We start from the raw sequence: 144,179 nt of genomic DNA, 5'->3' as shown, positions 1-144,179 counted from the left end.
ACAGTAGGTTGTGAGGTTTCTTGTAGTTGGATATCTAGGAGGTTGGCTTTCAGATAAACTTCGAAACTGGAACAGGTTATATCCTTTGTCTGCTTGCTGACTTGCACCTAGTTTCAGAATCTGGTTATCAGACCAGCTGATAACCGATAGATCTGATGGATCTACTGGACCCTAGGGTAATAAGGGCACAGTTCTTGAAACCAGCTTCGATCACGTGACCACTACGTTCACACTTCTGAGGTCCCCACTCAGTCTAATTTTAATGGGGGAGACCATCGTGATACAATCAGAAGTTGATGGTTGCCATTGAATTTTGATCTTCCCTTTTGTGCAGTATGAAACATGGAGACAAACAGTCTGGAAACTCCATAGTATTTAGGTTTTGGCCCATCCTTAAACAATGAGGTGTGTGAATTCCACCAATAGTGAGGTACCCTCAACTATGTCCATGTTTAATTAGATATTCGCCAGAGACCTGATACCGTCTGTAGTCCAAATGCTAAAAGTCACATGATTTGAGACAGCCATCGTAACAGCTTGTTCATGTTCAATTTTTAAAACTATTGACTGGAAGTTTATAATATGACATGTCTGTACTGGGCATGACACTATCAAGTTCTCAAACCTTCTTTCCAATAAATAGAATATACATATTTGAATTGCAACTTTAGGGTTCTGTTACAATCCTCAGAAAGACAGATAACTTTTAAAAAAGATGTTTGAATTTAGTGACTGACTGAAAGGATCACATGACAACATTTCAAGTGTTAAGACTTTTACTGTAACAATGAAACTAAAAGCAACATTGACTAAAAACTATTTTTGTAGGTAGCTTATGCTCTAAATGACAATAAAGTTTCCCCATTTAACTTTTAAAACAACTAGAAATCCCCTGCCATGGTTATACTTTACCCTGTCCCTTAGGTGGACACTTTATCCATCCAGACCAAGTCCAAAGCAATTCTTCACTCCCGATGGCCTGCTTCATTTTCCTTTCCCAGCCGGGTGACTTCTAATCCCTGAACTAACTTTCATTGTGAGAGTTGCACTGGAGATTCCTTCTGTTTGGACCAAGCTAGATAAATCTTCCAACCTCCTTTAATCTTCACAAAATCCATCTCTTCAATCTGAGCACAAGCTCCCAACCTTGTTCTGTGTGTTGAACAATAGGGTCAGCATTTTCCCTGTTTGAGGTGCAGAACAAGCTGCCTCTCTCTCTCTCAAAACCCCTTTCTATGGCAATGTGAATGACATGGGTCTCGTATCCAGGTCAAAATGCTATTTATCTTCTAGATACCTACTCCAATAGACAGTTTAAAGTATAACCATTTATAAAACCCAACACTCCTAACACCTCCCTGTGAGACTCTGTCTACCACAGTCAGCACAGATGCTCTTGTCATTGTCCACAGCAAACATTTTACAACTTCTCAGCAACTCACTTGACTTGGGCGCCCCTTGTCCCCATAGCAACCAAGTCACCCAGGCTTGTCAGGCAGAATTCGTAGTAGGTCACATGATTCCCTTCATTCCTCCATTTTACCTCAAAATAAAGAGATAGTCCCAAAAAATAACAATCTTATAAGCTTTGTATTTATATCATCTCACAGGCAAAGTTAGATCAATAATTGTGAATACATTTAAGGATGGCAGAAGGCTACTGGTAAGTTTGAAGCTGTTGGTTTTGTGATTTTATTCTTTTAGTCTGACTTTAAATGCTGCTTTAAAAAGCTATATAAAGTTTTTTTCTAAATAAAAGCAAGTTTTGCTTAACATAATGGACTTGGACAAGGTTGCTTTTATGAGGAACAAACTTTGGAGGTCTACATAACCGATGCTATAAAATAGACATCTGGAATTGCTCAAACTTATTGGAACATCTCTGATAAGATCGACACAACTTAGTCAACAAAACAGTTAACAAAAAGAAAAATGATCACCTCAATTGAGATTTACAGGGGAATGGTGAGACTGAACAACTCGACGGTTCCATCTTTCTTTATAGCTTCAGTACTGGCAAGTCCAAGGTATTATATTACAGTTACATACAGAAAATGCTGCAATTTAATGAAAGCAAAGGAAATGCAGTACATAAAATCCAAAGCATTCTGAAAATATATAATTAATGTCTAAAATCCTCTGATTTGAGTAAATACTGTACATTGTTTGCTTAGCCTTGTAGTGCCTCTTCCCCTGTTTAAATGCAGCCAGCGGTACTGCTTCATTATAATACCAGCTTGTGGGATGTTTTATAACATTCATGTGGTGAAGCTAAATGAGAGTGTCTGGTAGTACTTTGGATCATGGCCAGGGTCCCACTAGGTTACCACTATCAAGAAAGGAAGGGACTATTTGAATTCCATCTTAGCATCATAACAGAAGTCTGGTTTGCTTTTTCCATCCATGATTGTTGGCAGTTAATAGCCAACCACTATAGAACTGATTAATTAAAAATGATTTAGTCTAACCATGGCTACAACTAAAATTTATGTTTTTTGTTAAAATAAACAAACAAAAACACACAGCACTTTCTTCTTTGAATAGGGCATCGCTCCAAATGAAAATATTCCCAAACCCATAGTCCTAATATGCACTCACAAATCCACCAATGGATTGGGAAATTTGCACCAATACCACAAGGGCCTATGACAACTGCTTCAGATTCAACTTCCTATTTTCACATTGTGCACTTTAACTTCAATCTATACTGCCGCACACGTTGTAAAATGTTTACTCGATATTCTTCCTAAAACTCAAGAATGCAAAAAGGATAAATCGGTATTGTCCTTTCAGTTCAGTCAGAGTTTGTTTCACATATAACGAAGCCCATTGGTCTAATATCTGCATATTTACACCCAGCTTCCCTATTTGTCATTATGCCAATGCCTCCTCCAGTGCAAATTAAGGAATGAGGAACATGTTACATTTATTTTTTCCCCCCAGAAAGAAACCATTTGAAATTGGAGTTGGGTAAAAAAAAAAGCCAGCTACCTTAAATATTCAAGCATGCTCCATGTGGCGCTCAGTGATGATCTCACATGTGGTCCCTGGGATTTTGTGGGAAAGAAAGGTACAATCCTTCAGCGTTAATTTAAAAAACACAGTAAATGGTAGAAATACTCAACAGGTCAGACAACCTCTGTGGCGAGAGAAACAGGTCAATGATCTTTTTTCAGGAATCTCTTGTCACTGTTTCAACATTGGATTTTGTCCCACTTTAGTTATCAGTGCAAATCCTATTGTGGTAATGAGTGACTAACTGACCTAGCAATTCTCAGGCTGAAGGTCATCAACTTGAAATGCGAACATCTGTCCACAGATGATGTCTGACCTGCTGAGGATTTATAGCATTTTTGGTTTTTGTTTCAGGTTCCCTGCAGTGCTTTCCAAGTCATAAGCTAGAGACATTCAAGTCATTCAAGTCATGTACCTACCCAGCCAAAATGGGTGGAAAAATAAAGTTGTTGGTGGCAGCTTCATATAAGAATGTGTCAATGTTCTTTGTTAAAATATGAAAGTGTCTTCCGTTCAAGGAGTATAGGAGAAAAGAATTCAAGAGCGTGTACATTTGAACCAATGCACCTACCAGGGATTAAAGGCTTTACTGACAGCCCTCATAGCAACCACGTGGTGTAGCACCAAGCCATTAAGACCAGTTCAATTGTAAACTGCTCCCAGTTAGGGCAGCAACTGAGGATTTGCAATTGGTCTTAGCAACCCTGAATTAGAGAGAGGCAGAAGAAATAAGGCCAGCAATGCCACCACTGATGGTTACCCATTGACAGTTGTTGGAAAATGCAAGTATGGATCATGAAGATACTGTAAAACATTCTGCATTCAAGTAATATTTTGAAGTACGCTCACACAAGAGGAATGGCACATCGATGATTGTGAACTCAACCCATCGCAAGAGATAGCACTCTCAGAGAAGGAGGCGAGCAAAAGACAACAAAAAGAGAGGCACCCATTATTAACGCTGAAGAGATCACTTACTAACAATGTGGTGCAAGTTAGTTGGATTCGCAGGTTTGAAGAACATATACACTCCTGTCCAAGCCTCATAAGGCATCTCATTGAAAAGCGTGTAAGCAGCAGGAAAAATGTGTTCATTCAGGAAAATGTTGCTCCTTGGGTGTTATTTTGCTGCCAGTAATGGTGTCAGCAGAAATGGGGCCAATTGGATCAAAGGATAGCAGCGAAATCTATTTTTTAAAGCCTTTCAGAGAGAAGCAGAAGCACCAGAAACTAAATTATATTTTAAAATTCTTCTGGCAACCATGAGTTCCTGGCCATATTGAGTCAATTTTTACATCCGATGGGCCTGGCATGTTAAAACCAGCCCCAAGGCTATGGGCAGAAATTTTCGCAGAGCGGGCGGGCACGTGCCCCACCTCCTCAAGCGTGAAATAGCGCGTGATGATGTCAGGTGAGCATCCCGATGTCATCACACACTCGCGCGATATTTTGGTCAGCGTGCGCAAACAGGAGTCGAAGCCGTGCCCGCCATTAATTAAGAGGCCAGTTAAGGACATACTGTCAGCTCTCCACTTCCATACACCAGGCACCATGTTTAAAGTGCAGCCGCATGCACGCCTCTCAGTGCTTGCAGCCCAGGGCTGCTGTACAGAAAACATGGCCCCGAAAGGCAAGAAGACTGCAGGCCCCCAGAATCAGTGATGTACCCTTGGGATGACTTCTGGACACTGTTGGAGCCCACTGCAATGTCCTCTACCCCCGCTCTGGCCACAGGAGGCCCATCAGTGTCATCACTCCAGCTTGGGAGGTGGTGGTAGAGGTGGTCAGTGCCAACGCTGCACAGAAGAGGTTTGCCATCCAGTGCAGAAAGAGGATGAATGATCTCATCTGTGCTGCCAGGGTAAGGCAACCATCTCATCACTCTAAACTCACACACTCACAAACCCATCACACATTCAATGGCATCTCACTCACTGCCAGCTTAAGGGACATCACCACTCACTCTCTCACACATACCCTCACATTTCAATCTAGCCTCATCTCCTCTGGAGGCTGCCTCCTCATCTCTCACTACCTTGAGGCCACTTGCACAGATCAACATGTGCCCCCACACACACCCTGGGATACTCCAGTTCCCCAGTACAGCTCTCGCCCTGCAGCCTCTTCCCTTGCACGAGGCCACTCCCCCCCTTCCCCAAGCAAGCCCTAGTCCTGCAGCCGTTGAAAAGCCACCCACACCTTATGGTTGGTTTCGTAAGTAAAGGTTGCCCGTAACCCCCCCTAAAAGTGATGTGCTGTTACCTGTGAAGCCTGATGCTGAAGTCCGTGAGTGCTGTCCGAAGCAAGATAGGCAACCAAGCCTCCAAGTCCCAAGAGAAGTGCAGCTCGCCAGGTGCACATCGCTCATGTTCAGTTGTGAAAGTCGGATGATCCAGCGTGGGGAAATGATTCCAGCGAGCTGGGCTTTAATGATATGCAGGTGTATTAAAATGAAGTTCCCGTCGTGCAGCAGCTGGAAACGTGGCCCACCATTGACGGGCAGAGCGGGCCATTGCAAACTTGTTTTACAACCTTGGGGGTAGGCAGGAATGTGGGGTTGAGGTTACATTCAGATGAGCCAAGATCTTATTGAATGGCAGAGAAGGCTCAAGGGGCCGAGTGGCTTCCTCTTGCTCCTAATTCCCATGTTCGGATGTTCATATGTGAAACCGATTTTTGGCCTTCCGGCCATATTGTTCACTCATGCCCGCCATGATACCTGACGGTAGTGGGCACGGAAAATTCCGCCCTATATTACTGAGAATGTGTAGCTGTTCCAACTTTAGACATCACCAGAATTGTTCTTTGTCTCAGCAACAACCAGCAAGTGCACATTTCTTACAAACTCAGATGTGGCCTCCTGACCAAATATGTGTGCCATCACTAAGGGCACTTATTTTCTGTTCCGTAACATCACCCAACTTCACCCCATCCCCCTCTCAGCTCAACTACTACTGAAACCCTCACGTACATCTTTGTTACACTTGACTATTTCAATCCATTCCTGACTGGCTCCCAACATTCTACCCTCCATAAACTTGGGATCATCCAAAACTCTACTGCCCGTGTACATAAGCGCAAGTCCTGTTCCCCAATCACCCCTTTGCTCACTGATCTGCATTGGCTCCTGGTCAAGCAATATCTTGATTTTAAAATTAATTTTCAACTTCTTTCATGGCCTAGCCTCTCCTTATCTGAGTGATTCCTTCCAGCTCTGGTGACATGGGTTCAAATCCCATAATGGCAACTGTTGGAATTTAAATTCAATTAATAAAGTCTCGGATTGAAAGCTAGTCCTAGTAACAGTGACCATGAAACTATCATTGATTGTTGGAAAAACTCATCTTGTTCATTGATGCCTTTAGGGAAGGAAATCTGCCCTTCTTACCTGGTCTAGCCTACATGTGATTCCAGACCCAAAGCAATGTGGTTGACTTTTAACTTTTAATTGACTCTTAATTTCATCTGAAATGTCCACTCAGTTCTAGGGCAATTAGGGATGGGCAACAAATGCTGGCCTTGCCAGTGGTGCCCACATCCTATGAAAAAATAGATTTAAAAAAAACACACTGAGATATCTGTGCTCATTTATGCCAAGCCTCTTGAGCACCAATTTTAGTTGTTCCACCATTGGTGCTTTTAACTGCCTAGGCCCTAAGCTTTGGAATTCCCTCCCATACCTCTCTGTCTCTCTACCTCACTTTCTTCTTTAAAGGTGCTCCTTAAAACTTACGTCTGTAAGTAAGCGTTTCACCATCTGCCCTAATATACCTTACATGGCTTAAGTGTTTAATGTTTCTTTAGAATGCTCCTGGGAAGTGCCTTGAGATGTTATATTACATTGAAAGTGCTATATAAATATAAAGTCTTCTTATATACACATTATCTGGAAATATGTCATTGCTCAGAGGTTAAACTTAAATTACTCACACATTACTTGACACAAACTTCTTCCACTTTTCCTAAATTTTCAATAAGCATTCTATCAGAGCATGCAACTTGGACTAAGGACTACAAGTAAAAGTAAAAATTAAATAACAAAATATATCAATACAATAGATTTCACTTGATTATGGAACAATTAATTTACATTATCACTGACTCTACCAACCCAGCCCAGGTTTGCACACCTACCACAGAGTGCTCAGATGTTTGTTTCTATAGCAATGGAACCAGAAACATCACGGACTTGGGACTAAGCTGCTGAATGTATTTCTCCATCCAGCAATGGGGCTAATAGGCAACTCCACCGTGCGGGACATCTTAAACATCAGGTTCCTGGAGTTCAATCTTCGCAGGCATTTGTAACTCATTAAACAAAAACTATAAACCTGGCAACTGAATGGCTTTTAGAACAAAAGGCAACTCTGGGTGGTTAACCATGAAGTATGACAAATATGTATGCATAGCCACCAGGCCTACAACTTTCTGCCATTCACCTGAAGTGACTAATTAAACATTCAAAACAGTTGACATGGCTGCCTCCAGTCACCAATCCTAACAAAAGGCAGAATAATGCCCATGTCACTTCCAGCCCCACACATGGAATGTGAATTCTATCTTAGTATACAGAACCCAAGCCTGCGGTAGGCCCAATTAAACTGACTACCACAATCCTATCAGTCGCTATCAAAAAATGTAACTTCACCTACAATTACTAAATGGCTGCCACCCCAACCAGTAGACAGCCATGTGCAAAGGGAGCTTGAGATAGACAATTACGTTGCTGTACTAGACCTCCTCGCTGGGAGTGAGGGATCACTGAATGTACCCTCCAGTCTGGAGTATTTATCTTGATTTGATATATAAACGTTCAGCTTGCACCTTTCATCAGCATGCCTACCATGAAGTGAGCAGTAATACAATGGCCTGAACATTCCAAGGAGTGGCAATCACCATCAAATTGCCACTCCATTCCTACTTTTCCCTGCCACGCTGAAGCTCCGCTGAGACTTCCGGTCCCAGCTTCTCCAGAAATGTGGAGAGTACCTGAAATGGAGCTGCTTCTTGGTAGCACTGGGTGATCAGAGTAAGACAAGTCACGCCCTCTTTTTACAGCACCAGCTGTCATATCCTGGTGCGTAAAGAATTTAAATGTCCAAAGCATCTTTGAAAAGTTACAGAAAGAAGGTAGGTGGGTAAGATAAGTGGGTAAGGGGGTAGGGTGGGTGAGTTAAGTGGTAGGGTGGCAGTTGTATAGGGTGGCAGGTGGATGAGGTGGTGGGGTGGCAGGTGGGTAGGGTGGCAGCTGGGTGGTATGGCAGGTGGGTGAAATGGTAGGTAGGTCAGGTGGCAAGGTAGCAGGTGGGTAGAGTGGCAGATGGGTGAGGTGGGTAGGGTGGCAGGTGGGTGAATGGGCAGGTCGGTCGGGGAATAGTCGGGTTGGGTCAGGGGGTTGTCAGGTCGGGGGCTAGTCAGGCCGGGTCATGGCCTAGTCAGGTCAAGTTGAGGGATGCCAGTGGGTTAGGGGAGAGTTGGGTGGTGGGGTAGGGTCAGGTCAGATTGGAGAAGGAATGGGGTAGTAGGAGCTAGGCAGGTCGGGTCGGGGATGAGCTGGGGGGTTCGGGGAGGAGTCTGGGGGGTCAAGGGGTAGTTGAGGTGATGGGGTGTCGAGGGGGTATTCAGGAGGGTTGGGGGGCTGCAGGCAGTGTGATTGACTGGGGGTCAGTTCTGCAGTTACCCAGGAGTTAGATTAAGTTTTAATTTGTCTAACATTTCCAAGATAACTATCCAGGTAAGTAAGTTTGAACTGTCTGAAATCTCCAACTCTAACTCAAGAGTTCAAGATTTTTTTCAGAGGACAATGGGGAGCAGAAGAATTGCCCTTTGGAAGTTCAAACTTCCCGGGCAATTCCCACAGAGTCATTGCATTGGGATTTCCGTGGGGTTCCATAGAGCATTTACCAGGGTTTGTCCAGTCTCCGACTATCCAGAGACCGGAAGATCTGGGCCAATCACTTTAGAGAAGAACTACCACTTTAAAAGGGCAAATAGCATTGGGCAATAACTATAGCTTCATTCGCATCCAGAACCAAATCTTATCATTTATCACAGCAAATCAACGCACAATGGTTTGCAGAGGCCCAAAAAAAGATATGGACCTCAAACCAAAGAAGGAACTACTAGGAGGGTTGACAGATACATATTAAGGAAAGAGGAAAGGGAGGAGGAGAGGCAGAGAGGTTGAGGGAGGAAATTCTAGAGTTGTGGGCCTACAATTGAAGGCATAGCCATCAATGGTGACTCAAAGGGAGGCTAAGTCTGAAATATAGAAAGTTTGGAGGGGGAGGGGTGCTGCAAGACTGGAGAAGATTACAGAAAGGGTCAAGGCCATGGGGAGATTTAAACCTATGTAGAGTTGGAAATAATCGGTATCCAATTGAAAGCTGACCTTACATCTGCAGATGAAGTCACCAAAGAGCAGCTTGTAACTAAAGAAGAAGCAGTGAGTGAATCCTAGAGGACCTCCAGGGTGACAGTGCTGTGGTGGAAAGAGAAGCTGTTGATAGGGTCACGCTGGCTAGAATTTGATAGGTAAGAGTAAAATCAAGAATCTAGTAGTGGTAAGGGGGTGACTGAGCAAATCAACAGTTGTGGAATTATTATGGCAACTGGAAGGTCAAATCTGCGCATTTGAGAGTTTTCAAGTACAGTAGTAAAGAAATTTGAGGAGAGTTTATCCCCAGAGGTGGATGCAGAAGACAGTGGAATTGTAATGGGGTAAGGGGATGTGGGTGGTGAGGGACAGAGAAAATAGTTGGAATTGGCCTTTTCAGTGATCAAGACTGCAGGAATATCGAGGCCCACAAGAGATGGCAAGGCCAAAGACCTGGGCACCAATATCTGTGGCAGAGTATCTCTAAAGGATTGTCAAGGCAACACTGTCATTTCCAAGCAACAGGGAAATCAAATTTTCTATTTGTTTGCTAAGACTAGTCAGAAGCAAAATCTCTAGAAAATATTCATTTCTGTTACAAATAGTATCCATTGTAATGTGCAATTGCAGAGATTTTGATCTTAAAAAACTGGGAATTAGCTGTTAATATACTTCACCAAATTGTGAGTGCACTTCCCGTTCTCCATTCTGAAAATCTACAGTGATAACTTCCTGTAGTTATGAACATATGAAAATTATACACAGGAAAAGATTAACTGGTCCATTAGGCCTGCCCTCAGACTCATGATGCCAGCCAGGTTCCTGTTTCTACTTGCAAGTTACCAATAAACACAGGAAGGTTACCTCTGCTGAGTATTACTAAAGAGCGCATTTTTGAATTTGTTGGTGACTTTATTAGAAATGTCAATCATAAGAGCTCTTCCCACCTTTGTTAATGAGAGAAATTCCTTCATTCTTGCTTTTTATAACTTCATGTAATATTTTGGCTTTACCGTTCCAAATCTACTCAATGAATGTTTAAGTTTTATTATTGTTCTCTATGATGTGGCTTCAGAAGTATGGAGCTATTTTTATTCAATTTCCTCTTCCCCCCACCCCCAGCTCCCCACCCACCCACCAACATTAAAGAGTCGAATATAACTCATTCATGTTAAAACAGAGCTGCTTAATATGAAAACCGTGATACTGGTGGAAGCTTAATGCTAATGTTTGGATCGCTCATTTGGTGAGAGCTATCTGTTTGGTATGCAAGGATCTAAAGAAGGAGACAAGAATAATTATAAATGAGGGAAGTAAAAAAAAAGTGATTTGAAAATTGTTACGCAAGCAAATAGAGGTGATTTGCACTCTGCAGGAACAGAAATATTCAGTAAATTTGTTGTGCTGGACTACAGAAAAAAGATTAGAACAAGTTCAAAAAATTGTCACCGGTTGCCTGGGTAAATGCAATAATCAAATCATGCAGGACAATTAAATTATTTGGAAATATGAGCCAGATTGTTCTTCATGCTTACATTTAATATCATTTGGGCTTGACTGGTACTGGCTGTTTATTTTTAAATCGGAAGCAGTAGGGTGTTATATGTCAATGACTTCAAGCTGGATTCAGAGCTGAGCAGCCATAATACTTGTGGAATCAGCTATATATTGACAATGTCAAGAATAAGAACATCCAAATTCTTAAGAATAAAAAAAGCCATGAAGGCCAGTAAGACTGTCCACTTTTAATAGATCAACACCGCTTACCCATCTTTTCACCATGTCCTTCGATCACTTTTCTCTCTAAAAATAGATCTACTTGACTCAAATCATTTAAACTTCAGTGGGCTCCTTTTGTAACTCAGTCCTCCAACTCAATATTCTTTGGAGGTAAAAAATATCATTCTGACTTCTTTTATATTCTTAACTTACTTATTTTTAATTCATAACCCCCAAGTACTGGAACTCTTTACCATAGTGAATGTTTTTTTTTACAACAACCCTGCAACACCTTCTGGGTGGAGTGGGGATTTTCTAAGTCAGCCTGCCACTCAGCATATACAAACATCTGTGGACAGGAGCAGACTGTGGGCATGTTCCCCCACTGAGTGATGTGGACCAAGGGCCTCATTAATGAGAAAAAGTAGAATGGAACTATAGGGCCGGGTTTTTGCTACTGAAGCAAATAACTCAGGTCGGGAAATTTCCCAACTTGGTTGATGATCCTCGATTTAAAGTATCCCATTAGACCCAATTTTCATTTCAGAGAGGCGAGGGTGGGATAGCATTGGGCCCGTTAACCCTGAAGGCAGATCCTAGGCAGCCATGGGGTCAGGCAAGTGCCAAGGTAGGCTGGCTAGAAGGCCTGCCTTGGTTCTCTGGGACTTCATCCCAGTTGTTTGAGAAGCTGTTAGGCTCTCTAGCTCTCACTCCTCACACTCTGTCACCCACCAACATCCACCCCATGCCTCCTCATACTCCTCATGGTACCTCATACCCCCCATGCAGACCTCAGGAGCCATGTGAAGATGAAAAAATAATTTTCTAACAATTAATACAGCTTTCAGTCATACACACTTGACAGTAAAAAACTCCTATTCACAAAACACATTCAAGGATTTTAAATCTCCTCAAATGGTTAATCTCTTATAAATTTCTATTCAGTCCCCATATCAAAGAGAGCTAATCATTTAAAAGCCTCTTTAAACCATCAATCAAACTGTAAACGCAAAACCCCCTGCTGAGGTAACTGTAGATTTTGAAACTCAGCCAAGCATTCATAATGACATAATAATAATAATAATAATAATAATAATAATAATAATAATATTAGCCCTTTGGAAATGTCAACAAAGAACTTTGGTGAAATTGCACGAATATGTTTAAAGTGCAGGAGGTTTAAAAAAAACCTTCAAGTTATGACACTTAAACAGATCTTATCCACATTCAAAAACAGTTACCTATTCCATCAACTTGTGACTCTGAAACTGCAGGCTAAGATCCTTGGCACAGCCAAAATGGGATCTGTTTGAATTCAATACTAAGGTCAAATGGCCCTTCTGAGTTCCAGTTTCCTACCTGTGTGAATCACACCCCTCCCCTTCTATCTGTTGGCAAAAATTAGATCTATTATTTTAAAAAATTTATGGCTCAACCATGGTTGAGATGTTAAGGAAACTAAATTGGCATTCTTAAATGGTCAATCCTGCCTTATAACCAAGAAGCTTGTGGCTCTAAAATACCCCAAATAAGTTTAAATCTGAACAATGCACAAAGAAGGAATTATTTTTTTCTGTATGCACTTCGGCATACACATTACTGATAATAAACTACAATGGGCAAAATGTTAAATTGTAATATTTAATTTCACAGCAACATGTGATGTATACCTAAGGGTTCACAGGGCTGCTGCCTTACAGGTATTTATATTCTCAGACTAGTCTAGAAATGATGCCACAGAGGTCAATGGCACATCCTCACACTATAAATCAGGACAGTAGTGAGCACAAATTCAGATTTTAAACTTGGGACGCTTCATTCTACTGCTGGATTTCTCACAGTGCATTGGGTTCTAGGCTGCCTTGCATCAAAGGGATTTATATATAGATAACTCCAGCAGAAATTCACCCTACCAATGGAAACGATGTTTACAAATCCAACATTGCATTAATGTAGGTCATTAACAAGCAATGAACCTGACAACTTTGGGTCAATATCTAAAGAATGCCTGAGATTTTAGGAGGGTTCATTTCTACTGTATGGTCAATCACAGAATCATCTATCACAAAGGGATCTTCATTCTAGAGGAGATAGGACAATAGAATCTTTACGGCACAGAAGGTCATTTGGCCCATCGTGTCTGTACTGGCTCTGCTAAACAGCAATTCACGTACTGCCACTCCCTGTCCTCTTCCCACCCACATCACTGCATATTCCTCCTTTCCAGATATTTAGAAAATTACAGAAGGTAGAAAGATTTACAGCACAGAAGGAGGCCACTCCGCCCACCATGTCAGTGCCTGCCTAAAAACATACCACCCAGCCTAAACCCGTTTTCCAGCACTTCGTCCATAGCTCTGGAGGTTATGGGACTTCAGGTGCAACTTCATTCAATGAACTAACTTGGAGGTTGTTGCTAATATAGAATGGTCCACAGATTGCAGTGAAATACAATTCAAACAGTCTTGTAGGGAACTCAATGTTTAACATGTCCCAGCCACTGCAGAATCAAATACTCAACTGTTCAACCGGTACAGCAATGTACTTGTCAGAGGGAGTCATGCTCAAAGTGTAGAATTCCTTTTGGGCCGATCACATCTTGAGTACTGTGTCCGGTTCTGGCCATTTAGACACAAGAAAGACCTTAAAGCCCCAGGGGCAGTTCAACTATAAGGCTGAAGCCTGTATGTGTTTAGAGGGCTGATGCATGAGGAAAGACTTGGAAAAGTTGGGCTTTTCAGTCTTGAAGTGAAATGACTGAGAGGTGGCCTTATAGATATACAGAAAACATTAGTGAGTTTGAAAAGATAGATTTGAAAAATTATTTCACATTAAACCATGCTAGTAGAACATGGGGACCCCTATTCAAACTAGTAAAAGGCAAATTTATGACTGGTGAAAATTCCTTTGCAAGCAGACTGATCGGCATATTGAATGAACTGTTCTGTATAAAGGCAAAGGCAAAAAATAAAAGGAATCTGTGGATTTTCTGGATAGATGGAACAAAAGGCTTTCCTCATTCAAATTTGTCTTTTGGTTGTCTACATCAAACTAATAATACCTCAGTAGGTTAGAGAGAGATGCTCCTCAGATGATTATCTTGTTTGCACAGGCTCAGATGAATTGGAGGAATCCAGTTTCATCTTCTCCGGCTTACCTACAAATTTACCCATTTTAGGAAAAGGTGGAAGGAGAATCTTGAAAATATTACGATGGGCATTTCCTGTTGCATTTTGGAGGCACCCAGAGGGTTTAGAAATCTAGAAAATTATTAATTTGAAGCAGTTTGTTGCTGCACCCTAATGAAATGAATTGTACTGGGCTTCCCATTCTAAAGATTTCAATAAATCTACAGAATAAGGCCATTTCATGTCTTTTTATGCAAGCTTTGAACTCATCACAAGCCAAGCATTGAAGTATTTGGGGACACTATTTGGAATATTATAAATATGTTGGGAAACTTCAACTAAACATATTGCTTTGCAGGAAGATGTGTGCGCATTGATACTACTGTTTAGTCTAGAGCTCTGAAGAAGAGTCACACAGACTCGAAACATGAACTCTGTTCTTCACTCCACAGATGCTGTTAGACCTGCTGAGTTTTTCCATCATTTTCTGTTTTTGTGTAAGAGAAACATTTTCTTGACTATTGGCCCTTTTTATTGTTGACCGCTCAAACTCTAATGGGATTTATTAAGGCTGTCCAGATAGTGCTGTAAGTCATCATTCATGTACCTTTATCTAAGACTTCACCATACAACTTTGTTTCATAAATTCATAATTGTCATAAATTCCATTTACTACAGTGACTATATTTAATGTGTATTAAGTTTAATAAAAACAAATGTTAACAGTTATTTTTATAAACACAATTGAAATAAAATGTTCTAGCTCCAGAGGCAAAATACTGTAACAATTGCTGTTTATACATTTGTCTGGAAGGAGATCTGCACAAAGGATATCTCATGAGAAGTGAGTTACACTTCCATTGCCATGAGAAAACTTGTATGCTCTACTCCCAAATGTTTTGGAGGAATTTTCCACTTCTAAGCAACATAAAGAAAATCCATTTAAGTTTATAAGGTGCCACTTAAGTACTTTTGAACTGGCTTGAAATGAGACTGAAGTCATACTCCGTCAGGTGTCAAGCCCAAGCAACATCAGACAACCTCCCTGAAGGATCTTACATCACTGCATTCCTAAAGCCAGAGTCAAAGCCAATTCTGTGGCGTTATAATGGAAACTACACTTGCTCTTCTGCAGAAAGAAAGTATGGCATAATTCCATACTTAATTAGAGATGCCCATTTGCTCCTGGTGCTGTCTGCTGCCACAAGTGTCAGCATAAGTGTCCACTGTGGCTCGGTTGGTGACATTCTTGTCTCTGAGTCAGGAAAGTTGTAGGTTCAAATCCTACTTGACTTCAGCACAAAAAGCTAGCTTGATGCTCCAGTACTGAGGGAGTGCTGCAATGGCAAAGGTAAAGGTGATATCTTTCAGATGGGATGTTAAACTAACATCCCCAGCTGCCCTCTCAGGTGGATGTAAAAAATTCCATGACACAATTTTGAAGAATAATAGTAGCGTTAGCCCCTGCATCCTGGCCAATATTTACCCCTCAATCAACATCACAAAAAATAGATTTTCTAGTCATTAGCACATTGCTGTATATGAGAGTTCGATGTGCGCACACTGGCTGCCATATTTCCTACTTAATAACAATGAATACATCTCAAATGCCTCCTTGTTCTTCTTAGGCAGTCCCTCAAGATTACAGATGACTTGCTTCCATTCCAATTCAATGGGCTCTGAGATGCTGTTAATGTGCGGTCTGCAGACTCTACCACATGGGGACAGATGTGTTTGAAGGGTTGGGTAGATGGGTTGTATGGAGGTTTGTGCACTCCCTCTGACACCTCAGTTTCGCCTCTGTGCATTCTGGACAAAGTCTCCCAGTGCGTTTGGTGCCTTTCCAAAAGAGCTATCTCCATTTCAATTGGTCACAAGCCAGGAACTCCCATGAATCATTGGGTATGTTTGGCCTCTTCAGGGATGCTTTGAGGACATCCCTAAAACATTTCTGCTCTCCTCCTGGGAGTCTCCTGCTTTGACAAAGTTCCAAGTAGAGCAGTTGCTTAGGGAGTTTGGTGTTAGGCATATGAACGGCATGTCTTGCTCAGCAGAACTGGTTTTAAGTGATTAGCATCTCAATGCTGGGCAAATTAGCTTGGGAGAGGATGACTCAGTAGGACCATCTTTCTTGCCATCGGATTTGGAGGATCTTGCAAAGGCATCACTGGTGGTGCTTCTCCAGTGCTTTAATGTGTCAGCTGTAGAGTGTCCAAATCTCTGAAGCATATAGGAGCGCAGGGATCACTGCTCCCTGGTAAACCATGACCTTAGTCTCGGGTTTGAGAAACTGGCCCTCAAATATTCTTTTCCTCAGTTAGCTGAGGGCTGAGCTGGCACATTGAAGGTGATGATGAATGTTGTCATCTATGTCAGCCTTTGTTGAGAGGAAGCTCCCAAGATACAGGAACTGGTCCACATTTTACAGGATATTGCCATTGACCTTAATCAATGGGACGAGGTGCTTTGCTATGGGAGCTGATTGGAAGAGGACCTTAATTTTCCAGGTGTTTAGTGAAAGGCCAATTTTCTCATACGTTTTGGAAAAGAAGTTGACAATGACTTGGAGTTCAGTTTCTGAATGAGCGCATCATCTGCTTACTGAAGCTCAGTGACTGAGGTTGGAGTGGTTTTGGTCTGTGTCTGGCAACTTGTTCCAATGGTTTTCAGCTTCAGTCTTTTCCTGGCCACAGGTCACATGTGCATCTGCGTATGATCGTGCACATAACGTGCTAATGTCTCACAGCAGAACATGGCCTCCAATTGCCTTGGAGCACCCTTGCCATTGGACTAAAGCCCAGGTCTGCAAACACCATGTGGTAGTCAGTGTGCAAGGACCACTCCACGCTAAAAAATACCACACTGAGGCATCTTCCACTTGTCAAAATTTCAAATGTACTACATTGACTGAAAAGCACTTTGGGACATACTGAAATTGTGAAAGGTTCAAATAAATCCAAGTTTTTCTTTATACAGTAAGCATGAGAACTCCTGCTACTTGTTGACCAGACAGAGTCAAATCCATTTTCTGGAATATCCATTGGCTGAAGTTATAAAACGCACAACAAACCATCCAAGCATTATAATATACAGTTCATTTCAGGCATTTGACATACTCTTCAATATGTTAGTGATTTTCTGGGTTGCTCTGTACATAGAACAATACAGCTGTTTTGTATCTCTTCTTAGCAGCAACAACTCAATTTAAAAGTGAACCCATCATCCAGGATTTCAAGCATAACCACTATCGCCCACCAGCCATCCTGAAAGATTCAGACCTCTGCCGTACCTCCTGTAAAGAGAAGATCAGGATCTACAGAAGTTAATGAGCACACGATGATGGGATAATGGCAAATTATGGTAAATGGTAAATAGTTCCTTCAGTAAATGAAATCCTTTCTTGTCGGAAAGAGATTTCATTGACAGAGATACATATGGTCACAACATGTGTGAAATCTGTTATATTAGGGAACCTAGGAAAGCCAGCGTTATGTATTGGTTGCTACAAACAAATCACCAGATCACAAAAATCACAGTCTCCAATCACATATTGGAGACTGCAGCTAACAATTGGCTAGTCAGTGTAAATATCTGTGACATGGCAGCATAGTGATTCACAAATTGAGACTTTAACTTGCTGCACTGTGGATTGGTAGGGCCACAGTGTGTGTCAGCCATTCCTTAAGTGATGATTTCCCAGTCTTAATTGTATAACTGTGCAGAGGAAACAGGAAACAAACAAAAGCTAGTTGCATGTTAACAGACCGCTCTAGTCACCTTCGCACCAGGCACTTTTGCCTTAGATGAATACTTTTGACACCAACTGCACAGTTTGTCCACCTTCAAAGGCACTTGCAAATATGAAGCACCTTTGGAGTATGAACATAAACGGATCATCATGGACCTTACTATCCCTCATTAGATTAGGCACCTCCATGCATCATTCCAGGGCCAGTTCCAAACATCATTCCAGGCATGCATCGTGAGGCTGCTCTCCATTACAACATTGTGTCAGTTCTCTGTCTTACAAATAGGCCTCCAACAGGCCAAGAGATATTGATGCCTTGGTGACAGTGGCCTCAAAATAAATTGGGGGAGAATTCTCTCACTTAGACCTTGTGTTAAAGTTGCTTTCTTGTCACGATGAAGTGCACGCTCTAGTTGTTAGTGAGAGCAGCCGTTACTAGTGGAAAAAGAACCGGTTTCCCTCCCGAAGGTGGGGGGAGAGGGTGGGGAGGAGGGATGCAGGGAAGGAAGGAGAGAAAGGAAAGAAAGGGAGTCTGTGCCTATGTTCCTTGGGTTATGTGAATAAAACTAAGTTAAGGAACGACTGGTCCAGATCCCTCCTTTACTCAGTGAATGAGCAGCGAATTATAACGCTTATTCTTCAGGCTCCCCAATCAATATGAGAAATTCTTAGGGAGGTTTCTCTATACTGATGAAGCAATTGCTTGCATCTACAAATGGCAGCATCTTGGACATTTGAGCTGGAACAAGGAAACTCACCTCATTCCAGTCACATAACAAAGGACATCTCCTTGGTCTCCTCTGCAGCTCCAATTCTAAATTATTTCACCTTGCCACTTCTTATTCAGATTTCTCCATTGTAAAATTGGACTCAATCTGTTTTAAAGTGGGAAAAGGAATATTGCAAGGTGAAATCACAAATAAATGCAAGGCACAAAAGTCAGGAACAAAGATGAGAAAGCGGAAAGACACTGCACCGAGTATAACTGCAATCAGCAATAGAACAGTCAAAATAACAAAAAATAATTTAATACTAAAGTCAAATTAAGAGTGTATTTTTGATTGTCATAATAATGTGTATGATTTTGCTGCTTCAATAATCATACTGAGCAAGTAACAGCAGCTGATATTTAATAAAGATTGCATTGAACAATACATTTGTTCATTTCAATGGACACTGAATTCTATTGACATGATTTGCATTCCCTTTTATCATTTGTGAATCGAAGTGTACATTGTCACAATTTGTGATACAATGACTTACAACCATGAACGAATTTGCTCTCAAAATTGTGAGAAAAACGTTATAAATTATTGTAAATTTATAACTGAGCTTACCCATGATATGAACTACACTATAATACAATTTTTGCCACTAGACATTAAAGCAGCCCCAATATTTGTCTATATCACAACCTCTCCAGCTAGTGGGTGAGAAAATTGGAATTTGTGAGCCATCAAGTAGATTAGTCATTATTAAACCATTCGGGGAATACCAATTCCTGTTGAAACACGCAATGACACAAGCTTGGGAATGAAAAGAAAACATTTAACCCATTTATACTCTTTCGTCATGATTCAGATCTCTGGAGCCATGTTAACAGTCATTTGTTTCGTTTCACCTGTCCAAGGTTGGTCCTGCCCCGTCCCATTTTTGAAAGTACCTACTCAAACTGGAGTGCAGTTGCACATCGACTGGCCATTGACCCATGCCCCACAAAACTAGCTTAGAGAGTGGTGAGACCAGGCAATTACACCATGGTAGGGGCATGCATCATCAAACCCAACTTACATGCAGACATTGCAGCAAAACTACCAGATAGGGATTAGGAATGAGAATCTTGCTTGATTTTTTACCCCCTCTCTAGGCCCCAGGTACCAGTTCCAATTGTAGCACAGCTATTGCCCTGTACTGAGATCAGTGAGCACAAATCAGCGCATGTACCAACTGAACCACTTGGAACCCTCAGTCACTTCCATGCCTCAGAGCTATTTTTAGTCCTAATTTTACTCTTTTATCCTGAGATTCATTCCAAACCTTCATTCTAAATCTTGGCCTTTACCCAGTTTCAACACTTTCATGATTTAAAATTCTTTCAACTCTTAAGTTTTGAAAATGCTGAATATTCACTGCACAACTAACAGTTGAGCTTCAGAATGTCATCAAATTTTGACATTAAAGATGACAGAAAGTGTTGATGGCAACCAAATATTGCGCCTTTACTTTTTCTTGTACATGACATCAAAATGAAACATGCATTTCCAAACAGTCAAACAGCACTGTCACTCCTCATCTCAAAGGTCATGCAAGGGAACCATTTTGCAGTACAGATGAGTTAAACACAGGTATGACCACCATCCATGCAGGATCATTATCTGCTAGTGCAGCTATTTTTCTCACAGGTCAAGTATAACAAAAACATAAGGCTACCAAAGAAGTGACTACACGGCTTGGAAGATTAGCATGCCGGCTGTCTGGTCATTTTTGAAGGCTAATTCCGAATGACATTTCCTCATCCTTGGCTTATTTTCCAATGCTGCAAGCTTGACTAACTTTATGCACAGCAGAGGAACTGATAAAAGACAGGTCGTGAGGAAGCATGAAAGAGCATCTACGTCAGATAAATACATGGGCAGAATTTTGCTGTTGGCGAGCAGGGGGCGGGGCCCGTTCGCTGACACGTAAAATGACGCGGGATGACATCGGGCGGAACCCCCGACGTTGGGCGCAACCCCCGACGTCACCGCACCCCATTTAAATTTTCAGGAAGACGGGGGCGCAGCAAAATCAGCTGTGGGCCCGCCAACCTGTCAATGGCCAATTGAGGCCATTGACAGGATCATTTGACCAATTAAAGGACCTGCCCATCCAACCTTAAGGTTGGCGGGCAGGCCAGGAGCTCCAGCGGCAAATAGAGAAAACATGAAACCTCATCCACCGACGGGATGAGGTTCCATGCAGGGTTTTAAAAATTTTAATAAAGTTATTCTGTAAATTATGAACATGTCCCAACTCATCTGACATTGTCACATGAGGGGGGCATGTAAGGGAATTCTGTTTTTTCTACTTTTAATATTTTTCAAAGTTCAGGCAATCTCCCTGAGGCTGCACTTAGCCTCAGGGAGATGTACAATCTTCCATGCGCATGCACGAAAGAACACACTCTCGATTTCAGGGACTCCCCCCACCCGCACAGGGAGCACATAGCACTTCCCGCCGGACGTCACGCTGGACGGGCCTTAATTGGCCCGCCCACCTAAAATGGCGATGCGGCCTGCTTTGCTGGCGGGGATCGTCTCCGCACCCGCCGGCGATTGGGTCGGGCCTGCCCGCTCGACAGGCAGAAAATGTTGCCCCTTGAGTTATGTATCATGACCATATGCAATGCTTAGTTATCCATTTGTACTGAGATTCCAGTCGTTTTCACAGCTTTTAGTACATGACCATAGTCAGGAGCAAACCAATAATTGGGAAATATACAAATTTTACTTTTTTCTCCCAGAGGCAATTTGGCTTAAGTAAAAACACAATGTAAAGTGTTATCCAGCATTGATGGAACCAGAGACTGGATGCTTCTGTTCCAGCGCAGATTAAATCTCTCACTGGGCTCCATAAACCACGAAGCAAACAACATATTGGCTAGAATTTTTAGCTCGTCAGGTGGGCGCGCTCCCGACCCGACCAAGTGTAAACCGACGCGTGATGACATCGGGCGAGTGATCAAGCACTCAAGCACTCGTGCGATATTTCGGTCAGCAGGCACGCACCCGCCAACAATTTAAAGGCCTATTAAGGCCATTAAAAAGGTAATTGAAAAATTTTTTGCTGCCTGTCCAACCTTATGGTTGACGGGCAGGCGAAAAGGCCAAGCGGCCTTTGCATTTTTTAGGAAACCTCATCCACGGGCGGGATGAGGTTTCCAACAGCAAATAAAAATAAAATGACATTTTTAAAACTTCATTTATAACATGTCCCTGCTTTTGTGACTGAGTCGGGGGAGGCAATGGCGTAGTGGTATTGTCGCTGGACTAGTGACCCAGAGACCCAGAGTAATGCTCGGGGGATCTGGGTTCAAATCCATGGCAGATGGTGGAATTTGAATTCAATAAAAATCTGGAATTAAAAGTCAGATGATGACCATGAAACCATTGTTGATTGCTGTAAAAACCCATCTGTCATCCTTACCTAGTCAGGACTACATGTGACTTCAGACAATGTGGTTGACTCTTAAATATTCTCTGAAATTAGCAAGCCACTCAGTTGTAAGAAACCACTACAAAGTCACAAAAAAGGAATGAAACCAGACAGGCCACCCGGCGTTGGCCTAGGCACCAGAAATGACGACAGCAATTGTAGCCCTGTCAAACCTGCAAAGTCCCCCTTACTAACATCTAGGGGCTAGTGCCAAAACTGGGAGAGCTGTCTCACAGACTAGACAAACAACATCCTCATGGAATCATACCTGACAGATAGTGTCCCAGACTCCACCATCACCATCCCTGGGTATGTCCTGTCCCACCGGCAGGACAGACCCAGCAGAGGTGGCGGCACAGTGGTATACAGTCAGGAGGGATTTGCCCTAGGAGTCCTCAACATCAACTCCAGACCCCATGAAGTCTTATGGCATCAGGTCAAACATGGGCAAGGAAAACTCCTGCTGATTACCATGTGCCGCCCTCCCTCAGCTGATGAATCAGTGCTCCTCCATGCTGAATATCAGTTGGAGGAAGCACTGAAGGTGAGGGAACGAACAAGAGGGAAAAACATACTTGACCTCATCCTCACCAACCTGCCTGCCGCAGATGCATCTGTCCATGACAGTATCGGTAGGAGTGACCACCGCACAGTCATTGTGGAGAGAAAGTCCCTCCTTCACATTGAGGATACCCTCCATCGTGTTGTGTGGCACTACCACCGTGCTAAATGGGATAGATTTTGAACAGATCTAGCAATTCAAGACTGGGCATCCATGAGGTGCTGTGGGCCATCAGCAGCAGCAGAATTGTACTCGAACACAATCTGTAACCTCATGGCCCGGCATATCCCCCAATCTACCATTACCATCAAGTCAGGGTATCAACCCTGGTTCAATGGAGGGTGCAGGAGGGCATGCCAGGAGCAGCACCAGGCATACCTAAAAATGAGGTGTCATCCTGGTGAAGCTATAACACAGGACTACTCGCATGCCAAACAGCATAAGCAGCAAGTAATAGACAGAGATAAGTGAATCCCACAACCAAAGGATCAGATCTAAACTCTGCAGTCTTGCCATATCCAGTCGTGAATGGTGGTGAACAATTAAACAACTCACTGGAGGAGGAGGTTCCACAAATATCCCCATCCTCAATGATGGAGGACCCCAGCACAACAGTGCAAAAGATAAGGCTGAAGCATTCGCAACAATCTTCATCCAGAAGTTGCCCTGAGAAGTTCCATCTCAGCCTCTTCCGGAGGTTCCCAGCATCACAGATGCCAGTCTTCAGCCAATTTGATTCACTCCATGTGATATCAAGAAACAGCTGAAGGCACTGGATACTGCAAAGGCTATGGGTCCTGACAATATTCTTGCAATTGTACTGAAGACTTGTGGTCCAGAATTTGCCGCACCCCTAGCCAAGCTGTTCCAGTACAGTTACAACACTGGCATCTACTCGGTTATGTGGAAAATTGCCCATATAAGCCCTGTACACAAAAAGCAGGTCAAATCCAACCCAGCCAATTACTGTCCCATCAGTCTCCTCTCGATCATCAGTAAAGTAATGGAAGGGATCATCAACAGTGCTATCAAGCGGCACTTGTTTAGCAATAACCTACTCACTGATGCCCAGTTTGGATTCTGCCAGGGCCACTCAGCTCCTGATCTCAACGCAGCCTTGGTTCAAATATGGACAAAAGTGCTGAACTCCCGAGGTGAGAGTGGCTGCCCTTGACATCAAGGCAGCATTTGACCGAGTGCAGCATCAAGAGCCCTAGCAAAGCTGGAGTTAATGGGAATCAGGGGGAAAACTGTCCATTGGTTGGAGTCATAACTAGCACAAAGGAAGGTGGTTATGGTTGTTGGAGGTCAGTCAGCTCAGCTCCAGGACATCACTGCAGGAGTTCCTCAGGGTAGTGGCCTGGACCCAACCATCTTCAGCTGCTCCATCAATGACCTTCCTTCCATCATAAATTCAGAAGTGGGGATGTTCACTGATGATTGCACAATGTTCAGCACCATTTGTAACTCCTCAGATACTGAAACAGTCCATGTCCGAATGCAGCAAGACCTGGACAATATCTAGGCTTGGGCTGACAAGTGGCAAGTAACATTCGCGCCACACAATTGTTAGGCAATGACCATCTCCAACAAGACAGAATCCAACCATCGCCCCTTGATGTTCAATGGCATTAGCATCACTGAATCTCCCACTACCAACATCCTGGGAGTTACCATTGACCTGAAACTGAACTAGACTAGCCATATAAATACTATGGCAACAAGAGCAGAGGCTAGGAATCCTGTGAAGCGTAACTGACCTCCTGACTCCCGAAAGCCTGTCCACCATCTACGAGACACAAATCAGGAGTGTGATGGAATACTCTCCACTCACCTGGATGAGTGCAGCTCCCACAACACTGAAGAAGCTGGACATCGTCCAGGACAAAGTAGCCCGCTTGATTGGCACCACATCCACAAACATTCACTCCCTCCACCACCCGACACACAGTAGCAGCAGTGTGTACCACCTACAAGATTCATTGCAGGAATTCACCAAGGCTTCTTAGTCAGCACCTTCCAAACCCATGACCACTACCCCCTAGAAGCACAAGGGCAGCAGATAGATGGGAACACCATCACCTGGAGGTTCTCCTCTGAGTAACTCACCATCCTGACTTGGAAATATATCGCTGTTCCTTCACTGTCACTGGGCCAAATTCCTGGAACCCCCTCCTTAACAGCACAGTGGGTGTACCTACACCACATGGACTGCAGCGGTTCAAGAAGGCAGCTCACCACCACCTTCTCAAGGGCAATTAGGGATGGGCAATAAACACTGGATGCAGGGATGTTTGACCAATGCACTTTCTTTCAACTTTGGCCACCAACCTCACTCCATCAGAATCTTTGTTGTACTTATTGATAAAAGCCCACATCCCGTGAATCTAAAAAAGTCTAAAAAGTCACATGAGAGGACATGTATTATAACATTTTTTAAATCTTTACTTTTGATGTTTTAAATTGTTCATCTCTCTGAGTGCCTCAGGGAGCTTTTACAGGGCTCGTGAAGTTAATGCTTGCCCAGTCCCCACCACCACCCCCCTGCCTCCCACACACACAAGCAGTGCAGAGCACTGCCATGCGCGACTCACGCTGGGCAGGCTTTAACTGGCCCGCCAACAGGGAATAGTGGTCCGGCCCCAATCGCGGGCGACACTGTGCTTCCCCACTGCCCCCACTGAGCCCGCCTGATGAAGGAAAAATCAGTCCCATTGGCCTGAGCTTGCTGGCACAAGGCACCTAATATAAAGCACTGGGCTGATTCCTAATTTTGGAGTTGGCACCAGAGGCCAAGAGAATTTCTGTGTCAAGATCCCACATTGTGTAGGTGTCCGAAGCTTCTATTTTAAAGAGGCGACCAATCAGTGGCAAGAGAGCGCGCTCACCATCCAATTAAGGACGGTGGGCTCCTGATGGTGGAAGGTCAATAGGAGGCTCTCCAGCAATGACGCAGTGGCGACCCCACTGTCAGAGGTGGGCGCTGCCAATGTAAGTAGGGCCGAGAGAGAGAGTGTACCCCAAGATGGAGGCACTCCTCTGAACGCACTTTGTCATTTTTCAAAACAAAAAGTGGCCACAGCTGCATGACCATCATTGCGGAGGGAAACCCCGTCCCGGGGGGCCTGCCACTGCAGCTCGAGCCATATCGGTCTCGTAGCTGCAACGGGGGCTTAAAATGATGCTGGAGCCCTGGTCACACCCCGTCCCCTCCGCCCCCAGCCCAGCCAATCCCCTCTAACTACCCAGGTCTGCCGCCGGGAGGCCACCTCCATGGATCGATCGGGCTTTGACCACAAAACATTTTGGCCATAATAGGCTTTAATTGTTTCACTAGGCAGCCTGCCACCCCTCTGCCATCTCCCTTCCCCTCCCCCACAAACCTGCCTCTACCAAAATGGGCCAGAAATGGAAATATGCTGGCAAACCGATACGCGTACAAAAAAAAGTCCTGTCCTTTTAAAGCTTCTGAGTGTTTACTGTCTTTTAATCTGAGATACAAAGATAGGCTGCCCAAACTAAACTAGATTGGATTTAAGATTGACTGTATGGCAATAGCTGGATAAAGTTTCAGTAAAATTCACTGATCAAGACTTGTAGAAACAGCAAAGAGTTAACTACCATGAGAATCCACAGTGGCTTACAGCTCCAGGAGCACTTATTGGCATCCTCCCTTATCACGCCCATCCCTTTTTATATCCCACTCATGTCCCTGTCATTACTGAGGACCAAACATTCTCCTCTGCCCACACAGACAAAAAAGCACAGGGCGGACTTAAGACCAAACGACATCCCAGACCGAGTCTTCTTCGCCTTCAAAGAGGCTGAGCGACTTCTCCTACCACAAAATAGAGGTGGGAAGACTCTGTGGCGCTACTGCTGCCTGAGGGTGTCTGGCAGAATCAGCTAGAAACTGTGCACATTTAAGAACCCAATAAACCATCGGAATCAAAGTCTTGTGGAGATGAACTGTTATTAAAATACTGTAGGCACACTGACCTGGAAAAGAGGGAGGCTGGGGTTGGGGTGGGGGGCGGGGTGGTGGGATTGGTGGAAGAGGAGAGGCCTAAAGCACCACTGCAGATGGTGAGGTTGCCTGTTGAGACACCTGAGGCATTCAAAGGGTGTGCAGTGGAATAAGCCTGAGTTTCTGCACTGAGAGAAAAAGTGAAAGAGAAACTTTATAGGCAGACACACAATTAACCCTCAAGAGACGACAGTGAGAAGAACTGCAAGCATTTCACAAACCTACTTCATTGTTTGTATAAGAAACAATGAGGTGCGACAACAGTGGATACACACTGCCCTCTAATGGGTGAATATCCTACTGCATCCGATCAGATAATTTCACTCCCTTCAGCCTCTGGGGCTGGGAGTGGGCGGCACTGTCAGCAATACCAGACCAGCCGGATGCTCCAAAACTCAATCAGTTCCTGTTGAGTGAGTGTCTGGTTTACCACAAAGTGTATTCACAGATCAAAAATATATGCTTTGTGAGGATTTATGTAGAAATCTTCATTTGTTTGCCCTACTGCATTCCCCCTGTCTCCACCCACAGCCACCCACCACACACCACCCCCCCCCCCCCCCAGCCAAAGTGCATTGAAGAGAATTAAAGGTATAGAAAAATGAGCAATAGCTCCTAAAAGGATAGTGGCACCAAGTTGAATCTTACATATTTTTTCAGAGAGGTCTTAGCATTGAGATATTCATGAACCTGAAACCCAGTCCAAAAGAACTCACTTAGCCGTAGAATCCTCCACATCTGACAAACAAACCTCTTAGGAATGTCATCTGTACAGTTTCCATCAAGACAATCTGTTTTTTAAGTGGGCTGCTACAAAATTTCTGAAAATGGATTCAGATTTATTAAGCTCAAAAAAGAATTTCCATTGACAGGAAACATCAAGACTGGAAAGATGGGTCAATTGTCTGTACTGTTACGATTAGTCCCCGGGTGAGGATCCCCCAATCTGTTATGATCTCCGGTGAGGAGGGATGAACTGGCTCCCCTTCTTTATTCAACCCCCACAGTTGATCCCTTCGTGGATACTTTTTCCCAGTCCAAATGGGCTTGTTTTGAAAGGAACCAATTTAACCAGGCTTCCTTGAGTCAAAGAACGAATGAGTTTATTAGTTATTAAAACGCGAAAAAAATAATAAAAATGCAACACGCATACACACAGATTAGAAATGAGAAGTGAGTCCAGAAATAAAAGTTTAAAAGGTATACGAATCAGTCTTTGGCTTGTCCATGAGGAGTAGATGATGAAACATTACAGCCATTAAGTTGGATGATTCCAGTTGAGCTGACTTTGGGTAGTTGAGCAGTTGGTTTGGAGATTCTTGATTTTGCAAGTTGGCTGAAAGGAGTTGTCCTGTTTCCTTTTTGACTGTGGCTCTGCTGACTTGTGACTTGCCCCCAGCAACCAGAGAGAGAGATGTTTTCACCTGCAAGTGCAGGGATGCCGAATAGATGTCTTCAGCTGTAACCTTCACAGCACACGCTAGCACAGTAGAACTAGAACACCAGACTAGCACACAAAGACCAGAGTTGTAGTCAACTTCTAAACCCTTTTCTTGTGTATTCCTGGAGGGGAAAAAAAACAAACATGTCTTTCACCCAGAAACTGCTTTCTTTCAACTCACATCATGTCCACAGTCTGGGATAAAAATCATAGGAGATGGTTTTTGCTAAGATGGTAATCAGCCTTCATTATCTCTGCAACCACAGGAGATTACAGTTCAGGTTTGGCATTGCATCTTTTCCTTTCAAGTGTCACTGACTGAAATAGGCCTTGACACCATTTAAGGTGCTGCATTCCATTCTCTGGACTAGTTGGTCAAGTGTAATCCACATAGGAATTTTCCAGCAGGTGGTTACTTTACAGTCTCAGGCAGCTTTTGCTTGTATGTCTTTTTTTTTTAAAATGCGTCTTACTTAAAAGTTCAATGTGCCTGTAAGTAATTTGGGGCTATGATCCGTGGTCATGACAGTATCCTCAAAAAAGGCAGCTTCACCAACTATGACAATTGGAGGGGAGTCACTCTGCTATCATTACCGGCTAAAGTCCATTGCCAAATGATCCTTAACTATATTTGAGACTTAACGGATGGTGAGCCTCGGGAAGAACAAGCAGGCTTCAGGCCAAAATGCTCTTGCACCAAGCAGATTTTTACACTGGGACATATTGTTGAGAGCTGCCAAAAGCATCAAGCACCACTTTGCCTTCAGCTTTATTGATTTCAACAAGGCCTTTGATAACCTACATCAGCCTTCACTCTGGAAAATTCACTCTACATATCTCATCAAGGATGGTTACAGCTATTGAGAAGATCTCTGAGAATTCCAGATGCTATGTTAAGGGCAGAGGATGGTTACAGTGACTGCTTCCATGTGCTGTTGGGGGTCAGGCAAGGTTGCATCCTTTCCCCTCTACTTTTTGTTGTCACCATTGACTAGGCATTAAGGAAGTCGACCAAGGATAATCTTGGATTGAAATGGATCAATGATGGTCAATTTACAGATTCAGACTTTGCTGATGAGATTGCTGCCCTGTAAAACAGCACAACAGGGTTGCAACAGCTCATTAACTCAATTAGCAATCAGGCTGAGAGAGTGGGACTCACCGTAAATGCCAAAAAACAAACAAGAAAATATGATGACAGGAAACCACCAACAAACAACAGATGTTCATGTCATTCAAAACAAAGTTGACACCATAGAGGACTTCGCCTATCCAGGTTGTTCCATTAATATCTAGGGAGCCATAGATAAAGAGCTCAACGTGAAAATCAGCAAAGCATCATCAACTTTCAACCAACTGAAAAAGCCTTGGAACAGTAAAAAGCTTTTCACGAAAACAAAACTTAGGTTCTACAGTTCAAATGTTCTCTCCTCTCTTCTATATGCTTGCAAAACTTGAAACCTGAAAACCTGCCAAGAGAGGAAACTGGATGCCTTTGATACTTGATGTCTTTGAAGGATTCTAGGTGTACACTGGTGGGATTTTATAACCAATACTGAAGGCAAGCTCATAATAGCCTTCAGCTTCATCCATCATCTACAAAGATGGTCCAGCCAGCTTGGACATGTCCCCCGACTTCCATCATCATGGTCTGCCCATCAGATCACACCTAATGGATGTTGAAGAAGAGGGAAACCCAAGATGAACTGGTACTAGACTGTCAGTGGGGATCTCCAGCTGGTCAACAGATGCTAGAGTGATGCAAGAACATTGGCTGAAGACAGGAGAGAATGGAATGCTTTATCTGCCTCATGCATCGCTAGATGTGGCAGCTACTAAGTCTGAGTCAAAACAAACATCAGAACTCAAACTACGATCTCCTCGCTGTTTCATATCAATTGTATGTTGCCAGCTGCTTTTGGAGTTGAGAAGAAGCAGCAACCCTAATCTCTCCCAGGACCAAGAGTTTGATTAAGAGAGGAAAAATAGAGTATGAGAATAAACTTGCAAGGAACATAAAAGAGGAACATAAAAGCTTCTATAAGTATAAAGAAGAAAAAGATTGGTGAAGACAAATGTAGATCCCTTACAGTCCAAAACAGGAGAATTAATAATAGAATACAAGGAAATAGCAGAGCAATTAAACAACTACTTTAGTTCTGTCTTCATGGAGGCAGACACAAATAACTTCCCAGAAATACTAGGGAACCAAAGGTCTAGTGAGAAGGAGGTATTGATGGAAATTAGTGTTACTGAAAAACAGTGCTGGAGAAATTAATGGGGTTGAAAGCCAATTAATCCCCAGTGTCTGATAATCTACATCCCAGGGTACTAAAGGAGGTGGCCATGGAGATAGTGGATGCGTTGGTTGTCATTTTCCAAAATTCTGTAGATTCTGGAACAGTCCCAGCAGATTGGAGGATGGAAAATATAACCCTACTATGTAAAAAAGGAGGGCGGGAAAAAACAGAGAATTACAGACTAGTTAGCCTAACATCAGTGGTGGGGAATATGCTAGAGTCTGACATAAAGGATATGATAACAGTATACTTAGAAAATATCAACAGGGTTAGACAAAGTCAATATGGATTTATGAAAGGAAAATCATGTTTGACAAACTGACTGGAGTTTTTAAAGGATGTAACTAGCAGAATAGATAAGGGAGAACCAGTGGATGGGGTATATTTGGATTTTCAGAAAACTTTTGAGAAAATCCCACATAAGAGGTTAGTGTGCAAAATTAAAGCACATGGTGTTGGGGGTAATATATTGGCATGGATTGACAATTGGTTAGCAGACAGGAAACAGATCAGGGAACAGGTCTTTTTCGGAAAGCCAGGCGGTGACTAGTGGGTACTGCAAAGATCAGTGCTTAGGGCCCAGCTATTCACAATATATATCCAACGATTTGGATGAGGAAACCAAATGTAATATTTCCAAGCTTGCTAACGACACAAAACTAGGTGAGAATGGTGAGTGGTGAGGAGGATGTTAAGAGGCTTCAGGGCAATTTAGGCGAGTTGAGTGAACGGGCAAGTACATGGCAGATGCAGTATTACGTGGATAAGTGTGAAGTTATCCACTTTGGTAGGAAAAACAGAATGGCAGAGTATTATTTAAATTGTGATAGATTGGGAAATGTTGATGTACAAACGGACCTGGGTGTCCTTGTATACCAATTATTGAAACCAAGCAAGCAGGTGCAGCAAGCAGTTAAGAAGGCAAATGTTATGTTGGCCTTCATTGCGATAGGACTTGAGTACAGGAGCAAGGATGTCTTACTGCAGCTGTACAGGGTCTTGGTGAGATGACACCTGGAGTATTGTGCACAGTTTTGGTCTCCTTACCTACGAAAAGATATAGTTGCCATAGAGGGAGTGCAGTGAAGGTTCATCAGGCTGATTCCTGGGATGGCAGGATTGTTGGATGAGGAGAGATTGGGCCGACTAGGCCTGTATTCAATGGGATTTAGAAGAATGAAAAATTTTGACAGGGCTGGACAGACAGGATGCAGGGATGATGTTTTCTCTGGCTGGGGGACCTAGAACAAGGGTCACAACCTCAGGATATGGGGTAGGCCAATTAGGACTGAGATGAGGAGGAGCTCAGAGAGTGGTGAACCTGTAGAATTCTCTACCAGAGAGGGCTGTGGAGGCCAAGTCACTAAATATGTTTAAGAAGGAAATAGATAGATTATTTAGCTAGACTCTAAAGGCATCAAGGGGTATGGGGTGAGAGCGGGAGCATGGCGTTGGGATAGAGATTCAGCCATGATCATATTCAATGATGGAGCAGGCTCAATGGGCCAAATGACCTTTTCCTGCTTTTTTTTTTTCTATGTTTCCCCTCCCTCTCCCCTCCCAAACACTGTAAAGCATCAGAAAATGCTCCAATTAAAATGAAGGGTTACTTTCTAAACTTAAAGGAACGAACCATAGAATGATACAGAGCAGAAGGAGTGCTTTTGGCCCATCATGCCCTGTGGAAAGAGTGATCCAATTAGTCCATTCCTCTGCTCTTATCCCATGGCCTTGATTGAAACCTTTAAGATCCTGAGGGGTCTTGACAAGGTGGATGTGGAGAGGACGTTTCCTCTTGTGGGAGAATCTAGAACTAGGGGTCACTGTTTAAAAATAAGGGGTTGCTCATTTAAGACAGGGATGAGGAGAAATCTTATCTTTCAGAGAGTCGTGAGTCTTTGGAACTCTCTTCCTCAACAGGCGGGGGAAGCAGAGTCTTTGAATATTTTTAAGGCAGAGCTAGACAGATTCTTGATTAACAAAGGGGGTGAAAGGTTATCGGGGGTAGGCAGGAATGTGGGGCTGAGGTTATATTCAGATCAGCCATGATCTTATTGAATGGCGGAGCAGGCTCGAGAGGCCGAGTGGCCTACTTCTGCTCCTAATTTGTATGTTCGCAGCCTTCAAGTTTTTGTTTTGAATGTATATATCCAATTTCTTCCTAGCAAATCTGGTCCCAACATTCTTTCAGGCTGTGCATTCCAGACTATAACTTCCCTGCTGCATTAAAAATTTTCTCCTCACCTTGCTTCTGGTTCTTTTGCCAATTACCTTAAATCTGTGTCCACTGGATATCGACCATTCTGCCGGTGTATTTCATTTTGTTTATTCCATCAAAACCCTTCATGATTTAGAATGCCTCTATTCAATCTCTACTTAACCTTCTCTGATCCAAGTGGAACAGTCAGTTTCCCTAGTCTCTTCATAACTGAAGTCCCTTATCCTTGGTACCATTCCAGTAAATCTCTGCACTCTTTCCATGGCATTGACGTCCTTCCCAAAGATGCTGACTGATCTGGTATGTCTCTCCAACAACTTTTGTTGTCCTGATTGTGAGGGGGGCTATACATAGAGGCTTACAATCATCACAGGAAACTGCATCGGGTGAATGCTATTGGTTTTTAAGTGTGCTGCAGTGTTTATCTGTCACAGTGATGGTGATTACAGTATTTGACTATCTAACCAGCACAAATTAACTTAAGGTCAATTGAGAGATGATGTTAATCTCCAGCTGCCAATAACACTACCAAATTTTTTAAAGCAGTCAAAATGTTGGTGTTTCGCATTCATGGTGCCCACTTATAATAGGGGGCATGACCAATTGGCAAACAGGCCTGCCAAAGTTGTATTCTTAAATTGATACGAAACTTATGGCTTTCCTGAAGAAGCATTGGGTGTTTAATTGCATTTTGATCCCCCTTTTCCTATGAAAGGTGGAGGCATTTCTGGCTTCGAGTGGCATTGTACCTTTGGGTATCAGTAGGCTCATGGGGTGGTCCTACAATAACAAGAAAAACTTGCATTTATATAGCGCCTTTATTGACGTTTCACGGGAGAACTAATTGGACAAAATTTGACATCAAGCCACATAAGGAGATATTAGGGCAGGTGGTCAGGGAGGTAGGTTATAATGAGCATCTTAAAGGAGAAAAAAAGAGATAGAGAGGCAGAAAGGTTTAGGGAGAGAATTCCAGAGATCTTGGCCTTTGCAGCTCAAAGCAAGACTACCAATGTTGGGGCAATTAATTTCGGGGATGCTCAATGCCAGAATTGGAGGAGTGCAGATCTCTTGAAGGACTGGAGGAGATCACCGAGATAGGTAGGGGTGAGGCCATGGAGGCATTTGAAAAGAAAGATGAGAACTTTAAAATTACAAAACTTGATTTTAAAACAGTACAACTACTGTTACTGTTGCTACATCCAAAGAGGCAGTAGCCGGCAGCATCTGCCTGCTAACTGGCATTTCTTTAATTCTCTGAAGAGCTGCTGGGATGGATGAATCTTTGGTTGCCTTGAGAGGAAGCTGCTCTGCCTGCCTTTTCTACCAGATGCTGGGCACCCTTGCAGTTGACATCACCTCTGCATCGGAACAGACTGTAAGGTACCAGAGAGGAGTTTGAAGCCCTCAATCTAAACATCAAAGTGTGGCAAATCTCGGAGCAACAAGTTACTAGAAGTTGAAGCCCAAGTTCTCTGTAGGCCTAGTCGCAGCATTGTAAGTGCTGATCCCACATCTTGAGGAATGCCCCTACAAATGGCAACACATCAAACAGCTGCTGAGATGTGCTGTACACTCTCCAACAACTCTTGCCGGTTGTGTGTTCTCAAAAGATGTTGCTCATTCATAATTCCCTTCTGAAGAGCAGCCCAATAGGGCAGTCAATCCTGTGACCAGTCTCCTTGGGTGAGTTCACTTCAACGTAACGCGCTTGTTGTTTCCAGGTCAGAGCTGCTTCAGAGCATGATGCATTACAGTGCAAACAGTTAGTGAGATCCACAGCAAGGTTGCCCTGCAGCTTTTCAACAATAATAGAACAGGGGAAAAGCTGGCCCCATCCTTTGCACACTGTCTCCCTCTGACTGAAGTTCCCAATTTACTTATTGTTATGTGAACCATGCTCCAATAGTAAAATACCACATGCAGAGCTGGATAAACTTAGCTTATGCTAAGCTGTCAGCCTTGGTTCAGGGTGCATTCTCCCCTCAGAGCTAAAATGTCATGGGTTCATTTCTCATTTCGGAGACTTGAGCATGTAATTTAGGCTTTCTAGCCAACATCAAAATGTTGTCTGTAATTCCATATGTCTCATATTGAGCTAGTGATGCTGTGCAGAACCTTAGTGGATACTTCATCAGAATCCATCTATATCACCCATTGATCCTCCCCTACTATGGAGTCTAGCAATAGCGTAAGTCAGCCTTGATCCCCCTCTCACTAAACTATGCTTCTCCTTCCTAAACGGATATCTTCTTTGAATACTTTATCATCTTGTATTTGATGATGAAGCTAGCAATTGATATTTAACTTACTGACTTGTATTTATTTGGCCTATCCCTTCCTCCTTTTTGAACAAAGGTGTAACATTTGCTATCTTCCAATTCTCTATTGCTAACCAGTGAGCTTTCTACTTAACATCCTCAGGTAGAAACCAAATATGTCTAGCTTTAATTCCATTATTTTATTCATTATAATTTTCCTGTTTAATATCAATTCTGTGTTTCTACCCATCGCTATATTTCTGGTATTATAATCTCCTCCTACACTTTGAGGACTGAAGAAAAATATATATTTTTTTCAATTCTGCCATGCCTTATTTATACCTAAATCTGTTTTTTTTTAAATACTCCTGCCCTCTCCTTTATCAATCTTTTAATTGATGAATTTAGAAATGTTGCTATTACCCCCGATACCATCTGCAAGTGATCTTTCATTCTCATTTTGCTCTCGTCTATGATTTTCTTCATCTTGTGTTATTATTGTCCTCTGTTATTTTCCCTCTTCCCCACCATTACCTTCTCCTTATGTCTCGATTTAATTACTTTAACAGGCAGGAATTAGGTTACATTTGGTAATAATTCAACCTGGTGTGATACAGTCTCCCAAAGGGGGCACAGCCATGGCTTTAATGGTTTGCTAGCCTCTGGAATGACTCCAACACATCAATGTCAGTACTCACCCAAACCCTCTTCACTTCTACATGACAGTGAGAGAATAACTGTACACTTAATATGCTCCATATGGTTATTGTCTGAAATGATCTTCAACAGGGTTTCAGAATAAATGCTAAAATGTTTAGAGCACCTTGTCATGTAATTAGAATAGCTGTCGGTCCCAAGTGGGCCAGTGTTATTTAGATATTCCGCAACACCTAACCTTGACCCTGTGTGGGTGCTCGAGATGTTTCCTGATAACCAAACAATTTTCCAAGTGACTATTCCAGATGTTCCATGGTGCCCAAACATATCTTTGTGTGGCTGTTCAATGATACCCAACCAATTCTCCAGGTGTGTACACCAGATGTTCTATGACAAGGGAAGTCAGGGACAGCATAAAAGCTAAAGAGAAAGCATACAATGTGGTGAAGAGCAGTAGGAAACCAGGGGATTGGGAAGCCTACAAAGACCAACAGTGGACAACTAAAAAAGAAATAAGGAGGGAGAAGATTAAATATGAGGGTAAACTAACCAGTAATATAAAAGAAGATTGCAAGAGTTTTTTTAGATATATAAAAGGTAAGAGAGAGGCAAAAGTGGACATTGGGCTGCTGGAAAATGATGCTGGAGAAGTAGTAGTGGGGAACAAAGAAATGGCGAAGGAACTGAATAGGTACTTTGCATCAGTCTTCACGGTGGAAGACACGAGTAATATCTCCAAAGTTCAAGAGAGTCGGGGGGCAGAGGTGAGTATGGTGGCTATTACCAAGGGGAAGATGCTAGGAAAACTGAAAGGTCTGAAGGTGGATAAATCACCTGGACCAGATGGATTACACCCCAGAGTTCTGAAGGAGATAGCTGAAGAGATAGTGGAGGCATTAGTGGTGATCTTTCAGGAATCACTGGAGTCAGGGAGGGTCCCAGAGGACTGGAAAATCGCAAATGTAACCCCCCTGTTTAAGAAGGGAGTGAGGCAATCGACGGGAAATTACAGGCCGATTAGCCTGACCTCGGTCGTTGGTAAGATTTTAGAGTCCATTATAAAGGATGAGATTTCAGAATACTTGGAAGTGCATGGTAAAATAGGGCAAAGTCAGCATGGTTTCATCAAGGGGAGGTCATGCCTGACAAATCTGTTAGAATTCTTTGAGGAGGTAACAAGTAGGTTAGACAAAGGAGAGCCAATGGATGTTATCTACTTGGACTTCCAGAAGGCCTTTGACAAGGTGCCGCACAGGAGGCTGCTCAGTAAGATAAGAGCCCATGGTGTTAGAGGCAAGGTACTAGCACGGATAGAAGATTGGCTGTCTGGCAGGAGGCAGAGAGTGGGGATAAGGGGGTTCTTCTCAGGATGGCGGCCAGTGACTAGTGGAGTTCCGCAGGGGTCACTGTTGGGACCACAATTTTTCACTTTATACATTAATGATCTAGATGAAGGAACTGAGGGCATCCTGGCTAAGTTTGCAGATGATACAAAGATCATTGGAGGGACAGGTAGTATTGAGGAGGCAGGGAGGCTGCAGAAGGATTTGGACAGGTTAGGAGAATGGGAAAAGAAGTGGCAGATGGAATACAACCTGGGGAAGTGTGAGGTCATGCACTTTAGTAGGAAGAATAGAGGCATAGACTATTTTCTAAATGGGGAGAGAATTCAGAATTCTGGAGTGCAAAGGGATTTGGGAGTCCTAGTCCAGGATTCTCTTAAGGTTAACTTGCAGGTTGAGTCGGTATTTAGGAAGGCAAATGCAATGTTGGCATTTATTTCGCGAGGACTAGAATATAAAAGCAGGGATGTGCTGCTGAGGCTTTATAAGGCTCTGGTCAGACCACATTTAGAATATTGTGAGCAATTTTGTGCCCTGTAACTCAGGAAGGATGTTTTGGCCCTGGAGAGGGTCCAGAAGAGGGTCACGAGAACGACCCCAGGAATGAAAGGCTTAACATATGAGGAATGTTTGAGGACTCTGGGTCTATACTCAATGGAGTTTAGAAGGATGAGGGGGGATCTGATTGAAACTTACAGAATACTGAAAGGCCTGGATAGAGTGGACGTGGGGAAGATGTTTCCATTAGTAGGAGAGACTAGGACCCGAGGGCACAGTCTCAGAGTAAAGGGAAGACCTTTTAGAACAGAGATGAGGAGAAACTTCTTTAGCCAGAGAGTGGTGAATCTATGGAATTCATTGCCACAGAAGGCTGTGGAGGCCAGGTCATTGAGTGTATTTAAGACCGAGATAGATAGGTTCTTGATTGGTAAGGGGATCAAAGGTTACGGGGAGAAGGCGGGAGAATGGGGTTGAGAAACTTATCAGCCATGATTGAATGGCGGAGCAGACTCGATGGGCCGAATGGCCTAATTTCTGTTCCTATGTCTTATGGTCTTATGATGTCCCCATGAATTTACCTCTCCCCTTATTAGCTTTGTTGTATTTCCTCCCTTCAAACAATCCTGCTAGCCCCTCTTCGTAACCAATCAACTCCCAAAAGCTGCACAGTGGTTAGAGCATTACTACAAAGGTAGGGCTGTTATTATTTTTGCTAATTTTGAATTTTATAAGGGTGCCATCTAGTTTTTCAGCCTACCGAAGAGCATGCAATCCAAAAGTAACAGGAGTGAGTCAAGAGGAAATACATCTGAGACAGTGAAGGTTAAGCCTGTTAAGTCTTTTTTCGTGCCTAGTATAAGTTGTCAAAGGGAAATAGCTATCTGGAATAATCTGCTTAGCATGGCAAGAGGCATTAATTTTAGAAATATTTACATGTTATCTGATATTGGGCTGATCGTCCTTGTCCTCCTCGAAGGATGCAAAGCACACATGGCCTTCATGTGACTCCAGCTCCTCTCCTCTCTGCATCACCATGTTGTGCAAGGAGTAGGACACTACTACATCGCGTAATACCGTTGAAGGGCCTTTTGGAGGGCTCCCCCAGACTGATCAAGGTATTGGAAGTGCACCTTCAGGAGACTAACAGCCTGCTCAAAAGTTGCCCTGGTGGAGACACGGCAGCAGTTGTGAGCTTTCCTGGGTCTCTGTTGTGGGGTTCTGCACTGGTTTCAGGAGCCTTGACTTTAGTAGATATCCCTTGTCATCCAGGATGCACAAACGGAGGCAATACTGCCATGATCAGTTTAGGCACCTGAGACTACCTCAGGATGTATGTTTTGTAAGAGCATAAGAACATGAACATAAGAATTCAAGAATCATGACAAAATTTGACTAAATTTCAGACATCAGTTGACATCGACCAAATCATGTCATGAATTTTCTAAGTCCCAGCTGATGCAGTATATTATGCATGCATTGTGTAGATTGTTTAACATAGGGTCAGTGCACAAATCACTAGTGGGGTTGCAAACACATCTCCCTTTCTCCTGCACCTGTGATTTAAAAAAACTCTTTTCCTTTCCAAAGATAAACGTCTTGTCTCATCTCGTCCATTCCAATCAGTCCCCTCCACACGGGCTAAGGTGCCTTGATCAATCCTGTCTCCAAGGCAGTAGCCCACTGGACTCCTAGCAAAGCCATCTCAAATCCCACCTCTTTAGAATCCTAGGGGCTCCACTGAATCTAACATACATGTAAGCATAACCTTTACAGGTATAATTAATGTGTATGGAGGAGGCACATATTCAATGTTGGTATTTTCTTTTTCAAAATTATCATGATGGGGTGGATATTGAGCCATTTAATACCTCCATGGTTATGAAGCAAAAGTATGGTATATTGTGTAATGTCATTTTTTTTCCAATTCCTGTATATGAATGACCATACATGTTCGTGCGGCTTATAATACCTCATTTCTCTTCAAACATAGAAAAATGCACTGGAAATTAAATAGACGTGCACTTGGAACTAATTCACAGAAACAGAAGAGCAGTTTGGTTCAGTGTTCATAAAAAGTCCTGGAAAATTCAATTGGGGGAGACCAATCAGAAAAAAATCACCCCCCTCACCAGCCCCCCCACCACCCCAAGTAGAAGTGACAGATTCTATAAGGAACTGCTCCTCCAATCACATGCTGGTTCACTCCCACGCTTGCTGCTGATAGGGTAAGCGTCAGCTGACTGTAGCTGCTATTAAGTTGATTGTATTGGTGTGTCTGTGTTATTTGAATGTAAATTGGTGTTTCGACAATCTGCAGTGTGATATATCAATTAGCCGAAGTCAGGCTGGACCAACTGATTGTTTAATGTGGCTTTCAATGGAACATTACAAAACTGAACTGCAAAAGAACCACTTACATTCCAGTTAGAGACTGCTTAGGTGCAGATATTTATGTTTTGGGGATTTCCCTCTGAGTTAAGGTTAGCCCTAGTTTGGAGTTAGGCATAGTTTACTTGGAGAGATTAAATCCTGCCAGATTTGGTCAATTTGTACAGCAGTGGATTCATATTACAAAATGTTATGATTTTACAGCCTGTAAGGGCAGGGTTTTGTATTGTTTTCTGGTTTGAATGAAGCTGTTTTCTTTTCAAAGCCAAATATGACAGCTTGGAAATGTGCGTTGCTCTGCAAAGAGAGGAAAACAATGACTCTGGTTTAAGGAAAAGGGGTTGGCAAACTCAGAAACTGGGAAAAAGAGTGTTGCGGAAAAGATGAGATGAACTCTGGCTGCAGACAGATATGGGCTGAGGAAGAAGGGAATTCAACAGGGCTGGTGCAAGAGTACTTGCCGCCCTCAGGCAGATCTTCAGCCTGGTGCCCATCCCTGCCCCCCTCACAATTAACTTTCGAAAATAAATGCAGTAAAATAGTCCCAATGACACAACTGCTAAAAGTAGTCAAACTCACGGGAAGTTGTTATCTGCGACCTGCCCACATCCCGGTCTCAGCCTCCCACTGTTCTGCCGCAACATGTTTCCTTGGCACTCTGCTCCCGCACCTCCCCGAGACTGCAACACCCACGTCACCATGAGATCACCCAGAAGCTTCCTGATTGGTTGAAAACGCGGAACTCTCAGGTAATTTTTCATTAACCAGCGGCGCCTCTCATTGAGAATCGCTCAGCTGTATCGGTGCAGAAACTGAGATCTCGGTGATCTCCGATTTCAGCTCTTGGTAGTCAGGACTTTCGAAGCTCCAGTTAGATGCTGGGATGGGAAACCGTTATACTGGACTTTGCAAGTGGAATTTCGCCAAAAGAAACATGGTTGCAATTTAATATCACATGCAACCTTTAGAATGTTTCTTTCTCCAAAACAATTTTACTCATAAATGAAAGGTTCAACCTTCCAGAAGGAATAACAGTGAAACTTAAAAAAACATGGGAATCAGACTCACCTCCTCGGTCAGGCTGTGTTCTCTGTTGAGATGACAAATGCGAGAAACCTTGCCCCCTGAAACAAGACAAAATATAAACAGCTTGTTTCAGGGTCCGCCTCTCACCAGGGTAGCTGTCTCTCTCCCTCCTGCTCACTGTCCCTATTGCTTTCTTTCATAGTTAAAAACTGAAGTCAAAACTTTTCAAACTAATACACGGCCGGGAAAATTCTGCACTGAGCTTATAAAAACTAATTTTAGAATTGACATTTATGCACGAGTTTTAAAGCACTGGAAATTCACAACAACCAGTGTCTCAGAGATTACTGGTGTAACCTTCTGTCCCAGCTGGCAACTCTCTTAAGCTGATCAATTCACTGTGCATTTACAGTGAGGTTTCAACTTCAGATTCAGGTAGTTTTTCATTTATCCATCACGCCCATTTAAGTTGTAAGCAGTTAATGTTAAAAATCAATAAACAAATGACGTTCTTAGTTAAATCATTGGTGTGATAATCTGCTGAGAGTCCAAGGAAACAAACCTCTAGCTGCTGCTTTTCACCTTTTCAGACTAACCCTCTGATCCCGGAGCAGAGAGGATGAGAGCGTTCCTGGGCCAGGATTTTATGGACCCTTGCGTCCGGCAGGATATTACGGTCCCACCGAACTGAATGGAGATTTAAATGGCTTACCGCATCCGCTGGCGGGGAGACACAGTGCGACAGGGCCATAAAATCCTGGCCCTGGAGTCTGATCCCAGAGCAGAGCGGGTGAGAATATTCCTGGAGCCTGATCCCAGAGCAGAGCGGGTGAGAATATTCCTGGAGCCTGATCCCAGAGCAGAGAGGGTGAGAATATTCCTGGAGCCTGATCCCAGAGCAGAGAAGGTGAGAATATTCCTGGAGTCTGATCCCAGAGCAGAGAGGGTGAGAACATCTCTGGATGTCTGATCCCAATCTGATCCCAGACCAGAGGGTGAAAGCACTGCTGGAATTGACTGTGTCACAGTAACTGGGATTGACCCACCACTGGTTTAAGAAGAGCTGAATCTCTCCCGTCTCCCAAGTACTTTTGAAGATTCCCCAGTGAAGATGCTCCGGGTGGGTTTAAAGCTTCATGTCCATAGAGCCCAGGTGACTCCGAGCTTGTGCAGCCAATCCCAAACCCCTCTGCCTGTGACCACCACCCCCCCGCACCCCCCACCTCCAGCTGCACAGGCCGAGGAGGGTGCACCTGCCCCACAGCAGGATGCCCAAGGTAGGGAAGGGCTCTCGATGTCTCGATCCTTCAGAATCCACCATCATGTCCACCAAAGTCATAAAAGACAATAGGGTGTAACATTCAGCAGGCTGTCTCCACCTCAGCAGCAGATGTCAGGGATACAGCAAGAAGCAAAGGTAGGGTTAGAAAGATTAAGAAACATTGATATCACTTCTGGCGCACAGGTGTTTACTCACTGTTTATATCATGCGCCTTTGTAAATACATTTGTTGTTCCTGACAATGGTTCATCATTTGAATGCACTGTTCATATGCATCTATGTGCCCTCTTATTACAAGATTGACCTAAGCCCCCACTCTGTGATCACCTCCTTTTGTGAGCTTCACATTCGTCTGATGTCCAGCTGTCTCATTTAAGTTACTCACCCAGTGTGTAATGTGAGGGAGAGTGTCAAGCTCTTTATTGAAAATGACTGCAAACTGCACTAGCAACTTTTATTCCTTACAAGACACCATGGAGTTATGTCTGCTCAATTGCTTTGACAGGTCACCAGTAATGAATGCTCATCTTCAAATATCTGTCTTCATTGTTTGTGCCAATGCACAAGGCCTGCAGCCATGATGGTCCCTCCAGCCATGTGCACATCTCTGTGGCCACAAGAAGTGTCTCATTCAGGAGGCCTTGCTTGCATCAAGTCCAGTTAATTCAGGGTTTGCGCTGCTGTGCTGCCTTTCACCTCCCAAAGTGACTAACTGCAGCTTTGGCTTCTGACCTTTCAAAGATTAGGGCCTGGTGAAACCTGAAGGCCCAAGCTGATCTTGCTCTTGATGTTAGTGGTTGTAAAGGCCTTTCAGATGACTGGCATATCACTAAGGGACAGGAGAAAGGTGCTTGGGTCCCCTTGCCTACACCTTACACCTCCTGGAACCACGTGGCTATGAATGTCTCACAGGCACGTTGTCTACATCGGGCCCCTTCAATGGCATCCTCTCATATAAGCTCACCTTCATCTTCCCCCTCAGCTTCATGCCCTTCAGGTCTTCATTGTCTGAGGAGTTCTCAGCCTCCTCCATGTCTCCCTCTGGCAAGACAACTCCCTTTTGAAATGCCAAGCTGTGCATGGTGCACACACCACTATAATGTGGGGCACCCTCTGTGGAGAGTACTGCAGAACCCCACAAGAGTGGTCCGAGCATTGGAATTTAGCATCTTTAGGGTGCCAATGGTCTGCTCAATAACGGATCTTGTCGAGTTGTGTTGTATCTTTCGTCCAAGGCATTTTGAGGGCAACTGCAAGGGTGTCATGAGCCATCTTTTCAGAAGGTACCCCTTATCACCTAGCAACCAGTCCTGTGAGTACCACAGCACTTCAAATATCTGAGGCACTTGTGAATGACTCTGGGTGTATGAGCCAGGCGAGCTCCCAGGTACCTGGCACAGATGTGCATCATGTGCTTCTGATGATCACACACCAGCTGAACATTTATGGTGTGGAACCCTTTCCTGTTAATGAACATCAGGGGCTGCTATGTGGAGCTTTCAAAGCCACATGTGTGCAATCGATTGCACCCTGTATTCTAGGCAAGCCTGAGATAGCTGCAAATCCCAGAAATCTAGCGGCCTGTTTCATCCAGTTCATCCTCTAGCTCATCCAGTGTGAACCTCACATAATAATGAACCTTACTGTTAAGAGCATCTGTCACCTCCATGATACATTTTTATGTTGAGGACTGAGAAATGCTGCACAGGTCCCCTGTGGATCCCGGGATAAAAATTGAGCACGGTGGTAACCTTCAGTCCTCCCAGTGCACCCGGCATTAGATTCACTCCCGCAGAATTTGGCAGATATGAGCGATCACGTCTGTTGACAAGCGTAGACGTGCGCAGCATCGTCTTTTGCTCATCTTCAGATAGGAAAGGCGTCTTCAGTAGATCCTTGGTCGTACGAGTCACCTCCGTGGGATGGGTCTAACCTCCTCAACCCCTGGGTGTTGTTGGCACTCCCCTGGACCATGGACCTCAGACCAGGCCTCCTCTCGAAGATGTGCTAGGCGACTCCAGGCTCTTCTTTCCTTCCTCAATTGGATCACTGCCATCAAGAAGGCAGCATTGAGCGCAGACTCCATTATTCAATCCTCCTTCTCCCTGTTGTCAGACAGATGCAATGGGTTGATGAATGATGGGCAAATATAGTCCACCTCCCAATCACTACCAGAAAGCCACTGTCATGCCCTAGAACTGCATTTGTGCTACTCGTCTTTCCCTGACCCAGTGTTCCAGCTGAGGCACTACCTCACAGATCTAGGTGACCAAGGCGGATTCTTGACTTTTCAAAACACTCTTTCAGACTTCTATCAGCTCAGGGTTGATTTCAATGTTGTGACTCTAGACAGTTTGAGGGTGCCCCCTGAGAGTACAGCCATGGGCTCCTCCCACACTGCCTCAGACCCCTCCTGTGCAGATCCTTTTCCAGTTTTGATTTTAAACTGTGCTATAACTTTGAGGTCTCAAGATGGTGGCGTTGATGCCATTCTGGCATTTAAAGGAACCATCCTCCTGAAAAAGAGTGACTTGCAAACATTTTCTTCTGAACTGATCTAAAGGGGCCTGGAAGCAGGAGAAGCATCAGGGCCCAAGATTTCTCACCCTAGCCCTGGGCTCCACAAACACTGATTATCACTGAGATATGGGTTCCAGAGACACTGACTCTCACTAGGGTACAGGTTCCACACATACTGACTCTCACTAGGGTACGGGTTCCATACATACTGGCTCTCACTGGGTTACATGTTCCAAACTCACTGATTCTCACTGGGGTACAGGTTCCAAACTCACTGACTCTCACTGGGGTACAGGTTCCAAACTCACTGACTCTCACTGGGGTACATGTTCCAAACTCGATACAGGTTCCAAACTCACTGACTGTCACTGGGGTACAGGTTTCACACACACTCTCTTTTACTGGGGGTTCCAGAGACAATGACTCTCAGGGGTATGGATCCCACCATGAGGAGCAGCCAGGACAGGAGAACAAAGCAGGTAGCAATGAGGTGTTGGGATTGGAGTAGGGTGTGTGGTTGGTGTGGGGGTGGGGGTGTTGCCCACACTGCAGACGCAATTCGGTGTTGTGGTGGGAGGTTCCAGCCAGGGTCAAGGGTCCAGCAGTAGGCAACTGGCAATAGGCTCAGGTTGGCGATGGGGTCAGCGAGGGGTGGGACCTCCCTCACATCTGGGCAACGTAATGAAATCCAGGTTGGGGGAGCTGGAGATGGAGGAGGAGATGAGTGAATGGGGACAATCGAGAAGGAAGGGAGGGCATGAGTAAGTGAGTAGAGCTGATTGAGGACGTAGGGTGTGAGTGAGTGAGTGGGGCTGAGTGGGGATGGGAGAGAGGGCATGGGTGAGTGTGCAGTTGGAGACCTAATGATCGCTTCTGATGCTTGATGATTGCTTCTGATTTCTTTTGAGCGCTCTGATGGTAACTCATGTCAAAAGATGGCAATTAGAGTGCTGATGACTGATGAAAATCTCATCCCAAGTTACACCTTTTGATGCCAAATGATTACTGATCTGCTTTGAATACATTTGAATGCAAACGAAACCAAATTTTTCTGGTCACTGTGTGTTTTTACCAGTATGAATAGTTGAGGAAAGTACGACTGGATAAATATTTGAAGCAGAGAAAGATATATTTTAAGGAAAAATTAGATTGTGAGGTGATATTTTCCTCAACTATTACCAATGGAAAAGATTCCACACTCCAGTAACCCTCCCTGGACCATGACCCCACCACAGAACATCAAGCCATTGTTTCCAGGACTGTCACTGACCTCATCTCCTCTGGAGATCTTCCTCCCACAGCTTCCAACTTGATAGTCGCCCAACCTCGGACGGCCCGCTTCTAACTCCTACCCAAAATCCACAAACAGAACTGTCCTGGCAGACCGATCGTGTCAGCCTGTTCCTGCCCCACGGAACTCATTTCTCGTTATCTTGACTCCCTTCTCTCTCCCCTTGTCCAGTCCCTTCCCACCTACATCCGTGATTCCTCTGACACCTTACGTCACATCAACAATTTCCAGTTCCCTGGCCCCAACCGCTTCCTCTTCACCATGGATGTCCAATCCCTCTACACCTCCATCCCCCACCAGGATGGTCTGAGGGCCCTTAGCTTCTTCCTTGAACAGAGGCCCCAACAATCCCCATCCACCACTACTCTCCTCCGTCTGGCTGAACTTGTTCTCACACTGAACAATTTCTCCTTTAACTCCTCTCACTTCCTCCAAATAAAAGGTGTGGCTATGGGTACCCGCATGGGCCCCAGCTATGCCTGTCTCTTTATGGGGTATGTGGAACATTCCTTGTTCCAGTCCTACTCCGGCCCCCTCCCACAACTCTTTCTCCGGTACATCGATGATTACTTCGGTGCTGCTTCATGCTCTCGTCGGGATCTGGAAAAATTTATTAATTTTGCTTCCAATCTCCACCCCTCCATCAGCTTCACATGGTCCATCTCTGACACTTCTCTTCCCTTCCTTGACCTCTCTGTCTCAATTTCTGATGATAGACTGTCCACCAATATCCATTACAAGCCTACCGACTCCCACAGCTACCTCGACTACAGCTCCTCACACCCCGCTTCTTGTAAAGACTCCATCCCATTCTCTCAGTTCCTTCGCCTCCGTTGCATCTGTTCTGATGACGCTACCTTCAAAAACAGCTCCTCTGACATGTCCTCCTTCTTCCTTAACCGAGGTTTTCCATCCACGGTCGTTGACAGGGCCCTCAACCGTGTCCGGCCCATATCCCGCGCATCCTCCCTCACGCCTTCTCCTCCTTCCCAGAAACATGATAGGGTCCCCCTTGTCCTCACTTATCACCCCACCAGCCTCCGCATTCAAAGGATCATCCTCCGCCATTTCCGCCAACTCCAGCATGATGCCACCACCAAACACATCTTCCCTTCACCCCCCCTGACGGCATTCCGTAGGGATCGTTCCCTCCGGGACACCCTGGTCCACTCCTCCATCACCCCCTACTCCTCAACCCCCACTTATGGCACCTCCCCATGCCCACGCAGAAGATGCAACACCTGCCCCTTCACTTCCTCTCTCCTCATCGTCCAAGGGCCCAAACACTCCTTTCAAGTGAAGCAGCATTTCACTTGCATTTCCCCTAACTTAGTCTACTGCATTCGTTGCTCCCAATGCGGTCTCCTCTACATTGGAGAGACCAAACGCAAACTGGGCGACCGTTTTGCGGAACACCTGCAGTCTGTCCGCAAGAAAGACCCAAACCTCCCTGTCGCTTGCCATTTTAACACTCCACCCTGTTCTCTTGCCCACATGTCTGTCCTTGGCTTGCTGCATTGTTCCAGTGAAGCCCAACGCAAACTGGAGGAACAGCACCTCATCTTCCGACTAGGCACTTTACAGCCTTCCGGGCTGAATATTGAATTCAACAACTTTAGATCTTAAACTCCCCCTCCCCCCATCCCCACCCCGTTTCTTTCCCCCCCCCCCGCTTTTTTTTTTTCAATAATTTATATAGATTCTTCTTTCCCCACCTATTTCCATTATTTTTAAATCTAAAACTAAAACCTTGTTAGTCTTTCCATCCCACCCCCACTAGAGCTGTACTTTGAATATCCTGTCTTCCATTCTTAATTAGCACTTTTCTCAGACAAATATCACCACCTTCAACACCTCTTTGACCCTTTTGTCTGTGACATCTTTTGATTATATGCTCATCTCCACAATCACCACACCCTCAATGTCTCTCTCTCCCCCCCCCCACCCCCCCACCCACCTTAAACCAATTTATATTTCTCCCTTCTTCTAACAATGCTTCAGTTCTGCCGAAGGGCCATGAAGGCTCGAAACGTTAAGTGATTTCTTCTCCGCCGATGCTGCCAGACCTGCTGAGTTTTTCCAGGTAATTCTGTTTTTGTTTTGGATTTCCAGCATCCGCAGTAGCTTTTAGCTTTTTGTTTTTATCTTTGTCATACCCTCGCTCATCAATCAGTGAGGACTTTAAATTGATGGTTCCTGTCACCAACTTCCTACCTAAAGGAAATTGTCTTTCCCTATTCAATCTTTAAAACCTTTTATAATCTTAAAAACATTTATTAAATTTCCATAATCTTCTCTGGTTCAGTTGAATTAGCCGTAGTATTTCATGGCGCTCCTCATAACAACAATTTCTCTTCTTTATTTGTTTATAGGTTATGGGCATCGCTGGAAATGCCAGCATTTATTGTCAAAATCCTGAGATTACCCTGCTAAATCTATACTGTGCCCATTATATTAGATGTCTAAAACTATGCACATGGCATTCAATATGTTAGGGTAATGAACTAACTCTTTGGCGATGAGTTTCAATGAATCAAATGCCAATTTATGCGGTTATGATTTGTCTTATGTGCTTTGGCAGTTGATATTAGAAAGAGATTGGATCAGATGCGTGGTCGGCTTATGGCAAAGTATGAGATCTATATATACAGTTTAAGTACAGGTGCATTTGAATTTGATACTGAGGGTCATATTCTAGGTGCGGTGAATTTTCTGTCAGACATCAGCATATCCAATATCCAATGTGCCTATCTTTTTCTTTACTTCCTTCATGAGTTTCAAAAAACATCACTGAAAGGTTCTCCTCTCCAATGCTTGTAGAAGGATCACTTCATGCTGTGCTGTGCATCAGAAGATAATGATATGGTATTATATATCATCAGGTACTAAGCTTTCAAGTATTTCATAAAAGTCTCATAAAAAAACAGTGGAAAACAATGCTTTAGACAGAAGGATTATTATTATAGTGTCTTGAAATAATACAGACTAGCTGCAAGTTATTAAAATAGATTATTGTTCTCCAGGGCCAACAAAGAAAATATAAGACTTTTCCAACTTTCCCCATATAATTTCTCCAGCTAGTCACTTAATTCAAAAAAAAATTACCAAGTGTGAGATGTTGTTTTACTGTCTATCACAATCCATTTAGAAGATTTTTTGTCTGCAACAGCCCTGTAATTAAGTTGGTGTTTTACGCTTGCACAGCTGGAGACCAAGTTCCCAGCAGACCCATTTTGAAAAAGGGATCAGGTTTGATCTAAAGAAATATTCTGTTATCAATAGGAGGCAAACAATAACTAGAATTGCTAAGAGAAAAATCTGAAATATGCAATGCACGATGAATATAATTTTAATTTTAAACTGCCCCATTCCTCCTTGAGAAAAGTTGCTGATAAGCAAAGTGTGCCCTGCTCTGTGATGGCTGCTGTCTGCACCGGGCAGACGCTGAGCTGCTGGCAAGGTGCAGGTGGGTAGGGTGGTTCTCTCATTTTGCTTCCTGTTAATTATCCGGCAGTCTTTGTGACAGGGTTGGGGAGGTCAGGGTTTACACTGAAAAAATGCCAAGTGTACATCTTTCCATTCTGATGTGGATGGGAATTGAGACTGAATCTGGTCATCTTGTAGCTTTTTCCATCTTCTCTTTACAGATTGAGCTTTGATCTACCTGGATGGACATTAAGCATTTTGGATATCACTGCCCGTTTTGGCCAAAACTGAACATACACCTTTTCAATGAACAAGTTTAAACAGCTGCGTTGTCTCTCGATCAATGCACGTGAAGCAAGCCTTTCAACGAATTTGATCTCACCCGCCCAGATTTCCAACTCTGTGGGCAGAATTTTACACCCCGTGGGCGGGCCCGCGCCCGACCAGATCGGGCATAAAGCCGCGCGAGGTGACGTCGGGCGAGAGTCCTGACATCGTCGCGATATTTCGCTCGGTGGGCGCACGCAAAAGTCAGAAGCGGACCCGCCGACAATTAAGCGGGCAATTGAGCCCATTAACGGTGCAATTGTCTGCGATTTTTCATGGCCTGTCCAACATTATGGTCGGCGGATGGGCGAATCAGCCAGGCGGCCTTACATTTTTCATCAAACCTTATCCAAGGGCGGGATGAAATTACTGTGAGGCAATAAAATAAAAATAAACATCTGGCAACAGCATTTTTATGGGATATGCTTTCAGGTACTTGATTGTGATGCGTGGACATATTTTTTGCAGCTTTTTACAGCTCTGTTTCATTATTTGCAGGTTTGCAGCTCCCTGTCTGCCTTCAGGGAGCTCTCTCACAGCGCTCACCCGTGCCCGCGGTGACATCGTCGCCTGCCCTCTGCCCACCCCCACTCTGGTAGCGTTGAGCCTTTCAGCGCACATTTCACGCTGGCTGGTCGTTTATTGGCCAGCCAGCTTAAAATTGCGGTCAGGGCCAATCGAAGTCGGGGGTCCATTTTCTGGAGGCCCGCCAATCATGCACACCTGATGACCAAAAAATTCAGGCCTATGATTTCCCATTACAGAACATGAATGACATTTTGAATGAGTCCACTGTCCACCAAGGCTCCTTCGACAGCACCTTCCAAACCAACGACCACTACCACCTAGAAGGACAAGAGCAGCAGATACATGGGAGCACCACCACCCGCAAGTTCCCCTCCAAGTCACTCACCATCCTGACTTGGAAATATATCACCGTTCCTTCACTGTCGCTGGGTCAAAATCCTGGAACTCCCTCCCTAACAGCACTGTGGGTGTACCTGCACCACATGGACTGCAGCGGTTCAAGAAGGCAGCAGACCACCACCTTCTCAAGGGCAACTAGGGATGGGCAATAAATGCTGGCCCAGCCAGTGAAGCCCACATCCCGCGAATGAATTAAAAAAACCTTCAAGCACAAGGATCGATTTTGTGAGCATCATCAGTGCTAAATTCTCCTTTCATGATCCTGAACTTGCATTCTCTTCTCCTACTGTCATAATGCTTCCAAAAGTAATACTTTTGTTGTATTTATTCTTTAAGTATCCATACTGGTGTTTATGCTCCACACAAGCCTTCCTTGCACCCTACTTCATCCAAACCCATCAAGGAGGAGAGTGCAAGAGGAGGACATGAGCAAGGCAGCCAGAAGCACCTAGAGAAGAGTGAGAGAGGAGGACCCTGGGACAGGCAGTCAGCAGCACCTAGAGAAGAGCATGAGAGGAGGACCCTGGGAAAGGAAGTCAGCAGCACCTAGAGGAGAGTGTAAAAGGAGCACCCTGGGACAGGAAGTCAGCAGCACCTAGAGGAGAGTGTGAGAGGAGGACCCTGGGACAGGAAGTCAGCAGCACCTAGAGGAGCGTGTGAAAGGAGGACCCTGGGACAGGAAGTCAGCAGCACCTAGAGGAGAGTGTGAGAAGAGCACCCTGGGACAGGAAGTCAGCAGCACCTAGAGCAGCTATAAAAACAGTGTGAGAAGCGGCAAGAGTTCCAGAGCAGTGGTAACTGGGGGAGTTCAGTGCAGAGGGAGGAGGTGATCCTTTCCTTTTCTACCTTTCCTCAGAAAGAAGAGGTAAGTAGGACCTGATGAACAAATTAGAAAAGTGCAATATTTTTAAACAAGTAGCTATACTTGGATTTAACTGAGAAGTGCCAGGAATAAGAGAAAATTTAGGCCCAATATAATAAAGTAATATAAATAATCCAAAGTTGAATAAAGTTAACATAAGGGAAGGAAATTTAAGACATGGCAGGGCAGCTCAGTCGAGTGGAATGCACGTGAAGTCATGGACGCTCCCGGTGTCCTAGGCAACGACATGTGCAGGAAGTGCTGCCAGCTGCAGAAACTTGAGCTCCATGTTTCAGAGCTCGAGCAGCAGCTGGAGTCACTGTGGGACATCCATGAGGCTGGGAGCTACATGGGTAGCACGTTCAGAGAGGTGATCACACCACATTTTAAGGGCCTGGAGGCAGAGGGGGAATGGGTGACCACCAGGCAGTCTAAGAGAAGTAGGCAGGTAGTGCAGGAGTCCCCTGGGGTCCCGCTCACAAGTCATTTTCTCATTTTGGAAGCAGGCAAAGGTGCTGCTTCTTCAGAAGAGTGCAGTCAGAGCCAAGTTTGTGGCACCATGAGTGGCTTGGCTGTATTGGAGGAGAGGAAGAAGAAAGGAAAAGCAATAGCGATAGGGCATTCATTGGTTAGGGGAACAGACAGGCATTTCTGCGGCCGTTGACGTGACTCCAGGATGGTATGTTGCCTCCCTGGTGCCAGGGCCAAGGAAGTCACAGAGCAGCTGCAGGGCATTCTCCTGGGGGAGGGTGAACAGCCAGAGGTCATGGTCCATATTAGTACCAATGATTTAGGTAGGAAGGGGGGATGTGGTCCTGCAATCAGAATTTAGGGAACTAGGTAGAAAATTAGCAAGCAGGACCTCAAATGTAGTAATCTCTGGATTACTCCCAGTGCCACGTGCCAGTGAGTACAGAAATAGGAGGATAAGGCAGATGAATGCATGGCTGGAAAGATGGAGCAGAGAGAGGGCTTTAGCTTCCTGGAACACTGGGACTGGCTCCGCGGGAGATGGCGCCTGTACAAGCCAGAAGGGTTGCACCTGAACAGAGGCGGGACTGAGTTCCTTACGGGGCCTTTTGCCAGTGCTGTTGGGAAGACTTTAAAATAACTCGGCAGGGGTGTGGGAACCAGGAGAGAATACTAGAGAGGAATGCCATTGTGCACAAAATACTGAGAGAGACAGATAACAGTAGTGTAGAGAATAATAAGTTAATAGGTGGAGTTGGGATGAGGGACAAAGCAACGAAATCTAAATCAGGGTTACTATGCATGTGTGTGAATGCATGGAGTATAGTAAATAAGCTTGGGCTGTACAGGTACAGATTGCCATGTGGAAATAAAATGTTGTGGCGATAACAGAGACTTGGCTCAAGGAAGGGCAGAACTGTGTGTTAAATATTCCTGGGTACAAGGTGTTCATAAAAGATAGGAAAGGAAGGAAATGAGGAGGAGTGGAGGTATTGGTTAAGGAGGGCATTGCAGTGCTGGAGAAAGAGGATGTCCCAGAGGGTTCACGGACAGAATCAATTTGGCTAGAGCTAAGGATCAAAAAGGGTGCATTAGAAGAATAAATCTGCAGGGATATTGCAGAGAGATTCAAGCACTATAGAGTAGTTATAATGTGGGACATTAATTACCCGAATGTAGACTGGGACAGCGGTCGTGTGAAGGGCGGAGAGGGGCAAAAGTTCCTAGATTGTGTCCAGGAGAATTTTCTACAGCAGGACGTGTCCAATCCACACTGTTGGACCTGGTTCTTGGAAATGAGGTAAGTCAAGTAATTCAAGTGTCAGTGGGGGAACATTTAGGAGACAGTGATCATTGTACTGTACGTTTTAGGATGATGATAGAAAAGGACGATAGGCAATCCAGAGTAAGAAAAATTAACTAGACAAGAGCCGACTTCAATGGGGCAAGAACGGAGCTGGGCCAGATAGACTGGAACGAAAGATTGACGTGAAAATCTGTAGCTGAACAATGGACTACTTTCAAAAAAGAATCTGTTTGGGCACAGAAAGGGAAAGGCAGGGCAGACAAATCTAGAGCTCTCTGGATGAAAAAGGTGATAGAAATTAAGATAAAGAAGAAAAAGTTTGCTTATAACAGGTGTCAGGTAGAAAATATAATTGAGAACCAAAAGGAATACAGAAGGTTCAGAGCGGAGGTGAAAAAGCATATTAGAGAAGCGAAGAGGGATTATGAGAAAAGACTGGCAGCCAACATAAAGGTGAATCCCAAAGTCTTCTATAGGCATATAAATAGAAAAAGGGTGGTAAAAGGAGGAGTAGGGCCGATTAGGGACCTAAAAGGAAATTTACACATGGACGAAAGGGCCATGATTGAGGTATTAAATTAATACTTTGCATCCGTCTTTACCAAGGAGGTAGATGCTACCCAGGCCATGGTGACAGACAAGGAAACTCTGGCACTAGAAGGGTTCAAAACTGATAAGGAGGAAGTGTTGGCTGTCGGTACTTAAAAGTTGACAAGGCACCGAGACCGGATGAGGTGCATCCAAAGATATTGAAGGAAGTGAGAGTAGAGATTGCAGGGGCACTGGCCATAATTTTTTGGTCTTCCCTAGACTCACGGGAGGTGCCAGAGGACTGGAGAATTGCAAACATTATGCCCTTGTTCAAAAAACGTTGTAAGGATAAGCCCAGCAATTACAGACCAGTCACTTTAGTGGTGAACAAGATTCTAGAAACAATTATTTGGGATAGTCATATGGAAAAATGTGGGTTGATAAGGAAGATTCAGATTGGGTTTCTAAAGGGGAAATTGTGTTTAACTAATTTTCTGGAGTTTTTTGAAGAGGTAACAGAAAAGGTCGATGAGTGTAATGCTGTTGATGTGGTGTATATGGACTTTCAAAAGGCATTTGATATAGTGCCACACAACAGACTTGTGAGAAAAATTATTGCTCATGGAATAAAAGGGACAGTAGCAATATGGATACAAAATTGGCTGAAAAATAGGAAGCAGAGAGTGATGGTCAATGGATATTTTTTGGGCTGGAGGAAGGTTTGTAATGGAGTTCCCCACGGGTCAGTGTTAGGACCCTTGCTTTTCCTGATATATATTGTTTATCTAGACCTTGGTGTGCAGGGCACAATTTCAAAGTTTGCGGATGATATGAAGCTTGAGAGTGTTGAAAACTGTGAGGAGGACAGTGTAGAACATAGTAGAGCAAATGTCGAAAGAACATCGACAAGTTGGTGGAGTGGGCAGATATGTGGCAGATGAAGTTCAATGCAGAGAAGTGTGAGGTGATGCATTTTGGTAGGAAGAGCATGGACAGACAATATAAAATAAGGGGTGAAATTTTGAAGGGGGTGCAGGAGTAGAAAGACCCGGGTATATATGTGCATAGGTCATTGAAGGTGACAGGATAGGTGGAGAGAGAAGCTAATAAAGCATATAGTATCCTGGGTTTTATTAACAGGGGCATAGAGTACAAGAGCAAGGAGGTTATGCTGAATTCATATAAGACCTCAGCTGGAGTATTGTGTACAGTTCTAGGCACCACATTATAGGAAGGATGTGAACACATTGGAGAGAGTGCAGAAGAGGTTTACAAGAATGGTTCCAGGGATGAGAAACTTCATGTACGAAGATAGATTGGAGAGGTTGGGACTGTTCTCCTTGGAGAGAAAAAGGCTGAGAAGAGATTTGATAGAGATGTTCTAAATCATGAGGAGGCTGGACAGAGTAGATAGGGAGAAGCTGTTCCTGCTCGTAAAAGGATCAAGAACAAGAGGGCACAGACTTAAACTGATTTGCAAAAGGAGCAAACATGACGTGAGAAAGAACTTTTTGATACAACGAGTGGTTCGGGTCTGGAATGTAGTAGCAGTGGAATGTGGAATGTGCAGTGGAATATGTGGTGGAGGCAGGTTCAATCAAGGCATTCGAAAGGGCATTAGATGATTATTTGAATAGAAACAATGTCCAGGGGTATGTGGAAAAGGCAGGGCAATGGCCCTAGATCATAATGTTCATTTGAGAACTGGCGCAGACACAATGGGCCAAACAGTCTCCTTCTGTGCCGTTAAAATTCTGTGATTCTGTGATATCCTTTTATTCCTTTCTCTCTCTCGTGTGCTTATCTAACTTACCCTTGACTGCATCCAAGCTATTTAACTCAACTTCTCCCTGTGGTAGTGAGCTCCATATTCTAACCGCTCTCTAAGCAAAGTTTCTTCTGAATCCCCCCCCTTGAAAATTATTTGTGACTATCTTATATTTATGGTCCCTAATTCTGGTCTTACCCACAAGTGGAAATATCTACCCTTTCCTGATCCCTCAGTCTTCTCTTTTCTAGAGAAAACAATCTAAATCTGTTCAATCTTTCCTAACAGGTATAGCCTCTCAATTTTGCTATCATTCTCACAATTCTTTTTGCACCTTCCCCAGTGTCCCTGTATCCTTTTTATAGTTAGGATGTTACAATTTTGGTAGAGACCATTAACTTGTTTTTTAAAAGTGGGTGAAATTCAAAATCCCAGTGATTTACTAAAAGAGTGACGCCACAAGATTCTACCATTTAAAACAGAAGAATTTTTACCGTACAAGAGTCAACAAAGCAAACACTAAATATTATCTATCCAACGCTCTAAACATGAATTAACAGGCAAATTGCTATCGATTATAAACTATAAGTTGCACATTAAATGGCAGATACAACTAAGCCATATCTTACAAATTTGCTCAGCACTCCATTCAGATTTTGGTGATCCCACTCAACCACAAAGTCCTACAAAAATCTGTCTTCCTCATGAAGAATTTCAACCTCAAGGAGCTAGTTCGAATACCAGCTGCAGCAGCACACAACTAACCCAAGTTTAGTGGGCATGGTCTAAACCACAAGGGACATATGTCTGCAAAACCTGTTCAACTCAGCCTGGATGTGGTAGACCCACCAATGTTATGCTCAAGTAGCAGAGACAGCTGCAGCAACTTGTTCTCAGCTTCTGGATCTGAAATCTGTCTTCTTCAACTTGTCTGTGCTGCACCACTAGAGTCATCAACTGTTACAACTCATCTTGGACTCATCTGTGTCCTTTTATATCTTCTAAACAGGTTCACTTTGCCTGAAGCTTTAGTTTCCACACCTCAGTTGGTTTTTGTTTCCTTAGAAACTGGGAGGGCCAGTTTCTGCTTTCTGTGTTTACCTGTTCTGTTTCCCTTTCTGCTCCCTTTTCAATTCAGTTTTAGTTAAGGTCTGCTTCAAACAACGCAAAATAAATTTAAAAACACAGAGAGCAGACAGTACTCCAAATGTGGTCTCGCCAAAATTTGTTACAAGTTTAATGTAATTTTGCTGCTTTTCAGTTCTATTCTTATTTCCAAGATGCAGTACTTCACATCTGTCCATATTGAACTACTTCACCTTTGTCCATATTGAACCACATTTGCCACTGATTAACCTAGGTCCAAACTCTGCCACTCTCTACATGGAGGTTTTTAATGTTAGTGTTAGTTTACCCAAAAATTTAGTACCAACATTGTCCAAACTATGTAATGAACAAGGACTTCTAACAAAGTATGGGTTTCTCCCTTTAGCTTTGGGTGCACAGTACAACAAACCTTCAGTCATCTATGGATGCAATGTAACAGAAAGACTGGAGTATTATAAAGCAATCGTACATCAGGATTTCAGATGGCAACAGATATCACACTGAAGCTTGAGCATTTGATTGCTAACTGATACTGAAATGTATTATTTTTTTAACATGCCTGGGTGCTTCAACACCAGATCATGGCTGCATTTAGTTTTAAGCTCACATCAAATCAGACAAAATTTGGAAGGACAATAATGCAGGTAAAACAGACAATTTAAACTGGTGTGTGGTTGCATCGTGCATTTTGAACTGCAGTGATATTGGATTTTAATCCTCTGCGTGTTACAAGGACAACATTTGGAGAGGTATAGATGGCTGGGTACCTGGTTTAAAAGCTCCGGAACAGGTGTGATCCCTTCAGGATTTCAAATATAGTCACAGTCCACGTGAGCAAAGCTCAAGTGGGTTTATTGAGTAATCCATACTCTGGATGTGACAGCACATCAAGAAATAGATCCCAAACAGAAGAAGCATTACAGAACCAAAAACTCAATGGCTGAATGGGTCAAAAATAATAGCCAACTGAAAATATTTCAAGAAGCAGCACACCAATGATCAGTTGAGAAAAAGTCGAATGAGTATTCGCTTAAGATGGGGTAATTGTTGTTTAGGAAGTATCTCCAAAAATGCAGCACTCCTTCAATAATGCACTGAAGTGTCAGTCCGGATCATTTGCCGAAGACTCTGGAAGGGGGTTTGAATATCCAATCTCCTGAATCAGTGACAAGAGGTCTAACAGTGAGCCGCAGCTGACACCTTGAACCACAATATATCTATCAGTTAGCAAGACACCCTTGTGCTTGTTTGGAAAACCCTTGGGAACAATTCATTTCTTGCATTCTGTTAAATTTACTGCTCAACCTAATCCGCCTTGCAATAAAATGCTTTTCAGTGCAAGTCTGCAGCTGCAGAATGCTGCACACGTTAATTTATTAATGACCTCTAACAGATTAAATCCCACCACCTCCCCACACAATCTTTTCACAATTGCTTTATTACTCCTATTTTGAAGGGTAGGCATCCTCTGACTATTGATAAATGTGGATGATTCATCAGATGGGTCTTTCTTGACACCTTACTTGCATTTATTTTTCCACAAGGGTTTTGATCATGGGAATGGTGGCCTCTTATTTCCCTGACATTCTCATTTAAGCAGAGGGAGCAATGAACAATGATTTCCACATATGGCACTAAATCAATGCCTGTTTCTAAAGACACAGCTTGAAATGCCTTTCAACCATTTTTAAAAACTTTCTTTATGACTGATTTCATTGGCTATATGTTTTTTGCATAGTGTTGTTACTGCATGAATGCTTGTCACACTCACACTAAATCAGTCTGTGTAGTTTTACACAACCACTAACCTATTTATTTTGCAATGATTAACATGGGGCTGAATTCTCCCCCCGTTGGGTGGGAGGTTGATGGGCTGGCGCGTAAGGGCGTGCTTCCGATTGGCGCCCCTGATCGGAGGCGCGCCACCATTTTACTTAGGCGGGCCAATTAAGGCCCGCCAGTGTGATGTCCACACGGAAGTGCTGCCTCAGGGAGATTGGCTCTAAATGTGAAAAAGACAAAAATAGAAAAATAAAGTTTCCCTTATATGTCCCCTCATTGGAACATGTCCATAATTTTCACAAAACCTTTATTAAAATTTTTTAAAGGTTTCATGTATGTTCTAGTTCCCGCCGGGGGTCCTGGCCTGCCTTAAGGTTGGACGGGCAGGTCCTCTAATTACTTAGTTGATCCTGTCAATGGCCTCAATTGGCCATTGACAGGTCAGCGGGCGCGCAGCTGATTTTGCTGCACTCCCACCTTCCTGAAAATTTAAATGGGGTGCGGTGATGTCGGGAGTTCCCCCCAATGTCACCGCACGTTATTTTATGTGTCGGCGAGCAGGCCCCACCCCCGCTCGCTGACTCATAAAATTCTGCCCATGATCTTTAAAACTTGCTCAAAGGAATTTAATGCAAGATTATTCAGAATATAGGCAGGAGTTGGCATCAATCAACGTCAAAGAAACACTGAAGTGTGAGAAAGGATATTGTTCAAGTTTAACTAAATAAAGTCACATGGCTTACCAGAGCAGTGGTAAGCTAATCACTGTCCATCCGATTAGAACTACACTACTTATTAGAATAAGGGACGAGTGCCAATCAAAAATCAGAAAGACTTGCATTTATATACCACCTTTCATGACTTCAGGAAGTCCCAAAGTGTTTTACAACCAATGAAGTACTGTTTTTGAAGTATAGTGACTGCTATAGTATAGGAAATGCAGCACCCAATTTGCTCACAGCAAGCTCCCATGAACAGCAATGTGATAGTGATGTTGGTTGAGGAATAAATATTGGTCAAGACACTGGGAGAACTGCCTTGCTCTTCTTTGTATATTGCCATATGATCTTTATGCTCACCTATGAGGGCAGATGGGGTTTCAGTTAGTGTCTTAGCCAAAGATCGCACCTCTGACACTCTAGTACCCCCTGACTGAAGCCACAACATAATGGGGACAAAACTGGGCTTCGTAGCAGCCATTTTTTACGACGTCTTTTAACAATGGAAAGTGGCACCTGAGATGCACACGTATACTCCAGCTGGGAAAAGAGCTGGTAGCCCGCTTGGTGAAGGTGTGCACTGCTGGCAACATGTAGAGCAAGCAGATTGCGATCTTAATCAGTATGTAACACAGATATGACACCAGCTGCTATTTACAAACACCACACACCACCCTATCTTAATCTCACACGGCTGAGAATGGTGTTAAGGACCATGAAGGACCCTCCACCAGGGCTATCTAAAGTGATCGTGAAGTACTTACAGGTTAGTTCCTGGATCATTTCTTCAGGCTACTGAATCAATTATATGCATTTTTGGAGTTTTCCTAAACTTGCTTAAAGTTGGATTAGTCTACAGAGGATGATCTGGCTGGTGCGAGTGTAGTTTTGTGTTGATTTAAAACATCATTTATTCATGGGATGTGGGCATGTCACTAGAAAGGCCAGCATTTATTGCCCATGTCTAATTACCCTTAAGAAGGTGGTAGTGAGCTGCTTTTTTGAATCATTGCAGTCCATGTGCCGTAGTGCAGTTAGGGAGGGAGTTCCAATGAAGAAACAACAATATACTTCAAAGTGTTTAACTTGTAGGGGAACTTATAGGTGATGGTGTTCCCATGCGCTTACTATATGGTAAAGATTGTGGGTTTGGAAAGTGCTGTCGAAAGAATCTTGGCAAGTTGCTGCAGTGTGTTTTGTAGATGGTACATACTGCAGACACAATGGGCTGGGGGTGGAGACTGTGAATGTTTAAGGTGGTGGATGGAGTGGCAATCAAGCGGGCTGCTTTGTTTTGGATGATGTCAAGCTTCTTGAGTGTCATTGGAGTTGCATTCATTCAGACAAGTGGGGAATATTCCATCACACTCCTGACTTCTGCCTTGTAGATTGTGGGCAGGCTTTGGGGAGTCAGGAGGTAAAATAACCACTGCAGAATTCCCAGCCCCTGACCTTTTTTTGTATCATTGTTGGTCCAGTTAAGTTTCTGGAGAGTGGTAACCTGTACATGACCTGCCAAGTCTTTCTTTTGGAATTTGACATGACTTGGAGAATGAAGGGAGGCCTTGCTGAACAAGACAAGTAATAGAAGAGGTGGGAAGAGGATGATGAAGAGGGGGAGGGGGAGAAGGGCTATCAGCAGAAAGGCAATATCCACATTAGGGAGCAATTCTCTTACCTTAGCTTCAGCAAGTTCAACTCTTCCCTAACAGCACTGTGGGTGTACCTACACCACATGGACTGCAGCGGTACAAGAAGGCAGTCACTTCTTCCACCAAGACCTCCCTTGCAGTGTCTGAATGTGCTGGCGCATGTTCAGTCAACCCTCAAGGTATCGCAGCCCAGATTCAGTTTTCAAGTGACTCTCAACATTTCTTGCAGTCATCAATGCAGCTACCCTTTAAGAGGAGCAGGCTGCCTTTAATTAAGAAGCACAGCCACTATTTTGCCCCCTGCTGCTTGGTACAGCCAATAAACAGCGACAGTGGCACTGGCTGCATGCAGCAATCATGTAAAACCACAGGCAGGTCCAAATTTACATGATGCCCACAACACAATGAGTGGGCATGGGTTAACTGCGATTCCTAAGTCCATTTACAAGGTTTAGCCAATCCTCCCTCCCTCAGTCTACTCGACCCTAACCCCCCACCCCCACCCCCTCCCAATATATTCTAGAGATTATACCTAGCACTGTTTTGGTCTGTGGGCTCAGTTCTAAATCAAGCAATGCATTTTTTCAGTTAAGTTATTCCTCTAATCAGCTTATTTTGATTGCTTGAACATGAGAGTACAAAGCTCCCAAATGCAAAACAGCAGATATCAAAAAAAATCACACGGTGTTCACAATTATAGATAAGAATTTTGTGCCTGCTACTCTAAACTTTGGAATGTTACAAATGCCTTTTAACACTCAAAGGTTAATGCTTCAAATTTTTCAAATCAAAAGCAAACAAAATCTTTTAGTCTCCATGTTTTTGTACTTAGAAAACAATTTTGGCGTCTTTGATCTGATCTGGAATGGGTTAAATAACACACCTCAACTGTACTATTTTTAGACCCATTCCCTGGATACGAATCACAACCCTCCTCCCCCCACATCCCAAAGTAAAGAGAGATCTGCATGCTTTCTCTCCTCCGAAACTAAAAGAATTATTAACATGTGTGGGCATATCCTGCATTTAACTTCATGACAATAGATCAGCGCATAAATTATAGCTGAACCATTGGCTAAGAATTATACAAGGTGCAGCCATTGTTTAACACTGAGATTTTCTACATACTAAAAGAAAAAAATTACAAAGTAAGCTAAGCCTGTTTATCAAACTTTCCATGATTGTTAATTTGTGATCTATACTTACACAAGGACATAAAAAGTAAGAACAGGAGTAGGCTGTAAGCCCTTGGAACCTGCTCCACCATTCAATAAGATCATGAACTGATCTTCTACCTCAACTCCACTTTCCCACCCTATCCACATAGCCCCACAGCAAATTTACCCAAAAACACAATTGTCACTAGTAACAGACCAAAGTTTCCTTTACTAGTTTTGTGGTATAGTAGAGAAGTGCACTGAATATACCTACTTTTTGTTTTTGAAAGGTAAAAATACAAAGTACCTAAGTGGTAAGTCACACGGGTCAAGATGGGACTGTGTTCTAAAGAAGGTTACCTGTTTCAATCAATGTAGCGAAGAATTGCTTTTTATGCTGCTCCGTTATATTATCAGTGATTTACCTAAGACAAAACCCAGGAATTAGTGGAAGGTGGAAAGAGATAACGCCTTTCACAATCTCAGGATGTGCCAAAGTGCTTGCAATTTGAAGTGTAGTCACTGTTGTGATGGAGAACATGCAGCAGCCAAACTGTTGTAATGTAGGACATGTAGGAGCCAATTTGCGCACAGCCGGCTCCCACCAACAGGAATGTGATAATGACCAGATAAGCTATTTTAGCAATGTTAATTGAGGGATAAATATTGGCCAGTATTCCAGCAATAACTCCACTGTTCTTCTTCAAACTAGCATCGTATGAGATCTTTTAAATCTACCTGAAACAGCAGATGTGGCCTTTGTTTAATGTCTCATCCTAAAGACTTAATCCCCAACAATGAGGTTCTCCCCATTACTAGACTGGAATGTCAACCTAGATTTTTGCATCTAAGTCTCTGGAATGGGACTTGAATCCACAACCTTTTGATTCAGAGGTGAGAGTGCTCCCAACAGAGCCATGGCTGACACTTAACACTTGGTACAATCATACAAATTTCTTTTGTGTACTATGTTATCTGAGGTTCAGGATAAAAATAGCATATAGAAGAATATGACCACAAACACCTGGGGGAGAATTTTCTCCCCATCAGTTGGGAGCGGGCCTGGGCGGGCATGGAGCCAATCACTGCCCGCAATCGGCTGCGTGCCACCATTTTATGCGGGGGGCAATTAAGGGCCGCCCAGCGTGACGTGCACCCGGAAGCACTCAGCACTACCTGTGCGGGCAGGGGGAGGAGAGAGAGTCAGGGCCTGTGCTCTTTCATGCATGCGCGCGAAAGAGCACAGAAATCTCCCTGAGGCACGGAGCTGCCTCAGGGAGATTAAGTTCAGTCATAAAGATGGAAAAAATTTTTAAAATAAAATTATTCAGACATGTCCCCTCATGTAACAATGTGACATGAGCTGGGACATGTTTATGAATTTTCATAAAACATTTTATTTAATTAGTAAACACTTCATGAAACCTCAAGCCGCCCGTGGATGAGGTTCCATGAGAAATGCGAAGGCCGCCTGGGCTCTTCACCTGCCCGCCAACCTTAAGGCTGGATGGGCAGCCCTGCCAATTGCTTTAATTAGTTCATTAATGGCCTTAACAGGCCTTTGGCAGTTTGGTGGGCGCACAGCTGACTCCAGCGCGCGTCCGCCGAATGGAAGATAAGAATGACGTGCGGTGACGCGGGTACACACACCCAACGTCACCCCGTGTCATTTTACACGTTGGCATGCGGGGCCAGGCCCACACGCTGAACAGAAGATCCTGCCCCTGAAAATAGTACAAGTGGTATAGAAAAAAAATGAGTGACAAGAACTGACATGTAATAGATTACCATCATTCTTTCTAGACCAATGGGAAATATTCTTCACTATGAAAACGAGTGCACGTCACATCAGAAAGTCTACTTCAAAGTATTGAAAGGTGTATCAAGTGAAGGGTAAAATATCATTCTTGAAATACATCATGCACAGGAAATTAATTTAGATCAAATCAATAGATTGCAGGTTAATTTGAATAAACTTGAAGAATTGGCCCATGTGTTGCAGATTTGGGAAAGCGCAGGGTTAGGTATTCAGTGGGAAATATCAAGCATATTTATTATATCCAAAATTACCCATTAAAAATTATAGATTGAAAATGAGAGTGAATTGTAATAGTCAATAATCCATTTTGGGTCATAAGCAGTGTGAGGTAGTTATAGAGAAAGTAAATATGATTTCAGGTTGTATTGCTGAACTAGAGCATACGACAAAGAGCACAATACTAAGCCTACACATTTGTAATACTGTGTCCAGTTTTGAACCTTGCACACAGTCGAGGTTCGAGGTTCTCTAAATAAGGAGCAGGTATAGTAATAAACAGAAAGAATAGAAATAGTACATTTCATCTCATCAGGTCATCTCCCATACTCAATTACCTTCTGAAGTGCAGGTACTATTATTTTACAACAGGTACTGTTGTATTTGTAGGTAAATGTGATAGCCAATTTGCACCATAGTTCAACAAATAGAAATACAATAAGTGACCAAATAATCTTTTGGTCCAGCAAATGCTGTCCCGAACACTGAAATAACCGATCCTCCTCTTAAAAAAAGTGCCTTGGAATCGTTTAAATCCAGCTGAGCAGGAAGATAGGAAATGGTATGGCATCTTGCCTCAAGTGCAGCATCTCCAACCATGCAGCACTCCCTCAGTACTATATTGAAGTGTTGGCCTAGGCTACATGCTCAAATTCTAGTCTGAAGCTTAAACCCACTCTCACTGTCTGACTCAGAGGTGAGAGTATAGGTGCCAGTCAAACTCACATTACAAAATTTTATCTTAGTTCCCTGTAGCAGCATTAATCAACATTAGTCATATTTTGAATGAGATTATAAACAGGCAGTTTAATGACAGTGGGGGAAGCATTGAAAATAATTTACAGGCTCAAAAAAATTGCCTAAAACACATCAAATTAATTATACAAGACAGGATCATTTAGACTGAGGGTAAATATTTTGGGGTAGAATTTCCACTTTGGGTGCAGTTGGCAATTTGGGAACAAACTGAGCATGAAATTGGGCTGGTTTCCTGAAGTCAAGTTATTGTTCAAGTTTCTGCTCAATTGTATTTGCGTAATCACAAACATCATTGTTTTGTTTGTTTTATCCTTGCAGTAAAAAACATTCCTTGATATATTTTAGAATGGTAACCTGTTGCAGCTTCAGTAATACAGCTGAAAATGGTTTTATTACAAAAAATAAGCATTTTTAATAGCTGTGTTAAACTGTGAGTTACCTAGAAATAACTGATGATTAACTATACTGAACCATTTGTTAGTTTCATTGGTGCACACAAGTTTCTTAGTAAATTGAGAATATTATAATATTTCCTAACTTTTACAACATGCATATTACTGCCTTTGTGCTTAAAAAGAAACCTAATTTTAAGAAACTTCTAGAATGATTGCTTACAAAGTGTAATCACAGAAACTCGCAATGTTCATTATTTTGTTCCTGGGCTGTGGCCAGTTTTGTAATGGGGGCTGACTTCCAGTGTGTTATTTTTTAATCCAGTTTTAAAGATCATGAATATTCAATTTATGCTCCACATAACTTGCCCTTAATATTCCTTGATCTATTATGCTTGCTTGGGTAATTTCAGGCAAAAGGGAGCTCTAGTTCCATGCGTATAATAAGTCATGTTTCATCAGAACTGCACAAACTCAACTATTTCCATTCATGGGTGTCACATTAAATGGTCTTTGTGCAACATGTCTTCTGCCAGTCTGGCTATAATGAGCAGTTGTAAAGCATAAAATGCAGTTCCAAGCGTTAAAGGAGAGAGGCCAATCAGTTTGCAGGTAACCCCCTTTCACCAAATTTTAAAAAAGAGATACAAGGTTTAATAAGGTGCCACATCAAAGGTTATTACAGAAAATAAAATCTCATGGTGTAGGGGGTAATGTATTAGCATGGATAGAAGATTGACTGGCTGGCTGGCAGGAAACAGAGAGTATGCATACATGTGTCTTTGTCTGATTGGCAGGACGTGATGAGTGGACTCCCATAGGGGTCTGTGCTGGGGCCTCAACTTTTTACAATTTACATCAAGGACTTAGATGAGGGGAGTGATGGCATGGTAGTTAAATTTGCAGATGACACAAAGATAGGTAAGAAAGTATGTTGTGAAGAGGACATAAGGAGGTTGCAAACAGATATAGATAGGTTGAGTGAGTGGGCAAAGATCTGGCAAATGGAGTTTAATGTGGGAAAATGTGAAGTTGTTCACTTTGGCAGGAAGAATAAAAAAGCAGAGTATCACTTAAAAGGAGAATGGCTGCATAATTCTAAGGTGCAGAGGGATCTAGGTGTTCTAGTATGAGTCACAAAAAGTTAGTATGCAGGTACAGCAAGTAATTAAGAAGGCTAATGGAATGCTATCCTTTGTTACAAGAGGAATTTAACATAAAGTAAGGATGTTATGCTTCAGTTATGCAAGGCATTGGTGAGTCCGCATCTTGAATATTGTGCAGCTTTGGTCTCCTTATTTAAGGAAGGGTGTAAATGCATTGGAGGTGGTTCAGAGGAGGTTTACTAGGTTGATAACTGGAATGAGCAGGTTGTCTTATGAGGAAAGATTGGACAAGTTGGGCTTGTTTCCACTGGAGTTTAGAAGAGTGAGAGGTGATTTGATTGAAGTATACAAGATCCTGAATGGTCTTGAAAAGGTGGACGTGGAAGGGATGTTTCTTTTTGCGGGTGAGTCCAGAACTAGTGGTCACTGTTTTAAAAATAGGGGTCGCCCTTTTAGAACAGAGATGGGGAGAATTTTCTTCTCTCAGAGGATTGTGCGACTTTGGAACTCTCTGCCTCAGAAGGTGGTGAAGGCGGGATGATTGAATATTTTTAAGGCAAAAGTAGATAGATTCTTGTTAGGCAAGGGAATCAAAAGTTATTGGGATTAGATGGGAATGTGGGATTTGAAACACAAGCAGATTAGCCACGATCTTATTGAATGGCGGAGCAGGCTCGAGGGGCCAAATGGTCTACTCCTGTTTCTATTTCTTATGCTTCTTATGAAGTTTAATAGTATTGGGAAATATGAAAGCTGAAAACAGTAGTAGCATAGATGAGATAAAGCAAATCACAGCCAAGATTATGTGCCTATAGAGTGGATTATATGCTTCCTTTAATAGAATTTAGCAGAAACAGAATAACAAATTAACGTGAAGTGATAAATTAAGAGGACTTCATGAAATCCATTTCACTTTCAAATTTCAATAACTTTTTAAACTTTTCTATACCTTAGGTGTGAAGAACCCAAGCCTCTGAACTAGACATCTTTGGTGTTCAGGTCTAAACTTCAGCTTTATTCATCTGAAGCCTGATCCTGATTTAACATGCAAATTTGTTGACTTCCTCCTTAAATGCTTTTCAGACTCAGGCCCTGTCTCATGTTTCCATGCTGGAACCAAATCAATGCCGTGGCGTGCAGATAATTTATAAACAGGAAAAGAAGGGAATTAAGAGGTGCTCCTTGTCCAGATTATTTCTTGCTTGCTTGCTTTCTCACCGAACATCTGTGTATCACTCAGACAAACAGAGTTGGCAATGTCCCAGCATAGTAAGATTCAACTCACCAGCAATTCAACAAGCACAGATGGGAGAAGCCAGGAGCAAATTAAATGAGCCATTGAATATTTAAGTGCATCCTTTTTCACAGAACGGGCAAGACAGTATTTGAAATTGTGCTAAATATTGTGTGTTTCACTATTATACTTATCTTCCGGACATTCTGATTATGTCAGAGTGTTGAGTGTTATTGGGATCAGAGGACTAAAACGTCTTCTGCCAGATGAATATATTTAAGTCTGTTGCTCCAGTCCTTACTGCACAACTCTAGGTATCAAACACAATGGAGGAGTCACTCACATGGTAGAAGTATGCACTTCGAAAACTAACTATGCATAGACAGTAGATATTTATACTCTAATGCAAATATGGTTACTGCCTGCATTTCCATTAGTGACTATGCTGGGAAGTTACACCACCACTTAAACCTTTATTGATGCTTCCTCAGCTCAGTGTTTCACTTACCAGTGCTTCAATACCTGCCAGCCTCTTCCAGCTTTGTTATGCATATATACAGAATTCTTCAGCTTGCATCCTATCTGGCACAGACTCCCTCACAATCATCCTTATCCCACAGAATATCCACTTCAAAATTCCAGTTATTATTCTCAGATCTTTCCACAATCTTGTTCCGCACTACTTCTGTAATCTTCTCCAACCCTGCAGGCACCCTCTGTTTCTCATGATTTATCCTTTCCCACCCCTGTCCCACTATTGGTAGCAGAGCCTTTAGCCTTCCTCCTCACTGTGAAACGCTTACCTTAAACACCATGCTTACCTCTCATCGCCTTCTCAAAGGCCAGCTCCAAACTTAACTCCTTGGGTCTTTCTCCTAACTTTTACTTGTTGCTCCTCCCATAAAATACCTTAGTATTTTTTTGTTATGTGACAGATGCTGGCCACTATAACAACTATTTATGATTGTGTTAGCTTTTGTTGAATGATGTTTGTTGCAGCAAAGAGACAAAATAGAGAAGAAACAAATGTTTAACCCTACAGTCAGAATTAAAGATCCATGGCCAGAATTTTGATGTTGGGCGTGTGTCCCGATGTCACCGGGCGTCATTTAGATCTTTCGTTCAGCAGGCGCGCGCTGGAGGCAGCTGCGCGCTCGCCGAACTGTCAAAGCCCTGTTAAGGCCATTAAAAAACCAATTAAAGTAATTATCAACTCTGCCCATCCAAGCTTAAGGTTGGCAGGCAGACAAAGAGCCCAAGCGGCCTTCGCGTTTTTCAGGAAACCTCATCCACGGGCGGGATGAGGTTTCCTGAAGGCTTTATTAAATAAATAAATAATTGTTGCACATTTCATAAACACGTCCCAGCTCATGTGACACTGAGGGGACACGTGTAAATAATTTTCATGTTTCTTTATTTAAAAAATCTCAACATGAGCTTAATCTCCCTGATACAGCTCTGTGCCTCAGGGAGATTTCTGCGCACTTTCTCGCGCATGCACGAAAGAGCGTAGGTCCCCACTCTCCCTCTTCCCCCTGCCCGCACAGGCCGTGTGTCACACTGGGTGGGCCTTAATTAATAAAATGGTGGCACGCAGCCAATCGCCGTCCGCACCCACTCCCAACCGGCACGTCCGACAGGGAGAAAATTCTCCCCCATGTGTATAGGACCAAGTAAAAAAGAGGACATTCTTTGCTTCCTAACTTCAGCTTCTGGGATTGAAATGCTTAGGGCTAATTGGCCCAAGAAATAAATCCCTTAAATAACCAGTGATGCTGAGAAAGGTAAAAGAAAAACACAGCTGACTATCCTAAAGAGGAAGGCAAGGTTAAGGGTTATCCACAATAGAGATACAAAAGGGATACAATCGATAGAGATCTGCTACAAAAGAGCAAAAGGCTACCAATGAAAGCACCTATAATGTTTACCACATTAAGGAAGTGGACACCAGACCCATTATCTCCTTGAATTCAAATATATATCATATGCTGTCATTCACCATGCGTCTGTTTAACTATCACTATGTAGGCTAACGTATTTTAAAATGGCAATATTTTCTAATATTTTGTATTTCATTTTGTAACAGATACAAAAGAAAGGAAGACTTGCATTTATATTTGGCGAAAGAAAATGGAAAGAAGTGGATGGATAATATCGGACAATTAACAATTGAAAGGACCAGGAGGAGGATGTCATCTCCTTGTTAAAGTTTCTGTAATTTCACAAAGATGTGATGGTTATCAGAGGAACCATCTAAATTATACAAGGAGCATATCAAACCTGGAATTTAGAAGTTTATGGGTGATTTGTTAGAAGTTTTCAATATATTAAGGGGGACAGATTGGGTAGACAGAGAGAAATTATTTCCACTGGTTGGGGAGTGTAGGACTAGGGGGCGTAGATTAGAACCAGACTTTTCAGTCTGGAAAGATTGGAAACACCTCTACTTGCAAAGGCTGGTAGAAGTTTGGAACTCTCTTCTGCAAATGCAATTGTTGCTATATCAATTACTAAATTTAAAAGTGAGGTTTTAAGGTGTTAAGGGATATGGAGCAAAGGTGGCCATATGGAATTAGATTACAGTTCAGCCAAGATCTCTGTGAATGATGGACCAGGCTCGAAGCGCTCCATGGTCTCCTCCAGTTCCTATGTTTCTATCAAATTTAGCAGTCTTTCTTCTATCAATCTCCTCCCAGCAAAGTTCCTGAGGACACAGCATCAGGTATTTGTCATTGATACTTCACTGTCTGCCATAAATGCTGGCCACTATAACAACTATAACCATGCACAATAAGTTTTTGCATTGCATTATACAAGTTGTGCATGGATAGTTAGCTGATGGGTTTTGTGAAATTGGGAATTTAAGAACTGTACTGGGTCACTGCCAAACACTCGTTTCCACATAGCTCATGGATGATGCCACCCAGTTTTGCCTCCACCTATCACTGGCCCTCTATCCAGCTCTACCTGTGTCCCCCCCCCCCCCCCCCCCCCCCCCTCCAACCAGCTTATATTTCACCTCATTTCTATTTTTCCTTAGTTCTGATGGAGAGTCATACGGACTCGAAACGTTAACTGTAACAGATGCTGTCAGACCTGCTGAGCTTTTCCAGCTATTTTTGTTTTTGTTTCTTCTAACCCTCTGATTGTCAGACTGGCATGATTGAGGGCATGGTGTTGAATGTCATTTAACTATTTCACTAGGGCTAAACCTATTCTTTTCACAAACTCACTTCTAATGCACATTCATCCAGGGATGTCTGGGTGGTTTTCAATATACAACATAGAGGTGAAGTGCTGTATAAAAACACATTATAATTTATTTGCTGTGTGTCCTTTTTCTTAAAGACCAATTTTTTAAAACAAAACTTATAAATCATGTTCCTCTCCAAGCCACAAACCATCCTGATTTGGAACTATATTGCTCTTCCTTCAATGTCATAGGGTCAAAATCCTGGAACTCCCTTCCTAACAGCATTGTGGGTGTACCTACACCACATGGAACTGTAGCAGTTCAAGAAGGCAGCTCACCACCACCTTCTCAAGGGCAATTAGGGATGGGTAATAAATGCTGGCCTAATCAATGATGCCCGCTTCCCATGAAAGAATAAAAAATATATAAATTGTGGATTTGAAATTGTCAACCACGAATTAAAGTAACCAAAATTTAGCAGCTATTAGATCATAATGAAAGAAAACAATATTCGGTAATGATTAATATGATACATAATTAAGCAGGTGTCCATGTAAGATAGTGAAAGGTAAGGGCACAGATTTTGTTATTAAGGTACAAATCAGTTAGTAACTTATATAGAGGTGGAGATAGAGATAGTCCATGAATTGCAAATCACAACAAACTTCTGGCTAATTTGCTTTGCTTTACCATTAGCTTCATGAAAATGGCAGCTCGCCCTTAACCTCTCTGTGATTTCCATGAAGTTGCTGTTTTTGCACGTTTATTGTTCGTTGGACTTGCCACAGAAAGTTAGATCAAGCAATTAATAGCACAAGTACTTGTTTAGCAATGTGATATTTGCTCATGGCTGCCAATCAAGTCCTCAGAAAATAAACAATTAAAGTGAAGTCTCATTCTTTCAGGTATTGAATTGTTGTTGGAGATATTAAAAATGTCAAATGTTAAAAACATATTTTTCTCTCCCTTAATCCAATCTTTATTTACCCCATTTTGGTTTTTTTTCTGTACTTGCATGGCTATTGAATTCACACACATTAAATCACCATCCTTCTCAGTCCTTCCCCCATTTATTTCCCAGTCCTTATATCTCATTGGTTATGTACTTATACAGTCTATCTCATTCTCCACCACCAAGATCCCAGATTCCCTGCTGCCCTTGCATATCAGCTCCCAATTCCATCAACTTTGTGGGCAGAAGTTTTTGAGCTGAAAGGTGTGGGATCAAGTCTAGCCAGCAGGGCATACTGTGAGATGCCGCAATGCAGCATATACACAATGTCCCAGCTGTATTGCTGAGGACCTGCTCACCAAAGCTAACTGCTCCTCTAGCCAATCTGTTCGAGTTCAGCCTTGCTACTGGCATCTACCTGACGAAGCAGAAAATTGCTCTGCTATGATTTATCCACAAAAAATGTCAAATCTAAACTGGTCAAATCTGCTCTATCAACCTCTTCCCAATCATTAGTAAAGCAAAAGAGGGAGTAATCAAGAGTGCCAACAAGCAACATAACCACATCGAGTACCTAATTATGGATACTGAGCTCTCAGCTCTAGACCTCAACATGGCTTTGATTCTATTTTTTTATTCATTCATGGGATGTGAGGGTCTCTGGCTAGGCCAGCATTTGCTGCCCATCACTAATTACACTTGAGATGGTGGTGGTGAGCTGCTTTTTTGAATTGTTGAAGTCCGTCTAGTTTAGGTACACCCACAGTGCTGTTAGGAAGGTAGTTTTAGGATTTTGACCCAGTGACAGTGAAGGAACAGCTTTATTGTTCAAGTCAGGATGGTGAGTGGCTTGGAGGGGAACTTGCAAGTGGTGGTTTTCTCAAGTGCCTGCGCCCTTGTCCTTCTAGGTGGTAGAAGTCACAGGTTTGGAAGGTGCTATCAAAGGAGCCTTGATGAATTGCTGCAGTGCTTCTTGTAGATGGTATACACTGCTGCTATTGTTCTTTGGTGGTGGCGAGAATGAATGTTTGTGGATAGGGTGCCAATCAAGTGCACTACTTTGTCCTGCATGGTGTCATGCTTCTTGAGTGTTGTGGGAGCTGCACTCGTCCAGGCAAGTGGAGAACATTCCATCACACTCCTGACTTGTGCCTTGTAGATGGCGGACAGGCTTTGGGGAGTCAGGAGGTGAGTTACTCGCCACACAATTCCCAGCCTGTGATCTGCTCTTGTAGCCACAATATTTATATGGCTAGACCAGTTCAGTCTCTGTCATTGGTAACCCCCAGGATGTTGATAGTGTGGGATTCAGCAAAGGTAATGCCACTGAATGTCAAGGGTTAGATTTTCTCTTTTTGGAGACAGTCATTGCCTGGTACTTGTGGAGTGCAGATGTTACTTGCCACTTATCAGCCCAAGCCTGAATGTTGTTCGTGTTTTTGCTGCATGTGGACATGGGCTGCTTCAGTATGTGATGAGTTGCAAATGCTAATGAACACTATGCAATCATCAGCGAACATTCCCATTTCTGACCTTACGATGGAGGGAAGATCTTTGATGTAGCAGCTGAAGATGGTTGGGCCTAGGACACTACCCTGAGGAACTCCTGCAGTGATGTCCTGGGACTGGCCTCCAACAAGCACAAACCATATTCTTTTGTGCTAGGTATGACTGTCACCAGTGTAGATTTCTTCCCCTGATACCCATTGTCTTGAATTTTGCTAGGTCTCCTTTCTGCCACACTCGATCAAATGCTGCCTTGATGTCAAAGGCTGCACTCTCACCTCATCCCTTGAGTTCAACTCTTTTGCTCATGTTTGGACCAAGGCTGTAATGTGGTCAGGAGGTGAGTAGTTGAAACTTAACATGGTTGAAAGAGCTGAATGACAGACAGGAGCTGAGAGTACCTGCTCATGACACCAAGCAGCATCTGGCAGAGTGAAAGCCCTAGCAAAAGTGATGTCAAATATAAAACCCTGTGCTGGCTGGCAGTCATACCTGACCTGAAAAATGATGGCTCTGGGTGTTGGAGGTCAGTCATCACAGCTCCTGAACATCACAGCTGGAGTTCTTCAGAGAAATATCCTTGCCCCACCCAACATCATTACTTCATCAATGATATTCTGTATGTCATTAGGTCAAGAGTAGAGCTGGTGGTTGACAACTTCGTAGTGAGCAGCTCTGCCCACACTGAAGTAGCCTGTGACAGCCTAGGACAGGATTTAGATAACATCCAAGCTGAGGCTGACAAGTGACAGGGAACATTCACACCATGTAAATGGAAAATGTGTTACGTACAATCCACAGGATGCATAAGAGTAATTCAACAAGGTTACTCGAACAGGATCTCCCTCTCTACTCCTGTGAAGAAAACAGGCAACAAAAACATAGGAACACTGTTAGCTTCAAGTTCAGCTCCAAGTCACACGTCATCCTGACTTGGATATAGGACGGGATTTTCCGCACCCACCCGCCGCCGCGATCTTCTGCTCCCACCGCACGTCAATGGACTTCTGGCTGGGGCACCGCCTCGCCCACGGAGGGTCCCACCCATGATGGGGCCGGAAAATCCCGGTCTATATCGCCTTCCCTTCATCGACACTGAGTCAATATTATGAGCTTCCCTTATAACGCCATTATGAGAGCCACCATTGTAAGGGTTGTTGTGGTTAAAAGAGAAGGCCAAGACCATCTTCTCAGGCCAATTATGGTGATGGGCAATAAATATCAATGTGCCTATGATTCCCACCTCTTGAAAACAATCTCGAAGAAAAAATATTCCTTTCTGTGAGGGATACCTCACTCCTTATAGATTTAAAAAAAAATATTCTGTGGCAGTGGTAACAATTCATTAAAAGCTCGCTTAGCAATACCCTTCATTGCAAATATTTTAAGTTTACCTCGCATAGGTTTACAAAACAAAGGAGCACATATATACCCAGGTTAAAAACCCTGAGGTTAGGAATGGCTGGAAGTGCAGCACTTCCGACACTGGCAATTGAGCTTGCTTTAAAAGATGGCATTTTAAATCAGTTTAATGAAGTGCTCCACACCCTTGGTTTAACTCTTAATATGTGACAACGTTTGGAAGTGAATCATAGAATTAAACAACAGTCAGCTTAAATCTTCTTTTGATCACCTAAGTGGAATCCAGGATTGTACTTAGTACAGCTTTCTAGTGATGTATTTGTTTTATCTCTATTATTCCATCAGACAAGCTAAATGTGAATCCAGGGGTACCACAGGATATTGGCACTAAGCTGGCCAACTAGTTGTAGGCTGCAGTCTATGTATTATTCACTCTCAAGTTTTTATTTCAAACCTATTCACATGTCATGTGTTTTGGTTCAGAAAACACGATACAATGGCATCTGAACAGTGTTAAAACAATGGTTTAGAAAAGGAAGTCAACAAATTCACATGACTTGTTGAGAAAGGGACCAGCCATTTCATTTTAACTGAATGTGCCTGATGTCTAAATCTTAAACCCTAAGATTAACTTGTCAATATCAATAAGTATGGAATAATTAGAGAAGCTACTGAAATCTGAGTAAAGTAAAGTAAGGATTTAAGTGAAGGAAGTCAGCTTAATGTATCAGCTCATATGAATTCCTTCTATTGAACAGTCTAACACCACTGGGTCTACGTAGTTTAACATCCTAAAAGAGCAGAACAGATATGCCTAAAGGGAAAATAACAGCACCTGAGACAGTGCTCAAATAAATGGTGCAAAAACTTAACGAAAAATGTAAGATGTTCAGAAGTTAGTGAAATGGCACAGTGGCGCTCATATTTATGTGAACACACAGCTGGGCAGCCCTATAAACGCACATTAAGAAATGATTTGGAAGTTTGGAGGGAATAAAAACAATATTTATCTGACATCATAATTATTTCTTGTCCCTATGGTGCAGCAATGAGGAGAGCTGGACAGTAAACGCAATCTGAATCTGACAGAGCTTTAAAATCATGGCTAAATGTTAGAAAAGAATCACTTAACAGGATATTGTGTAATGGAGTGAAATGTCACCAAGCACTGAACATCTCACAGCTTTCCCACTATAATATAATTTCTAGTTTAATACCCTCTCATCAATGACCTAACACACAATTCATCAGTGTTCATGCAAATAGAACTAAACCATTGGGCAGAGTTTTACATTCCACCACCAATAGGTTTGTAGGCGGGTGTGGCCGTAAGTTTTTTCGGGTGGTCTTCCCCGTGGGCTCCCACCCACGGGCTCCCACCCACCCTGACTTCTCCGTAATTATACACTTGGACGGGCGAGGCCCAGGCCAGCTCACCCGCCCTTGCCCCAACTGAGGCCCTTAAGTGGCTAATTTTTGACCACTGAAGGGCCGTTTCCCACCCAGCCTCAATTTTCAGGCTGGCGGGAGAAGTTCAGGGGCGGGGGCAAGCCGAAAAATCGGAGACCTCAGGTGGGAATGGGGGGGAGGCGCCTCCATCAGCAGCCTACTTTTAACATCAGGCATCTCCCCGCCAAAATGTCTGGCCCCTGCAGGTGCTCCCTCCCCTCTGGCTTCTCCACCAACACCCCCATCCCCCTCTGCACAGCCCCCTGGGCCTCACCTCTTTACCCTGCCCTAAAAGCCCCCACACTCACCTGGTCCTGGTCTCTTGGAACTTAAGCTCTGGGGATCTAGGGATGTGTTCACCACCAATTCCTCGGATGACGGGAACGAAACTCTGCCATCCTAAAAATCCTGACCATTAATTCATGAAAATATTAGCTCTGCATTTTAATATTGTGTGCTACATCATTAACCCTGATGTAAGTGTCATATGTTTTAGTATGAGAGAAAAAGAGAAAAAGACCCCAAAATTCAGTGCGTTGTTTGTGATCTTCAATTTTTCTGGCAAATAGTCTTAGAGATACACTTAGGTAACTATCGTTTAATGCCTGCAGTTTTCTGAGTAAACACTGCCCTAACTCTATTCCAAGTTCAAGCTCAAGGTCACTTAGCCCAAGTCCAGAACTCAACAGCCCCATCGGTCTCCAAAATGACATCAGATAAAAATATCTCTGCTACACATCTGAACACATTTTCTCATGATTCGCAAAGATAATATTAGAGTGGGGCTGGTGTACACCTGTAAGAAATGATCAATGTTACAATGACTTCAAACAAAATCATTTGAAAATTTTATACTTCCAACACTTCATGGAAATTATGTCAATATTACTTTTCAATGTAATTTCCAACACTTCGGTCATTTCTTGGTAGCAAATATATTTAACTTCTTCAAGCCTTGAATGAATGGAATCCACCTGATCGAATGTAAATTGATCTGATCTGTCATCCTAAATATCCTGGCCCTTAACTCGCACCAAGTTCTGTTCACTATCACCTTCATGCTCGCTGACCTACATTGGCTCCTGGCCCGACAATGCCGCAAATTCTAAAGTTTCAACCTTGTGTTCAAGTCCATCCATGATCTCGCCATTCTATACCTCTGCAACCTTTTCTAGTCTCCTCCAATTCTAGGTCTCTTGCAAATCCTCAATTTCCATTGACGCCTCTGGCAGCTGTTCCTTCAACTGCAATGACCGTAATATCTGAAATTCCCTCTATAAATCTCTCTGCCTCTCTACCCCTGTCTCCTCTTGCAAGAGGTTCTTTAAAACCACCCTCTTTCGTCAAGCTTTTGGTCACTGTCCTGTTATCTCCCTGTGATTCCATGTCAGATTTTGTCTGCGAACATTTCTGTGAATCTCCTTGGAATGTTTTATAATGTTAAATGGTGTGAGATGAATGCAAGTTGTTGCTGTTATCATGACATTACTGTTGGTATCAGCCCTCAAAAGATCTTAACGTTAATATGAAGCAACACAAAATGAAATGTAAGAACCCATTTATTATTTGTTTTAAGAGAGATGGGGCCTCACCCAAGCTCCATCTCAGTGAAACAGGACTTTATTTTTTATTCATTCGTGTGATGTGGGCATTGCTGGCTAGGCCAGCATTTATTGCCCATCGCTTGAGAGGGTGGTGGTGAACTGGGAGGTTTGGAAGGTGCTGTCGAAGGTGCCCTGGTGAATTCCTGTGTTGCATCAATTGGAAGAGCTGTCTCATAGACTAGTCAAGCAACAGCCTGACATAGTCATCCTCACAGATGTTGGGAGGGAGTTCTCTGGGAGTCCTCAACATCAACTCCAGACTCCATGAAGTCTCATGGCATCAGGTCAAACATGGGCAAAGAAACCTCCTGCTGATTACCACGTATCGCATTCTCCCTCAGCTGATGAATCAGTGCTCCTCCATGTTGAACACTACTTGGGAAGAAGCACTGAGGGCAGCAAGGGCGCAGAATGTACTCTGGGTGGTGGACCTCAATGTCCATCACCAAGAGTGGCTCGGTAGCACCACTTCTGACCGAGCTGGCCAAGCCCTAAAGGACATTGCTAGACTGGTTCTGAGGCAGGTGATGAGGGAACCAACAAGAGAGAAAAACAAACTTGACCTCATCCTCACCAACCTGCCTGCCACAGATGCATCTGTCCATGACAATAACAGTAGGAGTGATTAATGCACAGTCCTTGTGGAGATAAAGTCCCGCCTTCACATTGAGGATACCCTCCATCGTGTTGTGTAGCACTACCACTGAGATACCACTGAGATGGGATAGATTTGAACAGATCTATCAATTCAAGACTGGGCACCGATGGCCATCAGCAGCAGCAGAATGGTACTCCTCCACAATCTGTAACCTCATGGCCTGGCATATCTCCCACTCTATCATTACCATCAAGCCAGGGGATCAACCCCAGTTCAATGAAGAGTGCAGGATGGCATGCCAGGAGCAGCACCAGGCTTACCTAAAAATGAGGTGTCAACTTGGTGAAGCTATAACACAGGACTACTTGTGTGCCAAATAGCATAAGCAGCAAGTGATAGACAGAGCTAAGTGATTCCACAACCAATGGATCAGAACTAAGCTCTCCAGTCCTGCCGCATCCAGTCGTGAATGGTGGTGGACAATTAAACAACTCACTGGAGGAGGAAGCTCCACAAATATCCCCATCCTCAAAGTTGGGGTAGCCCAGCACATCAGTGCAGAAGATAAGGCTGAAGCATTTGCTGCAATCTTCAGCCAGAAGTGTCGAGTGGATGATTCATCTCGGTCTCCTCCGGAGGTCCCCAGAATCACAGATGCCAGTCTTCAGCCAATTCGATTCACTCCACGTGATATTAAGAAATGGCTGAAGGCACTGGATACTGCAAAGGCTATGGGTCCTGACAATATTCCGGCAGTAGTACTGAAGACTTGTGCTCCAGAACTTGCTGCACCCCCAGCCAAGCTGTTCCAGTACAGCTACAATAGTGGCATCCACCCAGCAATGTGGAAAATTGCCCAGGTATGTCCTGTACACAAAAAGCAGAACAAATCCAACCTGGCCAATTTCTGCCCCATCTGTCTACTCTCGATCATCAGTAAAGTAATGGAATGGGTCATCAACAGTGCTATCAAATGGCACTTGCTTAGCAATACCAATATCTTACAGGCAACAGACAGCCCAGCTGCTGTGATAATAGTGAAAGGAGAAGGACCCAGTCTTTTAGGGTGAGACTGGTTACAGAAAATCAAGCTTGACTGGTCTGAGATATTTCACCTGAAAACAGGAGGAGTTCCTGAACTGCTAAGGAAATACGAGTGTATTTCGGGACGAATTAGGGAATTTAAAAGGTTTGCAAGCAAAAATATATGTGGATCTCCAAGCAACACCTTGTTTCTTTAAGGCCGGACCTGGGTCTTATGCGTTGAAAGAGACGGTGGATGCACAACTGTGCCAGTTAGAAAAGCTGGGCATCATCCATCCTGTCCAATTCTCACAATGGGCAGCACGCATAGTTCCAGTGGTTAAGCCTGGTATCACTTCCATTATTAGAGGCTTCCCATTAACTTGGATTGTGACAGTGTTTGGTTTGGTTTTTACAGCGGTTACGTTATACAGGGAATAAATATCGGTGTTGGCAGCTTCAGGTTCTACTGTATTCTTTAATTCAATCAAGTTGGTTTGCTGGCTTACGGACTGTTTTGACTTTGCCCTACACTGACCTACTATGTGACCTTTCTAATGGCAGTAATGGCATTTTGCCTCCTTGAGTTCACAGGCGTCCAGTCCATGGTCACCTCCACATCTATAACAACTTATCCTTGGAGTCGCTGCTGAAGTGTTTCTACTCAGCCTTCTCATGTTTCTAACAGCGGACTTTGGCTCTCACTTCGATGCTGTGGGTCTGGTTTTCACACCACACTCAGCAGTAGGTTCCTGCCCTACATGAAGAACAGTGCCATGTATATGTTACAACAACATGGGAGTCTCTCGCAGCACTTTCCATGGCACTTTCTAAGGCACGCTTCAAGTCGATGCTGACCTCAGTGAGTAAACGGCGCTGAATGGCATTGTCCTGAACTCCACAAACTAATCAGTCCCACAGCTCATCATTTAATGTTTCCCCGACATCACAGTGTTCTGTCAACTGCTTTAGGTTCACTACATAGGTTATGATGGAATCTCCTGGAGCCCTAACTCTGGAATTAAATTTAAAACGCTGCATTATTACGGATGCCTTCGGCTGGAAGTGCTTTATCACAAGGTCCATTATTTCATTATAGGACTTTGAATTGGGCACGCTCAGGGCCGACAGGCTACAGACACCCAAAAGGAAGGCTTTCTGCTTTCTGCTTTTCCTCCACAGTAATTTCGTTCGCTACAAAATAAAATCCAAGGCGTTCTACGTACTGTTTCCAGTCTTCCATAGTCGCATCGTAGGGATTGATTCTGCTGAAGAGTGGCATGACTGGTGAGCAGTCTTTTGCTTTTCTTAAGATTTGATGGTACTCACATTAAGAAGGTGAGGTTCAGCGTCGGAGCTATTTTACCCTCATCGCTAAATGTAATGACTCGACAGAGTACACAGGTTTCAGCAAGAAACAGATTAACTTTATTACAGAGAGTTTTTCGGGTGCTACATGCTTGATCAGGACTCTCGTAAAGAAGCCCCACCCCCAGATTGCCCGCGCTTAGGGCTCATTGGTCAGAGCTTCCTGGAACATCACGTGACACCTGATAGATAGCAGCAGAGGCTATACCTTCAGTTACTACAGCTCCCCAATCATTGAGGGGATATTTGTGGAGCATCCTCCTCCAGTGAGTTGTTTAATTGTCCACCACCATTCACGACTGGATGTGGCAGGACTGCAGAGCTTAGATCTCACCCGTTGGTTGTGGGATTGCTTAGCTCTGCCTATCACATGCTGCTTACACTGTTTGGCACGCAAGTAGTCCTGCATTGTAGCTTGACTAGGTTGACACCTCATTTTTAGGTATGCCTGGTGCTGCTCCTGGCATGCCCTCCTGCACTAGTGTTTGAACCAGGGTTGATCCCTTGGCTTGATGGTAATGGTAGCATGGGGAATATGCCGGGCCATGAGGTTACAGATTGTTGTTGTATACAATTCTGCTGCTGTTGATGGCCCATAACACCTCATGGATGCCCAGCTTGAGTTGCTAGATCTGTTTGAAATCTATCCCCTTTAGCACGATGGTAGTGCCACACAACATGATGGAGGGTATTCTCAATGTGGAGGCGGGACTTCGCCTCCACAAGGACTGTCCAGTGGTCATTCCTACCAATGCGGTCATGGACAGATGTGTCTGCAGCAGGCAGGTTGGTGAGGATGAGGTCATGAATGTTTTTCCCTCTTGTTGGTTCCCTCACCACCTGCCGCAGACCCAGTCTAACAGCTATGTCCTTTAGGACTCGGCCTTTAGTGGTGCTACTCTTGGTGGTGAACATTGGTAAACACCATTGGTGGTGGGGGGCAGTACATGGTTATCATCAGGAGTTTTCTTTGCCCATGTTTGACCTGGTGCCATGAGACTTCCAGAGTCTTCCAGGCAGGACTCCCAGGGCAACTTGCTCCTGACTGTATACCACCACCTGTGCCAGAGATGGTGATGGTGGTGTCTGGGACATTATCTGTCAGTTATGATTCCATGAGTATGACTATGTCAAGCTGCTGCTCTGTCTCCACCTATCACTGACCCTCTATCCAGCTTTACCTGTCCCATCCCCCTCTACCAGCTTATATTTCACCTCATTTCTATATTCCCTCAGTTCTGATGAAGAGTCATACGGACTTAAAACGTTAACTGTGTCCCTCTCCGCAGATGCTGTCAGACCTGCTGAGTTTTTCCAGGTATTTTTGTTTTTGTTCAGATTTCCAGCATCCGCAGTATTTTGCTGCTTAACCAGTCTGTGGCACAAGCCCCCAGTTGGAGGAATTTGCAGGGTCGACAGGGCTATGTTAGCTGTTTTTGTTTCCGGTGCCTAGGTCAATTCAGAGTGGTCCATTCAGCTTCATTTCTTTTTGTAGTCTTTGTAGCACAACTGTGCAGCTTGCTAGGCCATTTATGGCCTAGCCATAATGCTGCAGGTCTGGAGTCAGGTAGACCAGACCAGATTTCCTTCCCTAAAGAGTTTTTATGATAAACAACAACGGTTGCATCATTAGGCTTTTAATTCCAGATTTTTTTTTATTGAATTCCATTTCCACTATCTGCCGTGGTGGGATTCAAACCCTGGTCTCCAGAACATTCTCCTGGATTACCAGCCCAGTGACAGTGACTCCACTGCCTCACTCCAGTCAGGCTGCTGTGCCAACATTCCCCTTCCTCATTCTGTCCACCCAGGACCACAGCTGCCGTCAAGTAAACCCACCGTGTGCACAAAATGGACATAGAAACACATTCACTGCCAACAAGTGGCAAGAAGAACAGACGACAGAAGAAGCTTATTATAATCTTTAGAGCAATCTGTAGTGAGTCTAGGTGAAATTGCACCTCCCATAATTGCTGAAAACAAAACCCCATTTTTTCTAGCATGTTGATAACTAATTGTTAAATCTTGTTTACTGTTTATTTGTCTTTGGATGTGAGTGTGAAGAATGACGCGTGTCTCTGAAAGAATGAAGCACTTACCTTACCACAAGATGGAGCCAAAAGCTTTAGGTACAATCCGCTGCCATTGCAACGCTCCACCAAGAGATGGTGCACTATTGCTCCTCAGTTACTTCATACAGCAAAAGGAACATTTTGCTAAGAATTTATTGACTTATTTCCAGCTCGGTTAAAGATGCAGTACAATGTCTCACATCTGGCTGTCCAGAAACTGAAGTTGTCCGAAAACCAGACATTTTTGGAATGTGCGATGCATCCATTTTAATGGAGTAAAATTTTTTAAAAAGTAACTTACCTGGACAATTCATCCAGGCACTGCATTGGCACAGTGTGGTGCCTGACTAGTTACCCCCTTTGCCGCTTGCGCCCCGGTCTATTCCTGCACTCCTAGCAACCCTTGACCCTGCCCAACAACAGCTTGACCTGAACCGCCCGACCCGAAATCCAACAAGGTCTGTGTTTCGGCGCGGCCTTGATTCCGAGGTTGGCAGTTTTGAGGCACTACCTGTATGTCAAACAAATTAATTGAGGTAGAAATGCCATCGTGTCTGCAGGTTAATCTGATCATAATTAGAGGTTGTGAGTTAGGTGGAATGCACAACCTGAAAGGGCGGTGAGAGCAGACACATAGTAACTTGTCAAAAAGGAACATGCCTGCATACTTGAAAAGGAATATTTTACAGCTATGGAGGAAGAATAGGGGTGTGGGATTAATTGGAGACTTTGTTCAAAAAACTGAAACAGGCATGTTGGGTCAAATAGCTTCCCTCAGTGCTTTTAGATGCTATGATTCAGTCTACAAATTGGCTGCCATACTTCCCTACAACAGTGGCTACACTTAAAAGGTATTTAATTGGCTGTGAAGCACATCAGGACATCCTGAGACAAGTGTTCTTCTAGAGAAAGAGAATTGTAACCAGAGCAGAGGTAAAATATAACACTTGGTGTGCAAGTCAGATATTCTACATGACTCATCCAATTATGTCTTCCAATACTTATGTAAGGAATAGGAGTCATAAGAAGGATGAGGGATGAACAGTTGTCACAATAAATAAAGTAATTGTCAACTGAAAAAGTGCTGCATTGATTGATATATTCATCGTTATATGCACCCAAGTTCTTAGATTTCTGTAGAACTATCTATTTTATATTTTAGACCCGGGGGCTGAGTTTTCACCTCAGCGTGCAGGCACGTGTCCGACACGCATGAGCGTGAAATAGCGCGCGATGATGTCAGGCGCACATCCCAACGTCATTGCTCACTCGTGCGATATTTCGGTCGGCGGTGGGTGTGGGAGTCGGCAGCGCGCCCGCCGACAATTAAAAGGGTTGTTAAGCCCATCAATCAATTAATTACACAGAATTTCTCCCTGCCGTCTAACGGGCGGGGGGGAGGGGGGGTGGGGGGGGAGTGAATAGGCCAAGCGGCCTTTAGTTTTTTGAGGAAACCTCATCCACGGGCAGGGTGAGGTTTCCGATGTTAATTAAAAATAAAATAAAGGTTTTTAGAACTCGTTTGCAACACGTTCCTGCTCATGTGAAAGGGTCACACATGAGGGGACATGTTCTCCTTATTTTTTAAGACTTTATTTTTAACGTGGAAAACCTTCAGCTCCCTGAGGCAGCTCTGTGACTTCAGGGAGCTTTCCGTGAATGCAGCCCCGCACATGCACTGACTTCCACACTCACCTTCCTCCCCCCTCCCCAACCAGGCAGCGCTGAGCATTTCAGCGTGCGATTCACACTGGTTGGCCGTTAATTGGCCAGACAGCATGAAATCACAGTCAGGACACGTGACTGCGTGGCCGCCCAACAAGGGGAAAATCCTCCCCCAGGTTTCTTTAGATAGGATCAGTGCTCTAGTGCACATGAAGGAAGGCAGAGTAGCCTAGCCTATCTATGCTCAACGTGTTACGTCCAGGATGGGAGGAGTGCGCCGTTGATCTAGCCCCACTAATCTGCAGGTTAAACCATTAATTTACAAGTTTGGTTCACTCACCAAAATGGCCAATCATTTACCTTCGCTACTGTTATCCAGAATAAAAGAGACTTTAACTAGGCTGCTTTCAATAAACAGCAAATTTATTAGTTTATCGAAGCAGTCTTGTTGAATAGAAAGGCAAAACTTATTAGCATATAGTACGGAATTTGAAAGCATACTAATTGCTCTTTCAAGATACCCTAAGTAAAACACACGCACACACACACATACGCACACACACACACGCACACACACACACACGCACACACACACACACACGCACACACACACACACAAGAATTAAATAAAAATAGAAGAACTCTGCCAAAGGTTAAAAGTCAGTTGTTCAAGGGAAAAGGAAAGGTGGTGAAATCCTTGAAATGGCTTCCGGGTTATACGGCTGGTCTGTCAGCGCTGATCTGTGGAACAATCGATGACTCTTGCACTGCTTCTCAGGCAGACTTGAAGAACACTTGCAGCACTTGCAGCAACTTACGAACATCTTATATTCCCTTCTGGCTGTGGACTGGCCCTGGATTGCAAAAAGGCTGTTGTCTTCCTTTCATAAGCGGCTGGTCTTTTCTCTTCTCAAAACCAAAACCAAAACCAACTTCCAAATACAGATTTTTCAGGCATTTTTTTATTCAGATCCATAAACTACCGTGTGACCCCTTTTTACACAGTCCACCAGGGTCAAGAGCTTTCCAGCATCTTGAGAACTGCTTAATCACCTTTTCTTGTAAAAGCATGTTTTTTCCAGCAATAGCAACTAGAGACTTGCATTAACTCTTTGAGGGACAGTGTCTAAAATACAAATTCTTCCAGAATGTTCTTAGTCATGGAAGATGAACCATTCTCTGTGGTTGAAGTGTTCATGACACTTCCCGCCTCAGAGAAATGAAACGCCTTATTTATATACGTTTGTTACAAAGTGTAATAAAGCATCAACAAAAAATACTAAAACACACCCATACACTCATTCATTCACTTTTTTATACATTTACCCTCTGCATCATTTTGGCCTTCAGCAAGTTTAAGGCAAAGTTAAATTCTAGACAAAGCATCAGCAATTACATTGATTTTGTTCACAACGCGGACAATCTTTAAGTGATAAGGCTGCAATAGTAAACTCCATAGAAATAAAACCAAAAAACTGCGGATGCTGGAAATCCAAAACAAAAATAAAAATACCTGGAAAAACTCAGCAGGTCTGGCAGCATCTGCGGAGAGGAACACAGTTAACGTTTCGAGTCCATATGACTCTTCAAAAGAACCAAGTAAAAATAGAAAAGAGGTAAAATATAAGCTGGTTTAAGGGTGGGTGGGACAGGTAGAGCTGGATAGAGGGCTAGTGATAGGTGGAGATAGCCAAAAGATGTCATAGACAAAAGGACAAAGAGGTGTTGAAGGTGGTGATATTATCTAAGGAATGTGCTAATTAAGGGTAGAAAGCAGGACAAGCAAGGTACAGATAGCCCTAGTGGGGGTGGGGTGGGGTGAAGGGATCGAAATAGGCTAAAAGGTAGAGATAAAACAATGGATGGAAATACATTTAAAAATAATGGAAATAGGCGGGAAAAGAAAAATCTATATAAATTATTGGAAAAAAATGGGGGGGGGATCAGAAAGGGGGTGGGGATGGAGGAGAGAGTTCATGATCTAAAATTGTTGAACTCAATATTCAGTCCGGAAGGCTGTAAAGTGCCTAGTCGGAAGATGAGGTGCTGTTCCTCCAGTTTGCGTTGAGCTTCACTGGAGCAATGCAGCAGGCCAAGGACAGACATGTGGGCATGAGAGCAGGGTGGAGTGTTGAAATGGCAAGCGACAGGGAGGTCTGGGTAATGCTTGCAGACAGACCGAAGGTGTTCTGCAAAGCGGTCACCCAGTCTGCGTTTGGTCTCTCCAATGTAGAGGAAACTGCATTGGGAGCAACGAATGCAGTAGACTAAATTGAGGGAAGTGCAAGTGAAATGCTGCTTCACTTGAAAGGAGTGTTTGGGCCCTTGGACGGTGAGGAGGGGGGAAGTAAAGGGGCAGGTGTTGCACCTTTTGCGGTTGCATGGGAAGGTGCCGTGGAAGGGGGTTGAGGTGTAGGGGGTGATGGAGGAGTAGACCAGGGTGTCCCGGAGGGAACGATCCCTGTGGAATGCCGCCGGGGGGGGTGAAGGGAAGATGTGTTTGGTGGTGGCATCATGCTGGTGTTGGCGGAAATGGCGGAGGATGATCCTTTGAATGTGGAGGCTGGTGGGGTGATAAGTGAGGACAAGGGGGACCCTATCATGTTTCTGGGAGGGAGATGAAGGTGTGAGGGCGGATGCGCGGGAGATGGGCCGGTCACGGTTGAGGGCCCTGTCATCTACCATGGATGGAAAACCTTGTTTAAGGAAGAAGGAAGACATGTCAGAGGAACTGTTTTTGAAAGTGGCATCATCAGAACAGATGCGACGGAGGTGAAAGAACTGAGAGTATGGGATGGAGTCCTTACAGGAAGCGGGGTGTGAGGAGCTGTAGTCGAGGTAGCTTTGGAAGTCGGTAGGCTTGTAGTGGATATTGGTGGACAGTCTATCACCAGAAATTGAGACAGAGAGGTCAAGGAAGGGAAAGGAAGTGTCAGAGATGGACCATGTGAAAATGATGGAGGGGTGGAAATTGGAAGCAAAATTAATAAATTTTTCCAGGTCCAGACGAGAGCATGAAGCAGCACCGAAGCAATCATCAATGTACCGGAGAAAGAGTTGTGGGAGGACCATAGAAATAGTCTAGCGCTCTGATTTTTAAATTTGTCCACAAGGGCTAAGGGGCTGTGATCAGTATATGCCAGTGGCTCCTTGTATCCATGGCAGACATACAAGTCGAAATGTTTCAGAGTAATAGCAAGCCAAGGGTTTTCTTTTCCACTGTAGAGTGTCTTTTTTTGGTGTCGATTCAGCTTTTTGGAAAAGTATTCCACTGGTCTTTCTATGCCCAATTCATCTTCTTCTATCAGGACTGCACCTACCCCTAGATCACGAGCATCAAATGCTACTTTGAAGGGTTTAGTGAAATTTGGAACAGTCAACACTGGATCGTTGATCAAAATAGCGTTCAGCCTTTCAAAAGATGCTTGGTACTCTCCCATCCACACCACCTTGGCTTTCTTTTGTAGCAACTCCATCAATGGAGCAGCTATAGTACTGAAATTTGGTACAAATTTGCAGTAAAACCCACACATCCCCAAAGACTTCGTGGGCAGAATTTTGCCCTCGTCGGACGGGCGCGGTGGGCGGGCCCGGGGACAGTCGCAAAGCCAGCCACCGCCCACGATCGGGCCCCGACACCGATTTCACGCCGGCTGGCCAGTTACTGGGCAGCCGGCGTGAAACGTGCGCCGCAGCGCTGCCAAGGTGGGGGCGGGAGGAGAGTGAGCGCGGGAGTGCGCGCAGTAAAATCTCCCTGTAAGCACAGAGCTGCCTCAGGGAGCTGAAAAGATTTGTCAATATAAATAAAGAATTATAAAATAATGAAAACATGTCCCCTCATGTAACTCTGACACGTGAGCAGGGACACGTAAAATGTGAGTGCAAAAAGATTTTTAATCACTGGATGAAACCTCATCCCGCCTGTTGATGAGGTTTCACCAAAAATGCAAAGGCCGCTTGGCCTTTTTGCCCGCCCGCCAACCGAACGGTTGGACGGGCAGCAAAAAATTTCAAACAATTAGTTGATTAAGGGCCTTAATAGGCCGCTTAATTGTCGGCAGGCGCGCTCTCAACTCCCATGCACGCCCGCTGACCGAAATATCGCGTGAGTGCGCAATGAAGTCGGGACGCTCGCCCAACGTCGTCACACGTCATTTTACGCTCGTTCAGGTTGGGCACGCGCCCGCCCGACGAGCGCAATATTCTGCCCGATGGTCTCTCGCTTAGTTTTAAGGGCAGGGATATCCACCAATGCCTGGACTTCCACGGTTCTTGGCAACACTGGTCCTAGTGTTCCCCAGATAAGTTGCGCGCACTTTCTCGAATTCACTTTTGGCGAGGTTTTGTTACCAAATCTTCTGACTTTAGTTATTTAAACAGGGCTTCTAGCTATTTAAGGTGACGTGCGAGAGATTGAGTAAAGTAAAGCTTAATGCAACTTACAAAAGTGCACGTAAAAGGGAACTGAGCAGTTGATTCAATGTCATCATGTTTGCGGTAATTCTTTACCAATGTGGCTTGTTACAGGTTTTTGTCATTATTTCAGTCAGCTCCCCTGCAATATATCATAATGACTGCATCTCAACACATACAACATTTCTTTGAATAATTTAACATTTAACGACTTAAGTATGATTTAGCACACTTCAAAGTGCCTACAATATCAGTGAGATAGTCACAGTCAAATTCTGCCTGTAAAAACGAGGATATTTTAAAATTGTGGACGTTAGAATGTTCACTTTATGAGGTTGGATTAACAACAAATAATGCTGCTAAACTAATTTTCCCAAAGAGCAAAAAGGCAACAACAAGAGTTACAAAAGTGAAATACTGTGAATGCCGGGAATTCTTAAAATAAAAACAGAATAACAGAACTGTTACAGCACAGAACGAGGTCATGCCCGCATTGGCTCTCTGAATGAGCAATGCATCTAGTGCAACTCCCCCGCCTTCTCCCCGTAACCCTGCACATTCTTCCTTTTCTGATGAAAATCCAACTCCCTCTCGAATGCCTTGACTGAACCTGCCTCCAAGGCAGAAAACACTGGAAACATTCGGCAGATCAGGCAGCATCTGTGGAGAGGGAAACAGAATGAATGTTTTAAATCCGTGACTTTTTTCAGTTCTGAATCTGGCCTGAAATGTTAATTCCATTTCGCTTGCCACAGATGCTGCCTAACACACTGAGTATTCCAAAATTTCTGTTTTTATGTTAAAACATGATAGGCTGCTGGGGCACAACAGAGTAACTGGGGCAAGGAAACTAAGGCCAGAATAGTGCTGTCGGCGTGCAAGGGCAGGCCCGACATGCTGATGCGCAAAATTACGCGAGATGACGTCGGGTATGCGTCCCGACATAACCACGCGTCGTTGTGATATTGTGTTTGATGGGTGCGTGCCGGGGGTGGCTGTCCACCCGCCCAACTGTCAAAGGCCTATTAAGGCCATTAATAAAGTCATTAAGATCATCAACACCGCTTCCTGTCTGGCCTTAAGGTTGGTGGGCAGGCAAAGAACCCAAGTGGCCTTTGCATTTTCCAGGAGATCTCATCCACGGGTGGGATGAGGTTTCCTGAAGGTTTTATGGGGGAGAATTTTTTTCCCCGTCAGGTGGGCCGGTCGGGAGCGGGCGGGGGCGGAGCCGATCGCCAACCACGATCGGCTGCGCGCTGCCATTTTAGGCCCATTAAGGCCCGCCCAGTGTGACGCACGCCCAGAATCGCTCAGCACTACCTGTGTGGGGCGGGGGGAGGAGGGAGAGTCGGGGCCTGCGCTTTTTCGTGCATGTGTGCAAAAGAGCGCAGAAATCCCCCTGAGGCACGGGAGCTGCCTCAGGGAGATTAATTTCATAACGTGAATTTTGAATAAAGAAGCTAAAAAATCATTTACACGCATCCCCTCACGTGACACTGTCGCATGAGGGGACATGTTTAAATCATTTTTCACTTTATTTATAACAATTTTTTTTTAACAACTTAATCTCCCTGAGGCAGCTCCGTGCGTGAAAGAGTGCAGGCCTCGACTCTCCCTCCTCCCCCCACCCGCACAGGTAGCACTGAGCACCACCAGCCTTAACTATCCCGCCCATGTAAAATGGCGGCGCACAGCTGATCGTAAACAGCGATTGGCTCCACGCCCACGCCCGCTCCTGCCTGCTGCCTCCCAGCCCGCTCGACATAGGTAAGATGCTGCCCTAAGTTTCTAACATCATGTCTTGATATTTCAATTTTAACTTGGAATCTCTTGACTTTGGATTTTATTATAGGTAACAATCTGTCTCCTTGTCAACACCGGTGATCTTTTGTTGTCCGTGAAAAAGGATTCCAGGCATTTTCTTAAATGCCATTCAAAGTGGGGGAGTGATATGGGCACAGGAAGGGAATTTGTCATGTCATTATTCAGCCCTGCTTGGCATTTGTGTGTACTACACTGTAATGGTTTCCACAAGAAATGGCTGCCATGCCACCAGAGCACTACTGAACGGGCATCTGAATATGTTAGTCTGCTAATCTATACAACATTCCTCTGTTCTCTATGTTAGCAGAATTATCAATCCACTTAAATACCTATTGGGAATAATCAGGTCTGAAGAATGTTGTAGAATTTAGAGAAAAATATTTTTCCCTATCATGTCTCAGACCAGAGAGATCAGTTCATGATCAAGAATGCTCATCCGGAGTCTAAGCTTGGTCCATCTACAGACTTGTGTCTAAGTTTCAAGATCTCGGTTATAGTTTTGGTCCAGCCTCTAACCAAGATATATAACGTCTATGAAAACGCACAAAACACCAAAACCCTTTACTGTGCCGTCGTATGAATAGAAAGTAATCTATAGAAAACTCGAGAAGTCACTCCCTGTCGATGAATGAGGGCCTATGAAAAGACTCAAAATGGTGGAGAAAGGACACCATTTACAGGCATTACGAAACTTCACACCAATAAATGTAATCCTGGAAAAGAGAAAAATCACATGAAAAATCACATTTAAGTCCTCTTGGGCAATTGCTATTCACCTTTAAAACCGGCAACTACTGTTGCCATTCTCCATTTTTAATCTTTCTGTTTTAATCATGTTTGTGCTACCAGGCAACCATAGATCAAAATGTTGTCATCCCCGTGGTTTGCTGTCCTCTTTTATTCATAAGGCTAGTTACAGGTTTTCCTGAACATACCATTTATCATTAGGAAATGTCAGGGCTCAGGCTAGATGAGTGCGTCAGGACACATCCTGTTTTGGGATTCAAACATCTTCATTTGAGACTTTGTTACAAGAAAGACACCATATTTCAAGATGGAATTATTTCTATTTTTATACACAAAAGCTCTTGTTGTTTGCCTGCAGTCTAATCAGTGCGGCATTGTTTCCCTTTGTACCAAGAAATGCAGTGATGCCACAGAATTTAACTCCCCGAACGCACATCATATAATATTTCTATTACACTTTGTTGGCATTCATATTAGAAATTAGAAATAATCTGTTTATCAGCAGCATTTCTTCTTGAATAATGCAGCATTTCATCCTGAAGGCATACTCATTGAGATCAGTGGTTATGAAAAGTTAAACCAGTTGTGCCTTATAATTCATAAATAACACAGGAACAGGGGATTTCAGGGTCTTGAGGACAAGAATATCAGAAGCAACCGATGAGAAAAGTCCCTTGCAGGGTCGGTAAGAGTTTGCGGAAGAAACTGATGAGTTTAGAATTTGTAGAGATGGGATGAAGGAGAAATAAACCTATTTAAATTGATGGACAAATCACATGTCTCATAAGCTGCTTTGAAAGTGTGTCTCATATCATTGATGAGCCATTCATTGGTTACAGGCTGTTCCTTTCCACAGCATTAGGAAACCTCCAATTTTAATTAACACGGTGCGTCTGTGCTATTCACAAACATCCGCACATGAACATCTTTTTAGTGGAGTTTCACGTGGCCTTGGACCAAAGGAAAGTGGCTTCAAAATGAAATTACTTCCCTGGTTATTTCAGAGGGATTGTTACAATTGGCTTCAACACTCTGGACTAGAGAATTTAAAGAAAATGAGAGCCAGGTCCCAGTCTCAACACTAACAACAACTGCCGGAAAATACATATTTGTGAGCATCAACCTCATTTGGAATGAGTTTGCGGACACTCACAACCAGGAATCAGTTCCAAATTAGACTTTTGCCAGTTTGGCACTGTTACAGAGTTGATTTTCCAGACAGTTTTTCTTGGTGGACACATTTAACTTTATTTACAAGATGGCAGCAGCAACTATGTGTGTATCAAACTCCATAACTAAAGAAGAACTCTTTCCTAGAGGTTCCCCGCGCTGCTAACTCATTGGTTTACACAGATTATCTGATCTTACAACACAGGATTATTCTTAATTCTACAGTCCTACGTTTATGACAGTTATAATTACTACATTCCTCACCTTTAACTTTTCTGTACATTTTGTATTTACAAGGATATTTATCTCATGACGTAGGTAGAAGCACCCAAGGCTACTTCCATCTTTAATGGTTTACCATTCACTTGCACTGTGATAATAATTGGCTCCATCTCCCCAACTTTCATGTTGAATAATGAACAGATGTCAGAATTGGTTGTTTCTGGCTCTTACACTATATATAGTTCATTGGACTTCGATTGTTGCCTGGAAGCCTGTTTAAATCTCCTTTTACAATGTGTCAATATGTGTCCACTTCTGTGAGAAAAATAGCACTCTACATTTTTAAATAGCCAATTGTTAGGAGGATGATTGTTTCCATGTCAATAAAAATTAGCTTTTGACTTTGCTGCTAAGCTGTTTCCTCTACGTTTACGATTAACGGGGGTTTTTTCCCGCTTTGCGGCAGAATCCCAGCTTTTTGCGCCACTTTCAGCTGCCTGTTCCCACCCAACTAGGAGAACAGCATCATTTTGCGCCCCTTGAATTGCTTGTGAATCCCTTACAGTGCTTTCCATCGCAAGCGCTATTTCTAACGCTTTCTTAAAATCAAGATTCTCTTCAGCCAGCAATCTTCGCTGAATAGTACCCTCCTGCACACCACGTACTTAAACTATCCCTGAGCATATCATTTAGGGTTTTACTGAAATCACAATATTCTGTTAGTTATTTTAATTTTGCCAGGTAGGTAACAATGGTCTCTCCTGGGGCTCTATTCCATGAATTGAAGCTGAACCTCTGCATTGTGACTGAGGGCTTGTGCTGAAAGTGTCCCTTAATGAGGTCTACTACTTCAATGAAGCTCTTTAAATCTGGGGCACTGGGAGTCTTCAAGCTTTGAATTAACCTGTAGGTTTTGCTCCCACAAATACTCAGGTGAGTCGCTCTCCTTTTTCCTCCCCCATGATTTTGTTGGCTTGAAAGTAGAATGCAAGATGTTCTATATATCGAGACTAGTCATCTGTGGTTGGTTCAAAGGAATTTATTCTGCCAAACTGTGGCATTTCAGATGAGTATATCTTCCTTTTTAAAAAAATTATCTTAGATACTCACAATCGCTGGGTGAGGTACAGCACCGGTTCTGATTTATCCTCATAGTCAGTTTGTTATAGAGTTGATTTGCCAGGCAAATTTTCTTGGTGGACACCTTTAACTTTATTTACAAGACAGCAACAGCAGCTACATGTGTGCATCAAACTCTATTACTAAAGAAGAACTCTCTCCTAGAGGCTCCCCACGCGGCTAACTCATTGGTTTACACAGATCATGTGATCTTACAACACAAGGTTATTCTTAAAGCTACATTCCTACATTTTCCCCTCCCGAACATTGCTTGAATGCCTCGATTTACCTCATCTATTGGCATAAACAATTCAGAACAATCTGCACGTTCGTACTTCCTGCGGTGCTGAAAATTAAAAAAAACAAGCTGAAACAAAGGCAATCACTGACACTCCTTTTCCTGCTCTGCAGCAGAAATCTCCAATCTTCAGAGCTTTGAAGAAGATACATATGGACTCGAAACATTAGCCAGGATTTCCTGGTCGGCAAACTGGGGTGTCAATGGCCTATTGAGGCCATTGACAAAGTAATTAACATAATTAGTGGACCTGCCCATCCAACCTGAAGGTTGGCGGGCAGGCCGGGAGCCCTGGAACGCATTGGGAAAAGCATGAAACCTCATCCATGGGCGGGATGAGGTTTCATGTAGGTTTTTAAAAATTTAATAAAAGTGTAACCAAAAGTGATGGACATGTCCTAACTCATGTGGCAGTGTCACATGAGGGGACATGTCAGGGATTTTATTTCTGTTTTTTAACATTTTTTAATGTGGAGTCGATCTCCCTGAGGCAGCACTTAGCCTCAGGGAGATGAGTGCACTCCTTCGTGTGTATGTGCGAAAGAACGCACTCTTAGCTCAGGGAATCCCCCCCCCCCCACCCGCACAGGGAGTGCATTGCACTTCCCTGCGGACATCACGCTGGGTGGGCATTAATTGGCCCGCCCACGTAAAATGGCGGAGCACCCCCAACCGGGGACGCTGATCGGAGGCGCGCTTCGAAACACCCGCTCCTGAACTCCCTCCCACCCCAACGGGGGGAAAATTCTGCTCATTAACTCTGTTTTTTTACTCTCCACAGATGCTGTTAGACCTGTTGAGCTTTTCCAGCATTTTCTGTTTTTGTTTCTGCTTACTTGAGACCCTGGGCATCACATGGAGAGACAGCATCAAAAATGAAGAAGTGCTGCAGAGGACTGGTCAGAGGCGTCTGTGGGGCATCGTGATGGAGAGATGACTGAGGTTGGCAGGACACTTATTTCACCTCTCAGACATACGCCTGTTAGAGTGGCAGCAGAGTATTCACCATCGGATGGAAGAAGAAGAAGACAGGATCGGCCAGGAAGACCTGACAAAATGCATTTAAGGAGAACCTTGAAGGACGGAGCACCAGCTAGGCTGGAGCGGAAAGAGATTGTATTGGACCAAGGCCGGTGGCAGAGTCTTGCTGCCCATTGTCCTGTATGGGGCCGGTGAAACTATGAGCTGGATTTTCCAGCCCCGGTGCGGAGGGTCCCACCTCAGCAGATACAACAAGCCAAGTTAAGGTCAATTGACTACGATGGGATCGGAAGATCCCATCAGCGGCCAGGGGCGGAAAATCCCACCCCAAGTCTAAGTAAGTGAGTAACCTGGAAAACTGGCACATTGTTTGAAATACACAATCAAACATCAAAAGCACAGTTGCACCCAAGCAAATACAGGGAAGCCCTTTTAAAGAAATCCATCACACCACCGACACCCAACAGCAGCAGCCCCACCACACCCCGCCTCCCCAAACATTGACCCGGCCTTTTCACCTCCTCATTGGCAACACCAAATGATTATAGACTACAAACCCAAAAATGTTACTTTTACAACATTCTAATCAAAATGCAATTTAACATATTAAACAATGTAAATAAGTGGACTTGATGATAAGTTGTATGTCACAGGAAAAAATCAACAATAGAAGAGTCAATAGTAAAATTATGAAATTCTATTAAATGCGGGGTATCCAATATTGAATAGGCTTACTTGCACCTAAGTGATTATACATGTAAAACTACAAGACAAATATTGATTTTTAAACTTTTAATATTCCTTTTGGATGGTAGAATCATTCTGAAGCCAGTTGTAAAATCAACTGACCACTGAGTCAGTTTATAATGGCTGACTTACAATAAAACTACCAGCGAATAGCCAATTGTGGAAGAGACTCTCAGATTGGAACAAGCTCCAATTCAGTAAAGCATTAATCAGTGTTAAATTTGCTTCATGGTCATTTTGGTGTACTTGCAGTAATCTTAACTGTTAATGGACAGTGACAAATGTCTCATGAAAGAGAATGCTGTGGTAATGGACATGTTATATATACAGTGTTCCCTGGTACAAGGAATTTCACAGCAAAATCACAAAAAAGCTGCAGGCAGAAAACATCTCTTAAAAGGTTTCAGTGAAATCAAATCACTTTATCTATTACCCCACGACTAATGTTAGAAGCTTTAACTGTCTCTTTCTTAAGAGAAATTATTTAGCCCATCCATTTACAGCAGCCATAATCTCAAAATTCATATAAAACATATAATATTGATAACATTAACCTATCTTCCCTCTAAATGTGACCACAGCAATAAAGGATAAGTTCTGTTTTCCAAACTGGCAACTTTATTTAATCCAATTTTCTATCTATCTATCTGTCCTTTCTGTTTTGTTTGTGGAAGTTTCTTAGCCTAGTAATTACCTGCAGAACTCAACTGCGCACACATCAATTACACCCCTTGTAGTTTTGTGGCCAGACAAATCTGACAGACAATGGCACTCCAAACGGATGAATCAGACAGCCTGATGGCAAAAGGGATTGAATGAAAAAGTATCTGCTTGAGTTTTAAGTGGACTTCTCTGTTACAGAGGGACAGAGATAAATGAGACTGGTTCAGGATTTCTATAGGGATGAACCAAACTCTTAACAAAGACAAATGAACAAGGTAGGTCAATGGACATGTTTCAATATGTAGTGATGCTCTAATCTGGCCACATCAGCCTCTGGGATGAATGTGATCCTGGTGTTTGATTCTAACGGTCCCCTCATGATAGCAACGCAAAATTTAATTCAAGTATTCTTTATGTTCTGGGGCACAAAATTGAATCACCCTGATTTTTGTGAGTAGTGGCCGGTTGGAGTGGGTAAGTCAGGAAATTGGCATACCCACCTCATTTCCATGGGGGCAGTCTTCTCTGCTTAAATGCGTTTAAATGATTTCACTGTCAGCCAGACTTCTCTCAGGTGAAATCTCAACTTGTCTTGGTAGTTGGTAGTTGAGCTGCCCTTGACTTCATTATTTACTCACATCTTGGAAAGTTCTATGTCTTTTGCTTTCAAAACCTTTTTAGCTTCGTTCAACTGATTTTTCAGCTCTTCTTTCTCCTTCTTGTATCTGTTGGCTTCCTCCTGGAACCTTGAACATTGCTGCATCTCCTCTTCCAAACTGGTTCTTCAGTTTGTTCGGAGTGACATTAAATTCTTCCCGTTTCTCTTCGCAATTTTCCAGAGGCACAAACTTTGACCTAAGGGATCCTTGTCGTGTGTGAAGGTCATTCAACAGGTTTCTTTGCGAAACTCACTCAATTCATCTTGAATTCTGTCACTCAAGAGTCTCCTTGGATTTCTTCTGCTGTTCTTCCATGTTGTTGTTTAAGGCAATCTTCATTTCTTCAGGTTGCTAAATGGCTACACATTTCTTTATCTACCTGTTGCACTCCTTGGACTCTCCAGACTCTTCCTGAAGTGCCTTGCCTTGTTCTTTTTTCAACTCAGGAACTCTTCCAGCTTCCTTTTGAAATCTTACTGGCCAATCAAGGTTAATTTCCCTCAACCAATTCCGACCTAGAAGGCTTGGCCCTCTGACTTCCAATACCAGTAGTTGTGCAGATTGGTGTCTATAATGAACAGTTACTCTGGTGATACATTTTACCTGGATTTCTTCACCTGTGTACATTTTAAATTTGGCAGATGTTTGTTCTAAATTTAATTGTTGATCACTTTTATTTAAATATCTGAAAGTGTTTTCTCCTATTACAGTGGTAGAAGCACCCATGTCTACTTCCATCTTTAATGGTTTATCATTCACTTGCACTGTGAAAATAATTGGCTCTATCTTCCCAACTTTCCTGCTGAATAATGAACAGATGTCAGAATTGGTTGTTTCTGGCTCTTACACTATATATAGTTCATTGGACTTCGATTGTTGCCTGGAAGCCTGTTTAAATCTCCTTTTACAATGTGTCAATATGTGTCCGCTTCTGTGAGAAAAATAGCACTCTACATTTTTAAATAGCCAATTGTTAGGAGGATGATTGTTTCCATGTCAATAAATATTAGCATTTGACTTTGCTGCTAAGCTGTTTCCTCTAAGTTTACGGTTAGCGGGGGTTGTTTCCCGCTTTGCGACAGAATCCCAGCTTTTTGCGCCACTTTCAGCTGATTGTTCCCACCCAACTAGGAGAACAGCATCATTTTGCGCCCCTTGAATTGCTTGTGAATCCCTTACAGTGCTTTCCATCGCAAGCGCTATTTCTAACGCTTTCTTAAAATCAAGATTCTCTTCAGCCAGCAATCTTCGCTGAATAGTACCCTCCTGCACACCACATACTTAAACTATCCCTGAGCATATCATTTAGGGTTTTACTGAAATCACAATAATCTGTTAGTTATTTTAATTTTGCCAGGTAGGTAACAATGGTCTCTCCTGGGGCTCTATTCCATGAATTGAAGCTGAACCTCTGCATTGTGACTGAGGGCTTGTGCTGAAAGTGTCCCTTAATGAGGTCTACTACTTCAATGAAGCTCTTTAAATCTGGGGCACTGGGAGCCTTCAAGCTTTGAATTAACCTGTAGGTTTTGCTCCCACAAATACTCAAGCGAGTCGCTCTTCTTTTTCCTCCCCCATGATTTTGTTGGCTTGAAAGTAGAATGCAAGATGTTCTGTATATTGAGACTAGTCATCTGTGGTTGGTTCAAAGGAATTTATTCTGCCAAACTGTGGCATTTCAGATGAGTACATCTTTCTTTTTAAAAAAATTATTATAGATACTCACAATCGCTGGGTGAGGTACAGCGCCGGTTCTGATTTATCCTCATAGTCAGTTTGTTATAGAGTTGATTGTCCAGGCAAATTTTCTTGGTGGACACCTTTAACATTATTTACAAGACAGCAACAGCAGCTACATGTGTGCATCAAACTCTATTACTAAAGAAGAACTCTCTCTTAGAGGCTCCCCATGCAGCGAACTCATTGGTCTACACAGATCATGTGATCTTACAACACAAGGTTATTCTTAAAGCTACAGTCCTACGTTTTCCCCTCCCGAACATTGCTTGAATGCCTCGATTTACCTCATCTATTGGCTTAAACAATTCAGAACAATCTGCACGTTCGTACTTCCTGCGCTGGTGAAAATTAAAAAAAACAAGCTGAAACAAAGGCAATCACTGACACTCCTTTTCCTGCTCTGCAGCAGAAATCTCCAATCTTCAGAGCTTTGAAGAAGATTCATATGGACTCGAAACATTGGCCAGGATCTCCTGGTTGGCAAACTGGGGTGTCAATGGCCTATTGAGGCCATTGACAAAGTAATTAACATAATTAGTGGACCTGCCCGTCCAACCAGAAGGTTGGCGGGCAGGCCGGGAGCCCTAGCGGGCATTGGGAAAAGCATGAAACCGCATCCACAATAGAAGAGTCAGTAGTAAAATCATGAAATTCTATTAAATGAGTGAATACTGCGGGGTATCCAATATTGAATAGGCTTACTTGCACCTAAGTGATTATACATGTAAAACTACAAGACAAAACTGTTTAAACTTGTAATATTCCTTTTGGATGGTAGAATCATTCTGAAGCCAGTTGTAAAATCAACTGACCACTGAGTCAGTTTATAATGGCTGACTTACAATAAAACTACCAGCGAATAGCCAATTGTGGAAGAGACTCTCAGATTGGAACAAGCTCCAATTCAGTAAAGCATTAATCAGTGTTAAATTTGCTTCATGGTCATTTTGGTGTACTTGCAGTAATCTTAACTGTTAATGGACAGTGACAAATGTCTCATGAAAGAAAATGCTGTGGTAATGGACGTGTTATATATACAGTGTTCCCTGGTACAAGGAATTTCACAGCAAAATCACAAAAAAGCTGCAGGCAGAAAACATCTCTTAAAAGGTTTCAGTGAAATCAAATCACTTTATCTATTACCACACAACTAATGTTAGAAGCTTTAACTGTCTCTTTCTTAAGAGAAATTATTTAGCCCATCCATTTACAGCAGCCATAATCTCAAAATTCATATAAAACGTATAATATTGATAACATTAACCTATCTTCCCTCTAAATGTGATCACAGCAATAAAGGATAAGTTCTGTTTTCCAAACTGGCAACTTTAATTAATCCAATTTTCTATCTATCTATCTGTCCTTTCTGTTTTGTTTGTGGAAGTTTCTTAGCCTAGTAATTACCTGCAGAACTCAACTGCGCACACATCAGTTACACCCCTTGTAGTTTTGTGGCCAGACAAATCTGACAGACAATGGCACTCCAAACGGATGAATCAGACAGCCTGATGGCTAAAGAGATTGAATGAAAAAGTATCTGCTTGAGTTTTAAGTGGACTTCTCTGTTACAGAGGGACAGAGATAAATGAGACTGGTTCAGGATTTCTATAGGGATGAACCAAACTCTTAACAAAGACAAATGAACAAGGTAGGTCAATGGACATGTTTCAATATGTAGTGATGCTCTAATCTGGCCACATCAGCCTCCGGGATGAATGTGATCCTGGTGTTTGATTCTAACGGTCCCCTCGAGATAGCAACCCAAAATTTAATTCAAGTATTCTTTATGTTCTGGAGCACGAAATTGAATCACCCTGATTTTTGTGAGTAGTGGCCAGTTGGAGTGGGTAAGACAGAAAATTGGCATACCCACCTCATTTCCATGTGGGCAGTCTTCTCTGTTTAAATGCTCAGTCTCCATAAAAGTGAAGTTTCAGCAATGCACTGCAGGATGCTGGTGAATTGCCTTTGGTATGTCTCTGACATAGAAGCCACAGAACTGCAAGGGAAGGATGGAGCTCAAGATTTAGCCTTGGATTCACTCTGCCAAGAGGTTGTAGCCAGGTCCATGTTTCCCATAGGAGGCAAGAACGGGCTAAGGGGTACCTTGTGAAGTCTGACTTAGGTTTGGAGCCGTACTCTGAACGTGACAGGAATGAGTGACAATGCCAAGCAATGTGTTAAAACAATTTTATTGAATAATGATATTATAATAATCGCATGAAATTATAATTGATAATATAGAAAGAAATAACTAAAAGGAAAGAAAGAAAGATAACTTTATTGAAAGGAGAAAGCACTTTATATATTAAAAGAAAGGAAGAAAGATAACTCTACTTACATACTGTACACACGACGGATATGTGCTTTTTACAATCGTTAACCCCAAATTGGTCTGTTCACGACAGCTCCCCAAAATGGATAACTCCAAATTAGTCTGTTCCACAACAGGTACCTAATTTGGTAAAATTCCCCTTGGTATATATATCACCAAGTCTCTGAATGACCATAGAGTGGGTGGGCACCGCGGTCAGTCACTCCGTTCCTGGGCCTTCCTCCCGTGTCTGATGCTTCCACTGAGGCTGCAGCCCTGAGTCCTGGAAGCAGCCAAATGTCTGGCTCCATTCCAGCCTTTCGAGACCTGATTCAGAGATTCTCAAAACAAGTCTCAGTCCTTATCAATTCTCCTCACAGGCACTGCAAGGCCATGCAGACTTCACAATATCCAAATTTTTTACACACCTTTTGATGGTGTCCTCCCATCAGCCATCCGTCAAGTGTTACGTCCATCTCCTGATGACCATACTAGCCGACCACCCCATATGACACCACTCATCGTCCTGGCTTGTAGTCCAAGGTCATCGGGGTCAATATAGTAATAACAGTACCTTTTTTAAAAAGCTAATGGGAAAAAATAACTATTTTTTTAGCAGTGATGCAACTAAGATGTTCAGTCAAAACAGCAAAACAGCAACTGTGAATATGATGTGCAAAAATGAATCCTTAAGAAAAAGCCCAGGTCTACAGTTAACAATATTACTGGTTATATAATTGATCAATAATCAACAAACTATCACATCGAGGTTTAAAGCAACATCTACAAAGTTAAGATTCATTACAGGTTGACTTAAAAATCAAAAGTGAAGCGAAAGTAAAATTTCGAAATAATTAGTGATTGCGGCTGTAGGCCTACACCAGAGTGACTGTCAGGAGAGAAGGAGAGCACGTGGCAAGGGTAGGGAATGCTCAAAGTCAAAACTATGGACCTAGCAGCAATGCTGAAAACAGCCCAATCACCTCACCCTCCCTCAGGCAAGTAAGTAAAAATGAAAATTCAGGGTGGCCAATGGCGGTAAGCCAAAGGGTAAACTCCTCTAGGGGGATCGTTGGGGCCACAAGTGCTGATCTTGCTGCCTGTGGCCCCCTCTCTGGGCCATGGAGCCTCTGGCTCAGATAGCGCCCCCCCCCCACCCCACCCCAACCTCCAGCTGCCAACCATAAGGTTGGACGGGCAGCGAAAAATTTGTTTCAATGACCTTGTTAATGGCCTTAATAGGCCTTTTAATCATCGATGGGCACATTGCTGACTCCGGCACGTGCCCACCGACCAAAATATTGCGTGACAGCGCGTTGACGTCAGGACACTCGCCCGACGTCAAGTCGCTTCATTTTACGCTCGAGCGGGTCAGGTGTGCGCCCGCCCGCCATGGTAAAAACTCTGCCCATGAATGTGTGAATTATAAATTTGATGCATTAGGGGACTGGAAGCTAATATTACTCAATGAGAGCAGAATGATGAGTGATCAGAATTTGGGGCAGCATAAGATACAGGCACAGAGTTTTGAATGAAGTGAAGTTCAGGGAGCGTTAATTATGGGGAGGCCAGTCTGGAGAGTGTTGGAATAGTCGAACCTGGAAATGAAAAGACCTGGATGTGGGTTTCAGCAGCAGAGGGGCTGAGATAGGAATGGAGGCAGGAAATATTATAGAGGTGGAAAAAAATAAAGAGCAGGCAAACATACGATTAGGAGCAGGAGAAGGCCATTAGGTCCCTCGAGCCTGCTTCGCCATTGCTTATCTGACTGTAGCCTCAACGCCACCATCCTGGCTAGCCCCAATACCCTTTGATTCCCTTGTTAGTCAAGAATCTATCTACCTACGCCGTAAAAATATTCAGTGACCCTGCCTCTAATGCTCTCTGGGGAAGACTCACGACCCTCTGAGAAAAAAAAATTCTCCTCATCTCCATCTTAAATGGGAGACCCCTTATTTTTAAACTGTGTCCCCTAGTTCTGGTCTCTCCAACAAGGGGAAACATCCTTTCAGCATCCACTCTGTCAAGACCCCTCAGGATCTTATATATTTCAATAAGACCACATCTCATTCTTCTAAACTCCAGTGCATACAAACCCAACCTGTCCAATTTGGAACACATTTGCATCGCACTTTTCAGGTCCTGGAGCCATGCCAAAGCACTTTACAGCCAACTAACTACTTTATGGGTGGAATATTCACAGAATTGCACTAAGTGCGGAAGGGGGTGGGTAAAATAGAGTCCTGGGTTTTCATGCCGGATCTTCCCGAGCCTGCCTCATTACCTATGCATTCCTGAGAAACATGCCGTTTCCATGGCGGGAGGGCTCTCATTCGCCCACTCGCCATCACCCCGCTGTTGCATCATGCCGGCTGCCATCTTTAAAAGGGAGCCACCAGCAAAGTGCTCATCGCCACCAGCTCACCACCACTGCCTGGGAGACATGGCCAGCAAAGGCATAAAGGCTGCAGACCCCCCCGCTTCAACGACAGGTCCCTTGAGTAACTGCTGGATACCGTGGAGGCTCACCGGATGTGCTCTACCACAGCTCTGGCTGCTGGTTGGGTAGCAATGTCACCAACCCGGCTTGGGGGGCGGTGGCAGCGGTGGTCAGCACAAGTGCCCTGCAGCCACCCAGTGCCGCAAAAGGGTGAATGATCTCCTCCATTCAGCCCAGGTAAGTTATTCTTTTCATCACTCCCAATTCAAACACTCACAAACCCCTCACACACCCAGAGGGCCCTCACTCACTGCCAATTCAAGGGACATCGCCATTCACTCTCTCACACACACCATCATTGTCCTCATCCTGTCCATGGGACCACTCACTGCCCACACAGGCCAGGCATCCTTATCATCTGGCCCATCAGACATCCTGATACATTCTCCCCATCTCTATCCATGCAGGACAAACTGGCTCACAACAGGAGGGAAAGGTCACAGACAGGTGGAGGAATGCCGGAATTCAAAATTCTGACAGAATTCAAAAACAGAGCCATCCAGCTGGCCGTTGATGACCGGGACCGGTCCTGTGCTGACGGTGAGGTCGGCGCTGCTCTACCAAGTGAGGGTCCAGCAGTGCAACATCCATCAGACAACCATGCCATGAGTGATGTGTCCCCTTTCACAGGCCACTGCCATGCACTAATTATCCCCCTTTGCTTTCGCAGGCACATCTGCCAAATAGCCGACAGAGTCCATGACCCAGGGCCTCCAATCAAGCTCTGAAGATCCTCTGAAGAGGAATCTGAAGGCACCCTCCCTGAAGTCCCATCACAGCCTCACCCACACCCTCCACCAGCGCAGAGACACACACCTCGGTGGGGCCTAGCTTTACAGTAGCCTCAGGATTACAATCTGGTGAGCACATCGCACTTTCTGATCCACAGCAGACGGAGGCAGGGACTTCCCAGGTCCCAGACATTCGGAGGACTGCTGGAGGCCAGAACATTACTGAGTCCGAGTCAGATGATGAGCCTCTGGACTCGGACATGTTACAGTTGCTGGAGCTGCAAAGGCAAACTCAGGAACATCAGGAAGGGATGTCAGCTGCACTCCTCAGATTGCAGGACACGATGGAGGAGTCCGTCCGTCTTCAGGCTGGGGTGATAGTGCCAGCATGCCAATGCACCGAGGTCAACATTGGCAGGATGGCAGCCGCCATGGAGACCTTGGTCCAGGACGTCACTCCTGCACTGCTGCGCGGGCTTAACTCATACGTTGGCCTCCAACAGTGTGTACGCGAGAGAGATGGTGGGCAGCTCAATCTCACTCCAGCTACCCCTTCAGCCCATGGAGTCAGCCAGGGGCCCTCGGGCATGCGTAGGGAGGAGGATCAGCAGGTGCACGCTCCAGGGCCATCCACCCAGGTGACTCTGGGAGCGTCCGGCCCATCTGACTCCCCACTTCCTGTGACCTCCACAGATCCAGCTTCACAGGCCGAGGAGGGTGCCACTGCCACACAGCAGGACCCTGAAAGCAGGCCGGAGCCCTCCAGGTCTCGGCCCTCCAGAGGACGCCCACAAAGTTATCATGGACAGGGCGTCACAGTCAGCAAGCTGCCTCCATCTGCTCTGTGGATGTCCGGGGAGCACCAAGACATAGCGGCAGGGTTAGGAAAGTTAGGTAAAAGTAACTCTTTCAAGTTATCAACAGATCGCATGTAACTCTTTTGAGTACATTCACAGTTCCTAGTTTCCAGGAGTGGGACATGAACCCACAACCTTCTGATTCAAAGGCGAGGGTGCTATGAACTGAGCCACAGCTGACACCTCCCTGCACAGCCTGGCCATGGATGTTGATCACTTGTACATAATGTTAACTATTGTCAATAAAGTCCTAAGAATGTCTCCCTGCCTGAGGCTCCTTGTTCTGATGAGCAGTGATCTTGTCACTCAGATGTGAAACCTTTCTGTACAAGTTAAAAGGCAGGTGTCTCAGTCCAGGGCCTCTTCCCTGTGCTCTGTGCAGCCTTCAGATCAAAGTGATTGTCCGGCCTCACACTCCCTCGAAACATTACTGATGCCTGCACCTCGGCGGTGCTGGTCATTGCTGCCAGAATGTAGTGGGCAGGCGCCACAGAGTTCTCTCATGCTCTCTGTGTGCTCTCAGCGCCTTTAAGATGGGGCTGGCACCCATCACACCAGCATCTGTGACCAGTGACGCTGTGCTCCAGCCCCTGAAGGACTGAGATGCTGAAGGTGGACACAGCATCAGATGCATCTAAAATTTCATGGCTGCGTCTCTGAGATGGCCCTGATCATGGAGTGCAAGCGAGCTGCCCTCAGCCAGACAGCAGTCACATTCTCAGAGGCTATGTGAAGATCTATGGAGTGCCCTCACTGCATGTTGTCATCATCCTCCTGCGATCGAGCGACTGTTAGGGCCTCCATTCCGCCTCAATGACAGGAGCATTCTCACAGAGGGTGTTGGCGCTGAGATAAGCCAGACTAGAGGCAAACATTCACAATTGCGATGTGAGGATCTATGGGGACACCTCACTGCATGTCGTCATCATCCTCCACAAATCTGGCAACTATGAGGGCCTCCCAAGTGCGCCTGCCTCATCTAGCCAGCGCGAAAGCCTCATACTCATCGTCGTAACCTCCAAGGACCCCCTCACCCTCATCCCCGTTGGCGTCTTTCTCATTGGAGGAGACATGCAGTTCCTCCATCTCCTCCTCAGCCAGCTCCTCTCTCCGTTGCAGCGCCAGGTTGTAAAGAGCGCAGCAGACGACGACGATGCATGACACCCTCTGCGGACTGTATTGCAGGACTCCATCACGCACCACAATCGCATCTTCAGCATCCCGATGCTTTGCTCCACAAGTTGCGAGCTGCTGCATGAGCCTCATTATAGCGTCGCTCTGCTGCAGTCTGAGGCCACCGCACGGTGTCATCAGCCACGTCCTCTGCAGGTAGCCCTTGTCCCCAAGGAGCCAACCCTGCAGCCTCTGTGGACCCTGGAAGATGGCAGGGATCTGCAAGCGATTCAGGATCTAGATGTCATGCACACTCCCTGAAAACCATGTGCACACCTGCAGGATACATTTCTGGTGGTCGCATACCAGCTGCACGTTCAGTGAGTGGAAGCCCTTGTGGTTGATGAAGTCCACCCAGTGTAACGATGGAGACATGAGCGCCACATGAGTGCAGTCAATCGCACCCTGCACCTGAGGGAATCCCGAGATCAGGGCGGATCCAATGGCCCTTGCATCCTGATCCTGGGCGAAATGCACAAAGTTGTGTGCCATGGAGAAGATGGCATCTGTGACCTCATGGATGCATTTGTGGGTGGCAGATTGTGAAATCCCACAGAGGTCACCTGTGGAACCCTGAAAGGAGCCACTGGCATAGAAATTGAGCACCACGGTCACTTTCAAAGCCACTGGCAGTGGATGCCTTCCATGTCCCCTTGGCGCCAAGTCCTGCAGTAAGTGGCAGATGTGAGCAGGAATGGCAGGTGGCGTCCATAGACCCTGGGTGTCGCTAGGTGCCAACCAGCCATGGCTCACTGTCGCTCCTGGGCAGCGTGTGCAGGAGCCCCTGCTGCCCCTTCTTCATGAGGTTGCTGCTCCTGCCTATGCACGGGCAGGTGCCTCAGTTGCTCTCTCCTCCATCTTCTATGGTCTCTGTAGGCCATCAGGCATACAGCTTGGTCACCAGGATCCACTATCCTGATGTGGTCCTCCTGCAGCATGAAAGAGAGAGAGAGACGTGGTTATCATGGCTGTACTTAGCACCTTTCCTGACCCTGTGTGACTGCCCCTTAATGCTTCCCGGAGAGTGCTGGTCACCTCTCGGATGGCCAGAGATGAGTGCGCTGCATGGCTGATCTGTCAACCTGCGACATGGGGGACACTGGTCCAAACCAGGATGCTGAATTTGCAAGGGGCTGTGAGCACCTCCAGCAGTGACTGCTACACGGCCAGCGTTGGTGGGTAGATTATACAGCGTGTGCAGTCCAACTGCTCTGTGGACCAGTAAAGTGGTGGTGGACTTGAAGTCTGTGCCAGGGGATGGGGGTGGGGGTGGGGTGGGGGTCAGGCGGTGTGGGGGGGAATGGGTGGGGGTTTAAGGTATGGAGTGCTTTGTGGCCCTTTGGTTTCTCTGCATTGCTTGCATGGTGGGCAGGCTAGGAGCCTGACCCCAATCGTATCACTGTGGCTGTGCCTGATCTGACTCAGTTGCAGAGGCAGGGTCAGTTTATACAGGTGTCCATAATGTGTGGCCACAACCTTCAATTACCCAGCCCCCCTTCCTCGATTGCCTGTGCGCTGGATGCATTGCCAGGGCACACTTAACCTGTCCCTCTCCATCCCCCCTACCCCCACCCCCCCACCACCCCCCCGCCCCCCAACATAGCAGTCACCTCCGAGGCTGGCCAGCACTTTCCCCCATCCTCCCATTCCCCCATGGTGCCCTGAGGCCTGTAAACAACGGGCGAGCTGTGGAGAATGCTGCTTCTCAGTTCCCCCAAAGTGAAGGCTGCCAAGCGCCAAGTGTGCTGCTGTGAAACACGTCGGCGTGCTTTCCCGCTGATGTGGACGGACGATACAGCGGCGTTCCAAGAGCCTGGCGGGATGGTCTTTTACTTATATGCTAATGTATTACAATTAGCTCCCCGCTGACCGATGGCGGGAAACACTGCCCGCCGTCAGTGGGCTGAGCGGAAGATCGCCACCTACCTTCACACCATCATGAAGCGGTGATTTCCATGTATGCCACCTATCACGCCCGCTGCCAGCGGGCTGGGAAAATTCTGCCCATTGTTACCGTTGTCCTGCAGGAGATTAGGCAGATGTTGGAATGGATCAAATACAAATGAAACCATTATCATTATTCAATGTGAGTATCTCTTGGAGATCAAATCAGCGTGCCTTTTAGGTTTCATAAATATGGGTATAGAGTACAAGAGCCAAGAGGCTACAGGGAAACATCAGGTACTGCAGATTTGTGAACTGAATTACAGAGAGCATGCAACATCGCTCTTTTAAGACATTCTAAGGTTCAGTAGCTAGTTATGAGACCATATTTGAGATATTGGGAATATTTAATATAGGTTTTTAAAATTATCAAGAGTTTTAATAAGATGAATAAGGAGAGACTATTTCTTTAGTCGTGGAGTCAGTGAGGAGGGATCATCAAGTTAAAATTATCACTAAGAGAATGAAGAGACAGGTTAGAAAAAATGTAATTATGCAGATAATTGATACAGAATTGATGCTTTGCAACAGGGGTAACTGAGGCAGAAACCAAAGTTTAAGGATATATGAAACAGGGGAAGATTCAAGGCTATGATGGTAAAGTTGAGCAGTGAAACTCATTTGGATTATTCACACAAAGCACCAATACTGACATGATCGACTAAATGGTCTCCTGTGCAGTAAATGTCTATGGTTCTCTTGTGCTTAGGATTCACATTGGCTGGCACGTAAGTATAGCATGCTGGACAGCCCAAGTTTAAAAAATGCTTCGGATCCCTCTCCTCCAAGTACCATGCCCTAAGGGGGCATTGGCAACCAAGGAATTCCATTGGATTAGCCCCAGATCATGCTTGACAAAGTACTGCGATGGTTTGCCATTACGAACACACCTTCCATGGCCATCAAGTCCTGAAATGGGACTTGAAACCAGAAGAAGAGATGCTACCACTGCACCAGAAGACCTCCCTTGTACCCTCTACAACTTTCTAAACTTCAGTTGTGCCCTTAAAATTAAGGAAGAGATGGCTGTTTCATCAGGTCTTTGTCATTATTAAAATTTAACAGCATTTTGAAAGTGGCTCATTCTAATGAGAATAAGGCCTTGCTCCCTGAGTCCAAGAATGCTGTTTCAGATCTTTTCTGGATGCACCATAAGATACGCTTGCAGGGCATTGATGTGGTGGCTTTGGATCTCTGCCTAACAGGGGCTTGGCTCTTCTACACACTGTGGGTATTGAATCAAAGCAAGCAAGCTAAGACAGAGTGCTGCTGTTTCTGACTTGAAGGCTTAATTTGGAACAGGTTGCACTTGCAGCAATGAAACTCAAAGGACAGATTTAATTGAGTGCAAATGCTCCTGAAAGGCAGCTGTTAAGGTAGACGTTGTTGTTTGAATGCATATATGTTAACTGACAGATTTGTAAAACTTCACTGACCTATGGTATAGGGGGCAAAGGAGTTAGGTTGCAGGTCAGCCATGGTCTCATTGAGTGGCCGAGCAGGCTCAAGGGGCTAAAATGGTCCACTCCTGTGAACTTGTGCCCCTATGATTCCCTTCTTGATGAGAAGTTTGTGAATCACAGCTGGCACTTAGTCAGGGCCCTACATTTGGGTTAGGGTAGGGATGGGAAAATTGGTGAAGATTCTCATCTGAATATTTAGCAACACTTGCTGATTATGGATGTTAGGTGAGGAGAGGCTTGAAACCAGCTATTATGCAACTCCATTCCATGCCTCCTGATTAAACAATTTGCCGCTGCTCAATATCACACTTCATACATAAATAAGGCCATTTCCTTGAGACATCCGCGATTCAGTGGCATTGTAACTCAAGACCAAGTTGTTCAGTTTAGAGGAGGCCTAAAAATTCGCAAAGATTTTTTCCCCCAAAAATTTAAGTAATTGTATTGTCCTAAAAATATCATTGGTTAAACGGACATTGTTTTTGAGTTATTTTCTTCCTGTACGCACTAATACAATATACAATTATATAAATGGCTGTAAAATACATAGGGCAGAATTTTTCCGTCGGCGAGCTGGGGGCGGGGCCTGCTCACCAACGCGAAAATGAGGCGGGATGACATTGGGCGGAACCCCCGACATCATCCTGCCCCATTTAAATCTTCAGGAAGGCGGGCGGGCAGCGTGATCAGCTGTCCGCCCGCCGACCTGTCAATGGCCAATTGAGGCCATTGACAGGATCATTAAGGCAATTAAAGTCCCTGCCCAACCAACCTTAAGGCTGGTGGGCAGGCCAGGAGCCCCAGCGGGCTTCTGATAATACGTGAAACCTCATCCACCGGCGGGATGAGGTTTCATGTCTGTTTTAAAAAAGTTTAATAAAGTTTTTGTGATATTTGTTAACATGTCCCATCGCGTGTGACATTGTCACATGAGGGGGACATGTTAATGATTCTTTTATTATTCTATTTTTGACATTTGAAACACAGTCAGTGATCTCCCTGAGGCAGCACTTAGTCTCAGGGAGATGTGACTCTGATAGTTGGGGAATTCCTCCCCCCCCAGCACAGGAAGCGCATAGCGCTTCCCGTTGGGTGGCCTGCTGGGTGGACCTTAATTGGCCCGCCCACTTAAAATGGCGGCAGGGCCCGTTTCAGCGGCGGCGATTGGCTGCCCGCCCACCGCCGAGCCGGTGGGGCCCGCCCGCCCGTCAAGGGCAAAATTCTGCCCATAATCTTTTTACTCATCACATGCATGCCAACCACAACCATTTCAATAAAGAGTGCTATAGAACCTTAGTTGATGGGGATAGAGGAACAAACTCTGTAGTGGCTGGAATCATACCTGGCACAAAGGAAAATTATTGTGGTCATTGTAGGCCAATCATCTTGGCCCCAGGACAGCTTCACTAGTTCCTCAGGGCAGCATCCTAGGCCCAAATATCTTCAGCTGCTTCATCAATGACATTCACTCTATCACAAGGATAGTGGTGAGGCTGTTTGCTTGTGATTCAACAGTGTTTCCAGCTCTATGAGTAATTCCTCAGATAATGAAACAATCGATACATGCAAGTAACAAGAGCTGGGCAACATTCAGGCTTGGGCAGATGATCAGCATATAACATTTGCAGCACACAAGTGCAAGGAGTGATTATCTCTAACAAGACAGAGAACCTAATCGCCTCCCCTTGACATTCAGTGACAATTCCATCACAGAGTTCCCTGCCGTCAATATTCTTGGTGTCCCTATTGGTCAGAAACTGAACTGGACCAGGCACAAAATGGCACTGGAACAGTTCAGCGGCTGAGTATTCTGTGGCCAGTAGTTCACCTCCTGGTTCTCCAAATCCTCTCCACGATCCACAGGGCACCGATCAGAATTGTAATAGAATAGTTTCCATTTGCCTGGATGACTGAAGCTGTAATAATACTCAAGAAACTCAATGCCATCCAGGATTAAATTGTCCAATTGATTGGTACCCAATTCACAGGCTTAAACAACCATCCAACACGCATACTGTACTATCTACAGAATGCAATGTGGCATTTCAGCATGGCTTCTTTGGCAGCACCTGCTAAGCCCATGGCCTCCATCACATGGAAGGACAAATGCAGCAGGCACATGGGAACACCATCATCTTCCAAGTTGCTCAACATCCTGACTTGGACATGCATCATTTTTGCTTCATTGTCACTGGGTCAAAATCCTGAACTCTCTACCTATCAGTAATCTGGAAGTATCTTCACCACATGGACAGCAGGGTTTGAAGAAGATGCTCTCCCCACTGTCCCACCCCCACTACCTTCTTGAGGGCATCGAGGAATGGGCAATAAAATAGTGGCCTTCCCAGCAACACCCATATTCTGAAGAATTATGATTAAAAAAAAGTGATCAGTTAATCAGCATTTCACAAGAAAAATGAACTTTTATCACTGGGATTGAAGATTAACAAAACTAAACAGTCAGATCAATTGGAAAACGAGACCAAAGGCTATACTAGCCAATCAGATCAACTGGAGGATAGATTGGATCCTGTCAGAATCCATATTCTTTGAAGGGTAGGCCTAAAGTTTGTCAGAGCCAAGTGTTACAACCAGGAGGGGTGTGCTGGCCCCTCTCTTTGTCCCACACCTAGCTTGGTTATAACAGAGTTTAACTTTAAAAAGGTGTTTTTGCCAATTCTACATGTATAAACATATTGATGCAGAAATCATCGACAAAAGGTTTAAAATGTACGAATATGTCCAACTACTCACTAATGCAAAAACAACACAAAGATAACCTCCTGCACCCATCCCCACACCCCCTGCAAAAAAAAGCATGCAAAAAAAGAAATAAAGCTCTGCAGAGAATCAGATCTTAAAACTTGGCCAAATAACAAGTTAGTCAAAAAAAAATCAAAATAAATTCATAGATTGTCCAGGTGCTTGGTTACAACTAAAGGGTCACTTTCCACAGTAGCTCTTGTTGGAGAGGGTCACTGCCTGGCACTTGTATGATGCAAATGTTGCTTGCCACTTATCAGCCATAGAACCATATAAAAGCTATGGTGCAGAAAGAGGCCATTCAGCCCATCGTGTCTGCACCAGCGAAAAAGAGAAAAAAGAAACTAGCCGCTCATTTGAATTCCACTTTCCAGCACCTGGACCATAGCCTTGCAGGTTCCGGCACTAGCCCAAGCCTGGATGTTGTCCAGGTTTTGGTGCATCCAGGTATGGACCGTTTCAATATCTGAGGAATATCCAATGGTGCTTAGGTTTCTCACTGGAGCAGTCAAGGCCAGTCAATTCTTTCTTCTCATGGAGACAGTGGTGTTGATTTGGAATCCTCATTTAAGAACTCTCAGTTTGCAACAATGAGGCCTTCTGATGGGTTTTAAAATCACAGGCAGCTCGTATTTGGCTAGAGAGGTTTAAGAGAAAGAGAGTTGGGATAAGGCTGTTGCTCTTGTGGTAGTCTCTCTCACTGTCAGTTCAAATCCTGCACATTTTACACCCAAGAGCTGGGTTACATGGCCTGTCTCTGGTTTCAATCTGGGCTTATTTTAGCCATTGTCTCTCAGAGCTCTGTAGATGCTGCATCTCCATAAAGCAGCTTGAGTCCTTCACAAATGCAACATAGCAGCTGCTGTAGGCCAATGTCCTTCGCTTAAGCAGAAGTGTTCTTTTCAAAAACGTTCAATACATATGTATATTTAGCCGATGACATTATGAAGTAATATATTCTTTATAACACACCTTATAACACAAGCATTCATTATTTCCTTCTACTAGAAAAAAATTCTGTTGGGTGGACACAAATGTTAAGATGCGCTGATGGTTTTGGAGGGTCATTGTTATAGTTGTATTAGCATTTATTCCCAATGTTATTCTGAAATCAAATGAACTGCTGAAATGCAGATTCTAAAAAACATATTTTTTCCCAAAGAATTTTTTGGGAGTTTGAACATTGCCTTATGTGAAAGCATAAATTCTTCACAATTGTTGCAGTCATTTTTTTTTCTGAGATGCAAGAATGTTTTTTGGCCTGAACATACCGACAGCTTTATTTAAGCATTCTCATCACTGCACTTGTGGAAATGTCAGATCGAACAGGTTAACTTTCAAAGGAAAGTATATTGAGCTTGCTAAATTAGGGATTTTATGAGTCTACTCTGATGATGAGTAGTGTGGACTGTTTGCTGGTGGTGAATGAGCTGTAGCATCCTGTTAAGTTATGCAGCTTTAAAAGCAGTTTCGAGTTTATTCTGTACAGTGAGAAGGATGAAGAGCCAGTGCAGCCTGATTATAGTAGTCACCATCTATGGAGAAACATGTGGAATAGCGTTAATAATAAATAAGAATAGATAATGAATCCAGACCAGAAGTACATCTAAGTGAACAAAATTCAGTTTCATATGTCTGTTCCTGCTAACCATTTTTCTATGCAATCCAGTGCAATGATCCTTTTATTTTCAGTCCAAGAAAAAATATCTTCTTGACAGGTTTAAAAGAGCAAAGATAAAGACTACACGTCACTGTGTTTAACACATTCCTATGACAATCCTCCATTTCCTTATTTTAATGGCTATTGTGAATGCTGATTATAAAATATTTATGAATGAGGAAGGCCATTTAGCACTTTTTAATTCATCTGTCCAGAATAACCCCTTGCTTGCCAGCACTGCAGCAGCCAGGGAATGTTTAATGCTTTTGTCCATGTCACTCAGGAGTGGTAAGTACCATTAATCATGTTGCCATTAATTCATGCATTTTAAGATTTTAGAACAGAAAATATTTGCAATTGGTCATTTTGGTTTTGACTCTTATCAAACCTCAAATCAATATTACATCTTTTGAGGCTGATTAGAAAAAGAAATAAAATTAATTTAACTTTCTTTAATCAGCATCCCATCCCTCGCTGACAGCCACCGCGTCTATACTGGGGCATATCAGGTTAATCTTGTGAAGGTGGGTTGCACAAATGATTCAGATTATTGTAGGTACAATTTGCAAAAGATTTTAGTTTGCAAATGAATGTGCTGTATCTGGAGAGTACAAGACCCTGTAACATTGTATTGAGGCACCTGTAACAGATTTCATCACTATATTTAAAATTTCATGGCTGTAATTTCTATATAAAATGCCATAAAATACACCATGTAAACCATTAATGCATCAAACCCTGAAAGTAAATCTCATGTCTTCAGTAATTAGAGCACTTTCAGTATTTCTAAATTAATAAATGCCGCAAACTTCATTCTTGTGTACCCTCCCTACAAAAGAAATTATGGGTGCACCGCAACTAAGTTATGGCAAAGTAATATCTCACTGCAGTTTCAGCCTAACTCCTCATCTTTACTTGTCACAAGGCATATATATATTCAGTTCTGCTTTGCAGCTATTGGTTTTGTTGAACTTCAGGACCAGTTTTGGCTAGTTTTCTAGATTTGCATCTCTTGTGAAGCGTATGCCACTGCATGAAAAGGCGTACAGCTCTCATCATCCCCGAAAACAAAGATTTGCTCCAATTTTTTTTTGAGAAGCTGGTGTGTCTTTCAAAAAATTCAGCCACCACAAATGAATTCACTTCTGTACGCTCCAGACAGCAGTCAGCAATGGCAAAAGGTTAGGGCTGAGATTGAGCAAGGCAGGTCACAAATCCATTTAAACACGTGCACCTGGAGTTTCCATTCAGTCACGTGCTGCACCAATCACTCGAAAAGCAGTGCGAATGATTGCAGGATTTTGAGCTCAAATTACCCCCAGCTCAGTTTGAACTCCTGTGATCTCTTAGTTTAAAGAACCATTGTGCGGAAAGCTGGCCCCATCCACAAAACTGGTCCCACCTCCAGGCTGAATTAATTCACCATTGAAAATTTCTGCCAAGTGGACATGCTTACAGCTCTTCAAGGACACCCTAAAAATTAAGCCAACTCTTGTATGCATGTTTTTAAAGCTTCGGAATTTTTTTTGAAGTTACTAAGAAATTGATTACTATACCTCAATATAGCTATCAAATTGTTCTGTATATTACTCTAAAAGTAATTTTCAGTTATTTACTCACAGGCGCGATTGACACCATGACTCAAGATACTTACTTCTGTGATAAACCAATTTTCAGTTGTATTAAGCAAACTGCTTCAAGTTAAATCTTTCGAGGAATATTTTTTAAGCAAAAGCGTTTTTTTTTAAACTTGTGCCTTGAAACTCTGCATAACTGCACAGACATGGTGGATTTTTGCTTTTCGCAATATGCAAGTGAGTTTGTATGGGAACTTGAGAGAAGAAAGCTCATCTCAAAATGAACATAATTTTGGGTGAAATTGGGCCCGGATCACCTGCTCCCCTCAAAGCGCAAACTCTACCCCACAGAATTTTGCTTCAGTTTTAGGAATAAGATTGTAATGACTCGACAGAGCAGACAGGTTTCAACAAGAAACAGATAAACTTTATTACAGAGAGCTTTTCAGGTGCTACATTCTCAATCAGGGCTCTTGTCAGGGCGCCCTACATCCCAGATTGCCCAGGCTTAGGGCTCATTGGTCAGAGCCTCCCAGAACATCATGTGAGCCCTGATAGCAAGCAAGACTATACCTTCAGTTACTACATTTCCTCCCCCTTAAGTTTTTTTTATAATTTCTATTTACAGGGAAACATTTGAACATCCAACAACAAAAACATGAATACACCTTCAGGTGATTAAAGATCAAGTCTCTGAGGTGCTCTCCTTATACAGCTGGAGCGGCGTAGTTCTACCACTTGAGGTTCCTCAACAGGATTGACAGGATCTGGAGCTGCAGCATGAGACACATAATTAGAAAGTGGAAGTTCTGGGTTTGGCAACTCTACAGAGACATCGGGCATGTCTATTCTAGGTCGATCTGTCACCTCAGGAATTAATGGTTCAACGTTAATCACAGGCGGAATAGTTGGTTGTTGGAATGTCTCTCTAGAACGAATATGATCTTCGTGCTTACAAATGATTCTATCTTCCACTTGTACTCAGAAAGATAATGGACCAGTCTCTTAGGCAATGGTTTCAGAGACCCAGCAAGGTCCACTTCCGAAATTTTGCATGAACACCGTGTCACCTGTACTAAAAGTGCGAGCTTTGCTGTGTATATTGTGGTTCAATTTTTGATTATGCTGATTTCGCTCTACCTTCCCCTCCAAATTTGGAAACACCGGCTTAGCCAAGTACATAGGCGGCGTTTCATCAATAATTCAGACAGCGTTGAACCCATAGTCAAATGTGGCATTGTAGGATAACTGAGAAGAAAGTGGGAAAGGTGAGTTTCCAGAGTACCTTCTGATAGTCTTTTCATACATGACTTAAAAGTTTGTACAGCTCTCTCGGCTAAACCATTCAATGAAGGACGGTAAGGGGCTCTTTTAATATGTCTGATTCCATTCAGATTCATGAATTTCTGAAACTCTGTGCTAGTGAAGACTGTACCGTTATCAGAAACGACAATTTCAGGTAGGCCATATATGCTAAAACAGTGAAGCAGCTTCTCGATAGTTGCACTTGATGTTGGCAATTTTGCTTCGTATACATCCATCCATTTAGAAGGTGCATCTACGATCAACAAAAACATGGTACCTAAGAATGTCCTACATAATCAATATGTAGTCTAACCCATGGTCGGCCAGGCCACTCCCACGGATATGGGGGAGCTGAAACAGGCAACTTCTGTTGTTGCTGACAATGGAGACAGTGCTTGACCATGCTTTCAATGTCACTGTCAATGCCTGGCAACCAGACATAGCTTTGCACAAGCATTTTCATCTATGATATGCCTGGATGTGCGCTGTGAAGCTCTGTCAAGAGTGGTTCTCTACCTTGTAATGGGACGACAACTGGATCCCTACAACAAAATTCCATCTTAACAGCTTAACTCTGTGTTTCTGGCATGGAATGGTCTCAAATCCTCAGGTACAGGGGGACTTGACCATACTTGCAAAACAAAGTCTCTGACAGCAATATTGGATTGCTATTCACCCAGTTTTGAATTTGCTTCGCACACACAGGTGAAGAATGAAAGGAATTCAGTACTAGCACAACTTCTTGTGGAACAGGAGCATGTACAATGCTATTTGTTAATGGGAAATGACTGAGTGCATCTGCATTTGCAATATGTAAGCCAGGACGGTGCATAAAGGTATACTCACAAGCAGATAATATCAAAGCTCAACGTTGTATTCTTGCTGATGCTATTGGCGAAATGGCCTTATCGTCACTGCATAAACCCATTAATGGCTTATGGTCTGACACAATGGTGAGATGTCGTCCATTTAGGTACTGGTGGGATTTCTTCACGCTGAATATCACCGATAAACCTTCCCTTTCCAGCTGGGAATAACCCTTCCCGGCTGTGGAGAGGGTTCTTGAGACATAGTCAATGGGCCTCTTTGATCCATTTTCCATTCTATGTGATTACACGGCTCCTATACCATAAGGAGAGGCATCACATGTTAATACCAATTCTTTTGATGGGTCGTAGTTACCAATAAACACAATGAATGCAACAGTTTCTCTACTTTCACAAAGGCTTTTTCCTGTTGTGAATTCCAAGGCCAACAGTGATTCTTTTTTAACAACAAGTGTAATGGTGCTATCACAGTTAGGGAAGAAGCAGCTATAGTAGTTGATCATATCCAGGAAGGACTTGAGTTTGGTTACATTGATGGTGAGGGTGCTTCTTTTATTGCCGGAACTTTCTCTTCTACCAGATGCAAACCCATGGCATCCACACTGTGACCCAGGTAAGTAATTTCTGGTGCTTGAAATGTGCATTTTTCCTTCGTTAACTGTACACCAGTCACCATGAACCTTCTTAGCACCTCCTCCAGGTTGGTCAAGTGTTCGGTCTCAGTTGACCCTGTGATCAGGACATCATCTGGGTAAACCGCCACTGAAAGTCCTTGCAAAAGGCTCTCTATTGTCCTTTGGAAGATAACGAATACAGACTATACTCCAAAGTGTAGGTGAGTGTACTGATCAAAACCTTTGTGTGTGTCTATTGTCCCGTATTCTTTCTACACGCCATCCAGTTCTAATTGTTGGTAGGCGTGGCTCATATCCAATTTTGTATATATATCTATATATATATATATATATATGTCTCCATCCAGCTTTGCATATAAGTCAGCTATCCTTAGATTGGGGCACTTGTCTAGTTTGGCTGCCTTATTTATGGTCAATTCATAGTCCCCACAAATGCGTATGGTTTGGTCAGTCTTAACCACTGGAACTATGGGTGCTGCCCATTCCAAGAACTGGACAGGTTGGATGATGCCCAGCTTTTCTAACTGGCACAGTTCTGCATCCACCGTCTCCATAAGACACACATAAGACACAGGTCCGGCCTTAAAGAAACGTGGTGTCACCTGAGGATCCACATATACTTTGGCCTGCGCGCCTTTTAACTTTCCTAATTCATCCCGAAATACCATGTCATATTTCTTTAGCAGTTCAGGAACTCCTCCTGTTTTCAGGTGAAATATCTCAGGCCAGTCAAGCTTGATTTTCTGTAATCAGTCTCACCCTAAAAGACTGGATCCTTCTCATTTCACTATTATCACAGGCAGCCGGTCTGTCTGTTGCCTGTAAGACACTGGTACTGTGGTGATATCCTTTACCTGAATAGATTCTCCAGTGTATGTCTTTAATTTAGCAGTTGTCTGCTCCAGGTTTATTGGCTGTCTACCTTCATTAAGGTATTTGAAAGTGTGCTCTCCCACCACTGCAGTTGAGACATCGTATCCACTTCCATTATTAGTGACTTCTCATTAACTTGGATTGTGACAGTGATAAGTTTGGTTTTTACAGCGGTTCTGTTATACGGGGAATAAATGCCAGTGTCGACAGCTTCAGGTTCTGCTGTATTTTTAAATTCAGTCATGTTGATTTGCTGCTTTACAGGCTGTTTCAACTTTGCCCTGCACTGACTTACTACGTGACCTTTCTAATGGCAGTAATGGCATTCTGCCTCCTGGAATTTACAGGCGTCCGGTCCGTGGTCATCCCTACATCTATAACAAATTAACCTTGGGGTTGCTGCTGAGGCCGTTTCATGTTTCTAACAGCGGACCTTGCCTCTCACTTCGATACTGTGTCTCTGGTTTTTGTGCCATGCTCGGTGGTAGGTTCCCACCCCACACGAAGAGCGGCGCCATGTTGTATGTGTTGCAAAGCCTGTGAGTCTCTCGCAGCACTTTCCATGGTGAGACAGATTTCTAGGGCACACCTAAAGTCGATGTCGACCTCGGCGAGTAAACATCGCTGTATGGCATCATCCTGAACTCCACAAACTAATCGGTCCAGGAGTACATCATTTAATGTGTCCCTGAAGTTGCAGTGTTCTGTCAACTGCTTCAGGTTCACAACATAGGTTGCGATGGGCTCTCCCAGGGCCCTAACTCTGGAATTAAATTTCAAACACTGCATTATTACGGTTGGCTTCGGCTATAAGTGCGTTTTCACAAGGTCCACTAATTCAATATAGGACTTTGAATTGGGCATGCTCAGGGCTGACAGGTTGCGAATGAGATTGTCTGTCTTGCTGCCACATACACCAAAAAGTATGGCTTTCTGCTTTTCCTCCACAGTGATTTCGTTCGCCACGAAATAAAATCTGAGGCGCGCTACATACTGGCTCGAGTCTTCCATAGTTGCATTATAAAGATCGATTCTGCTGAAGAATAGCATGACTGGTGAGTAGCCAGTTCTTTTTCTTAAACCTCGATGTACTCACAATAACCAGGTGAGGTGAAGCTATTTTACCCTCATCGCCAAATGTAATGACTTGACTGAGCAGACAGGTTTCAACAAGAAACAGATAAACTTTATTACAGAGAGCTTTTCAGGTGCTATGTGCTTGATCAGGACTGTTGTCAGGAAGCCCCAACCCACGATTGCTCGCGCTTGGGCTCCTTGGTCGGAGCCTCCCAGAACATCACAAGACCCCTGATAGACAGCAGCAGAGGCTATACTTTCAGCTACTACAGAGATATATTATTACATAGGACGTAAAACACAGAAGGAAGCCATTCACCCCAACTTAGCAGTTTGAATTGAAAGTAAATGATTATCACACCAAATAAGCAAGTATTGACTAACTTGCAGGGACATAACACCAATGACAGAGAGTTATTGAATGTAGGAGATAGTAAGATTTCTTCCAAAGCTAAAAGTTACAAAATATCAAATGCTTTTGTTAAAAAAAAAGAACAGAAGTGATAACATAATTCCTATGATTAAAGCAGAAAATGCTGCAAGTACTTAGCAGGCCTGGCAGCATTGGTAGAGAAAGAAGCAGCGTAAACATTTAGAAAGGTCATCAACCTGAAATGTTAACTGTTTCTCTCTCCAAAGATGTTACCAGACCTGCTAAATAAACATTTTCTGTTTTAATATAAAAGCAAAATACTGCAGATGCTGGAAATCTGAAACAAAAACAAAAATTGCTGGAAAAACTCTGCAGGTCTGACGGCATCTGTGGAGATTAAGACAGATTTAATGTTTTGAGTCCTTATGATGAAGAGTCATACAGATTCGAAACGTTAACTCTGTCTTTCTCTCCACAGATGCTGTCAGACCTGCTGAGTTTTTCCAGCAATTTTTATTTTCTGTTTTAATTTCAGCTTTCCGGCAGTGCACTATTTTGCTTTTGTATTAGCATTGTCCCTCTTCAGCTAGTTTTGCTGTTTCAAGTAGTTTTGTTCATTTGTTGCAACTTGGCTGCCTTGGAACATTTTTGATGCTAATCATCTCCATCAGGCCACATCACAGTCCCATAATTGCATAACCAAATTGAATTTCAAATTATGCCATTATTTTGCAAGGCTAGAGGTATGATAGGGCTGCGGTGGGTTTGTCGAGACACTTGACACTGCAGTAAGATCATCAACCCACTTCATAAGTAACACCATTGCCATGTCACTACTTATTTCCTCTTGCGTTTCACTCTCCAAATCATGGTGAGGGCTGAAAAATTAAATGGCGGGGAGTGCAAACATCTAAAGCACTCCAAACAATCAACCATAAAAGCTCAGGGCTTATACAGGGCATATAAAGTAGAGAGGCAGATATTAATCTTATTGCATCACATGAATTCCAATCGCACTTCACACATATACTGATTTATTTGCTTACTGGATACATGCTCTTAAGTGTTGTTTAATTAATTACTGAAGTGTTACAAGGATTTCATTTGAAGAATCCTGCTTCGGACACCATGAATTAGGTTTTGTAGTCTTAAATATGCGAACAAGTCTTTATTAATAACATAACTTTTTTTTATTCATTCACGGGATGTGGGCTTCATTGGCTGGGCCAGCATTTATTGCCTATCCCTAGTTGCCCTTAAGAAGGTGGTGATGAGCTGCCTTCTTGAACTGCTGCAGTCCATGTGGTGTAGGTACACCCACAGTGCTGTTAGGAAGGGAGTTCCAGGATTTTGACCCAGCGACAGTGAAGGAACGGTGATATATTTCCAGGTCAGGATGGTGGGTGACTCAGAAGGGAACTTCAGGTGGTGGTGTTCCCATCTATCTGCTCCTCTTGTCCTTTTAGAGGGTAATGGTCGTGGGTTTGGAAGGTGCTGTCTAAGCACCCTTGGTGAATTGAACGGTGAACTATGCACATATTTACAGTAGAGGGTACAGGTATCGAGCTGACTCCAGTCTAGGTATTTATCCAGCTCTGTCCATCTCTAGGCTGACCCTGGCTCTTTGTCATGTGCCTTCTTACATCACTGTGTGGGCAATACTGTACTCAGTCCCGCATTAACCCTTTAAGTACCAGACCCTTCTACTACACCTCCCCGCAAGTCTTTACCCCATGGAGATAGAGTTACTTTAGTTTACATACAAGCCTTACATTGTTATAAATCTTGTGCATTAACCTTATTGTTACAACCTTAATACTATTCTAAAATTTTTGCTATTACAGTATTAACATTAACAGCATTCTCATTACCCCATCTCCCCACTTGAAGTCCTTGAATTTAGAGGTTCAGGCAATCAGGAGGCCTTATAACCTTCCACATCTCATTTACTATTCTGTTGGGAGAGTGGTAGGCTCTGGTGTGGCTTTTTCTTGTTGTTGGCTTGGGGGGTGGACTGGTGTTTGGGCATCTTTGTCAATAGTCTTCCATCATGCAATGGAGGGAGCCTGTCTAGGGAGAGTGCAGAGACTCCTCCTGTTGTGATAACTATGCCCTCTGGCGTACCGATCCTGATAGAGTAGGGTTGATTCTCGCTCGTCCTTTGTCTCCTGAGGTCCGGAATCCAGGCTTTATCACCCTGCTGCAGAAAGTGTCTGGTGTGGTGCCGTATGTTGTGGGCAGAAGCTTGCTTCTGTCTATGGGACCTGCTCTTTTGCTTGTACAGCCTGGGAGCCTTTGGCTACCAACCCTGGCAGGAGTTTCTTCCACAGGATAGGGAGTTGTATTGGGGCCATTGGAGGTCAGTGAGGACCAAGATGATGGCTGAGCAAGATTTACTGTGGGCAGGACACATACAGAAGATTTTTGGGCAATATAACAAAGGCAAAATACTGCGGATGCTGGAAATCTGAAACGAAAACAAAAAGTGCAGGAAAAACTCAGCAGGTCTGACAGCATCTGTGGAGAGAGAGAGAGAGAGACAGAGATAACATTTCGAGTCCGTGTGACTCTTCTTCAGATTTTTGGGAAAGTTGGAGATCATAGAGGTTACATGTTGAAAGGCTAGCAAGGAGAGCCAGTGTATGACAAATGGGCCAGATTATACAACTATTATACCAAAATGAAGAAGAGTGAAAGGCCAGCTGGTCCAGTAAGCATGTCCTATATAGTTATGGTGTCACTTCTGCACGTTAAAACCACATCTGGCGCCTGCCCCCACCAACCCACCAGCCAAAAAAATCATGTGGCAGAAACAAAACAAGAGAGCAAAATGTTAGGCCAATCTAGGGAAACACTCTGGAAAATTACTTTGCAACCAATCCCAAAGGACAATTAAACAAGGTCCACTGTGACTGAGAGACATATCTCCCAACATATGCCTACCTTCTACATCTAATAACGTTGGCCATACTCAAGAACTCACCCAGTTCCCTTTTGTATGCCTGCAGTAAATTCACATTATGTGTGTGTGTGTGTGTGTAACAAAAACAAGGTAGAATCAGAAAAGCTCATTAAGTCCTCATGAATAATTAACACACCTATCTCTTTGCCCCTCAGCTTTAAATTCTATTCAATGCATCAATATCTTTTTGTATACAATATCCTAAATATCAATAAGTTAGTCAGGGTTAAATTAACCTGAATGCCATCACAGTGCACTTTAGCACTTGATTAGACAATTTAATAACAGCTTCATGTTGACTTGGCTGTCTTTGGTGAAAGGCAAATCACACCTCAATCCTTTTTGACATTTGCTAATGGATTTCTGTCATATTTACCTTCCCTGTTCTGAGATGCAATACCTTTTAATTATACCCGCATTAAAATCCAGCTGTCATTCCTTAATCCAAAAACAGCAACAATTGTGTCTATATAGCGCCTTTAACGCAATAAAACGTTCCAAGGCACTTCAGAGGGACGTGATGAAGCGAAATTGGACACAGAGTCACATAAGGCAATATGAGGGCAGATGGCCAAAAGCTTGGACAAATAGGTAGGTTTTAAGTTGCATCTTAAAGGAAGAGAGTGTTAGAAAGACAGAGAGGTTTAAGGAGGGAATTCCAGAACTGAGCGGCTAGGCGGCTGAAGGCTCATTAACTGCCCCACAGTGGGGTAATTAAAATGGGGGATATTCAAGAGGCCAGAATTAGATGAGTGCAGATATCTCAGAGGATTGTGGGCCCGAAGGAAAATAGGAGGGGTGAATTCATGGAGGAACTTGAAAGAAAGGATGTGAATTTTAAAATCGAGGCAATATAAATGATCCAAACCACATTTTGAATGGCATCAACCTTTTCTGCACTAGTTCCTCTGCTACAGTCTAAGATTGCCAGCAGCCTCTTCCTCTATATAATTTATGAAGAAATGCAAATACACTATCTGGAGCAGGCCTCGATGGAACCATTAGTTATTCACCCAGTACATCAATTATGACCTCCTGTGTTCAATTGTCAAGCCAGTTCAAATTCAATACCCAATATGCTAGAGCCTATTTGACAGAGCACATCAGATTGCTCTGTAGCTCTGGCTGTATTCATAGATAACTTGCTTTTCTTGTATCTCAATAAATAAACTTTGTTTTTACCCAGCACTACATTCAAAGTTAGTGGCAAGTTAGACAGATTATAAATCTGTTCATAGTCCATCAGGTCTTATCCCATCATTTGTCCTTGACAGTTAACATTTCACATCCACTTGGTAAATACGTTCGGTATAATGAAGACTTAACTCATGCGAACTCACCTTATTTTTTTCCAGTGGTTTAAATTTAAAGCCGACTCATTAAGAATGATCGACTGAAGAGCCAGAGAAAAATTAGAACAAGACCCTTGCCTGTTGATATTGTAAAACTTAGGCTCCCTGACTTGCTCAAAAGATGCAAAGACACTTCTGATTTTAAGAAGTCAGTTTAGCTTGGAGACTTAATAGAAGTCTTAATAAAAAGCTGCAGTGTTCGGACTATAATTGGCAAGCTATTGTTTCTCATGTTGAACAAAGCTAATGGGCAGAACAGTCTCAGATTTGCACTAAGTGCAGTAGGAGGCATGAAAAAAAATACTTTGCCAGCCGGCCGCAATGGCGGAGTTTTGCACAGTATCATTCCCTTCCCATCTCATTAATTATGCAACCAAAGGAAACACACCATCTTGCTGATGGGCGTCCTCCGATTTGCCCGCCACCCCATTACCTTGCCGCTTCCTCACACCGGGCACTATATTTAAACTGCAGCCACGCGCTGTCTTCTCAATGCTTGCAACCCAGGACTGCTTCAATGAAGACAGGGCCCCAAAAGCCAAGAAGAGTGCAGCCCCCCGATTCAGCGATGTACCCCTGGATGCCGTGGAGGCCCGCTGTACTCCTGCTCTGGCTGCAGGAGGCCCATCAGTCTCACCACACTGGCTTGGGAGGCGGTGAAGTCATTCGTGCCAATGCTGCACACAAGAGGCCGGCCATCCAATGCAAAAAATGGATGAATGATCTCATCCATGCCGCCAAGGTAAGGCAACCATCTCATCACACTAAACTCGCACACACACAAGACCATCACACATTCACTGGCATCTCACTCACTGCCAGCTCAGGGGATATCACCACTCACTGTCTCACACACACACCCTCACATCTCCATCTGGCCTCATCTCCTCTGGAGACTGCTTCCTCAGTCCACACCATCTTGTGGCCACTAGCACAGATCAACATGTGCTCCCATAGACACCCTGGGATACCCCCCTTCCCCGATACAGCCCTCGCCCTGCAGCCTCTTCTCTTGGCTGAGGCCACCCCCCCCTCCTTCCCCAAGCAAGCCCTAGCCCTGCAGCCATTAAAAAGCCTCCTAAACCTTACAGCTGGCCTGGTAGGTAGAGACCAGCCCATGAGCCCCCCTAAAAGTGATGTGGTGCTGCCTGTGAAGCCTGGCACTGATGACCATGAGTGCTGCCCGAAGTAAGGTAGGGAAACAAACCTCAAAGTCTTAAGTGAAGTGCAGCTCGCCAGATGCACGTCGCTTATGTATAGTTGTGGAATACTTCGGCGTGCGATCATATCGATGTGCCCTGATGATCCAGCGTGGAGGGATGATTCCGGTAAGCAGGGCTTATAATGAGATGCTGAGGTATTGAAATTAGGTTCCCGACATGTGGCAACAGAAAACGCGGCCCACTATTGACGGGTGTAGCGGACGATCACAAACTGGTTTCACGACAGCAGGAAACTGATTTTTGGCCTTCTCACCATATTGTCCGCTCACGCCCGCCATGACGCCCACTGCCAACAGGACCGGATGATTCTGCCCAATGACCTCAGCCCTTAACTTTCTACATTATAGCACACGGTAAAAACTGTGGTAAAACTTCAGGGCAACAGATGGCTGCTTTGAGTCTGAGTTGCATAATTGGACTATTGCTTGAGTATATTAATTCCAAAGTACCCTTCTGCCTACAATCAACAAAATGCAGATCAACAGATTACAGATTCAAATTAAAGCAGATGCCGTTTAACAATCTATATTTAAGGTTAAAATGCAAAAATATAATTTTAAATTATACGAATTATATTGGGTGGGAAAAGGTGACGCTTACATAATTTCAAAACAGCTTATCATTTGAAAAGCTTTTAAAAGACACTCAGAGCCTTTTTGCTCATCATTATTAGCAAAGGACATGACATGTGGCAGGATTTTTGCATCATAAGCTGCATTATCCCATTACTTAAAGTAGAAATGGAAATGGCATGCTCCGTATTTGCATAACGCTATTAGAAATTTATCATGTGTCCAGCATCGCCTTTCTTGTCTCTTCACTGCTGGAGGCTGTAATTCATATAAAGGCCTCCAGCTGTTTCACAGTTCCTCTTTAAGCAGGGAAGCCTAGTTTTAACTTATTCAACGGGTATTCTACATTTTCTCAGATGCTCCTGAAAGCTAAGGCAGTGAACGTCTGAATCATGGCGACAAAGTCTCCAGGTTCCACGGTGGACCTGTGATAAATTCGAGTAGGGATGTGAAACCACAACTGAGCTCAGCACCTCTGAGTTCTGGGCTTGGGTTTTCAAATGAGGGCTGGGAACCCGATGCCCAGGTAGTTTCCAAGTCCCAACCCGGCACCATGTCAGCATCGGTGACATAATGGTGTTTTCAAATATAAAACACCGAATTGGCCCGGGGGTGAGTTCAGTGCCCAATCAGCAATGCTGGGAGTGGCCGGGAGGTGGGACGTGGATGCAGAGGGCCCTTTGATAAGCTGAGTGGCAGCCAAGACTGGGTCTGCCGTTCACTGAGGATATGTCACAAGACAGTGCTGATTAGGCCGTTGCTGGCACAGACGGGCAGTGCCAAGTGTTTCATATGCCTCTCTTGAGGCATTGAGGGAAGTAAGCGCAAAGAGATGAGAAATTCTCTTCCTGGCGTTCAGCAGAAGAAAGCCGCATCAAGAGACCAAAAGGGCCTGGATGGAGGTCACCATGGAGATCAGCAGTAGGGGTGTAACACGGAGGGTGCGGGTTCAGTGTCACAAGTGTTCAATAAACCACTAAGATCTGGGAAGGTGAGCGACAGGCCCATAACTCTGCATGGAGCAGCATGCACACGAGCTAAGCAGGCTCAATGCCCAAAGTTCTCCCTAGCATTGTCAGAGCAAATGCCCAGTTGCATCACTGAGGGGTCAGTCACGCTCACATTTGGGGTGCAGGTGAGAAAGGGGCACCACCGAGTGCGCAAGAGCTCATTTCAGTGCCATGTTTGAATAGGTGAGGGAGGGCAACCGACTCATCATCATCACCGCGTCCTCACGCTGCAGGCAAAGTCAGTGCACAACAGGCACAAAATGTCTTGCACAGATGACCATATAGAGGATCTATATAACCTGACACCGATGGAAAAGGCAGGCTGTCAGCAATGGCAAGGTTGGAAGCCGAGGACAGCAGGGTCATTTGATAGCTCTATCTTCAGCTGAATGGCATGGAGGATACTCTTGTCTAATGTATACTGTGGCTACTGGCAGCTGTAATCCATTGGTTTGGTTGTGCTGATGCACCTGCTGAATTGCTTGAGTTCTCATCACCACCTTCTTGCATCTCCCACAGAGTCTGCCCAGCAATCAATGGCATCATGAAAGGGTTGAGGCAGTTTAAGAGGCTGATGAGGGGAGCATCCCTTGGGGGGGTTCGCGCCATCCCTCGCCTTCTCGGACCCTCTGAATCAGGAACCATCCCTGCCGCAAGACACTGTGAAAGAGGCTGCCCCTGCAAGGGCGGAAGCATAGCAGTCTGTGTAGAACCCCCACGGGCAGCTCCATGACCAGGACGGAGGCCATGGGTACCTCAGTCAGATGCAGAGACAAGGGGCTCCCTCCACTTCATCCTGAACCACAGGGGGAGCACCTCGTAGGAGTTTGTGTGAGCTCAAGGCACCACATTGTTAGTTGCACATAATTGATCTCCTGGGTGAAGTTTTATCCGTTTGTGTTGTCATTGATTGGTCTTGTAATATTGATGATCCCAATTAGACTTGGGTGTTTTTAAAGCTTATTCAGAAAAGTGAATGTTATGGTGAATGTTGGTTGTGGGGCTCTGGGCTTGGTGGAGTTGCATGGTCTGCGATGTGGGCAATGGTAATAGTAGAGAACCCATTCTTAATGTCTTTGCGTGATAATAGAATCTTTCAGATGTGTGTGCCCACTGGAGAACTTCTTTCTCTGATAGAAGGTGAGTTGCAGAGTGATTGATCATTGGCCAGAGAGATGTTCAAGTGAAATCTTGCTGAATTAGCCTGGTCCTTGTGGCCAGGCCAGCCGCCCAATGGCCCATGAGGCCTGGGATAGCCTCAGCAGTCATCCTCCAATGCATGGGCACTGGACTCCCCTGCAGTGCTACCTTCATCCTCCTGTAATTCTTTTCCTCCCCGTCCTCCTCCAGAGAAGAGTGGTGTAAAAGGTCCCCCTCTTCATCCAGCTCCAAACCTCTTTGTGTTATCATGTCATACATTGTGCAGTTGACCACATTATGAGACACCCTGGTTTGTTCGTACTGGAGGGCACCACCCAAACCGTCAAGGAAACAGAAATGCATCTTCAAGATACCAATGCTCTGTTCAATGCAGGTGCATGCTAGTAGATGGGTCTGGTTGTAGCATGTCTCTGCATCGATGTCTGGGAGTGTTGGATGGGCATCAGTAGCCACTTCCTCAGAGGATAATGTTTAACCCCCAGCAGGAACCCACGGCTTGAAGAAGAGCAGCACCTGGACTCATGAGAGCTGCTCAGGAACCAAGCTCACACCTGCATGGTGCACTTCCTGTGGTCACAAACCATCTAAACATTCAGTGGAAACATTTCTGTTCAGGAATTTGGCTGGCTTGTTTCTCAATGCCTTGATGGCCATGTGAGTACAATCAATAACCCCCCTGAACCTGGGAGAATCCCAGTGGCAGCAAAGCCAAATGCCCTCTGTGCTTATGCTGGCCCATCTGTCTCAAAATGTAGAGAACACAAACCTTCCGGAATAGGGCATCCGAGACCTGTCTGATGGCATGATGAACTGCTGACTGTGAGATGCCACCAGGATCTCTGGAACGACCTGGATAAAATTTCAGAGCAACGGTCACCTTGATGGCTGCAGGTAGGGGACTGTCGTGGGGTCCACGAGACATCAGTCACTTTGGACGTGGATAGGTACAGCGCTGACACTCGGTCACGTGCAGGTAGGTGGGTGACTCGTGGGTGGTACACCCAATGTCTCGGGTAGTGCCTTCTTCTGTTGCACCTCCTTGCTCTGCTCCTCTGGCCTCCTCCCAACCAGGATAATGATTCAACTAAAGATCCTTTTCACTACTCTATCCAATGTCAGAGCAGCTTGCTCCCATTACCACTCCCTCAGCTGGCACTTGCCTGTTCACCAGAAGGTCAGTCATCTCAGCTCCAGGACATCACTGCATGGGTTCCTCAGGATAGTGTCCTCGGCCCAACCATCTTCAGCTGCTTCATCAATGACCTTCCTTCCATCATGAGGTTAGAATTATGGATGTTCGCTGATGATTGCACGATGTTCAGCACCATTCATGACTCCTCAGATACTGAAGCAGTCCATGTCCAAATGCAGCAAGACCTGGACAATATCCAGGCTTGGGCTGACAAGTGGCAAGTAACATTTGTGCCACACAAGTGTCAGGCAATGACTATCTCCAACAAGAGGGAAGCCAACTATTGCCCCTTGACATTCAATGGCATTACCATCGCTGAATCCCCCACTATCAACATCCTGGTGGTTACCATTGACCAGAAACGGAACTGGACTAGCCATATAAATACTGTGGCTACAAGAGCAGGTCAGAGGCTAGGAATTGTGCGACAGGTAACCCACCTCTTGACTCCCCTGTGCAATGGTTGGCCCTGTTGCCTCTGATGACTTTGGTGTGCATCCTCTGGAGAGCCGGAGTCTGGAGGGCCCTGGATTGCTTTGGCTATCTTCCTGTAGGTCAGCTGCTCCCTCTGCAGTGACAGAGGATGAGGTTGAGGGGGTCATGGGAAAAGGGCACTCAGAGGGAGCAGACAGCTTCTGAGGTTCCTGACTGGATGGCCAGGGGTGTCCAGCAGCCACTCCCCCTCCCTTCACATGCCCGAGGGCCCCAGCCTGACTATTTGAGGAGAAGGTGCACCTGGGGAGACGTTGAGGTGCACGGTTACCCTCTCGCGTTGCCACTGCAGAAATTCACCCATGGCTAATGCGATGGAATGCAGGTCTGCGCACATCTCGCATTCTGCTGGACCAGGGTGTCCAGAGCGTCCACCATCTTCTCCATGGAGACCTCCAAACACATGTGGGCACCATTTCATCAAAGTGCAGGTGGACTTCTCCGACACGCGTGCCTCTCTGTTGAGGGCTTCCAACAGCTCTGTGTGATGTTTCCGTCTTTTGCTGACTCTCCACGATGAGTTGGAAGGCTGAATCCAGGAGCTCATTAACTGACTCGGACCTCACAGATGCCTCTTCCCCATCAGTCCTCCGAGTGCCAGGGAGCTCGGCTGAACCTGCCTCCTCCTGCTGTGGACACGTGTCCGTGCGGTGACCACCAGATTGTGAACCCCAGGTTCCACTGAGGTGTGAGTCTCTACGCTGGTGCAGGGTGTGGGTAAGTGCTGTGATGGGTCATCCAGGCTGCTTATTTCCAGCTCTTCAATGGAGGTTGAGTCCTCTTGGCTGGAGATGAGGACCTGGATGGAGCTGTGGAACTGGCTGGCTGAGGGTATCGGTCACTTGTCAGATTTCACTGTGAACCAAAGTAGAGATAATAAGTGCATGGCAGCAGGGTCAAAGGCAGGAGAGAGAGCACTCACAGTTGCATTGAGAGAGGGATGATGTGGTGCAGGATCCTCACATGGATGTTCTTCGCCGACCTCACCGTCTCCACAGGCACGATTCACATCCTCACCAGTCAGCGTGATGGCTCGCTCCTCAAAGTGAGGGAAGGGCCCAATTTAGGCCATTCCACCCCAAGTCTGGGACCTCTCCCTGCTGTTATGAGCCAGCTTTTCCTGCATGAAAACAGATGGAGAGAGTGTGAGCAGGACACATGGCACTGCGTGGACTGTTTGTGTGGTGAGGACGCGAGCTCCAGAGGATATGAGCCTGATGGAGATGTGAGGGTGTGTGCATGAGAGTTAGTGGTGTTACCCCTTGAGGTGTGAGATCCCTGTGGATGTGTCATGAGTTTGTGAATGTGTGAGTTGAGAGTGATGAGGTAGTTGACTTACTCTGGTGGAATGGATGAAAGCATTCATTCTTCTCCTGCACTGGATGGCTGACCTCCTCTGTGCTCCAGTGGTGCTAACAGCTGCTGCCACTGCTTCCCAGGCCAGATTGGTGACTCTGGTGGACATCCTGTAGCCAGAGTGGGTGTAGAGGACATCATGTTGGCCTTCCACTGCATCCAGCAGGGAAGTGGCCCCAGAGAGGTGTCACTAAATTTGAGGGCTGCCGTCTCCTGGTGACCACCTGTCTCCTGGAGCAGTCCTGGTCTGCAGACATGAAGTAGGCTGCGCTCTGCTGCACTTCAAATATGGAGCCTGGAATGAGGGAGCGCTGAGGTCACGGCATGGTGAGCAAATTCAAATCCACGCACCAGCGATCTGGAGTGTTTACCTTGAATGCATCATTAACGAGGCAGGCCTACCGAGTAGGGGATTATACAGCATGAAAAGCCGCCATTGCGGCCTGCAGGTAAAACGTCTTTTGTTATGCCTGCTTACCTAGGATGATTCCGCCCTTAGAACTTTATTTTATCTCATCTCTACATGGGTCCTGAGGTCTGCCTGTGGTGGATAATGGGTAAGTTGGCATGGAAGGTGCAAGGGCAAAGGGTGTTGGTGGGTGGCTTGGGTTGCCATGGCTTGGCACTGCTGGCACAGGTGCTAAAATGGCTCATGATGCGTGGGCACAGGGACATCGGTTGAGGTTGACATGGAGTGTATGAAAGGCCATGGTGGGGTGGGTAAAGGGGCATAGGTTGGCATGGATGGGGCATGTGGAGTGTGTGGGGTGAGGGGTGTGAAGGATGAGGGCTGGAAGGATGTTTTATTTTTGTTCCTTTTTTAATTTTTGTACACAATGCCAGAGCCCCGAAGCAGGCCTTCTCCCCAGCTCACCCGCGTACCAGGCAATCCCCCCTCCCCCCGCTGAAAATCTGTCTACGTCTACCTTAAAAATATTAAAAGACTGCCTCCACTGCCTTTTGAGGAAGAGAGTTCCAAAGACTCATGACCCGCTGAGAGAAAAAAAATTCTCCTCATCTCTGTCTTAAATGGGTGACCCCGTATTTTTAAACAGTGGCCCCTAATTCTAGATTCTCCCACAAGAGGAAACATTGGGCAGAATCATCCGTGCCCGCTGGCGTTGGGCATGCTCAGTGGCGTGAGCGGGCAATATGGTGAGAAGGCCAAAGATCGGCTTCACGACATCATGAAACTAGTTTGCGATTGTCGATGACAGGCCGCGTTTCTCGCCATCGGACATCGGGAACCTCATTGTAATACATCTTCATACCATTATAAGGCCGACCAGCCAGAATCATACCCCCCCACCACTGGATCATCCATCCATGTTTGTGTGACTGTACGCCAATGTGTTTCACAACAGCATATAGAAGGCGTGCACTTGGTGGGCTGCACTGTGAAGGGGACTCGGAGGTGACTGCACAGTAACGTTGCGCAGTGCTCACCTGGATCACCTGTTGGACTTCAAGGTTGAAGCGCCTTGGAGGCGTGGGGGCAAGGGCTGCCCTGCGGTTGAGGCCACTTGGGGTCGGGGGCAAATGTTGTCCTGCGGTTGTGCACAAGCACGTGCATGGTTGGAGGGGTAGGGGAATGGCTACGCATTAGGGAAACTTTGTATAAAGTGAAAATTCCCCAGCAGCTGAGACTGTTCAGATGCAGCCACACTGACATGTGTGGAGTCGGGTATCTACCCTATCTACCCACTCAAGGAATACAGAGGCATGCAAGTGCCACCAAGCGCTCCAGAGCTTTTCACCCCTCAGACACAGACTGCAAACTAATGAGCATTTTAGTGGCCTGCAGAACAGTTGGACAGCTGGACATGTACAATCTCCTTGCAAAAGCTGACTGTGAAGTAGTCATTGGTAGAGGCACTCACAGCCCCTTGCAATGTCATCATCCCAGTTTGGACCAGTCTCCCCCATGGTTCAAGCTAACAGTGCAGCCTTGCAGTGCAGGTTAGGAGAATACATGCGCCTGAGCTGAGAGCACAGCATGCAGTCCAATGGGCAAAGCAGCCGTCAATTGGTCAGGTAGTTGGGGTTTCAGGCAGCCATGCAGCGCACTAATCTCTGGCCATCCAAGTGGTGGCCAACACTCTCTGGGATGTATTAAGGAGCCTCAGATTTATCCAAGAGAGGTTCTTTGTACACCCAAGCTAACCCTCGCATCTCTCTCTTTCATCCTGCAGGAGGAGTACATCAGGAGCATGGAGCCTGGTGAACTAGCTGTATGCCTTGTGGCGTACAGAGAGCAGAGATGACAGAGAAGAGAGCGACAGAGGCGCCTGGCTGTGCAGGGGGAGTAGCAGCACCCTCAGGAAGAAGGGGTGGCTGGGGATCCCGCACATGCTGCTGAAGAGCCACAGTGAGCTGTTGTTGGTCTGCAGCTAGCGACACCCAAGATCTACAGATGATGCCTTTCATTCCTACAGATGACCAACAACCAGTGTTGCCGAAGACTGCACATGTCCGGGAACCGGTCAGTCACATCTGCCGGCTACTGCAGGATTTGGTGCCACGGGGACATGGAGGGCATCCACTGCCCAAGGCCGTGAAAGTGATCGCGAGCGCTCAATTTTTTATGCCAGTGGCTCCTTGCAGCGCCTCACAGGTGACCTCTGTGGGATATCACAAGCCTCCACCCACAAATGTACCCATGAAGTAACAGATGACATCTTCGCGAGGGCACACAACTATGTGCATTTTGCCCAGGACCAGGACAGCCAGGATGCATGATCGATTGGATTTGCCCAGATCTCAGGTTTCCCACAGGTACAGGGTGTGATCAACTGCACTCACATGCGCTCAGATCTCCGTCACAACAAGGGGCCAACGAGGTCAACTGCAAGGGATTCCATTCGCTGAATGTTCGGCTGGTGTGCGACCACCACAAACGCATCCTGCAGGCCTGTGCATGGTTTCCAGGGAATGTCCACGACTCCTACATTCTCAGCTGATCACAGATCCCTGATGTCTTCCAGGGTCCACAGAGGCTGCAGGGATGGCTCCTCGGGGACAAGGGCTACCTGCAGAGGATGTGGCTGATGACACTCATGCGGCGGCCTCAGACTGCAGCAGAGAGAAGGTATAACAAGTCTCAAGCTGCAACTCGCAATTTGGTGGAGCAGACCATCGGGATGCTGAAAATGAGATTCCAGTGCCTGGACCGGTCTGGTGGAGCCCTGCAATATAATCAGCAGAGGGTGTCATGCATCACTGTTGCCTGCTGCTCCCTTTACAACCTGGCGATGGGGAGAGGATCTGGCTGAAGAGGAGATGCAGGAGATGGGGGTCTCCTCTGATGACGAGGCAGTCAAAGGTGATGTGGGTGAGGAGGTCCTTAAAGGCGATGATGATAGCGATGAGGCCCTTGCACTAGCCAGATGAGGCAGGCGTGCTCAGGAGGCCCTCGTAGCTGCTAGATTTGTGGAGGATCATGACGAACTGCAGTGGGGAGACATCATAGATCCTCACATTGCATCTATGAACGTTTGATTCCAGTGTGGCTTATGGCAGCGTACATACCCTCTGTGAGAGTGTTTCCATCATGGAGACACTGTGGAGGCCCTAATAGTCGCTTGATTGCAGGAGGATGATGATGACATGCAATGAGGACACTCCATAGATCTTCACAAATCCTCTGAGAATGTCTGACTGCTGCCTGACAGAGGACAGCTCACTTGCGCTCTGTGATTAGGGTCATATCATGAAAACGCAGCTATGAAACTTTAAAAGCACCTGATTCTTTGTCCGCCTTCAGTACCTGACCCCTTCAGGAGCACAGCGCCACAGGTCACAGATGCTGAAGACATGGGGGCCAGCCCCACCTTCAAGGTGCTGAGAGCACACAGAGAGAATTTCAGAACTCTGTGGCGTCTGCCCACAACATTCTGGCAACCATGACCAGCACCGCCGAGGTGCAGGCATCAGTAATAAGTCCACAGAGTGTGAGGCCGGACCATCACTTTGGTCTGAAGGCTGCACAGAGCACAGGGAAGAGGCCCTGGACTGAGACACTTGCCTTTATCTTGTGCAGAAAGGTTTCACATCTGAATGACAAGAACATTGCTCATCAGAACAAGGAGCCATAGGCAGGGAGACATTCTTTGGAGTTTATTTACAATAGTGAACATTATGTACACCTTCTTAACTTTCCTGACCCTGCCGCTACACCTTCATGCTCCCCGGACATCCACAGCAGAGGTGGAGGCAGCCTGCTGACTGCTACACCCTGTCTATGATGTCCTTGATGGGCGTCCTCTGGTGGGCCGAGACCTGGAGGGCCCTGGCCTGCTTTTGAGGTTCTGCTGTGTGGCAGCGGTGCCCTCCTCAGTCTGTGGAGCTGGAGCTGCTGAGATCACAGCAAGAGGAGGTTTAGGTGGGCCGGATACTCTCGGAGTCTCCTGGATGGATGGCCCTGAGGGGATACACCTGCTGATCCTCCTCCCTATGGGTGCCCAAGTGCCAGTGGCTGACTCCTTGAGGAGAAGGGGTAGCTGGAGTGAGATCGGGCTGCCCCACACCTCTCTCACATACACACTGTTTGAAGCCAACTTTAGCATCAGTGATGGAGTTTAGACAACACAGCAGTGCAGGAGCGATGGCCTGGACCAAGGTCTCCATGGTGGTCCCCATCCTACAGTGTTGACCTTGGTACGTTGGCATGCCAGTGCTATCACCTCAGCCTGAAGGTGGACGGACTCCTCCATCGTGCCTTGCAATCTGAGGAGTGCAGCGGACATCCCTTCCTGATGTTCCTGATCTTGCCTTTGCAGCTCCAGCAACTGTGACATGACCGAGTCCAGAGGCTCATCATCTGACTCAGACTCAGCAGGTTTCTGGCTTCCAGCAGTCCTCCAAGTGGCGGACACCTGGGAAATCGCTGCCTCTGCCTGCTGTGGATAACACAGCGTGATGTGCTCACCAGATTGTGATCCTGAGACTACTTTAAAGTGAGGCCTTACCGGGGTGTGTGTCTCGAAGCTGGTGGAGGGTGTGGGTGAGCGCTGTGATGGACCTTCAGGGAGATTTTCAGCAGATTCCTCTTCTGAGCGTCCCTCGGGGCTTGATTGGAGGACCAAGGTCGTGGACTCTCTTGGCTGTCTCCCAGATGTGCCTGCGAAAGCAAGGAGAGATAATTAGTGCATGTCAGTGGCCTGTGAAACAGCACATCACTCACAGCATGGTCGTCTGATGGATGTTGCACTGCTGGATCCTTACCTGATAGAGCAGCGCCGACCTCACCGTCAGCACAGGAATGGTCCAGATCCTCGCCAGCCAGCTGGATGGCTCTGTTTTTAAAGTCCATGTTGGCTTTGATGTCAGGCATTCCTCCACCGGTCTGCGACCTCTCCCTCTCGTTGTGCCAGCTTGTCCTGCATGAATAGAGATGGAGAGAGTGTAAGCAGGATGCCTGCAAGGCCGGATGATAAGTATGCCTGGCCTGTGTAGGTGATGAGTGGTCCCATGGATGGGATGAGGACAATGAAGGTGCGTGTGAGAGAGTGAATGGTGATGTCCCTTGAACCGGCAGTGAGTGAGGGCCCTGTGGATGTGTGATGGGTTTGTGAGTGTGTGAGTTGAGAATCATGAGAAGAGTGACTTATCCTGGCGAAATGGAGGAGATCACTCATCCTCTTGCAGCACTGGGTAGCTGCCCACTTTTGCAGGGCATTGGCGCTGACCACTGCTGCCACTGCCTCCCAAGCCGGATTAGTAACGTTGCTATCCATCCTCGGCCAGAACTGGGGTAGAGGACATCACGGCGATCCTCCATTGTGCCCAAAAGGCGCTCAAGGGACGCGTCATTGAACCTGGGGGCTGCAGTCTTCTTGCATTTCGGGGCCATGTCTTCCATGCAGCAGTCGTGGGCTGGACGCACTGAGAGGTATGCGCGTGGCTACACTTTAAATATGGCACCCGGCGCGATGAAGCAGCGAGATGATGGCATGGGATGAGAATGAGAGCCCGCCCGCCATGGAAATGGCGTGTTTCCCAGGGATGCATAATTAACATGGCGGGTTTGGGATGATACAGTGTGAAACGCCGCCATTGTGGCCGGCGGGCAAAACATCGTTATACCCGCCCGCTACCACGCTTAGCACAAATCTGGGACAATTCCGCCCATTGTCTCCACATCCGCCCTGTCAGGACCCCTCAGGATCTTATATGTTTCAACCTAATTGCCTTTTGCCATCCTGAACTCCAGCAGATACAAGTCTGCCCAACCTTTCCTCATAAGACAACGTGCCCATTCCAGGTATTAGTCATGTAAACCTTCACCAGGATAGCCAACCTTCTATTGTAGCCCTCCTTGTGCAGCCCACCAATCAGGTGCTGATTATTCAACTGTGCCTTGCCAGCAATTTCTGTTAAGAGATTTCCAGCATGTTTAATTTTCTTTTATTCCTGTTTTACAGGTCCAAAGATTTACCCATTTTTCCCATGCTAATCCTTCTTCTTCATTTTTTTCTTCCTGTCCTGAAGCCTTCGCCTCTTTAATGGATTCTATTGGCAATTCTATGGCTGCCCCTTGCCTTCTGGAACCTCAGCCAAGCAGCCATTATTTGTGTCAGCCTCAGTGATCAGAACTGGAATAAGAAGCTGATGTTCCCCTCCCTAACCCAAGGATAATAGTCTGGATATTAAGAGGACTAAGTTATGGAAGCTGGGATTGTGGGGTGCAAATACCTAACATTCCCTCTCATTTATTTTGGAAACATGAGTGATTTATTTGATTGTGTGGCCCTTTTTCATTTCTGAGCAGTAACTTAAAGGAGGCGACTTGTGTGTGGCCAGCACAGAGACGTTTGGGTCACTGCACAACTGTGCAGTTTACAGGGAACTTGCTTGAATCTCAGGGGCCTGTGTATGTATGGAGGGATCTGATGGTAGATGGGGTGGTGGTTTGGCTGGAAGGAGTGGGGGAGGGGAGCAGAATTGTGGGGTCCAAGGAGAAGAACTACTACTCCTTCTGGAACACAAGAAGTGCTGCAAAGGCAATAATCTTCTCCTCAAAGGTGTCCTTGCCTCCCTTCAGCTTGCAGTTTCCTGTGGCTGGGGAACCCGTTCAGCCAATCTAACTTGGAGGCTGCCAGCTTTGTTAAAATATTTAAACTGCCTACCCACCTCCTGGGAGGGGATTGGCTGCCCACCCCTTGTCCCGCCTCCATTAAACCCAGAAGTGAGAAGGTTGGAAGCGGGTTGGGATCGGGTTTCAGATTTTTTAAATTTTAGCATCTGTCTTGACATCAACTCAGCTGTTTTTGGCTGTTAAAATTCAGCCCAATGAATCCAACTGTAGTGCACTGCATGCTGGTTGAGATCACTCAAATGAACATAGACCAGGGATCAAATCTAGAACACGCTGCTCTGTGGGATAATAACTTAACGTCGACAAAGTTCCCATAAGTAATGGCTATTTAAGTGAATGTCCCTCTTAGAACTGTTCGACATGAAGTCAAAACCTGCAGAAAGGATAAAACTTGGATATTTTAAGATAAAGGGATTATGATAAATCAGGTACTGCATAACCATGAGTACATTTTCTGCAAGCATCTTCAATCAGTGTAAGGTTTTAAATCCTCATGTTCACATCGACAATGTGTCTAGATGCATCAAGCACAGTTAGACCCCTGTAGTTCCTGTTTGATCAGCAGTCTAGCACAGTTACTTTAATACCACAAGATCATTTCCATTCCTGGACAGCCTGCATTTTTAACTGAAATAACAAAAGAGAAATCAAATAGAATAACACATTTTAAAGCAATTATCTCACCACTACAGCTGACAAAGGTTTTATACTTTTAAGTTGTTAAATCTTTTATGAACTATTGATGCTTGCTTAATTGCGTGAAGTATAAAGCAGGACGATAGTAATGTGCTGTTGTAAATGTGGGCACATCAATTAACATGTCTGTCCTGGCAAATAGCACACAGGGAAATGATGAGTATGTCACCAGCTTCTTAGATCAGAATTCCTTATGTGATGTTGTGTAACTCCTGATTTTGTAGTTACAAACTGCATGCATTCGCATCCTGGAATGGATGAACAAAAGAGACAGACATATGGGAGCATTTGAATGTATTACTTTAATACGTGAAAGTGAGAACTCGATTGATTAAACTTCCAGTTACTACTTCCAGAAATCAATAGACAGAAGATTGACTATGGGCTCTTTGCCTCATCCTCACTAACAATAATAGTGAGGTCTGAGTAATCCCCTTTAAGAGTTTATTTGGCTGAAGCACAGAAGCATAGAACATCTAGTCTCACCATCCCTTATATTCCATCTAAATCACCTGCATGTCAATTTTCTATTCTTATCTCAAAGCCGCCAAAGAATAGGTCCCATATCAGTTTGTGTGAGCAGCTAAACACAAAACATTCAATGTGCGAATGGTTGTAAAAACCCAGATGAATGCTTTTTCCAAACCCTACCTCACTCTTTCCTTCTGCCCTCTCACCCTAAGGGCAGTACTTGCTTGAAAAAATACAGCTATATGATTCAACCTAAAAATAAGATCTCTGCCCTGTGACGAGCAATGTAGCTGAGGATAATGGGAAGCAGCAATGGATGGAGGACTGAGGCAACAGTCCAGTACACTCCAGAGCAGCTAGTCAGTCCATCTTCTCCAGGTAGCATCCTCAATAATTGGCAAATAGCCAAACCATGGCTTATGCCATGATTTTATTGTGGGGCAGGGCAAGTAGACAGGCCCCAAGCCCACCTCAGCCGGAATGGGGATTGAATCCCACGCTATCGGTGTTATTCTAAACGTCTAGCCAACTGAGCTAACTGCATCCCCCACTCCACCCTCCCTCAGTCAGTACATAATTTAAAATAAAGGAGGAAAAGTCCAGCTAATAATCACTCCTATGCTTAATCTCCATTCCATGCCATGGGTGCTCTGCCTGAAGGCAGGTCCTTACTCATTGTCTGTTGATGCTTCATTCTGAGCAAAGCTTAGGACAATAGGAGTTAATTTTAAACCCTCTGCAAAACAGGTGGCTTTGAGTCCAGAGGAAAGTTAAAAGATAAAAAAATTCCAAAGCGGAATCCAATCCACCAAAACCCAGCTCGTTCCAGTTCTAATAAAGATGGGATGGGATGGGGGGTGGGTGCCAGCAACTTAGGAGTTGGAAACCACATTTAAATATTTGAGGCTGCACGCATCATATATTAACCATGTTCCAGCTTCAACATTGACCAGCTTTGGGTTTTAAGGAAAACTAGCATGAAGAGAGGCGAGGTCTGCTGGATGGAACATGCAAGTGCCTTTCCAGCAGTTCTTGTGAGCCAGGAGGAGCAGCTGTGCTTCGCTTGCCCCCTCCACCCTACCACTGACCCACAAATAACCTCTATAACCTTCCCAGCAAAGGGACAAACCATGATCAGGCCACTCCTCGCCACCAACCGATGTCTTGCACTGTCAACAACCTCCTCCACCGCACCCACCTGCACTCCCACCTCTCTACGACTGTGACTTGGTGCTGCAGGCTACCCAATCATATGCCAGTCACCTTTTCAATCTGGTGGCTGCAGCCAGGAACAGGTTCTAAAGACAGTAATCAGCGTTTACTTGTATATCAATCAGATGAGGGTGGTGGTCATTAACCATGGGTTCATTTAGTGTCCTAAAGAAAGGAACAGACTGGAACTGGGGTTGGAATTTAGGAGGCACATGTTTGTAATGTGCACCTCTGTGAATAATTGCTTATAAAAGTGTGTAAAGATTGGCTCCAGTTTTATCCATCACCACCGAGCTGTCTGGAAAGTAACAATCAGGTTCTGAGGTTAAATGCAACAGGTCCTGAAGGACACTCTTTCTTCCAGATTTTCTGGCTGTTAAACTATACCTTCCGCTCCCACCCCTTAAATACTGGGGCCATAAAAGTATAGCACAGAAGGAGGCCAATCAATCCATCATGTCTGTGCTGGCTCTTACAAAGAACTGTCCAATTAGCCCAGTCCATTTGTTCTTTTCCCATATCCCTACAAATTTTTTTTTCAAGTCTATCTCCAATTCCTTCTTGAAAGTTGCCATTGAAGTTGCTTCTACCATCTTTCAAGTGATGCATTCCAGATCATAACAACTTACTGCCATAACAAAATTTCTCCTATCATAATTTTTCCTTCCAAACTACACCAAGTTGTTCTTTGAGAAAGAAACTCGGGCTCACCACATGAATGGAGGGACAGAGGAGTAAGAATCAGAGACTGACAAGTAGCCCAGTGCTGTCATGTATCACTTCCACACCATTGATTGTAGGAGCTACAGGGATGGTTACTGATGGCTGTTTAGAAGGCTGTGAGAAGCACAAATTTCATAGGAATGAGGCAGCATGAGAGAGGGGCGAGAGAGGAGCAGAGAATACTAAGAGCAGGTAACCGTAAGGCTGACCCCACTCAAAAATATGTTCACCTCATTAATTATTTAATATCATAAATGATTTAATATCAAAAATACAGTCTAGATGTTAGTATAACTCAGTCACATCATCCGTAAATTACGAACTTTGGTTCTTGATATAAGCCAGCTTATCTGGTTGAAAAGTGTTTTATGTTTACGGGCTTTCCTGGTGACTAACTGCATTGGCAGGGACCTAGTAAGGAATGAACCTTTGGAAGTCTCCATTTGACTTTCATGTTGATGTTCTTTGCAATCAAGGCATTTAATGGGTGAAATTTTACGGAGCGGGATTTTACGTTCCCGCCGAAGCCAATGAGGTTTAGAATGTCTCGTCGCATCTTACCGCCCTGTCCCCACCAAAACAGGGCCGTAAAATTCTGCCCAATGTTTCTCTGTCGAGTTTCTCATTACAAAATCAGGCATAAATGGAGCATTATGGGCAGACTTTACCATGTGGATAAACATATCCCAGAGCCAACAAATCACAACATACCTCAGATATGACTATGAATAGCTGTTAGCTGATCCATTGCTCTTTCAATTCGAGCTTCCCATGGCTCCTGACTCCTCTGCTGCACCTTTCATGGCAGAACATGCAGTTGTCTTGATCCCACACTCTAATTTCTTATTCTAAACCCCTTCAGCTTTCTATTTACCCTCTCGTAAACCTCCTCAAAGCTGATTTCTTTACCGTTTCCCACTTTCTCATTTACTATTGCTTGCTGTCCATTTTGCCTTCCCCTCCTGAGCTTAATTTTATTTCCTAATTGCTGTAATATGTCATTAAGGGATAGCAGCATGACATCACTAGAAGAAAAGTGTGTCATGTGATCTGGTTTTAGTTTCACTTTTGCTTTTGAGCAGAGTACACACACACAGCTCTGCTGCTTGTGCCTTCAAGCTTATTACTTATGTATAAATGTTCTCATGTGCCTATCTAAATAAATTAACCAAGAATCTGATTATGCAATACCTTATGAGTGATTGGTGCCTATATCATTATAACAACATGACACTAATGGCACCATCACGGCATAATTTGTATATTTGCCTTTCTCTGGGTGTCCTGCTCATCTGCAGTTTAACACTGCAACATGGAAGAAGGCAATGGATCAGAGAGTAACTGCCCTCATTTTAAAGACCCCCTTGCTCAATTTTTGCCTCTGCTTCGGACACTTGCTGATTGTGCTTTTATGACTGACTACATTTCTGTTGATATGAACTTAAACCACCACGTTTCTCTGGATGATTCTGTGGAGTTCTGTAATTGGATGATTAACAGCACTGGGAGAGGTGATTTTGGTCTGACATGCACAATTGTTTTTTTGCCTTCTCTTGCACCAGTATGAGAGTAATTTCCATCACAGTAATAAGACATAATGTTGAAAATGACTTAGCTTCACTGTGCTTTCACCACTGCAAGATGCGCTCAAGGCTTT

The sequence above is a fragment of the Cetorhinus maximus genome, chromosome 25 (genome assembly GCF_964194155.1).
Source record: "Cetorhinus maximus chromosome 25, sCetMax3.hap1.1, whole genome shotgun sequence".
NCBI classification, from domain to species: Eukaryota; Metazoa; Chordata; class Chondrichthyes; order Lamniformes; family Cetorhinidae; genus Cetorhinus; species Cetorhinus maximus.
This window is presented reverse-complemented; position numbering follows the sequence as displayed.